We start from the raw sequence: 121896 nt of genomic DNA, 5'->3' as shown, positions 1-121896 counted from the left end.
TCTGTAGCATGCAGAACCTGTTAATCACTCTGGCTTCCTTCTGCCTTAGAATATTTCCAAATAAAGCTTTTCCTACTGTTCTAATGACACGTTACTAATTTCTTCATCCTCTGCTCCCACACCGCTTACATGTAGAGTCTTCTCAACACTGGTCTTCCCTCTCCAAATCCTCTTGATTTTACCTTCTTGCTTAACTATAAAATCAGGCTGCTTCTTTCTAATCCTGCTGCAACTGCCTTAATTCAGATCCTCCTTGTCTCTATTATGTGGTTTCTTTCTACAAGTTTCCTTGCTACTATCCCGCCCCTCTGCTCCTAATCTATTCTTCAGTGTCGCTGAATTGACTCTAAAACAAATTTGATCGTGGCAGTGCCCTCCTGACAATTTCAATGATTCATTTTACCTGTAATACTCAAACTCCCGAGTAAGGCCCCACACTATCTCACCTCCCGGCCTAGAGTCTAGGAAGCCGTAGTGCTTCAGACCATTCACTTGCCTCGCTCCACCACTTCTCTGCCTGGCTACCTCCTGCCCATCTTTCCAGCGCAGCACAAACCTCCCTGCTTTCTGCACCCCGACCCACCCCTGCATCGGGCGGGACACGACCCTCGGGTGGCTCCACGGTCCGGGACAGTAACCACTCGCGTTCAGCAGCACCCCTCCTCAAAGCGAGCCCTGCCAAGGCGGCAGCGGTCTCGAGACCAACTTCTCTGAGACCGCTAGCCAGGCACGGCACCGCACTCAGGTTCAGCAAACGGTGGCCAAATCAGTAAGAGAAAGGGGAAAACAAAGGAGTGTCTTCCTTTTCCTGGCCCTGTTCCCACCCAGCTGTGGGCCTGCCTCTCATATTTTCCGAAGGTTTAGGGAAAGAGGCGAAAGAACCAGCGGCGCCTTTGGGGAGCGGAGAGAACTAAGCTGCTAAAAGCCGGGTGCTGAGAATGCGGCCGGAGTGCGCAGCCGCACGGCCCTGGCCCCGCCCCCGAGGTGCGCTCTCTTTTCCCCCGGCGCGTGCCGCTTACGTCTCAGCGTCTTCTCCGCTTCCAAGCGCATCCACGCTACCCGGAAGCTGTACTTGTGACGCTTCTTTCCCTCTCCCACAATACCTCGCGCTCTTCCTTTCCAACCCGGGCCCGGCAGAGTGAGTATGGGCGCTGCATCCTGGCTTCAGGAATCTGGTTCCATCCTCGCTCGCGATTGTGCTGACCGGGACAGCGTGATTTCTCCTAGGCCGGCCCGGGACTCTGCGTCCCGGGGGGACGGGAATCCGCGCTGTTGAGGGGCTCCCGTAGCCTGGGAGACTGGCCAGGCTTAGGGGAGCCGAGCCTGCAGGAGTTTCCGGGGCGGGAGCACCTGAGGGGCACGGGTGCTTTGGCCGCCGGGTGACCGGCTTGACTTTGCCCATACCTGGGGCTTCAGGTTCCTGGCGGAACCCTCTGCACCCGGACGCGCCCGGAGGGTGGCAGCGTGAGGCCGGGCTCGGGAGGGAGGACTTGGCTTGTGCTGGTCCCACTCTGCTCTGAACTTCCTTGTCGCTGGGTTTAGATGGCTCCCGCGAAGAAGGGTGGCGAGAAGAAGAAGGGCCGTTCTGCCATCAACGAAGTAGTGACTAGAGAATACACCATCAACATTCACAAGCGCATCCATGGAGTGTGAGTATCCCTGCAGTCGGGCCCGGTGCCTTGCAGGTCGGGGGACCCGAGCTCATGCGTCTGGTTGTCACTCGGAGGTCTTTCTAGTTGTCGAAAAGCCAGATGGTGTTGAAATTGGTTATTTTTCCTTTGGAAACTCAAATCTGTATTCCATGGCCCCCGTTTAAGGTTTATAAGGTTTTAGTGTGTAATCCTCTGAGGGTAAAGGCTGGAAACACGAGATTGAATAATAGTTTCTGGGAGAGCCCGTTGAGGGGAACTTGGTGATGGTAAAAACATTTCACTTGGTGATTTGTAAACTGAGTAAACCTGTCTGGGCTAAAGGGTAAAAGATGTGTAAAGGAAGGAAAGCAAGCTTGTGAAAATGTCTCTAGACCCAGTAAAGCTAACATATTAACTAAAAAGCTGTGTCCAGCCCAGAATGTGAACAATTAAGATTATTCTATATTTTAGATCCTGACCCACACAAATATGTACTAATACTGGTTGAGAGGTAACACTAGAAAAACAGAATGTTGTTAGAGAATGTATCAGTGGAGTTATCGGGCAATGTTTGTGCAAAGGACACATGGCTGTTGTGGATTTGTGATGTATGAGAATATTGAGAATGATTTTGAGTGTTGTAGTTTTTGGTGTTTTTTGTCTAGGGTTTGGTTTTCAGTCCTTAAGTTTAGTGAGTTGTCCCGCTTCTGCGCATATGCTTACTGCTGAGAATGAAGACCAGATCTCTTGAGTACTGTTTATTTAGAGTATTTTTTAAAGGTAGAATACTAATTTTAAAACCTACATCCACAAGCAAGCCCATTTCCCCCCATAGCACATTTGTATTATTTCCTATTTGACTTCACTACATGCTTGTAAAGAAAGAGTAACCTTAAGCTGAGAAAAGAATTACTTTGGTTCAGAATCTATAGCCCCAGTTTGCAAAAACTTTCTCAAGTAGTTCTGCCAAGGTTCTAACCGGATAGGATTCTCCAGTCTCAACTTGGACTTTAAGTAATTTTTCCTTAATTCTAAAGTTCACAAAATGTTTCCATAGATAAAAGACACCAAAAGCAAATACAGAATTGAAATGAGAAGGTGACTCATCTAGATTCTCAGGCATTGAGGTAGTATTTTTACACTGATCTTTACATAAAAACAACATTGAAATAAGCTGGAAAGTTGTTTGGCTTTTAAGTCTCGTCTGCTTTCTGTGCTGTAGTTTGTTGGCAATCTTTCTCAAAGTTAAAATAAGACAACATACTAATGTGGAGCTGTTGGTGCCTGAACACGAATTTTGGTTAGCATGTTAGCTATAGCAGTCCAGCCAAACAGCTGGTCAGGTTAAAAATAGAGCTTCAGAATCAAGACTAAATTTTAATTGAACTGCCTATAGACTCACATTGGAGCCCCTTATTTTTGTCTCTTGCCAAAAGTCCTGCTCTTGAGGACGAAGTGTCTAAAGTCAGAATTTCGATATTAAGCTCCTCACAGTAATAGAGGAAAGCGTGAGTGAAATTCGTGGGCTAAATTACAGTCCACGCCTTTTGCAGAGAGGGGGAAAAATCTTGTTAACTGGTTAAGGTAAGACCCACACAAATTCTGTTCTCCTTAACAACCATTCTGTAAAATGGTAACGTATGACTGATAATCTAGAAACCAGAAACCTGGAGTGAGGTTGAGATTGGTTTAACTTGGCCCCCTGAAAGTCATGTACCAGGGCTGAGGGGTGGTTCTAAGTAGATTTGCGTGTTGGTGATGAGCCTTGGGGAAGGCCTAAGTGTGTGCAGAAACAAGACAGGAACATCCCTGCGTTCTGGCTAATATTGTCTTCAAACTGTCAGTGGATAGAAGCAAAGTCCCTAACTGGACATTTTTGTCCCCAAAACCTCTTCAGCTGGAGAATTTGGTACTAATTGGCCTGGAGGAAAGTAATGAGACCTGGCCAATTGGTAACCCTGCTTCCCATCTCCTAATTTTGTATGCATATATCTCTGTTCAGTGAGAAGTACAGTACTCCACGGTATACCTACAGAATTCGTCTTCACCATTCCTCTTCCAGTCACGTTCTTGCACACAGGAACATCAGCACCAGAATCAACAATAGAGAGGACGACCAGAGTCCCATAAGTCATTAGAAATAAGTTTCTTAGACAATTATCATATCTCCCTGATATGAGGAAGTTGAGAGGCAAAGTGGGGGATTTGAGGGGTAGGGAAGGAAAAAAATGAAACAAGATGGGATCGGGAGGGAGATAAACCATAAGAGACTCTTAATCTCACAAAAACTGAGGGTTGCAGGGGGGGGGGGGGGGGGGAGAGAGAGAGGGTGGTTGGGTTATGGACATTGGGGAAGATATATGCTATGGTGAGTGCTATAACACTGAACGTAAAATTTGCCAATAGTAAATACATATTCAGATAAGGGATACCATATCCCTTTTCTTTCACTGAATAGATCTTGAAATAGCAGTGGACTTGAAAGATGATGAGGTGATGGCGAGGGGCACTTGTTCAGTCTTCCTTTGAAACACTTGGAAGTCTGTCATGTTTTCTTCTGCAGGTCTTTCTCAGAAAATGCAGGTAGTTCAGAAGTAAATGACCAAAACCACAAATCACTCCTTGTAGAATACCAGCACTCTTATTGCAAGTTTTTGTAACAGCATCCAGTTCAAGAACCAAAGTGACTTCCCTTTCTGGTGTTCCCTTCAAGGCCAGTCAGCCTCTGAATCCTCTGACCAGGGAAATCCTGATACCTGATGTAATGCAATTCCTGGAGGCGTGCAAGTCAGTAGAGGCCCCGGGAAGGAATTTGAAGAGTCAGAGATTTTTGTTCCCTTTCCTTGTTAGCCTGGAATTCCAAGCCATGCCTTCCAAGGCTTTTAGCTAAGGGAGATGATTTTAGTTTAGTTGAGGCAAACCAATACCTTTGAATTTTCCTTTGTTATTTTCCTGAAGTAGGCTCTTTTCACTAGTGATTGATGGGGTCCCTTATGTTAATATTATGAATGCATGAGGGAGAATGTTTATTTAACAGATGGAATACAGTATATCTTAGTTTTTTCATTCACTCTAACTCTGGACTCCTGGGATAGTCACTGTTTGAGAATTAATAGCGGGAGCCACCGTAGAAAGATTGTGCATAAGGGGGGTTATTGGCATACCTGGATTTCTCGTGTGATCCACAGTGCCATTGCAGCAACTTCTTCAGTCTCTGGAAGGCAGTGTTTTGATGTGGTTATTGGTGTTTTTAATAGCAAATGTTACACCGCAAAACAGTCTGTTGAGGCACCCAAGGGTGGTACAAAATTTCTTGCCCTGTACTGGGCATTCTCTTATCTCAGGAAAACTAATTTTTTTTTTTTTGAAGATTTATTTATTTATTTGACACAGAGAGATCACAGGTAGGCAAAGAGGCAAGCAGAGAGAGAGAGAAGGAAGCAGGCTCCTGCCAAGCGGAGAGACTGATGCAGGACTCGATCCCAAGTCCCTGAGATCATGACCTGAGCTGAAGGCAGAGACTTAACCCACTGAGCTACCGAGGCACCCTGGGAAAGCTAATTTTATGAGGGATTTAAATGTGTGGTGGTACCCACATTGGGCCTGGTACCTGACTGCATTTCCATGTGTGAGCCAAGGAACATTGTGTGCGGTGTCTCGCCTGGGGGTCCCTGAGGATGGCTTCTGGGCCAAAAATCCCGTGCCTTTGTGCATTAATGCTGCTAGGGAGTAACCACGTTTTCTTTCCTGGTTTGGGGAGCATATCAAGCACTTAACTGACTATTAGGCACAGTCCTGGACTCTGCAGATTGATCAGGAAATTGAAGACCCTATCTTTCTAGTTTACTTAGTAGGAAATTTAGAAATGAAATGGTAAAAAGTGCCAGGCAGAAAGTCCACACAGATGATGGGACGATTGAAAAGTGTCGGTGTGAAACAAGTTTTTCGGGCACTTTGTGCTTTATTATAAAACCCCCAGATGAAGACCTGAATCCTTTGGCCATTTCTTAGTCCTCCTCGACAGGTAACAGTTGATAGTTTATTCTTCATTTTTCTGTGGAAATGTTTTATTCATTTTACTTCCAAAGAGTCTACAGTATTGTGCTTTTCTTATTGCTCCTCTAGCTGCTGACTTTGTGGTTCTTCCTCATGTCCTCTTTTTAAAGATATATTTACTTGAAAGAGAGCGAGCGGGGTTTGGGGTGGGGGGGTGGAGTGCAAAGGGAGAAAGAATGATAAGCAGACTCCATGCTGAGCATGGAGCCCAGTGCGGGGCTCGATCTCGATCTGAGCCAAAAGCAAGAATCGGATGCTTAACTGACTGCCACCCAGGTGCCCACCACCACATCCTCTTGATCCTCTTTCCAACGTTCTCTTAATGTTGATGAACCCCGGAACTCTTTTCCATCTATGCTTGGTAATAGCAAGTAGTCTTAAGGCCTCAAACATAAAACTACTGTTCATTTGGGTATTTAGGCATCGCACACCAATCTCCTAGCGTTCATCTTTATCCCTGACTTTCCCATCTCTTGAGGCTTTCCCTGTGTTAGTCATTGTCAAGTGAGCGTGTCCTCTTGGCTCTACCTTCCAGTTTTACCAATCGCACTGGTCCCACCACCATTCTGTCTCTTGAATTGTTAGAGTTAGCAGCTCCCTGCTCCTGGTTCCCTCCTTCACCCCCAAACACCTGGTCCATTCTCAAACCCTCCCGGCTTCCCATCTTAATCAGATTCTAGAAGCCCAACTTCTTGCTCTGATTCCACGAGCTGGCTACTTTATTAATCATACCAGGCATGTACCTGATTCAGGGTAGCTGGTTTTATTTTTACTCTTTCCTTCTGCCTGAATGCTTTTCTCACAGATGCCTAAATGGCTGCTCTCATAATCTACACATCTTGAATCCACTATCATCTTGGCCATTTATTTAAACCTGTATTCCCTTTCCCTGATGCTCCCTCTCTCTCTTCCCCTGGTTTATTTTTCTCTGTAGTACTTGCTACTATCTCATACACTCTATGTATCACCTACATGAGCTACCTGAATAATTGGATTTTGTCTGTTGGACCTACTGCTGTTATTTCAGGCGCCTTTTATTTCTGGATGGTCAAGTGTTTAAGTGAATGAACTGCGCTTGCTTGACAGGTTCTAGAAATAGCAAGGAGGTTGAGGGTAGAGCAAAGGGAATGGGAGACTAAGAAGAGGCGGAGTGGGGTGGGAAGGCAGTCATCTTTCCCAAGCATGTGAAATCACTGAAGGTTTTAGAGCAGATTTAACTCTAACATGCTGGTGTGTTACTTACATTGGATTTCATGAAATTCACTCCATCTAACAAAAGTGGAGTACCTAGTATGTGCCAGGCCCTGCATTGGGTTACAGAGATGAAAGGTTGACTTGGCCCCTTCTTTGACCTTCACAGTCTTAGGTGGTAGTACACCTTTTTAGACCGGGGTCTTTCCCCACATCCCGAGAAATAGCCTTCACTTGTCCAAATGGTTGAAGCCTGTAGTGAAGTTGTTGCTTTTTCACATTGTTTAACTAAAAACATGAAATTCAAATGACTTTATATACCCTCATGTAGAACAACAAGTACTTAAGAGTTGGAACTGACATGAATTAATGACGTGCTGACACATGCCAAGAGCTTCATTGAATTAACTCTTGTTGAGAGGAAATGTGTACAATTTTGGGCCCACCCCTATTCTTTAAGCCAAGACCAAGTTAATAATGAACCTTTGAATTAGTATTGAATGATGCTCAAAAACATGCCATGTCTTAAGATGTAACAGTCTGTATTTTGAAGTGAAGACACTTTCATAGTATGTATGTTTTATGTTCAAGCATATCCTATTATTAGCATTTCTTAGGATCAACTACAGAGCTTCTTTCCCACATCACTAAAAGTGGATTGTGCATTTTCTATGTCCCCAGTATTAATACTGGCTGCTGGGCATTAAACTGTGGTATAAAAGGGATTATTCCTATTTAAGGTTTGGCTTAGATTTTATGAAAATAGGACAGAGCATGTTACATATTTTATTTAATTCATTTTTTTACTTTGACTCTCAGGGGTTTCAAGAAGCGTGCCCCTCGGGCACTCAAAGAGATCCGGAAATTTGCCATGAAGGAGATGGGAACTCCAGATGTGCGCATTGACACAAGGCTCAACAAAGCTGTCTGGGCCAAAGGAATAAGGTGCTAAAGCTATTTGTTATAAATTCTTTTTTTATAAAACTTTTATAATTACACTAGCTTTTAACCAGTTCTACACAATCTGTGTAAGTTCAGTAATTAGCTAATGCATATGGAAGTATTTCTTTAAGATGTGATGATGGCTTCAAAGGGTGGGGTAGCATCTGCAGGGAAGCCCTTTTGATACGGTATTGGAACGGAGACCCAGATGATGGAGGAGCCAGCAGTGGAGGGTTGAGTAAGAGCACTGCACAGAGAACAAACTTGGTGTGAGCTGGGAACAGGTTGGTGAAAGTAGAGTAGAATAAGTTGGTGAAAGTAGAGAAAGTAGAGTAGAATAACAGGTTGGTGAAAGTAGAGTAGAATAAGATTTGAACAATGAGGATAGAGTTAGGAAGGAGATAGACCATGTGGCATCTTGTAGGTCATGGCAGAGAGGTTGGATTGATCTCTAGACAAAATGGGAAATCATTGGCACAGTGTTGTTTTTTTTTTTTTAACAGTAGGCAGTTTTGCCCACCCTCCCCCAGGGGGCGTTTTTGATGTCATTTCTGGGGATTGCCACAGGTCTGGGGCTTTGCTATATATCCCAGTTGTCAGTAGTGTTAAGGTTGAGAAGTCCTGCTTACAAGCAGGGGTGTGGTTTTTGCTGTGGAGGATGATGTAGAGTGCTAGAGTAGACCTGGGTGATTAGGAGGCTGGTGGAACTGTCTGCATCTGTGTAGTATTTCATCAGTGGGGTGAGAGGGGTCTGAGATTCAGCTTTACTGTGCTGGCATTGAGCATTCACACAGAGGAGTGTTTGATAAAGGAGTGGCCAAAGAGGTCCCTTAAGATGATGGGGGAGTTGGGGAGATGGGGAGGAGATAACCACAGTGGCATTATTGTGGCCTGAGTGAGAGGAGAGGCTTGTGTGTATAAGGTAGGGGAACTGAACAGTCTTTAGTCTTCTGTATTGAATGTAGCCTGCAGGGTGGTGTTTCTGCAAATCAGCACTGAACATAGACAAATCCCCTAACAAAGATGGGGGTACTGGTGGTAAAAGGAGAAAGACCTAGCATGTTTGGGCCCATGTTTCTTCATAGGTTGAGTATCAGCGGTTGCTGTCTGCTGAGACAGGTGTACATCCTGAGATGGTAGCATTTAACATCCATCCATCTGTGGCTCTGTATATTTTCCAGGGGACTGGACCCATAGTGCTTGAGCAGATTCAGATTCAGGACAGAGCATTAGAAGCATGTTACAGATGGGATGGGAGCTGTCAATACTGTTGGCAGCTGTTTTCTTGATAGGAGACATTGACTTTAGTGGCACATTCATATTTTTATTAGGAACGTTCCATACCGCATCCGTGTGCGGTTGTCCAGAAAACGTAACGAGGATGAAGATTCCCCGAACAAGCTCTACACACTGGTCACCTATGTACCTGTCACCACTTTCAAAAGTAAGTTTTACTCCATCCTGCAAAGCTGTTTGGATTAAAAAAAGCCATCCTTACCCCTTTGAAAACCCGAATTATGTGTCTTAAATACTTAATTGTGCTTCTGTATGCCCAGCATCCTTTTAATAAGGAAATGGGTAACAGGCATAATCAATAAACCTTTGTGTCATGGTGTGGAGAAGTGGAGGAGAATACAAAACAGGTCGATATCTCGGTTATAAAAAGTTCCCAAAATACTAGCCGAAACCCTTAAGAAAAGTTTTTTGCAATGTTCAGGCGTGAAGTGTGGTATGGAAGTTGACTGGCCATCTCTTCTTTTGCAGATCTACAGACAGTTAATGTGGATGAAAACTAATCGCTGATTGTCAAATAAAGGTATAAAACTGCTTTCTGTTCTGATTTTCCTTTTATAGTTGTAGTATACAGTTGACTTTTGAAGAGCATAGAGATTAGAGGCACAGATTCCCACATAGTCAGCTACCCAAACTTTACCAGTAAAGTAAGCTAGAGAAAATAATATTAAATCATGAGAAAATATATTTACAGTACTCTATCAAAAAAAAAAAAAATCCACATATAAGTGGACCCTCACATAGTACAAGAGTCAACTGTAAGATCTCTGCAGTTCCCAATTACATAGGATCATTTGGAGAGCTTTTCCTAAATGTGCCCCCTTCTCCCCAGCCCCTGGGGTTTCTGAGCATTTGGGTAGAGCCTAAGCAGGTTTTCGAAGGTGTTATGGAAGTGCCGCCTGGCCTGAGAAAACATTTTAGGTATCTGGGACATTGGAGGTATACTGTTAATTCCAAGGAACATTTTTCTAGAGACTGGCATCTAGAACTCAATTAGCATTGGCCACTGTTCACATTTGAACTTTAAGTGATGCAATTGATAGATTTAATGAAATAATATTTGGTAGTATATCCCTAAGCTGTTTGTATTAAGTATGCTTGTCTAAAGGTATAGAATAGTCTGATTTTTGATGGGTAACCAGATTATAGCTTAGGTGTACAATTCATACCATATGTACAGCTTACCTTTTTGTAATGGCCCCCTGAAGTGTTTTTAATCCCAGTTTACATGGACCTGAATCACAGAGGGGGGAAAATCAGCTAAATTCAGCCTGAAAGCAAGTGTCACAAGGATTAGATTTCTTTAGTGCTTATACCCCAACATACTGAATGTTGCTATAGAGAGGTCCCTCTTTGAAACCCCAGGGGTGAGGGTGGTACATAAGCACAGTGGGGGTTGAGGACCACCTACAGTGTATAGCACAGCTCACGGAGAACACATACAAGTGAGTGGCAAGAGATCCTTCTAGACACAAGTACAAATTATAAGCAAGAACCAAGTCAATACAAAAATTTCTTTATTAAAAAACTTGGAGGCCAACATTGAAAGCATGGTTTGTACATATTTTTGGAAGGACAAAGTGAATACAACCAAATATATTAAAATGGTTTCAATTACCAGCATTGAAACAAAATTAGTGCAAAAAAGCCAAATATAATTGCACAGAGAGTGGTTCTTGGATCTTCAAAGTGAACTTGATATGTGACCTCTCCCATTATCCAAGTGAAAAATGAGAGCTTTTGTCTGTGGTTTAGTATACATCTGACTCTTCTATTCCATCTGAGAATGAAATCATATTAGCATCGCAGCAGAAGTGCCCTGAAATCTCAGCAAATCTGATAAAAGTGAAATTTGCAAGTCACAGCATCAAGGGAACTAATGTATGGATACCCTATAGCTCTGGTAATATCCAACTAATAATTCTCAAAGAATAAATAGAGATGCTTGAAGGTTGCATCAATTCCCCTGGCCACAGCTGTGACTGTCCAGTTGTTTATCCAGATACCCAACTTGTGTAAAATACACTCAGAATGTTTTCGACTAAAATCTGGATTTTAGGGCTGACAACCCACAAAACTGTTCCGTGCTTTGGTATGGCAGACTCCCCTCCACAAACTGCTCTCTTGCTACAGGTTACCCAGCTTGAGTTCAGGCTGTGATTGGCGGCTCATTTCCAGAGTTTTGAGACTGTACTGATTGATCTTGGCATTTTCAAGTTTGGATTTAATGTCCAGTGGCTTTTCAAAAAAGTTGACTAGTGACTGTTCAGTCAGAAGTGAAGCTAAAATATGTTCAAGGGACACAGTCCAGTCCCCTTCTGCCTCTTCAGGAAATGTCTGGGAGTCCTGGGCAGTCCTCCCAGGGCTGGCATCTGCAAAAACCGAGTCCTGCTCTGGAAAAAGAGCTGAAGCCCGCAGCTCCTCCCCACATTCCTGGGAGCAGCTTCCAGAGCTGCTACTTCGCTGCCCCACTTCCCCGATTTGCAGCAGCAGAGTGGTTACCGTGGCAATGGCTTGATATAAATCATTTTCTTCTGGATCTTCATGGAACATACTGTACAGAGTCTTACAGAACTGGATAAATTCTCTCTGGAATTAAAAGTATATATGGCAGCATAACCAGGATGGAAGTAGAATGCATTTTTTTTAGACCTCATACTAAGTTCTTAGAGAAAACCCACATCATACCATTAGAAGCAATTATAAGGAAAGGTAGTTTAGCCCTTCTACTTGGAGAACATACTACGGTAAACAGTGACTCCAGGGACTTTCACCACACACTCAGAAGTGGGCTCTTTGTCTGTACAGCAACTATTCAGAAAGGTGTGCATCCTAGAGGACATGGGCACCCTTTAATCTTATAAATCAGCCTGTAGAGAGGGATCCAGAAGCTGTGGAGATTTGTTTATAATGATCTTTAATCTTGGATTTACAATAGAAAAAAGTTGGAAACAGCTTAAATACTGTGACTGACTAAATTAGAGCTTTTTCATCTGATAGGAATACGACGGGGTAACTAAAAGCTGTAAAGTGAAATAATGAAAACAGTGATGCCTGATGCATTTCCAAGTTGTATCCACACTGCTGCTCAATTGGAGAATCCGTATGTAATGCGATGGAAGACACTTCCAGTGGGATTTAGCTGTATATTTATGCTGGGAATAGGGTCATGGTTGAGAACTGAGTTTTAGGAGAGATCTCCATGATTTTGAAGTAAATGAAAGCAAGGTGTTAAGACAGCCTATTTTTTGTTTATAGCAAAAACTGTTATCACATATATCAGAATATTAGTACTGGCGGCTCTGGGGGATGAGATTAGATTTGACTTTTTTTTTTTAAATTGAGGCATAACTGACCAGCAGCTTTGAAATGTGACTATATCCAAGAGATAGGATGAAAATTTGAAACTCCCCAACACTTCTGACTATTCCAGGAGGGTGTTAAGGCCACATGATACTGTGGTCAAAAAAGACCCAAGAAACACTGCATTGCTAAATTCCACTCTTGAAGGCTCACAGTACACATTAGCACCAAACAGAATGAAATCCTTTAATAAAGGACCATTTCCAACTTGGACCCTACGTTCCACAAACTTTGGGGGTAATCTTTTTCAAATAAAAACCTAGCACCAGGGGCACCTGGGTGGCTCAGTGGGTTAAAGCCTCTGCCTTTGGCTCAAGTCATGATCTCAGGGTCCTGGGATATAGCCCCACATCATTGGGCTCTCTGTTCAGGGAATCTTCTTCCTTCTCTCCCTCTGCCTGCCTCTCTGCCTACTTGTGATCTCTGTCAAATAAATAAGTACAATCTTTAAAAAAAAAACAACAAAAACCTAGCACCATCAGGGCACTTAAATACAGTCTAGATACTGTTCAGAGGTTTCAAAGAGCTTTACCAGTACTGTATATTATAGTACCAATGATTTTTAAGAAACTGAAGAGAGAATAGTAATCCCTTCTAAGGAAGAAAGCTGTGTCCACAGTACCCTCCACCCCCAAATGCTATCACCTCTAGGCAGTAAATCTTCATCGCAACCTAGGTGAATAAAGGAGGAGTAGGATATAAATACTTGAAAGATAGGATATGGCACAGCTGCCCTTTGTGAAGTGTTTAGAATAGCTTGTGTATCTGAATCACAATTCAAATATTTCCCTTGTAATCACAACATTCAACTCCTGTAAGTTGTACAAGATCCTTTGATTATTGCTTCAGAGGTTGAGGGGCCCAGCTTAACTTTATCAAGCTTGGCTCTGAACAAATAACTTGACACAACAGTTACCTCTGCACCTAAGTCCATACCTGGCTCATTTTGGGCAATTCTTTCTCAGTTTTATCTTTTTCTTTGGCTAAATCCTTAATCATTTGCTTCAACTGTTTCTGGTAATCAGTTGCATCACCTGGAGACACAGGAAACACAATATATACTTTAGGCTAAAATTCAGTTAAAGCAAAAAAAAAAAGAACACCTTTAGAACTGGGTGGTGAGGGAGGAATCCCACCAGACAAATTTCATACACAAGCTGAAAATAGAGATTACATTGGTGACAATTTGTTTTACAACTGACCATGAATGGAGTGTGGTGGCTGGATGACTTATCACTGCAAGAGAATCCTTGAAACCCTAAGCAAGAGGAACAATGGTGGTAGGGTCAAGGGGCAGTCACCCAGTATACTGCAACTTGAAAGGTTTCTGGCCTCTGAAAGCAGTGGGCTGTTGACTAGGTTAAGTCTGCTTCTAAGAGCTGTGAAATTGTTAATGATTGCAATGTGTGCCTGCTGCAAGATAATGAAAAGAAGTACATACCATTTGACTTCCCAAAAACTAAGGGTCTTGATGTTGACAATAGAGGATTCTTTAATGGTGACTGGCTGTCTCGATCATTTTCAGTCAGTGCTTTAAAAAAAAAAAAAAGTTACATGGAAAAATTACATGGAACAAATTATTTCATCTTACTTAACCCAAACTCAGTAATTTAGTTTCTTATGTAAGAAAGGACTAAAGAAGGGCTAAGCCCCCAGCCTGTGGGTTGCAGAGACTGTGAACCCAGGCATACACCAAGCACAGTCTATACAAAGAGTAAAGAAAACATCTTACAGACCGGATAATGCCTTTTTCCGGCTTTATGTAGGTACTGTTTTAATTAATGAAATACAGAATCATAGGACACTGCCAATATGGACCTGGAAAAATGTAGTAAAATCCTTTCCTAAACCTTAAGATACATGTATGTATATACATATAAATTTTAGAAATAAATGTACAACTAAATTCCTGGATGATAGGGTAATTTTCAGTTTCATGGCATTTTTTTTCTACAGTGAGCACATACTGCTATATTTAATAAATTTTCAACAAAAATTGAAAAAGAATTACTGAATCCAAAGCATTTTATCATAAGTTTTCTTGAAATATACAAAAACACAGAACATTATATTGCTGATAATATAAAATGGCACAGCCATTTTGAAAAAAAAGTCTGGCAGTTTGTTAAAAAGTTAAGCATAGAGTTACCATTTGACCCAGAATTCCACTCTAACATACTACCAAAGGGAAATGAAAACATACTCAACTCAGAAACTTGTACACAAATATTTATAGGAGCATTGTTCACAAGGGCCAAGAAGTGGCAACAAACCCAAGTGTCCGACTGATAGATGAGGGCATACCTATCAAATGGACTATCAAATGCAGTTATAAAAGGAATAAGCACTGGGACATGCTACAACATGGATGAGCCCTGAAAACACGGGAGCATGACACAAAATGGCACACTGCATTATTCCATTTATAAGGAATATCCAAAAATAGGCAATTCTATAAAAAAGGAAAGCAGGGCAAAATGGGTGGATTGGGAGCAAAAGCCAAAGGGTATGGACCTTGTTAGGGTGATGAAAATGTCCAAAACTATGACGGTTATATAACTAAAGATAACAAAATCACTGAGTTGTGTATATTTTAAATGAATGTACTGTATGGTATGTGAATTATAGATCAAAAAGCTCTTACAAATAACAATTACAAAGTATTACGGACTCAGGATCTTCATATTTACTAATAAATCAGCTGTAATCCAACAAATATCCCCAAGATGGCACCAAAGCCTTGATAAGCTGATGTTCATATTTGGGAGATAGGTTTCCTGCGTTCGGTGGGTGGGAGCTGTTTGTGGAGTTTGGGGGTTTTTCTGTAACTGATACTAAGTCATTTTTACCAACCTTGTATAAAACTTACACACATTGGCACATGTTGAGCATCCACTCAAATTGTAAGCCCTGTATGGTCGTTGGGGAAGTCATGATGAAAACAGATTTTTTAGGTAATAACTGCTAGATGTCAAGAGGATACTGGGTCCCTATGCCTCAGAAATGTGAAACGTATACACAAGTCACTAACAAAATGCTCTAACAGAAGAACAAATACAACCAATGGTCTTGGGAGCATAGCAAGGAATGGTTAATTCAAGTGGAGAGCAAGTGTCCAGAAAGGCCAACCAACCACAGAGCAGCACACTTCAAGGAACCCTTGTGCATGGTTGGTGGGAAAGCAAATATCCAGCCACTGTGGAAAACAGTATGAAAGAATAAAAAATCTACCCTATGGTTCCAGTAACTGCACTAGGGGCATTTATCCCTAAAATACAAAAACATTAAAGGGTATATGCACCCCTATGTTTATTGCAGCATTTTTGGCTATTACAACAGCCAAACTATGGAAGCAGCCCAAATGTCCACCATCTGATGAATGGACAAAGAAGATATGATACACACATACACATACACAGAATTATCACTCAGCCATAAGAATGAGATCTTGCCATCTCATTGTGTAACAGCATAGATGGAGCTAGAGAGTATATAATGCTAAAGCAAAGTCAGGCAGAGAAAGACAAATAGCATATGATTTCACTCAGATGTGAAATTTAAGACACAAAACAAATGAACAGAGGGGTTGAAAAAGACAAACCAAGAAACAGACTCTTAACTATAGAAAACAAACTGGTGGTTACCAGAGGGGAGGTAGGGGAATGGGTGAAGTAGGTGATGGGGATTAGGGGTACCCTTCTCATGGTGAGCACTGAGTAATGTACAAAATTGTTGAATCACTCTGTTGTACACCTGAAACTAATAAAACACTTTAGGAAGATAAAAAGTTAGAATTCCATCTTTACCATCTTTGTGATTTTTCTATAAATCTAAAAGTTATCCCAAAATAAAACGCTTATTTAAAAATCGAGATGAAATAATTGAAATAAAATCAAATCCTGTTTAGCAATATTAGATACAGACAATGATTGTGAAGAATGACAATGATAGTAGAGGATAATTATGCATGTCTTCTATGTTAGTAGGAAAACACTTGTGAAAAATAAAGGCAAATTAAAAAACTAAACTCGGGGGCGCCTGGATGGCTCAGTGGGTTAAAGCCTCTGCCTTCAGCTCAGGTCATGATCCCAGGGTCCTGGGATCGAGCCCCACATCAGGCTCTCTGCTCAGCGTGGAGCATGCTTCCTCCTCTCTATCTCTGTCTGCCTCTCTGCCTACTTGTGATCTGTCTGTCAAATAAATAAAATCTTAAAAAAAATAAAAATAAAAAACTAAACTCACTAACACTGGCATAAAAGGCAAAGAACTTCACTGATGTCAAACCATTTGCAGTTGAGGAATAACAAGTATGTGGGAAGGCAGAGGAAGAAGGCTGCTACAGAATGCTCCCGGGGCACACTGCAGTTGTCCAGTTGGTAATGGCTCAGTTTCAGGAAGTGGACCAAGAAAGCCACAAATGATGTCATATGCATTTCCAACTTTTCCAGAAGTGTCGGTTGTAAAAACCACCAGGATCTCATGGCCCCCAAAACTTTCCTAGCCTCCCTCATTGGAAGTTCTGTCAGGGGCCCTATCCAACACCAGACCATGGCCCTGGGGTCCAGAGACCATGCTGGCATTACTAACCCACCTCTGTGACTTCAAAAGATCCAAGGAATAAGGTTAAGGCCAAGTATGACATCATAGGTTTCAAAACTGTTTTCTTTGTTCCCGGTTACCTGCTGAAACTTGAGGGAAGCGTGGACTTAAATGCCGGAAGAATGAAATGGTCCTTCAAAAGAGGAGGCTTAAGTAACCATCTATTAAGGCAACCAGGGTCTATTTCCCCACACACTCCACAAGCCAGCGGTTACCAAAGTGTGGTCCTCAGAACCAGGGAGCTGGAAACACTGGAGCGGCGCCCAGGAACCTGGGTTTTAACAAGCCCCCCAGATGATTCTGATGCATGCTCAAGTTTGCCAACTGCTGTCATAGGCCATACAGCCCAGTAATGAAAATTTGTTATCAGCAACCACAGATTAAAAACATCTGTTGACCCAAGTCTAAATGGAATTTTAAAAGAGAACTTCAGAGTCACATACAAGGCTTACTTGTGTCAAAGCAGAACAGAACTTAGATTTTCTCCATAGAATTTCTTACCTGGAGGGATATGAAGTCTATATAACAGTTTGATTTTCTCATTCATTTCTCCATTATACATAACATCTGCAAAAAAAAAAAAAAGATTGAGAGAAAATGAGGAGATGCAAATGGATAAAGTACATTTGTTGTGACACAACCTCACTGTGGGGAGAGAACTTAGTATGATCAGTACTTGTTCACTCAATACTTCGCTGCCCTTACTCCTAGACACAGGGTGTTTGAAATGAAAACAAGAAAAGGTCACTCTTGAGGTGCAGGATAACCTTGTGAATTTTGTCTGGCCTCATACCTTCTGAAAGATTCTAATTTCATGGGCAGGAGTCAGGAATACAGCCCCTAATGAGCCACACCACACCCTGGGCTCCCGAGGAGAAGAGGAGCAATGATCCTGTGGTTGAGAGCTTGGGCCCTTCTCACCCTCCTTAAGGAGGCATAAATGTCGCCATAAGAGGAGCCTGCAGAGTGGTTTCTAAATTCTCCAAATCACATCAGGCCAGTCCCAAATACATTTCACTGCGTGGGTCTGCCTGCTCCACAGTCCACCCTGTCTTGTGTTCACAGACTCCCGTCCCAGATTAACTCACTGCAGTGAAGACCCACAGGGTCCTACCGAGACAGCTCACAAACGCTTTGAATTCGATCAGGTGGTCCATGTTGTCATCCAGGAGCCTGAAAGTCCTCTCTGCGAGGATTTCCGTGTGGGCCCCACAGGTCCAGGGCGAGACAAGCTGGAACAAGTGTGCGAACTGCCGGGCGTCTATGCGGTACTGCTCTGCGTAGGGCCTGCTGGGGTCGTGGCGTGGGGCCATGGGCCTGGGCTGCTCCCAGTAACAGCTCATCATGTGCTCTCTCTTGAGACAAGAGGGAGAGAGGGATCTGTGAGAGATGGGAGCACCTGTGGGGGGATGCACGCTTAAAAGCCAGGGTTAACTTGGCCTTCGCTCAGGACTCACTTGGCCTCGTAAATTATGTATTGAATAAGAACACTATAACACAAACAAATGAAGAAAGTGCTTACAATCTCATTACTCTAACCAGACAAGTAAAAGATGTCCCTTGTTACCTTGTTACCTTACACTTCATGCCCATAAGATATGTAATTTTGACCTCTTTCTCTAAGGTCTTTTTTTTTTAATTGGAGCACATAATATCTAACAAAACCATTTTAACCATTTTTCAATGTTCAGCTGCCATAGTTTTAATTCTAGGAGACCTAATTTTTATTCTGTTTTCTCATCAAATCACATCTGAAAACAAAGTGCTAGACTGATCTACAGAATACAGAAGAAACCAGGTTGCCTGTGGGGAGGGGAAATAGGGGTGGAGACTCACATGTAGAACCAAGTCTCTTTTAAGATTTTACTATTTGAGAGAGAGCACCCACAAGCAGGGGGTAGTGGCAGAAGGAGAGGGAGCAGCAGAGTCCCCGCAGTCCCAGATGTAGGACTCGATTCCAGGACCCTGGGATCATGACCAGGGCTGAAGGTAGACACTTAACCAACTGAGCCACCCAGGTGCCCCAGAACCAAGTTTTTTCACTGCATACTTTCTTAAAAGTTTTTAATTTTGAGTGAGGTGAATATATTAACAATTCAAAAAACTGGAAGTTAAAAAAAAAAAAGTGATTCCAAGTCTTGGGAATACACTGACAACCAGAGCACTCAAAACTGGCCCTTCCCTGAGGGTCCCCTCTTTAGGATGCATCTCTTACACCCACGCTAAATCACCTCTTGGGACATCTCAACTCACTGAGATAATTCCTAATGACTGCAGGCTTCTGCACGATTTTAGCGTCCTCCACCCATCACGGTGGCACGGGAACAAGTATAGAAGCTGTAATACGTGAACGCAGATCCCTGGATGAAAACCAAAATGCCATTTATAGTTTTACTGTTGTATTTGTTGGCAGCCTAGTTCTTCGGGTAGCCTTCGCAGTATTGTGAAAAATACCACAAGAACTTTCAGTGTGAAACAGTCCAGTGAATTTCCATTCCTAAAAATTCAAGACACACTGCGAAAGTCCATTGTATATCTGTGTATCCTAGGATACTAAAGCCCCACAGAATCCTGCCAAGAAAAGTTATAATAAATAAGCCTAGGGCTTGTGCTACCAGTTTACACAGAACCCTACAGAAAAACAAACCGATAAAAAAAAAAAAAAAGACCATGGATGTAAGCAGGTGATACCAAGAAGTACACAATTAGCTGTAGTCAACCCCACGAATGGATAAACAAATTAAAATTAAAATAAAATGCAATTTTCTACAAGACTAGCAAAATTGCAAACGATTCTTAATAAAAGCTGGGTGGGTGTGGAATGTAGGACAGGAGCCCTCTTGGACAACATCAGTGTATTCCCATGGAAGTGAAATTTGAAAAATCAAACACACTTTAGCAATACAGGCTAAATACAGTCTGTGCATCCCTAGGACCCCATCCCACAGAAACCGCAGCACTGGTGTCCAGGGAAAGGCACAAAGATGCCCAGTCCAGCACAGTTTAACAAAGCAGCAAAAACCTGGAAACATACATGTGTCTCAACAGGTGAATGGTTAAGTAAATGATGGTTCAGCCCTACAATGAAACTATACAGCTATTTTTCCATGTAGCATAATCTGTCATAGGTGGGAGGGAAGGTGTGTCTGAGAGAGAAAGTATAAAAGGAAAAAAAAATCAGGAAACATATTCACCAATTTGTTAATAATTACCAGTACAAGGGTAAGACTGTAGGTATAGACTGGATGAGACCCTTTCATTTTTTGCTTAAAAGTTTCTTCTTTTTTTAAAATGGTAAGAGTCGGTATACTTTTATTCTTTATTTTGTGATTTTTAATTAAAATTTGAAAATATAAGTCTTTTTTTTCCCCAAAGATTTTATTTATTTATTTGACAGAGAGAGAGATCACAAGTAGGCAGAGAGGCAGGCGGAGGTGGGGGAAACAGGCTCCCTGCTGAGCCCAGAGCCCAATGCGGGGCTCGATCCCAGGTTCTGGGATCATGACCCAAGCTGAAGGCAGAGGCCTAACCCAGTAAGCCACCCAGGTGCCCCTGAAAATAAAAGTCTTAACCAGAACATGTAAGCAAGTAAAATATTATTAAAGAGACCCAATGCTCTCTAAGGCCTGGTAATTCACAAAGAGTGAAAGAATTTAACTGATCATTTAATAACAGCAGGTTTATGGAAGAAATAAGTAACTGTTTCAGGTCTTCGGTGTTTCCAGAAGTATTCTAGGACACTGAGTATGTATTACACTGTAAACATCTTACTTAGTTAAGATTAATGATGTTGTTTTCAATTTAAGAGAATAGAAGACAGACATCACAAATCCGAATTTATGTAATTTGAGACTGTTCAACACAGATGGACCATGAGGGCACTCCTGCTAAGTGAAAGAAGTCAGACACATACTCTATGATCTCACTTAAATGTAGAATCTAAAAACAAAACAAAACACCAAACTCAGAAAATGAGATCAGAATTGTGGTTCCCCAAGGCCAGGGTGAGGAGTGGGGGCACTGGAGGAGGTGGACAGAAGGTACAAATGTCTGGTTAGAGTAAGCACTAAGGATGTGATGTACAACAGGACAAGTACAGTTAATGGCTATATGGTGTATTTGAGTTGCTAAGAGAATGGATCCTAAAGTTATCACAAGGGGAAAAAATCCTTTTTTTTTAAATGTCTAGAGGAGATGGATTCTAATTAAACTTATTGTACTCATCACTCAACAATATATTTAAGTCATACTATATGCTTTAAACTCACACAGTGCTGTATGTCAGTTATACACGTGAAACTGGAAGGAAAAAGTTACACTTGAGCATTAAAAAATTGCTTTAAATTACCAATAAAAATAGATTTCATTAAGTACCAACCATATTGTTGATCTTGAATATGAAAGAATGCGTAATGATTTGGTCAGAGTTACTTGATCTTAACACAAAGTGATCACGCCTCTTCATTCCAGGCTTAGGGAAGGATGCAATGAGGTTAAGGAACAGAATCCTTATTAATAACCTATCATGTATTTATAAAACAATGGAAGGGTATGGCTATGTGACCCTTTCCCTGAAAAAATGAAATTCTAGTTGAAAAGACCAGAAGTAGTGGCACCTGCGTAGCTCAGTCAGTCAAATGTCCAAATCTTGGTTTTGGCTCAGGTCATGTTCTCAGGGTCATGAGATAGAGCCCCAGGTTAGGCTCCATGCTCAGCATGGAATTTGTTTGAGATTCTTTCCACCTCTCTTTCTCCTCCCCTTTTGCTGCTCCCCCCACTTGTCTTTGCTCTAGCTCTGTCTCTCAAATAAATAAAAATAAAACCATAAAAAAAAAAAATAAAGACAAGACCAGAGGTGTATTTAAAACCCAACTAGAGGGGCACCTGGGTGGCTCAGTGGGTTAAAGCCTCTGCCTTTGGCTCAGGTCATGATCCCAGGGTCATGGGATCAAGCCCCGCATCGGGTTCTCTGCTCTCTCTCTCTGCTTGCCTCTCTGCCTACTTGTGATCTCTGTCAAGGAAATAAATAAAATCTTTAAAAAAAAATACATGAAGTCAGACTATGAAAGCAAAGAAAATTCAGAGCTGACCAGGAGTATGGAGAGAGAGGATAGTCTGATGGGGCTCTTACATGGGACACATGCAGACTCTGGGCCTGGAAAGAAAGTACTGGAGTGAGTTACACAAATCTATTATACAATATATTGTATGTAACACAAATATACTGTATATAGCATAATACAATATATTGTATATAACACACATATTATATACCTTGGCATGTATAATGGAATCAGACACCATGATTATGAAGCTGTTTTACTGGAATTTCCTTTGGAAGTGTATCTTAAAAATTATATTGTATTTAGATAGTTTCTAAGTTTCTCTTTGTAGTTAGTCCTACATAAATGAAAGAGTTGTAAAGCTAACTACAAATAAAATTTCAATAAGTACTTAACATATCATTCATAGGAAAGACAGAAATAGGAAAACAGTAGGCTCTATCTTCCTTACTCTTTGTATTAAAGATGAACATGGTTAGTACTTAATGAATTTTACTTTTATTAATTTAAAGCAATCTTCTAAATTATATAAATTCGGATGTGTGAAAGCTCTTATTCTCTCAAACTGAGAGCAGTTAGCCTTAAATAGATGAAATACTTTTCATGCTGAATAACACATTTGTCTACCTGTCTTTATGTTCCTAGCATTCCCTGTTTTTCCTCCTTGAAAGTCAAGGAGAGAGAGGTGGGGACTTGGGACACTTTGACTTCTCATTTTCTCTTCATGAAACAGAGGAAACTATGAAACTGAAAGACAGGGGCTGTCTACAGAAGACACAGTCCTGAGCAGTCCTCAGCACACATCCTGCTTATCAGGAACAAGGGGTGCCTGGACTCTACTAAGCCAAGGCCATTTCAGTGACTGCGGGGAAATGGGCCATGACAGATGCATGCCCAGTTCAGACAACCTCGAGTGCTCCACTTAGAAGTCCCTGAAGTGCTGCTTCTTACTCTGTCCATCAGTTTACACTCTGGGTTCAGAAGTGACAGTAGCTCAGAGTCCCCACCTGGAAGAGCCCTGGAAGCCAGACCCAGAATTTGCTTTCTCCAACTCTTCTGTCTGCCCCTTCACTGCCAGGCTATCAGGAGTGGAGCAGTTGCCTGCCTTCCTTCCCTGTTTTTATCCACTATTTCAAGCAAGGAAACTTCCAGCAGGGCACCTGAAAATTTTCTTCATTGGGCAAGACCTGAGTGTTCACCTATATATCCAAATATTAAAAATATGGCTTATTTAGTATTACCAATATGATAGATTATAAGGTAATTTTAAAATGAGTAAGACTACATGGCAACATGGAAAAGTGTTAATAACAGTAATAAGGGAAAACAGAAGATAAAGTGGCACCCGTAGCAGCCAAATATAAAAATTTATCTACATGTATTATGGGGGGGTATGAGTCACTACAAAGTATAGGAGGTGGGAATGTCAGTAATGGTCACTGTTCATCCACCAAGGCCTGGGAACTCCGTGTAGAACAGCATGGAACGGGTTACCAGCATTGAAGGAGGCCCTCTGCAGGGCACAGCTCCCGTGTGGGCCATAGGCAGGCGAGACCAAGATGGAGCTGGCAGGTAGGGTAAGCTCCAGCCTCTGCTGCAGACCCCTCCAGCATCCGCGTACTCATCTACTCCCGCAGCCCTCCCCCCCGCCAATCCCTGACCAGCTGACAACCTGTCACTCCCTCATCTTCCCAGAGTTTCCTACCTTGAATAAGTCATAGAGTTCTTCCAGGTCTTCAGGAAGAATGGAGACTTCTGGGATAACAACGCGGAGCTTGAGGAAACAACCAACAACAGTGGAGTGAGTTCTCTGCCTGCACCCAGAACGATCAGAGGGAACAGGGGTCCCTTCTGCTCGTGGGGGACACCAGGTGTGTCCTATCTACCTGAGCAGTCTGTTCCTTTCCGATGTCAAGATGACATCATGGTAACTTTCTCAGGGTGTTTACCCTCAGCCTTTCCAATTCACACATCAGTGCCTCGGAACAAACGGGTAAGCTCTACACTGAGTTCTAAGGGAAGTCGAACTCTAACAAAGACGCAGCTTGGCCAGGAAGTTCCCCCTGAAGAACAAGCATTGTGGGCCTCTGTGCGAGGCATTTTTCTATTTCGTACCTCATTTAGTCCCAGATGCTGGGTATTAGTATCCTCTAGTATCCTCTTAGTATTGTTTGACAACTAGGGAAACTGAGGCTCATGGGGACTAAATTGCTCAGTCTGTCTGACTCTAAAACCCCTGTTTCTACACCAGGTCACCCTAATTCAGTGCATGGTTGGGGGAGTGGCATTCTTTTTTTTTTTTTTTTTTTTTTTAAGTTATTTTTGGTAATCTTTACACCCAACATGGGGTGTAAAGTTAGGTGTAAAAATCTTTACACCCTACATGGGGCTCGAATTTGGGACCCCAAGGATCGAGTCATATACCAGCCAGGTGCCCCAAAAGCTTGGGCATTCTTAGGACCAACCGCAACAGAGTCTGGGTTAGCGCCCACTGCCCTTTCGACAGCCCGTGACTCACCACATTCTGCTTTGTGGTGTCTTCGTGGCCCTGGAGAACCCTGATCCTATGCTTACATCGCAGGTGCTCAATCTGCTCCACAGACTGGTCTCCGAATTTCTGCAGAGAAACCAGGAGTTACACATTCACAGAACCCCTTTTTGCACAAACAGAGGAGAGCAGTATCCGCCAGGAAACCTCCCTCAAAATCCATCCCTGACCAGGTTTCCCAGAGGATGTGGGTGGGCTGGGCCCTGTCACCTCGTAGGAGTCCCGGATCAGGTCAGCAATGTCAGTCCCAGGGTAGGGCTCCTGGTCGTCCGCAAAAAAGGCATGGTGGCTGCCGATGGGGGGTCCAGGACTGTCCTCGTTCTTAACATGATCTAGAAACCTGAGCACACAACCCACCACTGAAGTACCGGTTTCCCCTCCCCTGTGCACCACACCACGCACCTTCCTGGGGACCTGGGGGACATCATGTCAGAGCACTTTGAGACTCAGCTCATTCATCTCCAAACCCTGGGAGGAGGGCAAGATAGCAACTGCTGTGCTCCCTTAGAGAAAAGGAGACATGCCTAAAGCCAGGCTTGTCGATCTGGGCCCATGGGTAGGTTTGCAGGGACCTGGAACTCTGCTGAAATCCATACAAAGTTCCATGCGTACGTGCCATTGTAAGCTTCCATGTTCTAAATGGGAACCTGTCCTCAGCTCCCAAGAGACCCAGGTTCCGGTCCTTGGTCTCAGCGACTGTAACACACCAGCCCCTACACATCCAGGGTCTGGAATCTCCAGCTGGCTGCCTAAGACCATCATCTCCCAATGCCTGCCTGCCCCAGTCAAGGCCACTGTGAATGCCTATCTCCTCAGAGACAAGTGAGAGTCCCGCTCTCCTCCTGTACCCTCTCTCACTTGCTGGACAGGAGCCAGGAAGATGGCGCTCTTCACCATATGCAGGGAACAGTGCCACCTGATTGGCTGACTCTGGTGGGGGCGGTGGGGACTACCGCGTGACAAGTGGCAGAGTGGAAGGAAATATTCCACAGTGACAGCCCTGCTGGGCACCCCCTGCTGCCTCCACCTGGTCTATTTTGCAGAGCCCGCAATGGCCCTCCTTATCTCACCCCCCTCCCCCGCCCAGTGAGCGCACCTGCTGAGGACCATGAGGGCCTGGCCATCATCCTTGCTGCTGCACAGGCCCTGGGCATTGGCTTCCAGCACCGCCAGCCCCAGCTGGAAAATGGCTTTGATCCCATCGTAGAAGAAGCAGTCCACAACGCTCACCGCGCTCTCCAGAGGCATAATGCTGAGGAATAGAGTCAGGAACCAGGAGAGAGAGATGGAGGCGAGGGCTGAGAGGTCGTTCATATGCTCCGCCAGCTCGGGGAGATGCTCCTTGATGAGCTCCTCGAAGACCGACTGGTCCACCTGGGCGCCTGGAAAAGGCAGGTCATGGAGACTTGGTTGGGGAAGGAGTCACACTTCCTAAAGTCAGCCTGAAACTGAAACTACTCTGAGATAAGCAGAATGAAACAGACTTTGAGCCCAGAAAAGGACTCGTACTGAACTGACTTTTGACACTAACTAGAGTAATTCAGTGGGGAGAGGATAGTATTTTCAAAAATAATGCGCAATCAAGTGCATACCTGTGTGGGGGCAAAGGCTGGGGGGACCTCAAATCCTACTTCACATCATACAAGAAAATATATTTGAAATGTGTCATAGACCTCAATATAAAAGCTAATAATATAAAGCTTAAGAAAAATACAGGGAAAAGGCAACATTTCTTAGAACACAAAAAGCACTAGCCACAGAAAAAAACTATAAATTGGACTTCACGAGAATCAAAGAGTGGTATTCTTCAAAAAAACATTAATAAAAATCATAATGCACACTTCACACTGAGAAAATATTTGTAATACATATACCCGACAAGGGCTTTGTATTCAAAATAACAACTCTTGCAACTTAGTGGTCAAAAACCCATTTTTCCTTTAAAAAGGCAAAAGATGGGACCAGATACTTCAAAAGAAACAATAAACAAATGGCCACTAAGCACAGAAAATTGTGTTCAGTATCATTCATCAAAGAAATGCAAAGTTAAACCTGCACAATAGATTCCTTCTTCCCTGCTAGAAGAGCAAACTTAAAAAGCCAATTCTGAAAGCTAACAGGGATGTGAGCAACCAGAACTCACACACTGCTGGTAGGGTTTCTGTGGTCACAGAATATCACTTTGAAAAACTGACAGTTTCTTAGAAAGCTAAAAATCCCTCTAACCTATGACCTAGCAATTCTACTCCTGGGTAAATACCAAGAAAACGGGCAATCCTGATTCACAGAGAGACTTACACTTGAATGTGTATTTCAACTTCACTTACAATAAAGCACTGGAAACAATGCAAACCTCTAACAGGTGACCAGATAAATGAATCACGGTCTGTATGTACGGTGAAGTGGGACTCAGCCAGAAGAAGGAGCAGAGTACCAATGCTCCAGCAACCTCGTATTGTGAGCAGGAAAACAGACCCAAAAGAGTGCGTTCTCCATGATTACATTTAGACCGAGTTCAAGAACGGGCCCAACTAGCCCGTGGTGACAGACATCAGGAGCGAGAGTAGCCTGTGGCAGGGAAGGGGCAGAAGGGGACTTGGTGGGTTATGGAAATGCTCCAGGCTGTACTGGGGCAGTGCTCACATAGGGATACCCATTACCACGGAGGCTCTGCTGGTCACTGAGGAGTAGGGTAGGCACTGCCCTCCAGCAGCACCATCAACCAATGGCGGCTTTGGCAGCCTGCCTCCCCGTGACCATGAGGTTCTGATGATTCTGTGCTATTGTGTACAAGGTTAAGCTGCCTCCCCCAGCATCAAGTGGAAAGGAAAGGAAGCCCATCACTCAGGCACCTGGAGGGAGCCAGGGAAGACAGTCTAAGGCATCCCAAAAGGCCACCAAAGGCACCAAGTAGCACGTCCTTCCTAGACAGCTCCCGCTTACTCCCAGGGGGTCCTCACATTCCCTCAGTTCTTGACACCAGTCTTCGGGAGCATCTTCCTCCTGACCTGCCCCCACCTCCAGTCTTTTACCAAATTCTGTCTCAAACTGGTTCTTCCGTTTCTGTTCCCACTGCTGCTGCCCAAATTTTAGGGCACCTCCAGAAAGGGTATCTTGAGAGTTATCAGCAAGCTGAAGCAACGTTTCTATCATTTTGTCCACTAGGAGGTGCTGGACCACAGGCGAAATGCAGATTCCAATGGGCCACAGAAAAGGAAGACACCAGGTGGGGTCGCAGGTCAGCCCAGAGCAGGGGGGCCAGCAACAAGGGGCCTTCTCACTTATTGTATACAAGTAGAGGGGCGGGGGGGTCCCAAGCTGCCCTTCAGGTCCAGCCTCAAGAGTCTCCACAAGGGAAAGGGGACATCTGTCTGCATGAGCTCCTTGGGTACGGTGGGCCAAACCACCCTCCCTTTCAGGTTGTTTCTCGAACCTCAACATTTTTCTTTTCAGGTAACTCACTCCACCCTTTCGGCAGAACGGCACAGAGATTACACCTGTCGGTTCTGCACATTCAAGAGCCAAACAGCATTTGTACTGGGGATTTCTGAACAAGGACTGACGACACGTCTTTGCCCCGGCTCTGGCCCTGCTCCCCAAGCACAGAAGAGGAAGAGGACGAGGAAGGAGACAGGTTACCAATGACCCGGTGGTTGAAGTAGTCAGGCAGCATCCGCTCACACACAGCAACGAGCAACCAGAAGGCCTCCTCCTCCTTGGCGTAGAGCAGCAAAACGGAGGTCAGGATGTTCATGGACTGCACAGTTTCACAGAGGAGGGGGTGGTTAGCATCACACCACGTTGTGCCACAAAAGACATGAAAAACCACACAAGCCCAAACGGTCCACAGAAGTCAAGGCTGCAGATGAGATACTGCATCTAGCTCAACCACACTGACATTTGTAAAGTGGAATGACTGAGTTTATCAACACGGTCCCCATAAGAGACCCTAGGCTGAGCGACCAGCCACCCTTCCGTCACTGTCCCCATCTCGGAATGCTGGGGCCAGCTGTGGTGCGGGCTTCAGGCTCAGGTCAAATCCAGCTATTCTGTGTGTGTGTTCACATACACACACACACACACACACACACACACACACACAATCCATGGGTTGATTTTGCTTTTCACAGGAAAACAAAGTTTAAACTCTTCTATTTTCAGCTATCAGAAACTTCTCTAACCCCATCTAGTGCTGGGGTGGGGGCAGGGGTGTTTTATTTTACTGGGTTCTATTTTGTGCTTGTTTACCACATCCCTGAATACACTTTCCAAGTAAACTCAACAACTACTTAGAGGGCGGCTTATTTCCACTTGTGCTTCCTGAAGGAAAGGGATTGGCCGCAAACATTTTTTGCTCCCCCAATAGCACGGAGATTTTAAAAATAATCCCTGTAACTTCTGCAGAGGTCTAGAAAGATAAAGCTCCACAGAAGCGTTATCACTGCCGTCCTACAGTGGAGGCCTGGAGAGGCGGTGAAGACAATCTGTCCTGTCCTGGACAGCAACTCATCACGTGCACTGCTCTTTTCAGGCACCACGTAAAGTTTCTAATCTTAAGTCATCAACCTGTTTGACTATAAGGAGATGATTCCTGAGGCCTTACTTGATACATTCTTTAAAGAAAGCGAAAGCACAGAGCCTTCACAGGATAGTCCTGGGTACCAGACAGCCAAGAACAACAGAACCTGAAGCCTGGGTAATCAACACAAGACATGGACTCAAAGATTTCTGCTCCTCCACTGCACACCCTACCTGGCAGTACCCAATTTTGGGGTTCCGGTGGGCATAGGCTGTCAAGACTCTCCTCAAAGCAGCAATTCCTGTTTCATTCTGGAAGGCGGGATGCTCTGGTAAGGAACGGTGCAGGTCCCGCTCTATCTCCTCAGTCACCAGGCAACATTTTCCCATGGACTCCTCCACCAGATTACCATAGTAACCCGGATGCGAGGCGAGATCGGTTACAGCATCTGATGATTTAAAAGGAATTTTTCAAGGGGGGCAGGTTACCAGGACAGAGTCAACCTGGGGAGGGGGTTTGTCCTGCTGGAAGACCTCAATGGGGTCTCACTACTTGAGACAGAAAATATCTTGAGACCACACACAAACCAAAAGGACTTTCATTCTGCCAAAAATGAGAAAAGAAAGAAAAAAATGAAACAACATGGCTTTTCTAAGAATAACCTTATAGGGAGGGAAACAGCTCATACCAGAAACAGCTATATTAATATGCTTTTCATAAGTTGTTTTCTCTAGTAATAGGAAGACTGGATAGATGTGTGTATCTATACATACAGACGTACACACAATTTTCATACATTAACTCAACACGAAATTACTGAGCACGTATGTGTGAAACACACAAGAAGGTGCGCTTCTGTTTAGTAATCAATTATCAAGGAGCCAACAAGCTGCAACAAGAAATTCAGGGGCTTTGCAACAACGTGGATGTAACTAGAGGGTATTATGCTAAGCAAAATAAGTCAATCAGAAACAATTACCATATGATCTCTCTGATATGAGGAATTTGAGAGGCAGGGTAGGGGGTCGTGGGGGGGTAGGAAGGGAAAAAATGAAACAAGATGGGACTGGGGAGGGAGACAACCATAAGTGACTCTTAATCTCAGGAAACAAATTGAGGGTTGCCGGGGGGTGGGGTGGGAGGGATAGGGTGGTTGGGTGACAGACACTGGGGAGAGTATGTGCTATGGTGAGTGTTGGGAATTGTGTAAGCCTGATGATTCACAGACCTATACCCCTGAAACAAATAACACATTATATGTTAATTAAAAAAAAAAGAAAAAGAAAAATTCAGAGGCTGGGCTCATGACAGGCAGGGCGACCTCGCCCAGTCCACCCACCACCAAGCTCCTCCCAGGCCTCTGACAGGGAGGGGACTTCAGGGGTGAGGCGTCCACAGTGCATGAAGATCCCATTCCGTCATCAGCCAGCACCCAAGCACCTGTGGTCCTGGCCAGTGGTCCCGCAGGGGCGCAGGTAGCAGGCAGGATTCCAGGACAGAGGCTGGCCCCATGCAGGGAGGTCCCAGGAGAACAGGGCAAGCAGAAGGGGCCCAGTTCCACCTTTAATCGCCAGTTTAGGTTTTTAAATTCCGATTGGGTTTAGTGTACTGCCCTCCCCGACTCAACCTTCTGCTGACCGTGATTCCCCATCACCCCCCACATTTACTCACTACAACATTCCCCTGTACTCAACACAACGCGAACAGCTGCCACTCGACCTGCGGCAGCCTAAACCCTGTAGCAGTCTTTCCGTCAACACTACCACTTGGAAGGAAAGACAGCTCTTGAGGAGCTAGGTTTGTTTTTTTATCGCAACATGTGTGTGTTCATTAAAGAGGCAGGCTCTATGCCCGTGGCATCAACAGGTATCACCTGTAGGTGGTTAAGCTGAATCGTGTGATTTTCTTTCATTCCTATTTTCCTTTCAACTCCGAAATTGTTTTCATTCAATATAAAAATAAAGAAGACATTTTTAATTTCTAAAAGGCCTGTCTTGATGAAGAAACCAGCCAAAAGGGACTCCGCAGGTGAAACAAGGTGAGCAGTGACAGACCCATCAATGAATCCCAAGTAAGCACATGCCAGCAATTGTGCTGGAAAGCAAAAAAAAAAAAAAGCACCCTGGGCCAGAGAGGGGATGGGCTTGGCTCTTCAGGGGAGAGACTGAGAAGAGGGAAGAGAGATGAGTGGGGTGAAGATCCGGTATGAAGCCACAGGAGGGAGGAACGTAAGAAGGTGCAGGGAGGGGGCACTTGGGTGGCTCAGTCGGTTAAGCATCTGACTCTTGATTTCAGCTCAGGTTATGATCTCAGGGTCTTGGGATCAAGCCCCACATTGGGCTCTGCACTCAATGTGGAGTCTGCTTGTCCCTCTCCTTCCCCCTGCTTGTTCTCTCTCTTTCTCTCTCAAATAGATAAATAAAAACTTTTTTTTTTAAATTTAAAAAAAAAAAAAAAAAAAGGTGCAGGGAGAAGACAGGTACCCAGGCCTGGCCTCCAGGAGGCTCGTGCTGATCTGAGCACAGCAGTGTCACCGAGGAAGAGCAGACCTCCTCCCCGGGCCTCCGGCTGCACCCTGACAATAGGGGCATTCCCTTCCTGCCACACCACTGGACAACAGGGGCCTTCCCTTCCTGCCTACAAGGCCCCACTGCTCCTACTGAGCCAGACAAAACGGCCACCCGCAATGCAGAGACATTGCTCAGCACGTCTCGAGAGAAGGTGGTCCCCATCTCTGCCCACTCGCTGGTGAGGGTCCTGAGGAGGGATTCCCAGACATCACCCAACAGCAGCAGAGGGAGAGTCTGAGGGCCTGAGGCCAGACAAGGTCATCATGGGATGGCCCAGGCAATTCCTAGGAGGAGGAAGTAGGGTCAAAATCTCCGCAATGGTGTCTCCTGGGGATGCCATGTGTCTTCCATGGAGGAGGGACTGACAAAGTATGCTGGGGGATGTATTTTAATGTCACTGCAAGTGAACAATGTACAGAGGGTTGGTTTGTTTAGTCTAATAATTATTTATTTGACAGAGAAATCACAAGTAAGTAGAGAGGCTGGCACAGATAGAGGGGGAAGCAGGCTCCCCGCTGAGCAGAGAACCCAATATGGGGCTTGATCCCAGGACTCTGAGGTTATGACCTGAGCTGAAGGCAGAGCCTTAACCCACGGAGCCACCCAGGCACCCTGTTTGTTTAGTCTAGTTCAGAACGTATGTCCTAGAAAGACACTTCACTTCTAGGAGGTCCTTTACAGTTCTCGAGACAATCTACGGACTCAAAAGTTGTTTTTTTTTTTTTTTTTTTAATGTATTTATTTGACAGAGAGAGAGAGAGATCAAGTAGGCAGGCAGGCAGAGAGAGGAAGCAGGCTCCCCGCTGAGCAGACAGCCCGATGCGGGGCTTGATCCCAGGACCCTGAGATCATGACCTGAACCGAAGTCAGAGGCCCAACCTACTGAGCCACCCAGGTTCCCCTCAAAAGTTATTTTTAAAGGAGAGGCGATCCCTTCAGCTAGACCTCACATTGGCCAAGGAAGACACCGCAGCCCAGAGGTCTCAGGCAGCTGGACCAAGGTCCCACAGCTAACACAGTAAGGGTGCCGAAGTTCTTGGCTGGGAAAGTCGTAGGAAAAATCCAGAGACAGAGGTCCTGTCTGCACATACGTGCTGTTCAGATCTGGGCCTCTGCTCCAGAAATATCAGTTAGCCTCAAAATACCAGAAACACTTACCTGAGAAAAGCAGCCAGAGTTTGCCACGTAACGATTCAGGGATCCCCATGGCTACAAGCTTCCGGATCTTCTCTGTGCGGAACATACACACGGTTCTACCGTATTCCACGAAGTGGTCGTTCCACAGGCTTATTTTTATCTGCTCCCTAGACTGGAGATGGAAATGCTGTTAATGTACAAAAAAGTCCCTCCATGCCTTCCAGCATAGACCATCCATAACCCACCACAGAGGGAGGCTGCCACTGTTACCAGAGGGACCAAGAGTGACAGGCAACTGGTTCAGCAAATGTTTTGAAACACTTGCAGGTACAGAGGACGTAAAGATGACTAACGCAGAGAACCAGGCATTCTGGAGCTCAGAGCCCAGCAGGAGCGTTTACACAAATAAAATGCCATTTCCTTGGCAAAGTGGATAGTAAGAGTAGGTATGTCCAAGTACTCAAGTCCAGAGCAGCTGGGAGGGCAGGGTGGGAGTGGGGGACATGAGGGGAAGCTTCTCAGGATGCTGACACCAACCCAGCTGTTGAAACATGGGTCAGCTCAGAGGGTGAACAAAAGCAAGGGGGCAGTGCGGGGTGGGGGGTCATAACTTGCCCTGATCTCCAGGGCAGCCAGAGGAAAAACTGAAACCTGAAAAAAAATCCCACTGTTCTCATTATCAGACACAAGACAGATACCATTTCTCTAGGCAACTAAAAATCCTTTAAAATTATCCCTAGATGACAGGAGTCATTAGTACCTTTTAAGCAACTTGTTTAATATGCTTTTCATTCTCTAGTAAGGAGAGAAGCTTCCATATATATTCAATATTCTTACAGCTTTAGTTGGGAGTTCATTGAGCTGCTCTGTGTAAAGCATATCAGAAGGTTCTGGTTTGAATGAATAAAGCTAACAACTATATAGTAGCCCACTGGGCAACAAGACACAGTTTGGGGCAGTAATGTCCACAGACACCCCCAGCACACGTGGTCCCAACGCAGCCTCCCTCCGGCCACGATGTCTTTTCACGGTACAATTTCTAGCCTCTTTACCCCACTGGGCATGACATTTCCCTCAGGTTCTCCCTACAAAGAGGACAAAGATAAGGAGATGTAACAGAAATACCTTTTGTCCAGTAAAACTACAGCATAACTACAGCATAGGAGACCTTTTGTTTCAGGAGAGAACCAAGCGATACTGTAAAAGGAGCCCATACAGACGCCCCTGGGTCAGAGGAGAAATGCCTGTTCTGCACCTGCAAGATCCCACAAAGGACAGCACTGAAGGCTCTCCGGGTCAAAAATGGCCAAGGGCTGTGTCAAAGAGCCACTTAAGGGGCAGGTAGGGAAAGCCATCGCCCTCGGTCCTCTGACCACATGCTCCATGCACCCGGATATGCCCAGGCAACTGGCACGGGCTGAGCCCTTCCACCTGTCCGGGAGGGAGAGGGAGGGGCGCCAGCTCCTGGGGCAGCCAGCAGCCGGCACCACACCTGCCCCCCCAAGGCCTGCAGGGCTGGGGTTGGCAGGTGCACCTGGGAACCCCCACTCGTGCCAGCTCCGCCGGGCCCTGCAAAGGCAGAGCCAGGTCACCCACCATTCTTGAGTCTGGGCTCTGGCTGCCCGCCTGCTGGAAGACAGAGATCAGGGCCTCGGGGTGGAGCCGTGGGCTCTTCTCTTTGTCACTTTCCTCGCTATTTTGAGAGGACACCATTTCAAGATCCCCAAACTTGTGGTCACTGCACATGCTTGTTGAATGAAATACAGGTGAAGTCTGCTGGAAAGGAGAAAAAAAAAAGGAGGGAGCTAGAAGAAAGTCATTACTGTACTTACGGAAGAGTCTTTGTTTTGCCTTTGGAGGCATGAAGGTAACATATTTTTTTAATTAATTAATTATTTGAGAGAGAGACAGTGCATGTGAGCCAGCAGGGGAGGGGAAAAGGGAGAGAGAGAATCTCAAGCAGACTCCCCGCTGAATGTGGAGCCGGACAAGGGGCTCAATCCCCGGACCCTGAGATTGTGACCTGAACTGAGATCAAGAGTCTAGCACTTAACTGACTGAGCCACCCAGGCGCCCCAAAGGTAATATACTTAAACATGCCTATGTAGGTCTCAAGGGAAAGAGACTAACATTAGCCCAACAGAGTTGATCCTCAGGAAAGAATATGGTCCACACTGTGCTTTCCTGGGACGGCTGCTCACAGCATACAGAGCATGCGGCCAAGAGGGGGCAGACAAGCACCATTTCTTGTATGCTTCCAGAACGGAGAATGACCACCTTCAGAAAGCAGCTCTTGGGTACTGAGGGAATATCTCCTTTCCTCCCTGTCATTGTGTGGGTAAAAAGAGGTGAAGAAAGAGAGGGACGGGTGTGAAACAGCAGGAGAGGAGGTCCCAGTGGATCCACATCTGTTTTCCAGCTGTCTGGCCTTAAGGACAATGTAACTTCTCTTTTAACAAGTTCCACCTGCCCCCAAATAACATCCCTTCAGCCTCAGGGGTGGGGGGCACTGACCCCTCCAACCTGTGAGGAGGGTGTCCACTAACCTGCAGGTCGACAGCCCATCAAACCCTCCAACCTGGGAGGGGTGCCCTGTAAATCCCTCTAACGTGTGTGGATACCCGATGAACTGCTCTAATATAGGGAGGGGTGCCCATCAACTCCCCTAACCTCAAAAGGGGTGCCCTGTGGATCCCTCTAACCTGTGAGCAGGGTGCCCTGTTGGTCCCTCGAACCACTTGCTGTGTGGGGCACCCTCTAACCTGTGCAGCACCCACTCAGGACCCTGCACATACCAAAAGTGATACGCTGTCTGATACACAGGCCCAATCAGCCCAAACACAACGTTCTCGTTCTCAAGTAGATCGTGGCCATGTGTACTCCCTTCCGAGACCACTGACCTAGAAGTGGTCAGAAAGACCTTCCCTGGGGGCGCCTGGGTGGCTCAGTGGGTTAAGCCACTGCCTTCGGCTCGGGTCGTGATCTCAGGGTCCTGGGATCGAGTCCCGCATCGCTCTCTGCTCAGCAGGGAGCCTGCTTCCCTCTCTCTCTCTCTCTCTGCCTGCCTCTCTGCCTACTTGTGATCTCTCTCTGTCAAATAAATAAATAAAATCTTTAAAAAAAAAAAAAAAAAAAAGAAAGACCTTCCCTGGATAGGATCCCGCTGTTTCTAAGCCTCATACCATGTCTTCATCTTGGGAGGTGTCATAATGCACGGGGCGGTTGGCGTGCACCTGCTTCAGCCTCACCAGCAGGCCCTCCACCAAGCTCTCTCTGTCCTTCAGCTCGATGAACTGGAAGGCCATCTTGCTCCGGATGCTGATGATAATGGGATTAGGGAGCAGACTGGTATCCTCCATCTTCTCAATGCTCACCACCTATCGCAAAAAGTTACCCAGGAAAGGTATGGCAACAGACAAAGGAGGGCAGGCATTTCGACTACCTATTTAGGTGTCACCAGACAGAAGGCCAAACCAAACAACGGCCCTAAGGAATGGATGCAGAAGGTAAAAATTATCTAAGGCAGCACAGTCATGACAGCCGAAAGGGGAGAGCGACTCCAGTACCCATTAATAGGCGAACGGAGAAACAAAAAAGTGATCTATTGACACAACTGAATATTATACAGCCTTAAAAAGGAGAGAAATTCTGGCACGTGCTACAGCATGGGCGAACCCAGAGGACATTATGCTCAGTGAAATAAGCCAGCCACACATGGGCTAATGTTATAGGATCCCACTTAGATGTGGGACCTCGAGTAGTACCAGTCAGAGACAGAAAGTAGAGCAGTGGTTGCCCAGGGCTGGAGAGGAAGGATGGGGAGTGAGCGCCTAATGAGGACAGAGTTTCTGATGGTTAAGATGAAGTTCTGGTGATGGTGGGACGATACCGTGAATGTACTTAATGCCACTGAACCCTAACACCTAAAAGTGGGTCAAGTGGTAAATGTGATGTTATGTATATGCTACAACAAGAAGACAAATAAATGTATAAGACAACTCTTGGTCTTCTTGCTTCACTCCTAAGTAAGAATATTTGTAAAATGAAAACATTTACAAAATGACATGGAAGGAGATCACATGGATAAAAAATTCTGAGTTTTCCCAAACAACTGTGCTCAGAATTTGGAGGTCCTGATGGAAACAGAGTGGTGGGTACAGTCACCACAGACGTGTCCTGAAACCAAAGGACTGAGCTCTTCAGATTTGGAAGTAGCCTCAGGCTGTCCTGAATTTCCAGGGACAGACTGCAGACTTTTAAAGTACAAAGGGACCTGATCCATACTAAAGGAAACATTTTTAAGTGTTTCACTCAAGTCCCAGGAGGGCACAAGAGCCAAGCAATCAGACGTTTTCAAGGTGATGTTTTTTGTCAGTTGCCTCTTCTCTTTCCCCTTTCTGTGAGTACAAGGGGTGGAATCCTTCCTAAGAGCTGACAGAAAAGCTTTAACTGTGAGGCAGGGCCTTTCTCTGAACAGCATCAACACTAATGCAGAGGTGAGGGCACGTGCTTCTCGCCAATCACTGCCTGGCAAATTTCAGGGTGTTGGAGGAATGACAGAAAAAGCAACAACCACATGGGGACTGGTCAAATGCAGGCCGTGCTTCCCTCCAGAGGCCCATCTGCAGTGGGCAAAACCCTGCTGGGTGAGCAGCCCTGCCCGGCCAGTCTCATGGCCACCACGGGCTCAAGGACAGAAGGCGGGCTCGGGAAGCGCCGGCCAGGGCTGCCCCTACCTCTCTGAGTGGGAGGATGACATTGCAGCAGCCGTCCTCCTTGCTGGCGAAGCAGATGTAACGGTCGGAGGCGAACATCCGTCCCACGGTGTGACAGCGGCTGAACGGTGTCCACAGCGAGCAGTCCGCAACAGCGTGCAGCCTCTCCTGCCTCGGCAGCCTGAAGAACGCCCGGAAGAACTCGTTCTGTGCTCTGGCTTCCAGGTCCCTGGCAGAGGAGGGAGAGAGGAGAAAAAGAGGCAGGCATGGTGAACGAACACACGGGTTTACAAAGGAAAACCCTGCGAAGCCAACTGGGGCTCCGGACATGGAAGTGGATGAGACCCCCCCCAGGTCCCGCATGGGTCACAGCTCATGCCCCACTTTACAGCCAACTTTGGAAACGGGTCCTCAAGGCAGGAGGGCTTGCCTCTGCACAAAAGTAAAACACCAAACTCACAGTTCAAAACAGATACTCCCTTCCTGATTTGAGCAACACTGTGAGTCACCACAGTGATACTTAAACAAATGTTTAAGAATCCAGTATCAAAAAGTCAGTAACACCAAGTGCTGGCAAGGACGTGGAGAAATAGAACCCTTCGTACCCCATGGGCAGGAATGTAAAATGGTGCAGCCGGTCTGGAAAAGTTTATGGCTGTTTCTCCAAAAGATTCAACATGGACTTACCATACGACCCTGAAATTCCCCTCCTAGGCATAGACCCCAGCAAATCGAAAATGTACATCTGCTCCAAATCCTGGACACACCTGCTCAGAGAGGCAGAGCTGGCAACAAGCCTAACGTCCATCAGCTAACAAACGGATCAACAAAATGTGACAGAGCCGTATAACAGAAGGTCACTCGGCCACACAGAGCAACGAAATACTGACACAAGTACAACGTGGACGGACATAGAAAACATTACACACACAAAAGACTACATACTGCCTGAGTCCCTTTAGATGAAATTTCCAGAATAGGCAAAACTCATCAAGAGAGAAAAAAGCAGGGCACCTGGGTGGTTCAGTGGGTTAAGCCTCTGCCTTCAGCTCAGGTCATGATCTCAGGGTCCTGGGATCGAGCCCCACATCGGGCTCTCTGCTCAGCGGGGAGCCTGCTTTCCCACCCCTCTCTCTCTCTGCCTCTCTGCCTACTTGTGATCTCTATCAATCAATAAATAAAATCTTTAAAAAAAGAGAGAGAAAAGAGCTTAGTGATTCCAAAGAGGAAGGGATAAAGGGAGAAGTGGGGTGTGGCTGCTCATGAGTATGGGGTTCCTTCTTGGGGTGAAGGAAATGTTCTACACTGAGTGTGGGGATGGCTGCACAACTCTGACTGGACTGAGAAACCAGTGACTGGGAAACTTTAACACGGTGAATTGTACAGTATCTGCTCCAAAAAGCAGTTCAACTGAGATCTGTGCTTGACATACAGTAAGTGCCAAATAAACATTAGCTATTATTACCTTTAGAAAACAAATCCAAGCAGTGGCTGGCTGGCTCAGCCCACTGAGCATCTGACTCTTGATTTCAGCTCAGGTCATGATCTCAGGGTAATGAGATCAAGCCCCAAGTTAGGCTCTGCACAGGGCATGGAGCCTGCTTAAGATTCTCTCTCTCCCTCTCCCTCTGCCCCTCCCCCAGTTCTCTCACTCTCAAAAATAAACAAAAAAATTAATTAATAAAATAGATCCAAGTCGAAGTATCACTGGGGAGAACTCCATCAGTGTCACATCAGTATGGACAGTGGACAATGGGGAAAAAATCCTACCCCAGGGGACCCCCCCATACCCTGAGTCTTGGCTCTAATATCCAGTAAAGCAAGAAGGCAGCCAACTCACAATGTTTGCAAATACTGATGAATTTATGTCCCACCCCAAAATTCCAGTAGAGGGGAAATTCCACTGTACAGAGATAAAAATTTTTCTTTGCCACATCAAATAAGAGTTCTTTAAATTCATCTGAGAGAATTTGAACTCTTAGCTTTCTTATCAGTTGGGTGACCTTAAATAACAATTCTCTGTATCACATCTTGACATCTATAAAATGGGAACAAAATATGGCCACATATATTGTGGATGGCCACAATATTAAAAAAGCAGATTAGGGGACGCCTGGGTGGCTCAGTTGGTTAAGCAGCTGCCTTCGGCTCAGGTCATGATCCCAGTGTCCTGGGATCGAGTCCCACATCGGGCTCCTTGCTCGTCAGGGAGCCTGCTTCTCCCTCTGCCTCTGCCCCATTCTGTCTGCCTGTGCTCGCTCTCTCTCCCTCTCTCTCTCTCAAAAAAAAAAAAAAAATCTTAAAAAAAAAAAAAAAAAAAGCAGATTAGAAATAGCATCTACAGTATGATTCCACTTATATAAATAATATAAAATTTGCAGATGATGTATAAAGACTTTGTATAAATGTTAATTGTTATTGACTCTGTGTAGTAGGATTTCCACTTTCCATTTTTATTCTGCTTAAATTTCCTACCTGACCATGTATTGTTAACTTTTTTTTAAAAATGAAGCTATTTTCTTTTAGGAAAAGATTAACTTTTAAAATGTTCCCTAATGCAAGGTATTAAATGCCACAGCCTGAGTGATCTTTCAGACACATTCCCCCCAGCCCAGCAGGGCCAGGGCCAGAACTCACACACAGAGGCCCCTCCTGTGCTAGGTCTCATTCCCATCCCAGTCCTCATTTTCACACCATCACACAACTGTCTTCCCAGGAGACCCCACATGGAGATGGGAGAGTGCTTGGAATTTACTGTTTACTAATTTACTATCAAACCCTCACAAAGAGAGATACATGCATGCCCAGAAGGTCTTCTGGGCACAGCAAGAAATTATACAAATTCTACAGATCAAGATGGTCCAGTTCCTGGGGGAAAGCTGCCGTCCCTTAACACGCAGCACCTGATACTCCATGGATGGCAATTCCAAAGGAGCCTGCGTTTTGCCCCAGAGGAACTGGGAAAACGTGGGAAAGCACCGCAAATGGCTCTAGAAATTCACGTACTATGGGGTGGAAGGCAAGACCCCTCAATATCACCCCAGTTCTCTGAAAGCCGACCTACATTCAGCACATTTACGTTGGAAGATTTATATCCTTGTCCTCAAAGTATGCTAGCCGTGCTGGCTTTGGTGAAAGTAAAGCCAATGCAAACTTCCTGTACGCATCTCACAGGTACGGGTCCAGACACCACTAAATTCACCTGTTGTCTGCTCCTTCCTAGAAGCATGGTGGTGGGGGCTTGGGGGGGGTACTTTTGGTATTTTACCTTGCAGCCAGTTCTTCAATTTAAGACTAAGGTGCTCGGTTTTCTGATTTTTCTATTCAGTGCACCTGCTGTACCAGCCAACCGCTCAGTTCAATCCCCTTCCCCATGGCTTCTGAGCAGCCTGGGTGTACGACACGTCACCTCCACTCTGCTTTCTGGGCTGTTCTCTGTCACCATTGGAGTCTGTCTCTCACACATTCAGCGGCCACAGACCAGTGACCTCGCATTATAAGAGAGAAAGGAGGGGGGCACCTGGGTGGCTCAGTCATTTAAGGTGTTGACTCTCAGTTTCAGCTCAGGCCATGATCTCAGGGTCCTGGGATCGAGCTCCTTGTCGGGGTCCACACTCAGCAGGGAGACTGCTTCAGGATTCTGTCTTCCCTCTGCCCCTCCCTCTGCATGCCTGCACTCTCTCAAATAAACATCTTTAAAAAAAAAAAAAATTAAGAAAGAAAGCAGCAGGAAGGACTTCCCTAAATCCTCTTCCTTCCTTAGAAAGTCCTCTTCCAATTTCACCTCTAAATACGGATTCTATTTATACATGTGGCATTGAACTTTCTGACAGATGGAGATGAAGATCCAGTAGCTAGCTCAAGCCCTTTATGAAGCTCAGAGTAAGACCACTTCATCCTTTTGGTCTGTTTCGAAGCAGGTGGTAGTTTTGATGCTTAAAAATATCCACTCCTCTTGCAGAAGAACACCAGAAACAAAGCCCACTGGCCAAAATTTGCCTTTGAGACCTTCTAGTACCGACTAAATGCTCCCCCTCTTCCTCCGTAGAGATGCCCAACACACGAGTCATAACTGACCATTCAGAAAGCAGTAGCCAAGCACAGGCCTGTAAGCCAGGGCAGAAGCACCCCTAAAAAGATGGAAACTAGCCCAGCAGCCCCCACAGTATTTACCCCCAGTGTCCACCTTGCTGGTATGCACTGACCAAAGCAATCGCTCCAAGAGAAAGCGGTCGCTGAGACTAGAAGGGGCGGTGCCACAGACCCTCCTGTCTGAACACATGCTCTTGTATGAGCCTATAGCCACATGGGAAATAAATGTGGGTTTATCAGAATATGGAGCAAGAACACCAAGTTTGCTCGTGGAGCTACAATGACATGACCATTCCTGCACGACAACAACACGGCAATTCTGAACTACATGCCCACACTCAAAACTCCACACTCCATTCACTAGAACTTAGACCCAAGAAATGAAGGGGTGGGTCCTTCTTTTGTTTCTCTGTGAACCTAGAATTCAATTTTTCTCTTCTTTAGTTTTGGTACAAATGTACCAAAAACAGGGTTCCCCTGTCTCTTTTCCCCATCAACCTGTTAGAACGCTTTAGGGAAGACCCATGTCAGGCCTCATGTGCCATGGTTAACTCTCCTTCCCTCGTGTCATTCATCTCACAGACACAAACCTACTGTGTGTCAGGAGCTCGAGGGAGCTCAAGACAAAATGCTCCCCCAAACTCAGGCTCTGTGGCAGCTGGGGCAGGGGGCTCCCGCATTAGCTCCCAGTGTGAGGATGTCCCCGCTGTGCCCTTGACAGGAGACCTCAAGTACTATCCCTGCCCTTCTGGAATAACGTGGTCCTCTGCCAGCAGTTTGCCCCATAAAACACGTACAAAGATTTCTAGAGGCTCTTTGTGACACACCCACCCACAGACCCACACCCAACTCATTTGAAACTCCGGGCAAGAGCCAGCAATGAGGAAGCATAGCAGCACCACCACATACACATACTTCTCCTCAAAGCCCAAGTCTGCACAGAAAACATGGCATCCCTCGAATGTGTGTTGACTTGAAACACCTCTCCCCTACTCTTTCCCAAGAGCACCAAGGAAAGAGAAGGACAACCTTGCCGTGATGTACCTTACACAGCGCACACAGCCGCCTGGGTCTCCTGGGCCCGGAGGGGGGCATGAGGGAAACCCAGGCCTCAGAAGACAGGGAACAGGGTGCACATCGACTCAGCTGGGGCCTGCAGTGCCCCCATTTCTTTGAAAGTACATCCTCGGAGCCCCAGCAGACCAAGACGTCAACAACACTGGCATCTAGGAGGCTTTTTCACGCTCAGCGCTCCTGCCTTTGCCCTCTGCCCTCCACCGTGCCCCAGAACAGCCTGGAGAAGTACAGAGCAGCTAGGGCTCTGCAGGGTGGGGACCCGTAGGCCTTCCCCAGTGAGGCAGGAGCTGTCCGGGGCTGTACAAGGACCCCCTAAGAGATGTCGACACCAAACAGAATGACAAGGACAGAAAGCCCAATAAATTACATGGCTAGGATGGGCATTCTTAGAAGCGTACAAGAACAGCAGGAAAGGGAGTAAACGTGGGCAGACAAGGCCAAAGAAGTTCTGAAAAGTCAGACCAGGGAGCCAGGCAATCAGCCAGGCAACAGGGGATGAGGGCTTATTACTGAAGATGTCAGCCCCCTCCCGACCCCTACACCCTCCCCCTCACCCCAGGCATCCCCCGCTGACCTTTAGATACCAGAAAGATCTTCCACTGGGGGAAACAGCCTCCATTCACTGCACTGCATTAACTATGTTTTCCTCCAGCTCTTTCCAATCAGTCAATATAGATTTTAATGGCGATATTAAATTTGATTTGGTGAAACCCATCACCTTCCCAATCTCCCACCCCCCAAAAGCTGGCTACACCACTCTCAACCCATCACTCACAGCTTCACAAATGTTACTGTGTTGGTAAATTTCAGGACCAATCCATTTCTTTGCTCCCCACCCCAGGCCCCAAAGTCCCTTCCCCAGTCTCCGTTTTCCCGCCCTCCTGGATTCTGTTGCTATGCCCCAGAATCCCTGGTCCAGGCCCTCCTCTGCAAAGTGTGAGGGCTGGGCCAGAGGACTCCTGGGTCCAGCTGGCTCGAACTTGTCTGACGGGGTCCTGTTGTGCGATGCACCAGCCCATCCTCCCAGCTCCTGCTGGAGTCCCAGCTCCTCTGGGCACTTTCCCGAAGTCCCATGGGAGTGAGAGTGAGCAGCAATCGTGACTAATCCGCAATCAGATGGCTCACCACACTAGTGACCTCAAAGGCACCTTTCTAAAGCTGTTATCTGGGAAGGGAAGTGAAAATACATCAACAAAAGGGAGCCTGAGGAGCATTCCAGCACTTCTGATTGTGCCCTTTGCATCAAGAGACTGTTTTCCTCAACTTGAAAACCTGGGCTCTCTTGGCAGGATGTCAAGTAGACTGAGTCATTACCTGTTTATGTCCACAGGCCTATGTCTCCATGACAGAAAGCTACACATGAGACCCAGTGAGGAACTGGTAGGCAAGGACATGCCTTTCACTTTTGGAAGAAGTCACTCAAAGTGCAGTGACCAGCAAAATATACTAGGGACCAGAATCCTACCATCCATCTCAGGCCAACCCGAGGCACCTGCAGGGCCTTGTTTTGTCCTTTTCTCTCTCTTCCCCTCCCTGATCATTATTGGGATAGAAAGTGGAGGAGGGGGAGCCCCGTGTAATTCACCTAAATTCTGGAATGTGCATGAAGACTGCTTGTACTGATGAATTTTCTTCCAAAATGAATGATTTTGGGTGCCTGAGTGGCTCAGTTGGTTAAGTGACTGCCTTTGGCTCAGGTCATGATCCCGGAATCTTGGGATCAAGTCTCGCATCTGGCTCCCAGCTCCACGGGGAGTCTGCTTCTCCCTCTGACCTTCTCCCCTCTCATGCTCTCTCTCATTCTCTAATAAATAAAATAAAATCTTTTAAAAAATTAATGATTTTACCACAGGGTCTTAAATGTGACAAACTAGCCATCTGCCTCTTCTTACCCAGTTTCTACCCAAAACCACAATGCTACATCTAGAAGTGGAGCCATGAAGGACCATCAGGAGATCTATGAGAAATCACCCGAAACCCTAGTGCCCACAGAGCTGACCAGAGCACACAGGCCATCCCAGTGCTAAGACCCGGTGGAGGGTGGGGGGCAGCGGGGAGGCAGTTCACACACGTACACATCAATGCAAAACCCATAGAACAGATAGACACTTCACTGGGTGATTTATAGAAGCCCTTTAACAACTCCTCCAACCGAGACTTGTTTCTTCATTTTTAACCAATCTTTGTAAGCTGGACTAAAAGGACTCAGACACCAAATGGCTATAGAGATATTTGGAGATACATGAGAGAGAGCTGGGCTGTCTTCTCTGGACGTTAAGACAGAGCCAGAGACGGTAATGGGAAACCCGGGGTCCAGAAGCCCAGGGAGCAGCTCAGGATAGGGAGTCAGAAGACCCAAGGGTAGCACCCCAAGGATCTCCTTTCATAAGGAAGTGACAAGCAGCAGCACTCTTCTCACAAAGGAAATGTCAGATGCTGAGGACACAAAACCAAGTGCAATCCATTGGAGTTTCACCAAAAAAATTCACTTTTTGATTTCTGCCTTAATTGTGACGATACATGACCAATTTCTAACACATGCACACAGCAGGGGCTCTAAATTCGTCCTGAATACAGGCCGACTACAAACACACTGCCATTTAGAGACCACGGGTTAGACACACGTTCTCCCAGATGCTCCAAGAAAATACCAAACATGTATAAGGAATAACAGGAATGTTATAAGAGATTTAAAAATTCTTTTTAATGATGAGACACAGAATGACACAGAACTACCACGTGATCTCGCAATCCCACTTCTGGTTATATGCCCAGAACATGTAAAAGCAGGGAATCGAAAAGATATATGCACACATATGCTCACAGCAGCATCAACGTACAACAGCCAAGGGTAGAAATGGCTTTGTGTCCATCGATGCACGAACAGAGAAAGAAAATGTGGCATATCCACACAATGGACTACTACCTAGCCTTAAAGAGGAAGGAAGTTCTGACACCTGCTGCGACACGGATGAACTGTAAGGACATGACACTAAGTGAAATAAGCCAGCCACAAAAGACAAATACTGTATGATTCCACCTACATGAGGGACCTCGAGTAGTCAAACTCAGACAGAAAGTAGAGTGGCAGTTGCCAGAGGTTGGGGGAGGAGGGGAACAAGAGTTATTGCTTAAGGCGGACAGAGTTTCAGTTTTGCAAGATGAAGTGTCCCAGGACTGGATGGAGGGGAGGGTTGCATAATGTGAATTTATCCATTTTCAACTGCATGGTTCAGAGGTATTAAGGTAGCAAATTTTATATTGTGTGTATTTTCTCACATTAAAACGTTTTTTTCACGTCTAGTAGTACTAAATAGTAGTGGGATTCTCTAACGATATCAAATCTATCTAGCCACAACAGCACTTGTTAGATGACTTGCTTCTCTAAGGGTTATCTTTGTATAAACTCTGCAGTTACCTGGTCTAAACCACCAAGTCAGGAATCACAGTCAAGCTCAGCCGAACGCCACCATTTAAATTTTAGATAATGAAGCCGAACTTCTTTAAAATGACTAATAATTCAAGCAACTGCTCCAGATATCTCCACACCTGGCATCAGTAGGGGCAAACCAATCATAAAGAATGTGAACTTAAGAGTATTACTGAGGCACATTTCTAATGACTAACTAGTACCAAAAATAAATCCATTGTCCTGAAAACTTTTTCTACAAAGCACTTTCAGGGATACCTGAGTGGCTCAGTCAGTTAAGTGCCTGCCTTTGACTCAGGTCATGATCCCAGGGTCCTGAGATCGAGTCCCGCATCAGGCTTCCTGCTCTCTCTGCTTGTACTCTCTCTGACAAATAAATTTAAAAAAAAAAAAGCACTTTCATATGGAAATATAAAATCTCTTAATGTTCACTAATAAAGCACAGTGCTGAATGGAATTCTATCATGAAGCTATCCATATTATATTTACTTAGAAGTATTTTTTATAAAAATCAGTTTCCAAATATCTGGAAAAAAAGCAGAATTGGATCCAGAAATCAAAGTCAACTGCATTAAAAAAAAAAAGAAAGAAGGAAACAACAACCAGGGTGCCTGGATGGCTCAGTTAGTTGAGCACATGACTCTTGGTTTCGGCTCTGGTCATGTCAGGGTCATGGGATCGAGTCCAAGGCTGCGCTCACGCTCAGTGCAGAGTCTGCTAGAGATTCTCTTCCTCTCCGCCTCCCCCTACTCCCCCAGCTTGCTCACTCTCTCTAAAATAAATAAAATCTTAAAAGAAAAAAAAACCTTCCCTATTAAAAAAATAATCAACCATTGCTGCTACTTACTATGTCACAATCATGATCGGCACCACAGGAAAATCTGCATCGAGCCACAAGGGACAATTAAATGGGTACAACTAAGACTAACAAAGCACATGTAAATGAATGTGGTGGCGCACTGCCACAGTTCCGTGGGTGAGGAACCGAAAACGGAAGCGCCTTACCGCTTGGTGATCTGGCTCGGCTCCTGCAGGTCTGGGTCCAGGTCAAAGACCTCGTTATCCAGCAGCCTCCGGAGTGTCACATCGGCCAGCTGCTCCATGATCTTGAACACCTCATCGAGGTTCAGGAACATGGAGAAGTCACGCTCCTTATTCTGCGTCGTGATTCGGATGGTGTCCGTCAGAAAGACGTTGGACGTTCTTTCCAACTTCTGGATATCGACCCAAGGGACTACAAGTTTAACTAGAAGAGGGAAAAAAAGGCAAATACGTAGGTTACCCTAACATGTGAGCCAAACTTGAGTATAACAGCAAACAAGAGTCCAAGGATTTCCTTAAGCTGAAACGCAAAACCAGAGCAGGAAAGGGGAAGCACAAAACTGCTTGACAGCTGTGTGTTAGAACCCAACTCATGTTTCGTGATTTTTCTTAAAAGATTTAAGTAAAATTTTCCAAGTTTTTGGCTACTGCACACAAACGGGACAGCGTTCTGAAATATCAAGTTAACAACAGGAAAAGAAAACTTCAAAAATATTTAAACCTAAATATTTGCAAAATATCCAAAAACTTCTCCATCTACATAATTTCTCATTTCAAAAGCAGCATTCATGGTGTAAGCTATGAAAAAAAAAAGTGCAAAAGAGGATTATTCATGATCTCCTTTAGAGAAACAGGCTTAACATTTAGACTGTGTCAAATGACAGTCTTAGAAGACACACAATTTCTATGGAATTCTTTAAAGTAATACAGTACAAACAGTACATTTTATAAACAAGTGTTCTGTTCTGGGAAATGTTTCCAATACAGTGATGGCGAGGCTAGCTAGAGCTTACTAATGCAAATAGAAAAAAGAGACACTGTAACAACTTTAAGTGATTTTAAATGTTATCAAATACTAGAAATCTTTTTTTTTTTTTTTTCAAAACTTAGCATCCTAGCAAAATTTGATTTAGTCACCATGAATGACAGGTGTCAGAAACTAATTCATTTTCTTTTTCAGATCAAGGAGAACTTCAAGTGTTTCTCTTTCTACTGTTTCTTTCCACTTGTTGCAATAATGTTTTCAGGGTTTCAGTGACTTAGAAAGCCACACATCGACTTCAGGCTTGAGATGAAGCTTCTTCAGCTACTTCTAAGTGCTTTCACCTAAGTCTTTCATACAAATACATATACAATCGATAACATCAACTTTCATTTCATGAAGCATATACTTTGTGAAAAGCCCTGCACTTAAGGAGTTCGTTCAAACAGGGAAAACAGACATGTAAAATAAGCAACCACTAACTTGACAGAATCTAAAGCAGAAACACAAACATGGTGCAAATTGTAAGGGGACCAGGGAAAGTTCCTGGGGGTGATAAAATTCTGAACTGAATTTGAAGGGTGAACTGGAGTTTCCAAAGAGGCACAAGAATGGGGAAGGGAAAGACCGGCATGAATTTTGAGAAGTACTGCACAAAGTACAAGAATAAGGATGGTCAAGATCAGGTCAGAGCACAGACCAAGGGTGGGGAAAGGTCATGCACACGTGGCGTTATGTACTGGAGGATCAGACCTGAAGCTGGCAGCGTGAGAAAGAGAAGCGATGACCCTGGGCAGGAAGCTGTGTCAGCACAATTTCAGAGAAGCCCCTCCCACTGGTTCAACTTGAAATATAAACTTAAATGCAGGAAGGGGAAAAAATGACATATATAAACACATACATACGCATATACTTGTTTTATATACACACACAGCTGCCATCCTGCCTGGGTGCTTCAAACAGTATGTAGTTCCAAAAGAAGTTTCCGTGGGAATGACTTTTTAAAAATTCAATATACAACCAACACTCACGACTTTTCTTTCTTATCTTGGAATTCTATCACCTCGCATGGTAATGGTCAGTGCATCAAAGTGTGAAAAGTTCATCACTGCCTGAATCTCAAGTGGACCCAGGTGAAGAATTCCCTCCCATTCTAAGGAACAGCTGTACATCCTGCTTCTTTTCCAGGAGCAGTCGTGACCTTCGGGGCTGGGAACTTTTTAAATGCCCTCCTCCCCCAATCAAGCACATTTAAGAAGCAACAACATGTTCCATTCCTTTAGAAGCACTGGGCTGTCAGTTTTGACAATGCGTTTTCAGAGCAACATCAAGTAAAAAACCTTCAGTAGCTCTACAAAGAGAGCTTCACTGAAATGTTTAAGGCAGTGAAAAAAATGAACTCTCACAAAACCAAAGCCCGTTAGTGGTGGTTGCATATGGAAATAAAATTGTCTGCACACACCATTTGAAGTTAATCAAGTATTGCTCATTACCATCTCAACTACTCATCTAAAAATCCTTCATGCTCTAGCTCTTCCTCTCATCTCAGACCAGCACTGAGTTTCCCGAGGGTCTGCTTCCCCTGCGAACGGCAGCACAAGCCTCACTTACGTTCCTTGCCCAGGAAGAAGGAGTAGAAACAGAGGTGGTTGATGCTGAGGTAGAGCCAGCCTTGGCGGGGGACCCTGCCCTTCCAGCAGCAGCAGGAGTAATAGGTGACCAGCTTCTCTGCCTCTGGGAAGTTGAACCTGGCCTCGAACTTCACCAAGGCCTCTCGGAACTTCTCAGGCTCCTCTTCCTGCTCGGCAAGCCTGCTGCTCGTCTCCTCCGCAATCAGAGCCTGACACACAGAAAGGTAAGGGACCCCTTGTCAGGGAAAGGGACAAAGAGAGAGGCAGGCAGAGGCGGGAAGGGACAGCCAAGCACAGGCCCCTGAGGAGTCTACACTGCCACCAACACACACACACACCCACCAGGGGTGGAGGAGAGTGGCGCGCCACTCCGTCTACCACCCAGAAGCAGGGCCACGGTTGGCGGACTGATGAGCTGGGGGTGGGGGGGCAGAGAACCCAAGATAAGTCTCTCACTTGGCCACTAACCAGGCATGAGGCTTTGGGCAAATCACCAACTTCTAGGCCTGAGTTTCCTAACAAGTTACTATTGTGTGATACCTCCCGGCACTCCCTACAGGGACAGGATAATCGAATTACTGGCTCAAAAGTGAATCTGATGCATCAGCCCTGAAGAACTATCCAAATTTGAGTTACAAGTTAGTCTGTTTTTTTTTTTAAGACCCGGGGCCCCTGGGTGGCTCGGTGGGTTAAAGCCTCTGCTTTCGGCTCAGGTCATGATCCCAGTGTCCTGGGATCGAGCCCCACATCGGGCTCTCTGCTCAGCAAGGAGCCTGCTTTCCTTCCTCTCTCTCTGCCTGCCTCTCTGCCTACCTGTGATCTCTGTCAAATAAATTAAAAAAAAAAAAAAAAAAGATCCTATTTATTGGGCACCTGGGTGGCTCAGTGGGTCAAGCCTCTGCCTTCGGCTCAGGTCATGATCTCAGGGTCCTGAGATCAAGTCCCACATCGGGCTCTCTGCTTGGCAGGGAGCCTGCTTCCTCCTCTCTCTCTCTCTGCCTACTTGTGATGTCTCTCTGTCACATAAATACATAAAATCTTTAAAAAAAAAAGAGAGAGAGAGAGAGAGGAAAAGAGAGAGAGAGAGAGAAAAAGAGCACAAGATGGGAGCGAGGCTTAAGGAGCGGGGCAGAGAGAGAAGAAGATTCCCTGCTAAGCAGGGAGCCTGACAATGTGGGGCTCGATCCCAGGACCCCAGGATCGTGACCTGAGCCAAAGGCAGGTGCCTAACCAAGGGAGCCACCTAGGCACTCCAAAATAAGATTTATGAAATGAATCTCAAGTCTGGTAAAATTTCAAGTGCTTCTCATTTCTTTCATTATATTTTTCTTCTTTTCCAAGTTTTATTTAACCAGACATCATTAAATAGAAAAATTATAAGAAAACAAATAACTTTAAAAGCATGTCTAACATATAAAGCTCCAGACCACGAGGCGTGGAGGGGATTTTAGGAAGTAGAACGGGAGGCATGGGCTCCAGATGCAGCCACGACGATGGTGACCACACAGACCCTCGACTTCCGCGGACTGCAGGGTCTGGTGACAAGCACAACTCTAAGCACAGGGGTTTCTTTAGAGCTTGACAGAGCAGCCAGCTGCTCAAGGTACGAGCAGGAAAGCCCCAATTCTTGATTCCTTTGGATCTTCCCAGAGAAAAGGAAGAACCAACACCACACAGTGGCCCCACAGATATAACCCCATCTCAGACCACAAGAACCCCTCCACTCCCAGCCCCTGCTCCAGGCCAGCAGCCTCCCTGCAACTGTTGTTTTTCTTTCTTTCTTTCTTTCTTTTTAAGGCATTTCAGTTTTGATGTGCAGGGGATTGGAATATGACATCCCAAACTGTGCCACTATGGCATAAGGATTATTCTGAGCTGAAGGCAACTGAGAAACGGCAGACACCAAAAAGGCTCTCCGCCTTCCCCCACTACTTGCCTAAAACAAGGACACCAAGACCCATTTGTGCAGGTGCCTCTCTCTTCTGTGCTGGGAAGAGGAAGGTAACTCCAGACTCTGACCAGCACTGAGAGGAATGTGCACAGACAACCTCACAAAAACAGCCCTTCTTCTCTTCACTTCATTTCTCCCCACATTTACCTTCCCACAGCTGGCTACCCCTGAAAGCCTGAACGCCTCTCTCTTTGTCTTGTCCCTTCCCTATAAACATGCTGTTCTTTGTTGAGATGCTGCATAAGCCCCACATTCTAACCACCCCTCTGAGTTACTCATCACTGAGTTTTCCTCATGTGTATGCACATCGCACACAGTGATCAACTGTTTTTCTCATCAGTTTGACTTTTGCCAGTTCAATCTCCAGGCCGTAGGAGGAAAACCTAGGAGGCTAGAGGAAAAGCTGCTTCCTCCTCTGCAGAAGCTTTCCCAAAGACACTGCAGCAGAAATGAATTTCCTTCCTCCATATTAAAAGGAGAAACTCTAAATCAAAAAACCACCACAGCATACATTAGACAAAGGAGAAGGGAGGCAAGTGCGAAAAATAGCCATCGAAGAGGAATTTCTGTAGCTAAGCCCCAGTGGGTCCTGACCCAGGGAACCAAGCTAGTCAGTCGGACCAAGCACAGATGGTAACTGACAGGCTGGATGAGTCCCCACCACAGCCTGGTCCACCTGCCAACCCCTGAGGCTAGAGGTGACACCAAGAGGCCACCAGCCAACAAGCCACACTGCCTGACTCAGGAGACCTTTGGTTCCTACCTGGGGACATCAGAGTCCCGGATACCCAAAGGAAAAGAATACTTCCGCTTCCCTTTAAAACCGAGAATTCATTTTGGCACCCTTTACTAAAAGCTGAAGCACTTTTGAGGCAAACTTTTGAAAAAAATAAACAAAATCAATGGTCTGGGGGATTTTACTGACAGGGAGAAAAACTGTATTATAGGCTAATGTGTTAAAGTGAGCGGGTTAAAATCGGAATGAGAAACAGTCTCATTCTGCCTGATGGGGCATTTAAAGCACCGGGTACCAATTATGTTGTTGCAATGACAGAGAAGATGGAACTCACATGAGATATTCACAGATACTCTCCAAAAGAGTCCTGTCTTGCCCTCTCAAAACCTAATTGGTTTTAATTTCATTTAATTAACATAGTTGAAGAATAAACAGCCACTTTTGGGAAAAGGAAAGTGTCAGGTCCAACAAAATAGAATGAAAAGATGTCACAACTGCAAAAAGGTGGGAATAACGAGTTTAAGGAGTCAAGTAACATTTCTACTCTGCAAAAACATAAATGTTGGCATTTTTTTCCTCCCTGAGACAAGAGAGGACCCTCCCTTCTGTAAAGGAGAACAAAAACTTGGGCCTGAGAGCGTGGATTTTCCGGTTTCATGTGTATTTTGCCAGACTGACCATGAAGTTTGACAAGTGACCAGTCCAGCTCCTCTGACTGTGTATAAATCCAAGATGTTCAGTCATGGTGGAGAAAACTGTTCGAATCTGGTAAAAAATGCTACAGTGCTCAAAATGTCATACGGAAGTTCTAAGATGGGGAATTGGGAAGAAGCATTTCAGTCAAAGGACCTACCTTTACCTTCCCCTTGACAAAGCTGGCAATGTCATCCTTATTATCAAAGACAGACAAAGTGTGCAGGAGATTCTGCTCCAGCCAGTCCCAATGCTGGTTTATTTCCTCTAATGTCGCACCTGGGTTAGAACATAAAAAGATACCGAAATTAAAAGTAACTCCTAGACCATGAACTCCTCTTCCAAATATTCCAAAACCTCTGTGGTTAAAACATCCTGGTTTCTCACACCCTGGGCCACAGCAGACAAGGAAGACACCCTCCTTTGAAGCCACCGTGTCCTTCGCCACAGCACTGGGATTTGCAAACACCCACCCACTGCTACATGGGTAGGCCAGGAACTGCATGTGGACGTCCTGTTGCCCTTGCTGATGCCTGGACTTCCCACCACATCAACTCAAGTGACGGAAACATTCATAATTACACAGCTGTTCCAAGGGAAACAAGCCCCCCAAAGTGGGCCAATTCCAAACAGTCTCACATAGTTTACCCTGTGAGGACAGGGATCCCTCAAGAGGGACCTCAGTCCAGGGTCACAGAGGAGAGAGCCTTCTGAGAAAGCTCTACTGCTTGCCCAAGGGTGTGGCCACTCGCAACAGGCATCATTAAATACAACAGCAACAACCTAGGGAACTTCCAGGTTTACCAAGCTGTACTTCGTATCATTTACAACAATATCCCTTAAGAACATACATAAGAAATTATATACTAAATGTTTGAAACATACAACATTAAACCATATCTAGTAAGTTAATTTCTTTCCAAGGCAATTAAAAAGAAATCACCCCATTACTGAAGCATTAAGCAACACTGTTACCAAAAAGCTTAGTTATTTTAGTATTTCCCCTCGAGGAGACTCCTGCTACTGTCCATTAGACAATGGGCACCTTGGCACAGGGACTGTGCCAGCTCCTAGTGAAGGACCCAGCATACAACAAGTGCTCAATAAAGTCCCCTGCCTTGAAGCAAGCCCAGGATGGACAAGAAAAGGGACGTGTGCATCAGGTGTGCGTAGTATAGGAACAGATAAATGCCCAGCTAGGAGGACAAGACTTCCAAAATGGAAAGCAGGAGATATTCTAACCTCTAAGAGGTCAAGGGCTACCCAACACCAATGCAGAATAAGCTCACCAATGTGAGAGGCATAGTGGTCAACAGAACCACATAACATACACACAAAAGTCAGACATGTATTTTTTTAAACACCAAACTTTTCGTATACTATTTGCAGATTTCCTCCCTGCAGAGCATAGATGCATGGTGGGATATTCTAAAAAGCCTAGGGATAAAAATGCCAGAGAAGAACTTACTGCAGACTTGTGCTTTTAGGATCAGTGAGTATAAAGAACATCTGTGTGGGGACCGATTTTCTGAATGGACAGTTTAGGAAGGAGTCATCAGAGCAATCCAAGAGAATTCTTCATAAGGAAAAGCGAGAGAGAGATCTGGTCTCTCTTCTTCTTCTTATAAGGAAACCCATCATGGGGCCCCACCCTCATGACTTTCTGTAAACCTAATTACATCCCCAGGCCCCACCTCTAAATACTACCACACTAGGGGCTAAGGCTTCAAGATATGAACATGGGGGAGAAAGATACCATTCAGTCCACACCAATCTACGCAGCTGTCCATCAATGCCACCCCTCCCCCCAACTCTTGCTCTTTAAGGATCAACAGACTGGACATGCAGCCACGTGCAGTTTAGGAGAGCAAGCTGTGGGAGGGGGGGGTCGTGGTCAGGGTCATCTCACTCTCCTCCCCCTCCCACCCAGGAGGCCCTTGTGGTTGCTGGAAACCCCTGGCCCTTCAGGCTCCCCATTCCTCTTACAAGGGGGAAGATCCTTTCAAAACACAAGTCAAACCAAGTTCTGTCAGGCTTCATAGCAGGATTCTCATGAAGTTTCTAAGCGTCATCTACCTGAACTCGAGCCCCTCACAGTCTGCTTGGTGCCTCACACTCAGTGCTCAGGTCTGCCCACCTCTGGCTTAAGTCTCTGCTGTTCAGTGTCTTCCAATGGCAACCATGTAGGTGTCAGTCACAAAAACACTTCCTATAACTGGGGGGTGGGGGGTCAGCAATGGGGTCTTCCTAGTGGGGGGACAGCATATTGCACCATCTCAAGAGAGTCCTTGGGTCTTCACTAAAGCCAATAAACTTGCAAGGAGCCTTAGAGATGCCTGGACCTCTGCCCTTTTCTTCAAGGTTTACTCTTTCTAGATCTTTGTAATTTATTATCTTTTGTAATAAAGCCAACCGATCAGACTATTTAAGGCAAAGAATAAATGGGAAAAATTTTTTGAGTATTTTTTTGAGTATGGGGTCATCAATCTTTGAGTATTTTTTTTTTTAAGATAGATTTATTTGAGGAGAGAAAGCATGTCAGCAGGGGATGGGGAGCAGCAGAGAGAGGGAGAGGGACAACCGGAAGCAAACTTCCCACTGAGTGTAGAGCCTCCAGAGGGCTGAATCCCAAGACCCCACAACCAAGACCATGACCTGAGCCAAAATCAAGAGTCGGATGCTCAAGTGACTGAGTCACCCAAGCATCCCTTGAGTATGTTTTCATGACCTCCTAATTTATTTAAAAAACAAAACAAAACAAAACAAAACAAAAAAACAACCTTGGCAGAATGAGGAAGAACAAGAGAAGGGAGAACACTCACCTTTGTGACTTTTCTATTCCAAGGGCTAGCTCACTGCTGTGTAAGGAAAACTTCTGAATGAGGAAATGGAGGCTCAAACACTTCTCCAAGGTCATATGTTTTGAAGGAAAGGCAAAAGCAGGGTATGAACTCATTCTCTACAACCCTGAAGTACCCTGGTGTCCTTCCATAATAAGTGGCATTTCAATTTCAAAATAACATTTACATGATTACATAATTTACATAATCCTTACGTCCATTACTCCTATGGTTTGACCCTAAAAAAAAAAAAAAGTTATTTTGTGTTTGTACTTAGAGCAATTCCAGTTTCCTGAGTGCATCTTTCTGGATGACACGAAACAGGTTTTCATCTATCCTATTAAGCTCATAGGGACAGCACAGTTCATTGTTAACAGCTAACCAAGCAGGTCATCCTCAGCTGATAACCACAGACACCATGATAAACACTATAAACAAGCCCCAACACAGTCTATAACATGGAATGAAGACTTGAAATAAAGCCATCAAAATTTTAGGCTTCTATCCTTTAAAAGATTCTTCTACTTATGGGGAGGAGTTTATGTCAGGGAAAGGTAAATTCTAAAACAAAACCCCACCTACACCTTGAGAGAGAAAACAGGCACACAAATAAAAATCTATCACTGGGCCACAGTTAGATTTCATCACAATCTACGCTGTTCCTGCATACAAGACATAGCTGTATGTCTCTCCCAGCCAAGACAATCAAGATGATGAAACTTTTCCAGCCTACTATCTTCCATTTCCTACAAAAGTTGCCAAATGGCAGGGAAATTTTCCAAATGATAATTTCCTCTGCAGGGAAGTCTTATGATAGGCTTCCAAAATACCGTAAATCAGTGCAAACCAACTGCATGTCCTCGGCCCCAAAGGACTAAAAAGGAAAGTCACTCAACAGATCTCACACACCAAAGTTTGAAACCTAAGCTGTAACCAAGTTTCCCAAATTACATGAAGTATCCCATCAGGAAACAGCTTTTTAACAAAGTAGAAAAGAGAATACATGGCACTTTATAAGGCCAATCACTGACATAAAATATTTGTTAGAGTTAAGCAAACACACATAAATATTTTCTGTCTGTGGGTCATGCTCAAAAAACATCAGAAAGCCACCATATTACAGATGTACAAGTGGTGAGAAATGTAAAGAGAAAATAAGAAAGTGAGAACATGTCACCCATTGAAGTGGTGGAATGATAAAAAGGCTACAAATTCACAGCATAGCAATATTCTCAGCGTTTCTGCTGTGGCCTTCCAAAACGAAGACAGAGGGCAGCTACCGCATATGCTGAAGCTCTAACCCCCAATATGACCATATTTGGAGATAGGGCCTTGAATAAGTAATTAAGGTTAAGCGAGGTCATAAAGGTGGCATCTGGATCTGAGAGGACTAATGCCCTCTTAAGAAGAGGAAATGGGCACCTGGGTGGCATAGTTGGTTAACATCTGACTCTTGGTATCCTTGGCTTCAGCTCAGGTCATGGTCTCCGGGTGGTGAGATCAAGTCCCGAGCTGGGGACTGTGCTCAGCATGGAGTCTGCTTAGAGTTTCTTTCCCTCTCCCTCTCCCTCTGCTCCTACCCCCCGTGCATGCTCTAAAAAATAAACTGAAGAAGAGAAGAGGAGGAGGAGGAAGAGACACCAGGAAGGCCCCATGTGAGGATACAGGGAGAAGACGATCGTCTGCGAGACAAGGAGAGGGGCTTCCGGAGAAACCACCCTTGCCAGCACCTGGATTGCATACTTCCAGCCTCCAGAACAGGATGCAAATCAGTGTTGATTTAAGCCACCCTGTCTGTGGTATTTTTGTTATGGCAGCTCTAAAAGGCCAATAGAGCCATTTAAAACCAAAATTTATAGGAACACTGTGGATTTTAACAGAAATCCAACTGGCAAAATTATACCCTGTTTTATTAAGGCAAAACAAGATTTCTATTGCTTCAGAAAAAGGCTTCTATTTCCTAAGAAAATCAAAGTTCAGAGGATCTTAAATATTACCCATACAAAAAGTCAAATCAGACTTGCAAATGCTTATGCAAAACTAAAACACAGTCCTAGAAACTCCAATTAACCACACAACTACCAGGAATGGTAATTTCTAAATTACTAACTCTAAGGCAGAACAGGCAGAGGTAGTAGACACAGGCCGTTTTTTGAATTCTTGGCATGTGTCCAGGCATTTTGTTAGATACGTCATACACTTGATATTGTTTATCTTAATAAAAATAGCACAAAGTAGGTGGTATTATTTTCTGGGTATGAAAACTTAGGGCAGAGAAGAGCCAAGCCCCAGGCCAGTTCTCCTGGCTGCTAAGGCCTTGCTCTATCCTCACAGTGGAGATGGGAGCCTGGGGAGCTGGGCAGGCAGCTCCCAAGAGCTGAGTCACTTTCAAGCTCACATACACAGCACGTATTCGCCAAGGTTTCCCCCAGAGGTATTTTCAGGAAATAAAACAAGCAGTTCGTTGTCTATACCTACAGCTTCTGCACGAACACAGCCATAAATAACTTGAGCCAAGCTTCAGTTTTTAAAAGCAACTGTTTCTCTCTGCTTGATAACTATTCAACTAAATTAAGGGCCTTCTCTAGCTAACCTAAATCCTAATTTACAATGAATGGACATTCCATGTGTGTAGTTAGGATCTGATTCTTTGACACAGCACATTTCTCCTCCATCCAAACACTTGATGTCAACCACCAAATGCCTGGCCTGAAAGCCATACAGACCACAAAGGGACTCATTAAAAGCAACACTGCCAAGGCAGTGTCATTTCTAAATTTCACACAACACTCATCCTAGACAGAAAAACTCAGAAGCAAAGAATCTGAACAAAAAGTCACAGATGAGCAGGCGAGAGGGTTGAACCAGAGCCTTTCATTTTCAGACACCATACACTCTTCACGTGGATACGCTAACATCAGACCCGTGCCTAGAGCAGTATCCCCACATGAACCAATTTCACATCATCACAACTGACCATATTTTTACCCATGGACATCTCACTATATTGTTTAAGAAATTAAATGTTATACCTTTTTTCCCTAATTTCCTTGGCCTTTTCTGAATTCAAATTAAGATACTGAGTCCCTAAAAGTACTTGCCGTAAGTGAAAAAATCAACCTTCCTGACACTGAAAGTAAAATGGATTTTCAATTTATAATTATAACAGTCATTAAAATGTCCTTGTCTTAGTGCCATTAGAAACACTGCTCAGAATTAGAAACAAAGGTGTAGGAAAATCTGTTAACCAAAAGGGAAAAAAAAAAATCAATAGAAACAGAACCAGAAAGGACACGGATAAAATAATCAGCAGACAAGGACATAAAACAGCTATAATAAACATACTCCAAAGTTTTCAAAAAGTAGTGGAAAGCATGAGGATAGTGAGAGAACCAAACTGAAGATACAGAAAAAGATCCAAACCAAACTTGTAGGGATGGAGAAACAGTGTCTGAACTCAGAAATAGACTGGATGGGATTAAAACTAGGGAATTTGGACACAGTGATTAAAAACTAAAATGAAAAGCAGAAGAAAAAGGATTAACAACAAGATAAATAACAGAACATCAGTAAGCCCTGGAACAGCAGCAAGCAGACTACTAATTGGAGTCCTGGGATAAAGGGGAGGGGTGCCAGGCAAGAAACAGAACAGAAAAAATATGTATATATTTGAAGAAATAGCTAAATTTTTTTCATGTTTGATGAACACTATAAATGCACAGGTCCAAGAATCTCAACAAACTCCAAGCAGAAAAAGCATCAAGAGAAATCACATAAATGCACATCTAATCAAGCTGCTGAAAGCCAGTGATAAAGGAAAAAGACGATAATTATAGAGCAACAAAGAATGAGAGATTTGTCAGAAGCAATGCAAGGCAGAAGACAAAGAACAGTTTTAAAAGTATTAATAGAAAAAAGCTAATTTACGGGTACTTGAAGAAAAGGAGTGAATTCCTGTATAACTTGGGAATAATAAAACCTTCCTAAGCATGCCTCAAAATCATCAAGTATAAAAGAAAGGCATTCTGAATCCCACTACATTAAAAAGCCTTTGCAAGGTAAGCACACCAAAAGCAAAGCCACCAAAGGGCATGACAAACTGGAAAAAGATTTTTTTTTATTTTCAGACAAAGGCCTAATATTCCTAATGCTTAGACAGTGTCTAAAAACTGAGGGGAAGGAAAGAACCACCCAGTAAAAAAAAGAAGCAAAGGGTAAGAACAAGGAGTTTCTGAAAACAGCCCTAAACATGAAAGATGCTCGACTTCCTCATAATACAAGGACAGCAAACAAGAACCATTGCAGAAACACCTATGACATTGGTGGAATTTGCCCAAGTTTGACAACAGATCCAATGACGAATCTGGGGAAGCAGGTACTTTCATCCATTGCTGACATCAATTTTGTCCAACAGTACAAACCCAATGGAGGAAGGGACATTTAGTGATATCTAACAAAGGTTCATATTCATTTACTAGAGATGGGATTGCAGGATGGAAAGGGTAACCTACCCCAATGATTCTGCAGCATACACGCAAAATTATTTAACCACCAGGTTATTCACTGAGGCATGGCCAGGGATGAAGACACCACAAACGTCCATCAGTAGAGAACAGGTTGAATAAATTATGGTACTCAGTTCTATGTAATGAAAGACAAAACAAAACAAAGAAGATAATCTCAACTCTGATATGGAATGATTTCTAGGCTGTGGTCTACGTGAACTAAGGCAAGGCACAGAAGAGAATATATGTGACCTTTATAAAAGGAGGGTGTGAGAATGTAGAGGATATTTGTAAAACAAAACAGCAGAAAGCTCAGCTAACAAAAAAGAGAGGTTTCCCTGTGGCAAAGGGAAGGGGACAGGGAGAGGATAGCAATCAAAGGCTTCTCTACACAGACCTTGTCTATAGATTTTATAGGTCTGATTCAGGCATTACAAAAGAGTTTTCCTTTTTTTAAAAAAAGTTAAATCAATAAGGGGAAAAAAGCAATACTTGAGTAAATGGATAGACTTTTCAGGTTACAAAATGATTACACATAGAAAACAGCTATTTTAAACAATGTTGACTATACATCATAGTTAAATATATTCTAAGGCTAAACAAAGCTGCCAAAACTTAAATTTCACTCAGTACTCTTATTACTAATATTGACATCATTTAGATATAATATGTATGTGGATATGTGAGATAGTTAATTACGTGAATATTGTTAGAAACCAAGATTTTCAGTGTTCAAGAGAAAAACATAAAATCAAAGCTATTATAACTATATAGTTTTACAGTTGAATTAGAAAGTTCATGTGTGAATCACTAAATTCTACCCCTGAAATGAATATGACACTATGTTTACTAGCTAGAATTTACATTAAAATCTTGAAGCATAACAAAAAAGTTAATATGAACTCATGACTTACTTTTCTTTTTTGTAACACACACTCCTTAGCTCATACTTCCTGAGAAGCCTTACAAGCAGTGAAAACCCAGTAACAATGACTGTGCCCTTAACGCCATTCTCCACTAAAAGGAACCAGTGCTACTGGAGAAATAGTGGATGCAGACAGAAGGTAGGAAATGCATAAGGTGAACGTTCCACATCTCACTGGCCAGAGAGCAGGGAAGCACTCAAAGGTGACTGGCAGCAGGACCAAGTGCCAGAAGCCAGAGGAAAGTGCTGAGGGGCAGAGGACGGCACAAGCCCAGTAACATAAAGGACCACAATTAACAGACACACACTAGATCTATAACAACTGGCTCACCCTACAATACTTCCAACTTCCCATACTTTGAAAAACTTCATGATAAAATACTGGGAGAAGTACTTGAAATTTTAAGACAATGCTAAAAAGGGACAGGGAGGGAAGAAAGAAAAAAAAAAAAAACAAAAACAATTCACTTGTCACCACTGCCTATCACCAGGGCACCAACTCCTCACACTAATAAGAGGCAATGAAAGGACCAACGTCAGCATTCCCCTCCTCCCTTTTCTAAAGGTTCCATGTCTCAAGGTCACCAAGTAGTCCTAGTTAAGTTCACATTCTCCTATACAGTCAAGCCCAAGCTCACAGCTATACAACAACACATCAAATTGGGGTGGGAGGGTGGTGAGAAATCACAACCTTGTGATATGTAGAGGAAAAAATTAATAGGGCATCAATAGGGCAGGGTTTAAAAGGGGGCAAACCACTAGAGGAAAGGTTGATGGGGAAGAAGGCAATTAAAAGCGGCCTCCTGAACTCATTAACTAACCCAAGCATGACTAGGACACTCAGGGGAACTGGGCCTGCTGAGAGGACATGGTATAAAAGACATGGACCCCTGGGCACCTGGGTGGCTCAGTGGTTAAGCCTCTGCCTTCGGCTCAGGTCATGATCTCAGGGTCCTGGGATCGAGTCCCACATCGGGCTCTCTGCTCGGCAGGGAGCCTGCTTCCCCCTCTCCCTCTGCCTGCCTCTCTACCTACTGGTGATCTCTGTCTGTCAAATAAATAAATAAAATCTTTAAAAAAAAAAAAAAAAGACATGGACCCCCCATCAAGTATTTTTTTTTAAGAAAACGTTAAACCTGAATTTAACTGACCATTTGTAAGTATCTTCCAGTTTGGGAGACAAACAAAGAACTAAGAAAGGAGCTGAGCCACACTTTGAGGAAAGAAACAGAAACATAATGCACAGGATATTCTATGTTAAAAAAAAAAAAAAAAAAAAAACTGGCCGAATTTCTTCACCAAGTCGATCACTTGGGGGGAAAAAAAAGTTAGGCGGGAGAGGGGGAATGGAGGATTTCCTGACTAAAGGAGACAAAAGAGACACAGCCGCCAAATGAGGTGTGTGGCCCTTGTTGAATGTGGATTAGAACCACCCAGATCGGGCCCCTGGGTGGCTCAGTCCCTTAGCGTCTGCTTTTGGCTCGGGTCATGATCTCAGGGTCCTGGGATGGCATCCCACATCGAGCTCCTTACTCAGCAGGTAGCCTGCTTCTCCCTCTGCCTGCCACTCTCCTTGCTTCTCCTCTCTGGCTCTGAAAGAGAAATACATAAAATCCTTAAACAAATAAATAAATCAGTGGGTGAGAAGAAGGCACAGAGAATAAGAGATAACGCAAAGTAGGCAAAACCATGATCCCAAGGCATCTGCTTCCTGATCCCAACACGTGGGCCTGGAAGACGCAATTACACTGTCCTCACTACTTTGGGGTAGGTCTGAAAATCTTTCTAACAAAAAACACTTTAAGAGCCCTTATTAACAAAAAAGTCATCAACTTGGATAAACTGACCTCCACACCTAGGAAGAATACTCTGTAAAAGACTTCGGAAAAATTTACAAAAGCAGAACAAGAAACGAGGATGAAGGATTTCATGTTTCCTGCATTTTCCTTATTATTTTTTCGATCAGGAGGACTCCCAGTCCCAGGCAACTCAGACGCGTCAGGTTCTAGCAGAAGTCCCAGAAGCCAGGGCAGCAGCAAGCCCTGAAGTGAGCCCACTGGGCCGCAGACAGCTTCAGTAGCCTGAAAGCCACATGAAGGGAGCAGGACGACAGACACAGGCTGGCAAGGCCTGCAGGAGAAGGGCTCCCAGCACCAAAGTGAGTCCAGAGCCTGCTGCTCTCACAGTCTGCCTTCACTTTTGTTCAGTAAGGAACCATGAATTAAAAGTCATTTGCCAAAGTCATCTTAGTTGGAAACCCATGCCTCAGTCAGTCTCCCCACATCTACTAAAACGGAAAGGATAAAACCAGACGCCTGCCAATATCCCCTCCGGCTGGTTTTTCATTCCAACAGGTCGTGCTCTGTGCAGATGTTAGGCAACGTGAAGGAAGCCAGAGAAACGTCAGATTCCCAGCTTCAAGCCTTTAGATTTTATCCAGGTCACACTTATTCCGAAGTAGGTCAAATAACAAATCAGGATTTAGGTAAGGAAAGACTTCATGTGGAAGAACTGTCTCAAGAGGGAGACAGGCGGCCTGTTGCAACAGAGGGAGGGGGCTTTGGCTACCTGGAGAATACAGACCCTGGGGCCTGCAAGTATCTACCCTGGTTCAAAAGTGTCTTTTAAACAGCACTTTGACCTTCAAATTTAAAAGTTACATGTAGGCGTTGCCTGCTTTTTAAAATAATTAGAAGCAACATCCCTAATGGATGAACATCTTCGGGGAGTTTAATTCTTTGAGCATAAGCAAAATTGTCTAAAACAGTAGGAGCCTGGTGACACACACTCGCCGACTGAAAAGAAGCATTAGCCACGGCATGCCTCAGCCATTTCCAAGTGAAAAATCCCACACGGAAAATGCCAGCTAGTGCTATTCAAGGAAATCCCAAGCAACTAAAGGCAAACCCACCAACTCACATTGAGTGGCCTCAGAGTGTGCACCCAGAAACAATTCTAACTTTCCTCCCGCAGGGCTGCCTCCCAGTCTTTCCTTGAAGTGCACAGTGAGTTCTGTTCTGGAAAAAAGATCTGGCTGGCACTGACACAAAGTTCACCAAGACACTAATCTGATCCACCCTGGAACATTTCCTCCCATAATAAAATTCTCTCTCCAAAGACAAAGCGAATAGTGGTGCAGAACAGGAGAAACTAAAAATGCCAGCCGTGGTCAAGGGCAGAGATAAGAAAGGAATCAAAGAACACTCTGAGAACATTCTAGAAGGACCTGTGCCTGAGCCACTGGTGAGGCACTCCTGACGCAAGATGTGGTCCTGGCAAGTTACAAAGCAACTTATGCCTTGCTTCCTCCCTCTCTGAAGTCAGTAACTGTGCCTACCTATACATTGTTGGGAACAAACGAGGAAAGTTTGGGCAAAAGGAAAATAATTTTTAAGCTGGAAAGCCTAACTCCTGTGAGTCTCAATTTTTAAAAAAAATATACGCCACACATTTTCCTTAGCAGAACAACTACAGTTTCCTATAATGACCTTGGAAATTTCAAAACCGTGTATTTTTTTCATATTCCAAGTTGAAAATACTAACTTTTTTTTCGAACTACATATTTACCCCCTCCCAAGATACAGGTATGCCTCTGCCCATCCAGGCAGGTATCTCCCTCAGATCTGCTTGAAATTCTCTGCACTCTACTGGTGTAAGGCAGTATCATGGCGTCGTCCTGCTCACCTACTTACTTTCTCCTGGTTTTCCTGCTCTCCCTCATTTCACTCAAAACCATGGGACAAGACCTTGCTAAGAAGGTGAAAACTTTGCACTTATCTTGTCACAAACAGTCACAAAAGTAGTAGGGCACTCTGGAGTTCAAATTCAGATCTGTGAAGACATGAGCATTATTAAAAGATGGTCTGTACAAAGATTTGAAGAGTTTCTCAGAAAGTTCCTGCTTTCCTGGCCGTGTTCCATCCTACCTCTTAGCAAGGCAATCAAGTCCTCTTTCAGTAACCAGAAAAGACAATCCGCCCCATAGCTCAATTAATCAATGTTAAAAGGAGTCTAATTCTTACATCATCAGTTTAACTCCTGGAACGAGTGACGCAGACAATCCTGGGTTTCCTGGGTTTCCTCTACTTCCCAGAAACAAGGCAAAGACAGTAACTAACTCAGTGTTCAGGGTCACGGTAAAGAATACCATATGTCAGCAACACAGCAACAGCACAGAGAGTCACCTACCAAGAGGAACATGCAACGACAGATCAGTAACTCACAGCCTGGGCTTTTCAACTGCGGAACAAAGCACAGGCTGAGACATCAGAAGAGAAACCCCAGCAAAGTCTCCTTGCTCCTCCAGGGCCTCCAAGAGGCCCTCATGTCTAGGTGTCAATGCCATCAGAAGCTGACCTACACCAGGCTGGAGCCCGGGACTACTCCTCTCCTCACTCCGCTCTTCCCTCCTCTCCCGACCCAGACCAGGAACTGGCTCCTGGGATATGACTCTCCTGATCCCAAACACCATGGCCTTGATTTCTCCTCTGTGCTGATCATTATATCCGATTTCAAAGGGAAAGTCCCCATGCAATAGGTTAACGCAGCCTTAAAAAGTCAAATCCATAGAGACAGGAAGCAGAATGGAGGCTGCCAGGGGCCGGCAAGGAAGGAACAGGGACACTGGGCACAACTTCAGTTTGTGCAAGTGAAAAACCCCTGGAGCGGGTTGTGGTGATGCTTGCACAACAGTGTGAATGTACTTAATGCCACTGAACTATACACTTAAAAATGGAGAAGATGGCGAATGTTAGGTTATATATATTTTACCTCAATGAGAAATGGTTTAGGGTTTTTTTTTATTTGTTTTTTAAAGAGAGCAAGACCCCTGTTTTGCAAGTTTTTCTACTGCTCAATGGTCCCGGCCCCTCGTTACAGAGCTCCTGACCCAGGGCCTCGCCCAGCATGGAATATCCCGGCCCTGGCTTCTCAGAAAGGGCCCAGAGGTCTTACTGGCGATTGCATGCCCCACCTCCCATGCCTTATGGACAGGAGACTTAAGTGCTGAGCCCGTTACCTTCTTTGACTAACAGACTACTTACTCACCCCCAAAGCAGGAGTCCATACTTGACTGCTCTGGCTTATTTGCAGGCCTACTATTTGCGGAATACCACACTCTATCCTGGGCCCTGGAGGGTTAGTGGTGGGCAGGACCCTGAGAGAACTTTTTATCTTTATTAGAGGGCAGACCCAAAAGAAAAAAAAAAATGTGAAGTGACAGCAGTGTAACTGCTGGAAGGCTCCACCAGCAGAGTGGGGGAAGCAGTTGGAGGGGTGTGTAGGCAGGGGTGGGGTCTCTTGGAGGGGGCATCTGAGCGCCAACTGAAAAGTAGGGCACAGCCCTCCACACCCTTCTCTTACACAAGTCCTCACCACACTCACCATGCATCTTTTAGCGACTGAGGACAGTGAGGTTTATAAAGCTTTTAGATTCCTCGGTCCATGTAAGTCAAAAAATTATAGCGACTTATCCTTATCCCCTTCTGACCACAATCATCCACAGATCCGCTGCCAAGTAGTAGTCTCACCCAGGGGATTATTGACCTAGCTCTTCCACCTCTGCTTAAAAACAAGCAGGGAAAAAAAAAAGGGAAGAAGAAAAAGAAAATTCTTCTCAAAAGCTCTCCTACAGTCTCCGTGCACTGCCGTGCAAAAATCAAATGAAGATATAAATCATTCTTGCGTGCCACTCTTCCTGTTCCTGCCCACGTCCTGGTGCCGCCCAGGCCCTTCCTACAGTTCTTGTTTTTGCTTTATCAGAGACTTAAAACCCTGGGCAGGGATCCTTTCTCAATGCTCAAGACACAATAAAATATTAAATATGGTGAGTCAATATCACAGTGCAGGATGCCTAAGTAACTCCCAGGAGAGGCCTAAGTATCTCCATCAGTACCACAAGCCCAGGATACAAATACCCTCCCTGTCCTCTCTTCCCCAACCCAAGAGAAGCAGCACTGGAAAGAACCACCGCTCACACAGGGGACTTTCCGTGGCTAATACAGCAGAACATGAAGCATCCTAGACCTGCCACGGATCGGGGCCAAGGCAAACCCTCAGCCAAGTAGAAACTAAAGGAAGCAGATCCTGGCTCAAGAGAAAGAACATTCGAGGAATTCAACCTGCTCAGGACTGCCAGGGTGGGGCGGGGCAGGGGGCGAAGTGGGTAGGGAGAGTGTAAGCTGCTGCAACCTTTATGGCACGCAGTTTGGCGATACATGGACAGATGGCCTTAGAAAGTACATCCCCGGCTGCTGCAGAACTTCCTTACTACATGCTGGTCAAGGGTCTTGCCGCCTCCTACTTTCCTAATCCTCATTCCAGCTCTACCTGCCACTTGCGGGTTGCTCTCTGGATTCCCCAGGGCCCTGTGAAGCCGGGTGGAGGGAGACCATCCTTCACACGCTCACTCACGAACCCCCGACACCAAGCATGAGTCTGGTACATGGCAGGCACCTAACATTTCACATGAACGGACTTTGGGAATTGAGAAGTATCCTGAAATATTTAAGTGTATGATTGTTCATTTAGGTTTTTAAAATACTGAAAAATCAGAACTAATTAAGCATCTAATAAGGGACTGGAAGAGTAAATTAGGCTACAGCCATAAGGTTGAGGGCTGTGCAGCCATAAATTCGCTGTGGTCTGAGATGCTCCATGAACCCCGAGTGCTACTCTAGATCCTCCCCCTGCCCCAGCCACACAGATTCAAGAACTGAGCAGGGTCCCCACTCTGAAGACTCCCCAGAAACCAATCTAGTGAGGAGACAAAACTCTTGATGTTCACATCAAAAGCCCCAAAGCCAGAGCAAGACCCACTGTCTGGCCTGGGGCAAAGTGATAGGAGAGAAACCAGAGAGAAACTGGAGAAAGGAACAGGGGCTTGCTGTCTCACACCCCATATCCAACCCAGCAGCACACCTGTCCTCTCTACTCTGTCCCCAAAATACTAGTCCAACAGTCCTCCTATGCTGGTGCAAATGCCACAGGGTCAGTCTTAGAGGACCATGTCCAAGCATGAGTGGGGTGCAGAGGAAGAGCACAGCAACCAAACCAACACCTGGCAGCAAAAGGGGAGAAACAAAGGAGCACAAGGTGTTCCGAAGACAGGGACTGTGTCCTAGAAGGAAAATGGAAGCCTCAAGGAGGAAAGGGAAATTCTCATAAATGCTTCATGCGGTAAGACAGCAAGAACGTGAACTCAGGAAAGTGAGAGTGCCAAGATGAGAAAATAAAAAAACAGAGAAAAGGGAGAGGAGACACCCAAGAAAATGATAGAAACACAGCCAAATGAGGGACGCATGGGTGGCTCAGTCAGTTGAGGATCCGACTCTTGATTTCAGCTCAGGTCATGACCTTGGGGTCCTGAGATCGAACCCCACATTGGGCTCCGTGCTCAGCATGGAATCTGCTTGAGATGCTCTCTCTCCTTCTGCCCCTGCTCACGTGCTCTCTCCCTCTCTAAATAAATTAATTAAGTTAAAACACAGCTGAATGAGTAAGTTAAAGCAATGAAGTGTGGGATACATGGCTAAAAACAGAATTATTCACTCAGAAAGGATTATGAACAGCATGCAAGATGCTAGTTGAAGAGACAGATAAAAACAAGAATGAAGGGGCACCTGGGTGGCTCAGTGGGTTAAAGCCTCTGCCTTCAGTTCAGGTCATGATCCCAGGGTCCTGGGATCGAGCCCCATATCAGGCTCTCTGCTCAGCAGGGAGGCTGCTTCCTCCTCTCTCTGCCTGCCTCTCTGCCTACTTGTGATCTGTCAAATAAAAAAATAAGATCTTTAAAAAAAAAAAACAAAAACCAAGAATGAAAAGTAGACAAGTTATCCAACAGAAAGAATCTGAGGTAGGGATTCCAATAAATGGAACATTAAACACATTTTTTAAAAAATACACATAGAAAACAAGAAAATTTCCTGAAGTGATTAAAGAAATCAATCTTTATACTGAAAGAGCACACTGAATTCCAGAAAAATTTAACACAATGTGCTCAAAGCACTAACAGATCACAACCAAGTTACTAAACTACTTAACCTCAGAGATACAGATAGTTATAGGCACGAAGAGCACATCACCCATAAGGGGCTAAAAAGGAGGAGGAAAAAAAAAAAAAACCAGCCTGAGATTTCTCCCATTGTCTTGTTAAATACAGGAAGACCCTAGAGTAATGGCCACTATGCTCTAGAAGGCCAGAGACTATCACACCCAGCCAAGGTGTTACTCAAGCCCAAAAGCAAGGGACACATCCTTGTAAATGTGAGACATTACTGGGAGAAGAAAACAGGAATCTAGGCAATCAAGACATTAGCCAAAATTGGGTGCCTGTGTGGCTCAGTCAGTTGGGCATCGACCCATCCGACTCTTGATCTCAGCTCAGGTCTTGATCTCAGGGTTGTAAGTTCAAGCCCCATGTTGGGCTTCACATTGGGCATGGAGTCTACTTAGAGAGAGAGAGAGAGAAAGAGAGAGAAGCCAAAATTAAAGATTCTGTATTAGGAAAACCATACCTGAGTAAAAGCATTAGATCCATTTAAATAGAGGACAGAGCCAAAAAAATGATGGACAGCATGGTGACAGACAGAATGAAAAGTACAACATGAAGTTAATAACACATTTTTAAATGAGAAACTGGAGAGGAAGGGGGAAGAAAAAGAATGCTGGCATCCTTGTCCTCTCAACTGGGGAGTGAAAGCAAATGGTCAGAATTGCAACACTGCTTTAAAAAGCCACAATCCTAACCCTGTGATGCTTTCACAAATCTCTTCCCTTAACCTTCCATGAACCTTTTAGAAAATAAGCTCTCGTGTTAAGGAAACTTTTATTTTTGAACTTTAACATTTCTCTGGTTTTACTTCAGCTTCTGGTATACTGAGATCAAGTAAAAATGTAATACTTTTGTTACAAAATAGCATGGTCAATTATTAGCACTGTAATTATTTTATTACAAAATAGCAGGCTGCATTTTTACAAAGGTACTTCTGTCTTCAAAACAATCATCATCCCTGCCCTAAAAGCAGTATAAAGTGTGCGATGAGGTGAACCCAGGGTGACCAGAGGTTAACTTTGGGTGGCTAGGATGTGGGGTGAGACACATTCTCTTCTTTCTATTTGTCAAGTGTTGATGGATCATATCAAATGTGCGCCGTTTTTATGATTTTATACAAATATAGAAGGATTCATCTTAACTAGAACAAAACACAACAGACTGGGGGAAAAAATACCAAGATATTAGCAGTGCTTAGAATTGGATGGTGGATATGCTAAAAATTTTCTTCTCTGTCTTTACATTTTTCCAGGAAAAAAAAAATTTGATGTTAAAGAATGTGCAGTAATGGAAATATATGGTACCTAGTAAAGTGTTAAGAGAAAAAACAAAATTAGAAGTCCCTATGTATATTAGCCCATGTACACAGAAGAATGATCAGCACTGGTAGAGGGGTATGGAAGATTTCCTTGTCCTTCTCTCTTACCAGCTTAGCTTCTGGAAGGTGAACATTTATGACTTGAGTAGTTAAAAAGACTCATCTTATTTTTGTTTTTGAATAGAAAGGGCTCCTCAGATGCAACAATTCCCAGCCCCCAAGACGCTGGTGTAGCAGGTAGACCATTAGATCGTGTAGGAGGACTGAAACCCCAGATGAAGAGGGTGAGGGGATTTTGAAATTCCCATGGGGCACAGCAGTCCAGTGATGCAGCATAAATGTGGGATAAGGAGGGTAAAGACTGCCCTGAGTCAGACACAGCCCTCAGATGCTTCCCCTGTCCCATTACCACAGGTGTACACACTCAGGAAGATGTTCGTTAGGTCAGAAACAAAATTAAGGAAAAAAGGGCTCCATTCATACTTAATGAGATCGAGCATCCAGGAATAACACACCACGCAGAAGCCTGGCATGCCCAAGCTAAGGTGCCCAAGCATGTAGTCTTTATGTGCTTTTGATGGCTGGAAAAAAAAAAAAAAAAGAAAAAGAAAAAAAAGAGCTCATAAAAGCAGATGAGTTACTAAAAGGAGTTACCTTCAAGCTTCACCAACATGCAGATACTCAGCATGCTTAGACCATAAGGTTTGGAATATTCCAACCGGAACAAAACTCACCAGTGGCTATGGCCCAGTAAACGTCTGATCCACTCAGTAACTCACCACATGCTATGGGAGAATAAACCTGGGACCCAGGCACCTGAAGCAGAATTCGAAATGGAGCAACCCGTGCATTGGAGTCCAGCACTGCATCCAGAGCGCCTACCAGGCGACCTTCAAAAGAAAAAAGAAAGGGCACCTCTGAGCACGGGGACCGACTAGCTGCCTACTTCCTGCAAACAGTTCAGTTGGCATCTAGACTCAACACCGGAAGGCAGCAGGCTTGGGTCAAGTTCTTCAACTCAGCTCTGAGGAGCCCAAGCTCCATGAGGCCCAGGGCTCGGGCTGCCTAGTACCAGTCACCCAACATCTGAAGCAGGGCCTGACATTAACAGGCCCTCAGTACAGATTTGCATAATCCAATGACCAGAGGGAACAAGGGGCCCTAGACAAGTCATCTAACCTGCCTGCTTTCCTCAGCGTCTCCATTACAGAGGCAACATGTCTCCGTATGGAAGAGCTGGGATCTGTAGTCAGAATGCCTGACTCAAGTCCCAGCTCTCCAGTTTTCAAGTTGTGTGACCTTGGGCAAGTTACCTAACCTCTCCGTGCCTTGGTCTCCTTTGTAAAAGGGAATAAGCACAGTATACCTACCTCTAGGGTAATTGTGAGAATTAATACAGGCAACATTCAAAAGGTCTTAGACTATTTATTGCCTGGGTGTAAGAAGTACCGTTATTATTATATCATCATCTCAAAGGTAGATGATAATCCTTGCCTACTCCAGAAGGGGACTGTGAGGAGCAAATAATAAACTGAGTCCTTCACAGACCATAAAGCATACAAAGTAAAGGTTTATCATTCTGTTGTAATGAATATCACCATGAATCCACAGCAAACACAGAAACACACACCCCCACACACCAGGTGGCAGACAATTTTATATTGTTCCACTGTTCGTAAAGAGTGTTTGCCAAGCTTCTGCACTGTAAAGTTACTCCTTTTTCCCTTTGTAATTAACAAGTATTCTGTGAAGTACTCTGAAACTATGTTCCTCATTAAATTTATTTCTAAATAAATTTCTAAATAAAAAAACTCATTTATTTCTATCAATATGGTTTCGTGTTTTCCTACTTTATCCAGTCTAGTATTACGATTATTTTGATGTTCACATGGTCTCTGACTTGGCCAGTGGAAGCCTCTTCAAGCTGGTTTCTGTGTCCTTTGGACATGTCCCCATTACTCCTTCTACTCTCTGGCATGGTCAAATAATCCCAGTTCACCCTGTTTTTTTTTTCCTGCTCTAGCCCTGGAATCAGCCATTTCTCCAAGAAGCCCTGCTTCATTCAGTGAAGAATAGTATTTAAAAGCCAAGATCTGGGAGCCACGTACATTTACTGCTCTGGGGGTGCTTGCTCACAGAACCCTCAGTGGACAGAGATGCATGGATATGCATATATGTATGGGTATATGTGTGTTTACATATGTATACACAAGTACACATTAACAATTTTATCTTTATGCTGATTTTATACTTAAAAACGGAGTTCAGGGGCGCCTGGGTGGCTCAGTTGGTTAAATGACTGCCTTCAGCTCAGGTCATGATCCTGGAGTCCTAGGATCGAGTCCCACATCGGGCTCCCAGCTCCACGGGGAGTCTGCTTCTCCCTCTGACCTTCTCCTCGCTCATGCTCTCTCTCTCTCTCTCAAATAAATAAATAAAAATATTAAAAAAAAAACGAAAACAAAAACGGAGTTCACACCAGTACCTCCAATGGCGATCGCATACCACGTTGTTCCAGTTTCCTTCCACATTTGCAACTCTCTTCTCCAACACTGGGGAACCCGGCTTCCATTATCCTTAATGTATTTACTTATCTGATCCATCCTCCTGTTGCTCCAACGTCCCCTTTCTGACAGATGCCCTCTTCACCCTGTTCAGGCTCCGGCTGTCCACCCACCCCACCCATACAATCACCTTGACCTGTCCTAATTAATGGCTTGAGAGAAAGAAGGAAAGGTACATGAGTTTTTTATAGCAATTATTCCTTACGCTGCTCAGAATTTTTGCCCCCTTACTGGTTTGCACTTGACTTACAGATAATTGAGAGGGGCTGAAAGCTGTCAGGTGGATTAAGGGGCTGTTACTTTAACAAAGAACCAGCACAGCTGCTTAGGGAAGCTATAGTGATTAAAAGCAGGGGGTGGGGGGGCGGAGGTATACAGTTAAAGATGCATTTGTACAAGACTGATAGAACATGTCTTTCAAAGCCTGGAGGGGGGCGTGAGTGATAGGGAAGTGGAGGGACACTAGAAAGGTGCTAAAAAAAACCCACCCATCCCACATGCAGACTTAGCACTTCCCAGTTTAAGAGATCAGTTGTAAAATCCGCATCTAGTTTGCTAATAAGACAAACCTGAGCAACAGAAGAAGGAAGTGAGAAGGGTGGGAAATAACAGCATGAACACAGCACCAAAGCAATCTTCTTGATCTGAAAGAGTGATTATTTTTCTCTTCAAGACCCAGGAGTTTTTGCAGTGATCAGGATGTCTTATACCAACACAACCAACTTGGTACCATACCGAACTTCAGGGGTGGGAAGGTGGGGAGGACAGCAATGAAGGGAAAAAGGGACATCTAGCTTCAGCTCTACCCTGTAAAGAATTTGAAGTCCTCATGCCCGTCATAACAAGAAGTGAGCAAACTAACAATCAGAGGCGTTTCTTGGGACCCATCAGAGAACTAAGGTCACAGGTCAAAATCATAATCCAGAAATCTGGAGAGAATGGACAGTCCAAAGTCACAGCCAAGATCTGCTCACCTGAAGGAAAAGCCACTGGGGCCATAATGTGGTAGGAACACTTCAGGGGTGGTTTTGACAAACTGCTGGGGGCTGAGTATGGACTAGCAGGACAGTCAGAAACTCCTGATGGCCACAGTCGTAGGGGGCCCCAAACCCACAGAGTTTTTACCACTAGGTCCTCATTACGAAGAGCCGGGAAAAACCCCCACACATGCACCCAGGGAACCAAGAGTCCTCACAGTTCAGTGAGCTCAGAGCATTCTCCATAACACAGGCCTGCTCTCCACAGGAAAGACTTTTCCAGAACCTCACCCCAGCTGGGCAAAGGGTGTTTCTCTGACTCCAACCTGCTCCTGTCTCCCAGTCTCATCTAAGTGGGGGGGTGGGGGAGGGAGGCATCCAAGAAACACTATTCAGGACACATCCCAGGAACACAGACCCACCGAAAGACCGAGATTCTCTAAGATTTACAGGGCACTTCTCTTCCCTGTACTTTACCACCTTATCAATAGAGTCCGGCCTGACAGCTGGAAAGAGCTGAAAGACTCAGAGTCCATGTGAGGAGTTTGAGTTTTTCAGGTTTGTTTTTTTAAGTAAGTTCTATGCCCAATGTGAGGCTTGAACTCATGACTCCGAGATCAAGAGTCCTATGCTCTGGGGCCCCTCGGTGGCTCAGCCAGTTAAGTGTAGACTCCTAGTTTCCGTTCAGGTCATGATCTTGGGGTCAAGCTCCGTGCTCAGTGTGGAGTCTGCTGAAGAGGTTCTCCCTCTCCCTGCTGGAACACACGCGTGCACTCTCTCCGGCTCCCCGCCAATAAATTAATTAAATCTTTTTTAAAAAGTCACATGCTCTACCGACAGAGCTAGCCAGGCACCCTGCAGTTCATTCTTAAAGAAGCCCAAAGACAGAGAGACCAAAGCAAGGACACCTGAGGAATCGGAGAACCTCAGGCACCTGTTGCTGCCCCCCCCCCAAACACAGCCCAAGTCCTGATCAGAAGCCCAAAAAACTCACACTAAGGCACCATTTCTTCAGTTCTTAGCAATCCACACATCCTGTCCAGAAACAACTACAAAGCATGCTGAGCCAGTCTGAAGAGACGAAGCCAACACCAGCGAACAAGCCTCGAGCATGACACGGAAGAGATGCCTGGCCGGTACTCCCAGAACCAGCCAAGTCATTAAAAACATGCCTGACAAATGGTCACAGCCAAGATGACAGCTATAAGGGAAGTGGTATCCTCAGAGGGACCCTGGAGCAGAAGAAGGCTGGTGAACCTGAATAAAACACGGACTTCAGTGAGCCATCACTGTGCTGGTTTTCTACTGCTGCTCCGACAATAACACAAGAGCTTGAAACAAAACAAATTTATTACTTCACTGTTCTGTAGGTCGGAGGTGCGATACAGAGCTCACTGAGCTAGAATCATGGTGTCAACAGGTACATTCCTTTCGGAGTCTCAAGGTAAGAATCGCTTTGCTTCCCTTTTCCAGTTCCAAGCGGCCCCTTCCTCCATCTTCAAAGCCGGCAACACCAGGATGAGTTCCTCCTCCAGTTTTAAAAACACTTGTGATCATATTGAGCCGACCACCCCTATATTAAGATCTGCTGATTAGTAACCCAACTAATTCCACCTGCACCCTTAATTCCCCTTTGCCATGGAGCCTAACACAGGCTTGAATCCGTTCTGCCTACCACGATAACCCATCAATATCAGTTCATTCATTGTATCAAATATACCTCACTAATACGTCAATAACAGGAGAAACTCCCTATACTACCTTCACAATGTTTCTGTAAAGCTTAAAACTGTTCTAAAAAACAGAGTTTAGTGGGGCACCTGGATGGCTCAGTCGGTTAAGCATCTGCCTTCGGCTCAGGTCATGATCTCAGGGTCCTGGGATGGAGCCCCGCTTTAGGCTCCCTGCTCAGAGGATAGTCTCCTCCTCCTCCCTCTGTGCACGCGCTCTCTCTTTCTCTCTCTCTCTCTCTCTCTCAAATAAATAAACCATTTTTAAAATAGTTTAGATTTTTTAAAAAAAGCAACAGGGAGAGTCAGGCCAGTCAGCATCCCCCTGCAGACAAAGGCTCTCCACATCTGCGCAAAGGCAGACTGCCCCTTCAGGAACTGCAGGAATAGATGGGCTCTGAATCTGAGATCACCCAGAGCACCCAGGGAGGGAGGAGCCAACCACAGCACAAGCACAAGAGAAGTAGCAGACAGGGGCCAAGATGGCAGAGAAGACACACGAGCAGGAGGCAGGTCAGTGAGAGTTCTCAGCAGGAAAACCAAAATGAGAAATGAAAAAGCAGGAAGAAAAAAGTACCCTTAAATTTCTGCTGAATGGTGAAGAAGAAAGGTTAGCGTGGCAAAGAAATCATTCAAAGTCAGGAGAAAATAGGGTAAGATGTCCATACATTTCAAATGGGGCAGAAAGAAAAAAAAAATATATATATATATATACACACACACATATATACATATATATATACACACGTCCATAAAGCAAATACATGGCAAAATGTTTACACATAGCTCCTAACAACGGTGTACACAGCCCTACTTACTTGTCTTTTTATCAGGAAGCTGAAGCTAACTCATACGGATGCCTTTGAGGAAATACAGATTTGCCAAGCTCAGGCTCATTAAAAAGAACAACTACTGAAGTTGTACATAATGTCCACTTTCTCTTAATCCTTTAGCCACCTTTGGAGTGAGGGATGGAGCCGCTAAGGCTCTGAGCCATAGGAACCCCTGGCCCTGGCCAGCTCCAGCCCCAAAGCAGACCTCCTCTCCCCATCTAGGGCTGTGTAAGACAGAGTAACGATGATTTTCAGAAATGTTCCATCCTCTACAAACCCACACTTCGAACTCCATTCAGACTGACTTGGCTCTCCCAAGCCCCGACTGGTGAAGTCTTCACTCTGTCTTCGTGAATGAATCCCCCCCAAATGCAGGGCAGCCCCCATGGAGCACTCTGGTCTGTCTTCTGCGGCAGCTCCATATGGTTTGTCTGGCTCTACAGAAAACCCTCCTGGCGGCTCGCAAGTGCAACTCTCCTATTTTTATGCTATTAGAATAACAACTCTGGCTGAGATAGATGTAGAGTGACAAGTTTTATAATTAGGGCCCAAAAGGGGCCTATGAATAATTTGCTTCTAAGTGATAATGCTGCGGTCATTCCTTCTGGCTGCATCACGTGCACATGGGTGGTACCAAGTTTAAGACGAAAGGGCAGCTACTGACATGGGACACACAGCGACACTTGGAGAAGCCTGCCCCCTGCCTGCTGGTCTGTACAACCTCTGTGCTGGGCCTGGGCCTTAACCGCAGGCGGCAGGGACAAAGTACCCTGCTCCTACCAGCAAGAACACCCTCGCGTAGTAAAACTCATTTAAAACACAGCAACACCCAAGCCTCCATGGAAAGCATCTTAAGGAAAGTCAAAAAACAGAAAACGGTCTATTTTTGCCCCCTGCAGTGAAAAAGAGCAAGTTCCTCCTAATGGTGTTGGGCTTAGAAGAGACCTCAGCAGCCCCATGACAAAAGAATTCTTTTACGCCAGGAAAGAGCTTCTCATCATTACACAGAAGCCATCAATGTGACAGCACCGCCACCACCTGTGGCTTCAGCACCATAATCCAGGTGGGAAACTAATCTGGTCTAGAGCTCTGGCTTCATGTTCAGTTTGGCTGCTATCGCTGTTTTGGAGACTTAGGGAAGAAAGCAAAGAAAGACTCAGAATAAAGGAAAAAACTTTTATTTGTGAAAAGTAATAAATAACCTAAAAGATCCCATGAAATTCTCTCTACTATCTTCAAAAAAAAAAAAAGATAAATGTTGGGATATTTGCATTCTCAACAAGAGAGCTCTACCTATTCTAAGTAAAATTCATAATCCAAATTACTAGACTCCCAAGTGTTTGTTTTTTTTACAAAGCGTTTTATATAATTCAATATACCTCTTACTGTGTGTTCTGTATGATTCCCGCTATTTTCAGAGTTTGGTCCACTGGTGGGCCAAGCCACAGGGTGAGTCATGTGGGAAGCTCTAGCACCGGACCCCGGATGAGCTCGTCTTTGTAACTAAGTGGCTAACGCAGCAGCCATGTGCCCATCCCAGCAACCGGGTGAGCCGGCCAAATCCACATGAGTCTGGGAAAGGTCAGGTCCAGAGAGGAGAGCGTCAAGGGCACCACGAGGGAGGGATTCTGGCCCTGGCTCTAGAGAACAGGACTGACAGCCCCCAAGCCCCACCTGTATGTTGCATCCCAGATACACAATGACCCTTTGCCTTCTCAGGAAAACAAGAGAGGATGGCGGTACGGTGGCAACCTCTCATCAGCCAGAAGGAATTACAATGCAGACTGTCCTGTTCACGCTGGACTCAAGGGAGAGAGAATTCTTTCTGCCTTCATGCAAGGACTGTGAAACTTCTTCACTGGGAACAGAGTTTCAGTTTTTCAAGATGAAAAGAGCTCTGGAGACAGACAGTGGCCATGGTTACATAACAATGTGAGCTGTACACTCACTGGACTGTCACTTAAAAACAGTTGAGGGGCACCTGGGTGGCTCAATCAGTTAAGCATCTGACTCTGGATTTCAGCTCAGGTCATGATCTCAGGGTGTGAGATCGAGCTCCGCACAGAGTCTACTTAAGATTCTGTTTCCCTCTGCCCCTCCCCCCATTTTCTCTCTCTCGCTCTCTCAAATAAATAAAAATCTTAAAAAAAAAAAAAAGACAGTTGAGATGACTGGTGTTATGTGTATCTTACCACAATTTTTTTTTTTTAAAGCATGATAATTCCAATGGTCAAATGTCCACAGCTGGGCTCCTAAAATAAATACAAAAACAACTTATCCTAACTCCGTTCCCCAAGTGATGAATCATAAATGCATTTGAACATAAATGTGCTATGGGTCGACACTCCTGAACCCTGACACATTCTTCTAGTGGCTCCATAAATAATCCTTGGATGGGGACCAAGCTGCCTGCTTTGGCTCAGACCAAACATAAGGATCCTGTCATAGTGAACCTCCAAGAGGGGTGATGTAATGCTCAAAGTGCATGACAACAGGAATCCTGCACAAAACACCATCATGACAGCCAGTTCCAAACACAGGGACTGCCCTGCCTTAACGGACACATGTTGCTATGGATATAATGAACACTATTTCGAAAATTCCCCAGCATTTCCATCCACTTGACCTACATTTATGTGGTCTTCCGGCATGATGGTTATGTAAAGCAATTAGGATCAAATTCTTATGGTGCAGGAATGATTCAAGGCTATAAAGTGAAAGGTAAGAGGCAAAAAAATAATAATCAACAAAGAGGTGGACATTAAGACCTGATACCATCTCCAAATGAAATGCTCGCCGCCAGGAGCATCTGGGAAGAAAATGAAAGGTCAGAGGCAAAAAAAAAAACCAAACAAACAAACAAGAATCAACAAAGAGGTTGACCTTAAGACCTGATACCATCTCCAAAGGAAATGTTGGCCACCAGAGGCATCTGGGAAGAATGAATGCCTGCTCCACCTCTATACTTCCAAGCCCACCACAATTCAGGGTTGTCCAGATCTCTTCCCTCGACACTGACATGTCATTTTCGGCCCTTCCCAAAGGCTATAGAACCATCCTGAAGGTTCTAGCCCAATGCTAACCTGCCCTTCCCATTCTGTTCAGCTCTTTTCAGATAACTGTCACCCTTTCTTTTTGACATACAAAAAGGTAAACATAATTAATATATGAGTTTGAAGATAAGTACACACCCATGAAACCATCACCACAGTCTATGCCATAAACATGTCCATCACCTCCAAAAGCTTCCTCCCACCGTCTTATTAATATATAACATTGTGATAAGAACATTTAACATAAGATCTACCCTCTTAGCAAACATTTAAGTACAAAAGATTGTTAACTACAGGCATTATGCTATAAAGTGGATCCCTAAGACAGGTTTATCTTGTATAACTGAAACTTGGTACCACCTGACTCATTCCTCCCCATTCTCTGCACCCCCTAGGCCCTGGCAACCACCATTCCATTCTCTGCTTCCACAGGTCTCACTACTTGAAATTCGTCATGTCATATAAGTGGTATTATGTAGCATTTATCCTGTGACTGGCTTATTTTGCTTAACGTAAATCTTCGAGGTTTACCCACGTTGTTGAAAATGCCAGGATTTCCTTCCCTTTTAAGGTACTGACACTCATTTTAATCCTGTACCTTCCTCACTTAGATTCCAGGAACCTCCAACATGAAGACTAGAACCATCCCCTAATCCATGAAGCCTAGAAAAACAAGTCAAAAAATCATGTTATACTGACCCTGGGCCAATCAAACGTAACAGCAGCAGCTACACTCCCTTGCCAGTTTCTGCTACTTCAAAACAATCAAAATCCTTCAGCAAAACATCTCTGAACTCTCAGTTTTGTTGAGAAACTGTCTGCTTGGGTCAAGTCTTTAAACAGCCTGGCGTACTCTGGTACCTATAGACTTCTACAGCAGACTTCCTGTTTGAGAAGTAATAATTTATCACCTTTGACAACGCATGTTTAATAAGCCCAGCAGGCATTATTACCTGTACTCCCAAAATCACATTAAGAGAACCAGTTGTAAAGAATATCTTTTCCAGGGGCACCTAGGTGACTCAGTTAAGCATCTGCCTTTAGCTCAAGTCATGTTACCAGAGTACATCAGGTTGTTTAAAGACTTGACCCAAGCAGACAGTTTCTCAACAAAACTGAGAGTTCAGAGATGTTTTGCTGAAGGATTTTGATTGTTTTGAAGTAGCAGAAACTGGCAAGGGAGTGTAGCTGCTGCTGTTACGTTTGACTGGCCCAGGGTCAGTATAACATGATTTTTTGACTTGTTTTTCTAGGCTTCATGGATTAGGGGATGGTTCCAGTCTTCATGTTGGAAGTTCCTGGAATGTCAGTACCTTAAAAGGGAAGGAAATCCTGGCATTTTCAACAACGTGGGTAAATCTCGAGGACTTACGTTAAGCAAAATAAGCCAGTCACAGAAGGATAAATGCTACATAATACCACTTATGTCATGACAAATCTCAAATAGTGAGACCTGTGGAAGCAGAGAATGGAATGGTGGTTGCTTCTGCTTCTCCCCTCGCTCATTCTCTCTCTCCCTCTAATAAATAAATAAAATCTTAAAAAATAAAAGTATCTTTTCCAAAAAATCTTCCCTAAAATAATGAAGTTTAGTCTCAATGTCCCCTTCTAAAGCAATCTGGGGTTTTTTTCCTTTATTACCAAATAAACACACATTTTGAACTATATAAAACCATTTTGAACTATATAAAACCACAAAAAAGAACATTTGTCTCACATCTTGCCACCTAACAATAACTCTTGACATATGCCCTTTTGGCCTCATTTCTAATTAGTCACAGATAAAGACTATTCAGTTCCCACACTGGGTATATTGAAGATATTGAAAACAAGGCTGAGCATGAAGTCCAAAGAATTGTCCCCTTCGTGCTCAGAAACAGTTAGAGGAAGGTTGTCAAACTTGTTCGACAAGACTCGTAAGTGGTGCACAGACCAGTTTCCCAGCCAAATTTCATTAAACGCGGCCTGCTGCCTGATAGCACCTTCTGCTGTTATAGTCACAATTCCGCCCCCACCTCCCCAACCACACTGGTGTTTAATGGCCCTGTACATACTTAAAGGCAGGAAATGGACCTTAGAGGCGTTCAAGGATTGCAGAAAAATAAATAAGGGAAGGCAACAGTACCTCCTTTGCAAAATGGAAATCAATATGAGAGTCAAAAGGGTCACTGAAGCAAGACATTTCCATAGACTCAAGTTCAAAATGAAAGATAGTACTTTGCAGGATTCCAGATCCTGGAATGGAAAGAGCTCCCTGGGGAGCCTTAAAACTGCAAACAACTCTTAAAAGGGATGAGTCTGCCTGTTTCATCAGGTTTACCAAGCTACATGCATTTCACTACAGCAACTCAGAGGCAATTAAGACACTTTTAGTGAACACCTACTACGTGCCAGGCACACTGTAGTTTGATTAACCCTTCCCCAAAAGTAAAATCTTGTCATTGTTTCTAAACTGTAGCCAGTGAGGCCACCATGGGTTCCATTCATCTTGAGAGTATACAGGTGTACCAAAAGAGGTCAAGTGTAGCACACCACTATTTGACACAATTGTTTACAATACCCTTTACTACCTTGCCATAAAGCCCATACTTCTGACTTTGGTTTCAACATTTCTGTCCTTGATAACAAGTCTTTTTAGGCATCAAGCTACACCTAAATTGCTATTACTCAATGTTAGATGTTTATAACCTACACAAGTTTTTTTTTTTTTAAGGATTTTATTTATTTATTTGCAAGAGATCACAAGTAGGCAGAGAGGAAGGCAGAGAGAAAGGGGGAAGCAGGCTCCCCACCGAGCGGAGAGCCCGATGCGGCGCTCGATCCCAGGACTCTGGGATCATGACATGAGCTGAAGGCAGAGGCTCAACCCACTGAGCCACCCAGGTGCCCCCCTACACAAGTTTCTTTTTTTTTTTTTTTTAAGACTTTATTTATTTATTTGACAGAGAGAGAGAGAGAGATCACAAGTAAGCAGAGAGGCAGGCAAAGAGAGGGAAGCAGGCTCCCCGCTGAGCAGACAGCCCGATGTGGGACTCGATCCCAGGACCCTGAGATCATGACCTGAGCAGAAGGCAGAAGCTTAACCCACTGAGCCACCCAGGCACCCCACAAGTTTCTTACTTTAAATGCACGTACCAGGGGGTAAAGGCAAGGGATCTTTTATCAGTCCCGACACCGGCCATCCCTGGCTCCTGGTGTGACTTTAATAAGTATTTGCTTAATCCTCTGAGTAAAATAAAATCAAAGAACACGGCTCTTTAAGTTCACTTGAAGAAATTATTTTTTCATATGCTGCAAGTAACTGGAGTTTTGTTTGCTGTGGATTCTGATCCTGAAATTCGATTACTCAGAGTCTGCCATCTGTCACCCTTTCAGAGACTTGCAACAAATCGACAATTGCATGGTTCTGTTACAGAACTCCACTAATCTTGTCTTAGACCAGGCAGGAGGTAAATGTTTCAGTAACTAAATTTATCTCAGGGATGAAACAGATTTTCTTATTTTTTTGTTTTGTTTTGCTGTTAGAGGAAAGCACACAGCATGGGAGTCTCAGCCTGTCCTAAATACTACTCTGAAATGCTGAGTCCCCTCCACCTTTCTAGAGGATCAGACACATGGTAATTTAACCATTAATTCAGGAAAGGCAGAAAAAGGACAACAAGGCAAGCTGGAGAAGAAGAACATCCTATCTTCCCCAAGAACAGGTGTTCTAATCCCATGGAAATAAGGAAGTGGACTTACTCCTATGGCCGATGGTCTGTCTTCCCCACCAGGTGACACTACTGGAGACCCGGTCTGTAACAAGCCACCAGTCCGTACATCTCACAGAATCTGTTGCCATCTTCAGGTCCTAAGAAAGCCTTGGTATAGGGCTTAGGCATGTGCGGGTCATGATAGGGTCCAAGGCAGAATTGGGGAAGAAAGGGACAGAGGATAAAATGACAGCTTGCCCCTGTCTATATAGCCATCACACACCGGGAACAGTGGCCACCTAGCCCTTTAGAAAACACTTCTTTCTGAATCCAAGACGCCCAACTAAGAGATGCCATCCAAGATGCCCAATGCCTGTGGGCTGAAAGCTGGTGGGGAAAAGCAAACATGGAGCCAGTCGGTAGGGAAAAAAATCAAATAAAATTAAAATTTAATTAAGATCGAAAGGGGAAGCCTTAGCAGCTGTAACTTACTTTCTCAGAATCATGGACGGCTCTTTATTACAGGCGTTTTCTATGGGGAATTCTGATCTTGAAATCTGACTGTTCAACGCCTTCCTCACTTAGGAAAAGCTGCTGCAGCCTTCAAGACTCTGGATCCCTGCAACACACCAGCGCAGGGTTGGCCAAACGCTCTGACGTTTATTCTGCAGACATCCACCCCATGGTAATGGTGGAACTGGGACATCTCTGGCCCCAGTGCTTCTGTTCAGAGCACTTTTGCGCTGGAGAGGCTGGCCACCAGCAGAAACCAGGTTAAGTCCTTATTATATAAGGCTGAGGGCATAGGAGGATCCCAAGAGACCAGCAACTTTCAGCAGGATGTTGGTTAGCCAAGACCTCAAAGGCTTCTCTTTACATCATTTAAGAGGATTTTAAGTTGTTAGAGCAGTGAGAGTAGGAGTAAAAATAAATACAAGAAAAATCCCCATTCAATCCCACCGGATCAACAAATCAAACTAACTTCATGTTTCTGTGCTTCTTCCTGGCAAATGGGTGATATTTATTTCACTGAGAAAGGTGAAGTGGGTCACAAAGTAGTATCTTAGTACTCAGCTGGTCTCCCAGAGCTGAGTAATGTCTCCAACACCCTGAGAAGACCCAGAAGACTCATGGACTCCACTCCAAAGGAAGCGCCAAAGAACCCTCAGTTGATCTAAACTAGGGAAGTCATATATCTAGGAGTCACAAAGTCCTGGGTTCAAATCTCGCCTCTGTCCCTTATTAGCTGTGTGGCTTAGATAAATGTCCTCACCTCCACTACTCTCTGTTTCCTCCTATGTCTGGTGAGGTCTGCATGGATCTTGAAACATGTGCAGAGTCCCTGGGCCACACACCTGGTACAGACTGAGTTGTAACCTACCCCCCCAAAAATGCCAAAATCCTAATCCCCAGGTCCTCACGATGTGACCTGACTTGGAAATCAGGTCTCTGCAGATGTCATTAGTTAAAATGAGGTCATACTGGGATAATCTAACTAGTGTCCACATGAGAAGACAGCCATGTGAAGACTCAGGGAGAATTCCATGTGCCACTGAAGGCAGAGATTGGAGCTATACAGCTGCAAGGACTCTCAAAGACTTCCAGCTATCACCAGAAGCAAGGAAGCAGCAAGAAAGGATTCTACTACAGGCGCCAGAGAGCATGGCTTGCTAACTTCCTGATTTGGAACTTACAGACCCCAGAACTATTGTTCCCTTGTTTTACGCAATAACTTTGTGGTTCTTTGTTACAACAGCCCTAGAAAACTAATGCATGGCCCCACTCAGGGAGACCTAATGGTCCACGTACATGCACACAAAGAGGGAGAGAGCTTCCAACATACAAGATACAACCGTCTTTCTGGACCCAAAGCGGATTGCATAACCAAACCCTATTTATTAATTGTTAACATTATTTTACCTATTGCCCTGGCTTGTCAATAATCTAAGTATAGGAGAAGACAAATTCAGGGAAGAGGCACCCATTCACTCGAAGTCAATGGCAGTTGCTTAGAGGAAAAAACATTTCTTAAGCCTTTAGAAGAGTGAACACCTTGGAGTTTGCCTGTATGGTGAGGTAGGGGAGAGAGCCCCCTCACAGAATTGGAGAGTGTGCTCCTAATAACTTCCTCGTGATCAACATGAACAAAATGCTTATTTAAAGAAGTTCCTGAAATAGCCAAAGTTACAGTTAATGTGGTTCCCATTGGTCACAGAGTCATGCTTAGGTGAGGAATGGGCCCGCTTCAGTGTGGCGGGGCAAAGGGGTCTCATATCTCTTGGCAGATGGCCAGGCCCCCTGGCCCCGTCCAGAGACTCCAGTCCTATGGGCCTGGTTGGGGCCTGGCCTTGACATTTCTAAGTGTCCTTAGGAGGTCTCATATGCAGAGGGGTGGAGGGATGCTGGCCATGAATCTTCCAGCAGGTAGTCCAAACATGTCTACTCCATAGAAACCTGCGGGACCCTCTCACATGAAGACCCCTCCAGCCAATTGGCCTGAAGGGACAGGGAGGCAAGGAAGGTGGGTACAAACCACGCTACTCATACATTCCTTCACACCAGTCCCTAGTCCCTACCTCCCTACAGACTGAGGAGCCCACATGTCCTCTCCACCCATGTGTCCCATCTCCATCTGCCATGTTGCTCCCTTCCAGCTGACCTCAGAAGAGACACAAGCCCCTCCATTCATATTCCTGATTCCTTCCCTATTGGACCCAGTTGCATTAATGACCCCTTTGAATCTCTGAAACAGGCATTCCCAGGGAACAGGCATTCCCAGGGAACCTGGGTGGCTCAGTCAGTTAAGCAACCAACTCTTGCTTTCAACTCAGGTCATGATATCAGCATCATGAGCTCAGGCTCCGTGTCAGGCTCCACATTCAGCAGGGAGTTGGCTTGAGATACTCTCCCCCCTTCTGCCCCTCCCTCACTTGCTCTCTTAAATAATATATAAAAATCAATCAATCAGTCATGTGTTCCCTCCAATCTTTGGCTTCTGTTCACAGTAGCCTGGGGAGCTTCCAAAATACCGAAGCCTGGGCTAGGCCCCGGAGTCTGATGTAATTGGTCTGGGGTACTGCCGAGGCACCAGCACTCTCATAGGCTCCTCTGTGATTCAGCTGTGCAGGCTGACTGAGAACCACCACCCCAGGATCTTTCTCCAGATTCCCTAAGGCTCTTGACCCTGCTATTTTGCCCTTGAGCTGGTGGTTCTGTTCACTACTCTCACCTTGAAAGTTGCAGAAAAGTGAAACACACTTGCCAACCCCTTTATTCTTTATCTATTCCATTTAGCCTCCACCCAGACAATTCTTCTGCAGGGTCCCTGAAAGGACAAGGACCATGTTTTGACACACCACTCATTCCATTCAAGCCTTGTTTTCTTATCTATAAAGTGAGGATAATAATCCCCCTCACTGGTCATGGTGTTAGGACCAGATAAAACAAGACAACGAATTTGAAGATGTCTCTTTCCACAAAGCAGGCAAAGTAACCCAAGTAAGCAAAGGACTGGTGTGGAATCCTGGTCTCCTGTCCTCCTGGCTGCTCCTGGCCTCCCTTGTGCCTTTGTTCGGGAGCTCGTCCCCACAGCTCGGGGAGAGTCCCTGATGCCTGCTATAGCCAGCACAAAGGGGAGGGAGGGGCACGAGGCATCGAAAAGCCAGCTCCTCAGACCAGACAGGGCTGACATGAAAACCCAGGGTGGCTGAGGGCCACCCTGACCCTCTCAGCCACTGTTCTTAATGCAAACCATCTCTCATACACCCTCAGGAACAGGCCTTGCTGGGCTCTGATCGCATCTGCCCACTCGTCCTGCACATCTCAACATCAGCTGTGGGTAACTCCACGGGTTCTCAATCCTGACTGAGCAATGGAACCACCTGGACAGAGTTCAAATCCTAACCCAGAGATGCAAGAGGTATGTGGTGTGGCCTGAGGTGGGGGTACCTGAAAACTCTCCAGGATCCTGAATCACTGGTTCTGGCCTATTATTTGCACAATAAGCAGGGCCCTTCATTATCTGATGAAGCTGCTAAAGAGACTAGAAAATGAAGGTAAGAATAAACCAATCCACAATAGCCAAGACATGGAAAAAACCCAAGTGACCATCAACAGATGAATGGATAAAAGACACGGAATAATACACACACAAACACACACACACACACACACACACACACACACACACACAGGAATATTATTCAGCCAAGAGAAAGAAGGAAATCCTACCATTTGCAACATGGATGAAACCTGAGGACATTTTGCTAACAGAGAGAAGGCACAGAAAGACAAACACTGTATGATATCACTTACATATAGAATCTTAAGGAATGAATCCGTAAAAACGGAGTAAATTGGTAGTTATCACAGGCTGGAGGGTGGGGAAACTATGGAGCTGTTTAAGGATACACACGTGCAACTAACAAATAATTTCTGGAGAGCTAATGCACAGCATAGTGATTAGAGTCGACAATGCTGTATTATAAACTCCAAAGTTGCTAAGAGACTAGATCTTAAGAGTTCCCACCACAAAAAAGAAGTAATAATTATGTGACAGGATAGAGGAGTTAGCTAACACTTAGTGGTAATGGTAATCATGTTGCAATCTACAAACGTATCAAATTCAGCACATTGAACACCTTCTACAGTGTTATATATCAATTATATCTCAATTTTTAAAAAAACATAAACCAATCCACCTATAGGGTGAAACCACCTGTCACTCTCCTTAGTAAAATAACTAAATGCAAAAGCACAGAAGGCCCATGCAAGAAATGCCAATCTCAGCAGAAACACTGGATAAGAAACAAAGTCGCAGGAAAGCTCTAGACAGACTCAAGGACACAGTGGACAGCTGGTGTATGTGTGACCCTAACACAGCCTGCCCTCTACCAGGGTATAGGCTAAGGGCATAAGGCCTTTGGAAAGAAGGCATTCAGAGGGGATGTGCACATACACCCATAATCGTATACATGGAAGAACTTCTGAATGAGGTAGTTATGCCTTACAGCTCAGAAGCTGATACCTATTATATTTTAAATATTTTATCTATTTATTTTAGAGAGAGAGGGCGCAAACTTATTTGAGCGGGGGGGAGGGACAGAGGAGAGGGAGAGAAAATCTCAAGCAGACTCCACACTGAGAGCGGAGCCCCACACAGGGCTCGATCTTCATGACCCTGAGCCGAAATCAAGAGTCAGATGCTCAACTGACTCTGCCATCTAGGCAGCCCCCGATCCCTATTACTACAGAGAAATGCTAGCAATCCATTAAAGGGCTTTTAGTTTTTTTTAACTTCGTAGCCTTTCTGAAATTTAGCGGCCCAGAAATACTGAACTTAGAAGTCTCATGACAATACTGACCAGCCTCAGCTAACAGAGTCTATGACAGAGCAAACCTCCATCTCCCCCGACGGAAACCAGCAAAGCAACTCAAATCACCAAGGGGCTCTTTGGAGAGGAAAGACAAAGTCAGAGAAAAACACTTCCAAAGAGTGTTACTGAAAAAGTACAAAGCAATACCACGGTCTATCCTTCATAACATTGTTATCAGCCATGCCTATGTGTACACAAGCCATTTCAGCCCCCCCACCCTCCTTCCCCACCCCCACGCTGTGGATCTTGTTCCTACCATCATCAGCTAACACCTATGACACAGACAGCACGTGCCAGGGACTGCAACAAGCTCTTCCCACGCCTCACGTCTGTTTAAGACTCTCTATGCTGGGGCGCCTGGGTGGCTCGGTGAAGCATGGGCTTTTGATTTTGGCTCAGGTCACGATCTCAGGGTGGTGAGATCAAGCCCCACGTGGAGCCAGCTTAAGACTCTCCCTGTCTCTCTGCCCTTCCCCTTCCCAATACATGTGTGCACACGCTCTCTAAAAATATAAACAGGGGCATCTGGGTGGCTCAGTGGGGTAAGCCTCTGCCTTTGGCTCAGGTCATAATCTCAGAGTCCTGGATTCCAGCCCTGCATTGAGCTCTCTGCTCAGCAGGGAGTCTGCTTCCTCCTCTCTCTCTGCCTGCCCACTTGTGATCTCTCTCTGTGTGTCAAATAAATAAATAAATAAATCTTTAAAAAAATTTAAAATATAAAAATATAAATAAATGAAACATTAAGAAAAAAACGACTCTCTATGCTAAAGGTGGGCATGGTCTTACCCCTTGAGGCTCAGAGAGATTATGTAGCTGGTACAAGGTCACACAGCAAAATGAGTGGGGGAGGAGTCAGGACTCGCATACATGGAAGTTGTCCCCAAACTAGCATCTCTTACCTCCAACACTTAGACTAATAGCCTGTGTTTTTTTTTTTTTTAAGATTTTATTTATTCATTTGAAAGGGAGAGCATGCACTCTTAAGTGGGGGAGGGGCAGGAGAAGCAGACAACCTGCTGAGTGGGGAGCCCAATAACGGGGCTCAATTCCTGGATCCCAAGATCATGACCAGAGCCGAAGTCAGATGCTTAACCGACTGAGCCACCCAGGCATCACTAACAGCCTGTGCTTCTGAGCAGACCAACTCAGCAGGGAGAACAGAATGGCAACACGGGCCCATGGCACTAGCAGGCTACTTGCTAAATGAGGAATCCTTGGAAGTCGGGCAGGCATAGCCCTGGGGCAGTTACTTCACTGGTGGGAAAAGGTGGTTTCCTCGGGAAACATCTACATACCTATACCCCATGCCATCACAGAGACCCCTGAACTTAGGAAGAGCCCCTAGGGAGCCAACACCTACACTCCCGGGTCCTTAGGGAGAGAAGGGTCTGAAAGGAGTCCATACCTGGCACCTACCGCCAACATGTCCCCTACACTGTGGGGCCAAGAGAAGCCAGGCTGAATTTCTGCAATTACCGGACTCTTTAATTCAACCAAGCAAAAGGTAGGCTGTCTGTTCAGGAGTGAAATCCATATCCCACAAGAAGCTAGGGAGAAAATATGGAGTAAGTAAGTATGAATACTGTCCTGGCATGGCATAATGTCTCTGGCAGGACTACTCACAGAATCCAGTCACTGGTAGCAATGTGAGCTCTCCATGGGATCCAGGACTGTCACCACCAAGGACATGAAGAACGGGAATGGGATGAGAAAAACAATCCTAGTGACAGGTAGGATGTGTGCTGAGGACCACCCAACTAGAACAGGGGCCCAATTCATCAATACCTACTTTTAAAGCACCCACCCTTGGGAAGAATCCACGCAGGCCTCCTAACCATCCCCTGTGAGAGGGCCATGAGGTGGAAGAACAGTGTGTTATTTATTCACTAATCAAGCAACCGTGAGCAAGTCATTGTTTTCACAGCTTGGCACAGTGTAGTATTGAGTGTAAGTAAAAGTTAAGACACGAGCAGTGACACAGGCCACCTCTCCAGTCTTCAGTTCCTCATCCAAAACACGAGGGTCCCATTAACAGACAGCCCTGAACATAAGGAACCAAGAATGAGCACATGCCTCAAAATGATGAGGCTGGTGCGAACCCACGGCAGAGACGTCCCACAGACAGCCTGGAGGGGATGGCGTGTCAGGGGCAAGCGCAGGAAGTAGGTGTCAGTGCACAACTCTGGAATGAGGCTGACTAAATCATACAAATACAGAAAATATGTTGTGACACATTTTCTAGTGCTATTATTCTGTGAAGTAAAAAACAAGATACAGGGCACCTGGGTGGCTCAGTCAGTTAAGCATCTGCCTTCGGCTCAGGACATGGTCCCAGGGTCCTGGGATCGAGACCCCGCATCAGGCTTCCTGCTCAGCCGGGAGCCTGAGTCTCCCTTCCCCAACCCCACCGCTTGTGTTCTCTCTCTCTCTCTCTCCAAAAATAAATAAAGTCTTTAAAAAAAAAAAAAAAAAGATACAAGACTGCATATCCCTATGAGCGTAATTATATAAACAAAATTCATGGATAAAGCTAGAAAATCAATTCAAAAAAATTAACTGTGGGATTTTGGTTTTTCTTTTTTTTCCCTATTTATTTTCCAATTTTCTACAATTAGCATTTATTTATAAGATCGTGGGAGAAAGCATCACTACAAAATATTTTTAATGTTTTCTTTTCTAATTTAAAGAATGAAATTAAGACCAGAAATCTTTCTTATACTATATTGACTAAGTTTTGTTAAGTCTACACGCACACGCTCTCTCTCTAAAAATATAAGTAAATAAAACATTAAGAAAAATGACTCCCTGTGCTAAAGGTGGGCATGGTCTTACTCCTGAGGCTCAGAGAGATTAGAGGATAGCCAGCTCTTGTGATTGCACATTACATAAAACTGTACATGGAGCCAAGATGCACTTCCAGACTAGTCAGGAGCCCAACTGTTAAAGGCTTTATTTATTTGTTTAAAGATTTTATTCATTTGCCAGAGAGAGTGAAAGAGCACAAGCAGGGGAAGCAACAGGCAGAAGTAGAGAGAGAAGCAGACTCCACACTGAGTGGGGAGCCCAATTCAGGGCTCGATCCCAGGACCTTGGGATCATGACCTGAGCTGAAGGCTGAAACTGAACTGACTGAGCCACCCAGGCATCCCTGTTAAAGATCTTAAAATAACTTTTTTAGGGGCACCTGGATGGCTCAGTCAGTCAAGCCTCTGCCTTCAGTTCAGGTCATGATCCCCGGGTCCTAGGATGGAGCCCTGCATCGGGCTCCCTGCTCAGCAGAGAGTCTGCATCTCCCTGTCCCTGCTCTCTCTCTTTAATAAATAAATAAATCTTTAAAAAATAAAATAACTTTTTAACACAAAACAGTATCCCCAAATTTGGAAGCTCGGCCCAGCAGTGTTCTCACCAGCGCACAGCTCACATCACCACACTGCAAGCCCTTCACGGTGGTGCCAAATGTTGGTCGGAGTGTAAAATGTGTTTTGCCACAGCCAGGAATATAGACTTGCACTGTGGTGTGTGTTGGACAAAATATCAGGCCCAGCAGCAGTGTAATGTGGGTATGTGAGCTACAGCAAACGAAAAGTGAGAGGTGCAGCAGAATGTCAAGGCAGCACCTATGTTCACCAGAACACTGAAGGTCAAGGCCTTGCAAACACATGAAACAGAGCAGGAGACCCAGAGATTGACAGATGCACAAAGAGCACACCAGCCAAAGGAGTGACAGCCAAGAGACGGTGTGACACCGCAGCGCTCATCGGCTGGAACTGTTGCTAAGAAGCTGAGCTACAATGCAGCAGGATTCAAAGTAGGCGTGATTCTTTTTGTTGTTGTTGTTGCTGTTTTTAAATTAAGATTTATTCATATATATCAGAAATTTATTTTTCACAGTGTCATCAAGTTTGTGATTCTGAGCCACACTGGGACCCACTGCTCTAGATGCAGAAAGCATCTCAAGCATGCTCCAAAACCAGTGCACGAGACCAGGGGGAAGGTGCATACCTTGTTCTCAAACTTGTCCCTTCACAAGCTGTGAAAGCTTTGTGTTTGTGAGCTTTTTGTTTTCCCCCCACGCTGTCATTCTAACCATTTCTCCTAAAAGAGACCATTCTGCCCTTCCTGTCTGGTGTTACAGTGTCACTGCTACAAGTCTACCTTATAAATGAGAGGAGGACTCATTACTTTAATAGACAATTAGTTGTTTAGATTTGGTGAAGTGTTCATGGACTCCTCCACAGGCCAGAGAACACATTTCTCCCACAGCCGCTGGCCACATCTCCACACAGCACCTTACGAACATATAGTCAGAGGCTGCCAGAAACAGCAAGAGAGAAGAGGCAGAGGATTCCCTCTAAAGTAATCTCCAACAACAGAATAACTCAAATCTTTTTTCCTTTCTTTACATACATTTAAGAAAGCACTTTCATCATTACATAATATTAAGTGCAGTTGGGTCCAAGAAAAGTTTTTTTGATATTCCAAGGCTCTATGAGAAATGCTTCAAAATTCCCTAAAAAATAATTGCTATAGAGTCCCAAAAGGGTTGTCTGCAGGCTAACCAAGATTTAAAAACTACCACATTCCCATCCCCCAAATCCAGAAGTCTCATGCTAACACACAACTCTTCTAATTTAAGGGAAAACGTCATGATAATTTAATATACATTCAGCTGGCTGAAGGGGAAAGAACAGATTTGGCAAGGGTTTTAAGTAAACTCTCAGCTGACAGAAGGTGAGCAAGGGTTAGTCCCCAAGAGAATTCACTAAAAGCAAGACTGAATTTGAGGATGTGGTCTTTTTTTTTTTTTTTTTTTTTTTTTTTGGTCCACAGCCCAGGTCTACCAGCTGCCAGCAGTAGTTGCAGATTATTACTTAGGAAGCTGGGGTGGAAAAAAAAGGAAAAGAAAAATCCTACAATCAGAGAGTCACGAAAGGCAAAAGGCCAAGCAGGCAAAATTCTTCTTCAAAGCGCTTAGAGACATGGCAGGACTTCCCCCACAGCAGAATAGGACAAGTACTCCCCTAAATGGGCTTGGGAGCAGAGATTCAGAGCCCACACGTCGTCAACTGAGCCAAGATCTTAGTACACAAACCATCTCACAGATACACAATACAGATCACCAAGGAATGCATTCATGACATTTGTGCGTGAATTAATTTCCTCTGAGCAAATTATATTTTTATGCCTGTTTAAAAAACAAGTGGTCTCCCATGACAGATGCATTCACCATCCAAACAATCGAGCGGCCTTCCGGTCACTTCTCCGTCCAACAGCCAATAAGCGTAGTCGGCAACCCAGCACCTCCGGAGCCCACGGGGCGCCCGGGGCCAGGGTTCAGATTCTGAAAACAGACTCCCACATTCCTGAACCTGCTATTCACAGCCACTCCCTCTCAAGAGGAGACAAAATGAGCAGTTAAAAAAAATTGTAGGAAAATCCCATTTTCCACGTCTTACGTATCCAGATCTGAGTAACAGCATTTTTACGTATTTATGAATCTCCTGCTAAGTCGGAAACCTGAGAAAATAGAGATAAAAAAAAAAAAAGCTTCTTCGCAGAAGTTTTATTTTCACATAGCAAGGTAGATTCTAATCTATTAGAATTTCATTTATTTTTAAAATCTTTATTTGTTTCAAAAACGTCCTGCCTTTACTTCCAGTAATCCTCTGAAAAAAAGCAACCAAAACCACAAGCCCCCAAGATCAGAAATAAATCATGTCAGGCAATGTTTCCTGTCTTTTTACACCTAATAATTGTGTGAACTAGCTTGCAGATACGAGGTACAGCAGCTTTTATGGTATAACACTGATATGGAGCTCAGAGGTTTAGGGATATCTAAAGGCATTGTTTAAAAACTGTCACCTAAAATTTTTTTTTTCCTTAGGGCAACTGGGTAGCTCAAGCAGTTCAGCATCTGCCTTTGGCTCAGGCCATGATCCCAGAGTCCCAGAATCGAGTCCTGCATCTGGCTCCCTTCTCAGCAGGGAGAATGCTTTTCCCTCTCCCTACCACTCCCCTACTTGTGCTCTTGCTCGCTCGCTCTCTCTGTCAAATAGATATATAAATCTTTAAAATTTTTCTTTTAATAAAATAAAAACTGTCACCTTTCCCTAATACCAAAGTCAGGCAGAGTAATCAAAATACATATGTTAAATTCAGAGATATCCCAAAACCTCATTTGAGTTTGCAACTCTTCCTTCATCCATCAGATATTTAATTGTTGGCATTAATTAATTACAGTAGTTCATTAATTAGAGGTGAAAAATTTGAACCCTTTAGACTCTATTAGGTTATAATGTCTTGAAGGTAAGAATTGTCTTCCACAAGCATCTCTGCTGTACACATACAGACTTTCCATGACTACTTGTTGAGTGTTACTGACTTATCAGCTTTATAGAAAGAAAAAGCGCCAGGGCTCTGTTATCAATAGTCTGACAAATCAGATGGCTATACCAACCTCAGTTTGCCAAATGAGACAACAAGTGGCCTAGATAAATCTTTACATACAGATTAAATGAGATAAAGTAGATGAAAACACTATAAAAAGTACAATACAATATGCAAAAATGTTGCATTATTATTGCAGAGTAATAAGCAGTAATTTTTTAAAAAAATAGGAAGTCTGGAAGAAAAAGGCATTACAACTTGCCTGTTCTTTCTTGGAGAAAATGAAGACTGACAACTGTAAGTAACAAAGACAAAGTCAGTTGTAGACAATGATCAAGTCTCAAGGCAGGCAGGGCAAGAGAGATTTCCTATTTAATTCTCTGGAGACAGCTTCACTATTTCTTGAGCAGCTTCACTATTTCTCCTCCTCCCCTTTGTTTCCTCTCCCCTCTAAGATTAGAAGGACTCTCCCTATTCACTTATTAGATGTGACTAACCCCAGAGACACAGGAACTTGAGGGTTTATTCCTCAGAGGCACTTGGAATTCTGGGCAAGAGCCAGAGACTTGGCACCCAAGTTGAGAATAGTAAGTCTTAGACCCAACCTGCCCCTAAAGAAGCAGATCTTGAAATGCCAGAAATTCTCAGCTCACTTCACACACCACAGAAGGGATATGTCCACCAGCTATGGACGAGGCTTAACTATGTAGAAAAGAAAGAACTCTGCAGTCAGAAGAAGACTCAGCAGGAGATGGGGAGTGGGGGTGGCAAATGGGTGAAGGGGGCCAAAATGCACAACCCTCCAGTTATAAAATAAGTAAGTCCTAGGGATGTACTGTACAGCATGATACCTATGGTGTATAATACTATATTGTAGGGGCATTTAGGTGGCTCAGTCAGTTAAGTGTCTGACTCTTGATTTCAGCTTAGGTCATGACCTCAGGATCATGAGATCAAGCCCTGTGTCAGGGTACGCACTGAGGGTGGAGTCCACTTAAGATTCTCTCTCTCCCTCTGTCCTTTCCTGCTCACACACTCTATCAAAAAAAAAAAAAGAAAAGAAAAGAAAAATTAGTACAAATAATAATACTGTACTGTACTATACATTTGAAAGTTGAAAAGAGTAAATCGTAAAAGTTCTGTCACAAGAAAAATGAATTTGTAACTATGTACAGTGATGGACGTTAACTAGACTTATTGTGGTGATCATTTCACAATATATACATATATTAAGCCATTAGGTTATATACCTGAAACTAGTATCATGTTATATGTCAATTCTATCTCAATTTTAAAAAGATGATGACAACGACTAAACACAAACAGAATGCCTTGAAGTCACTGACCTTTTAGAGCCACAAGGAACTACAGAGATAAGAGGGACCAACCTGCTCATTGGACAAGTGAGGAATCTGAGCCTCAAGGAGTTTGGGTAGATGTCTCAGGGGTCACACACCATTGGGAATTAACTGCATATGAGAAACTATAGTCCAGCTCCTGAATCTTACTCCAGGCTCTTCCCACTGATGCTGTTTCAGCCTTCAAAAGTAAAGACAACCACACACCCTCATCTACAACTCCCAATTATTCCAGGATAACAAGGGAGGATAGACTAATATCAGCTAAGCACTGTGACTACCAAGCACCATCCTAGTACTGTAGGGTCCTTTTTTGTTGTTTGTTTTTGCTAATTACTATCATAATTACAAAAATTATATTAGTAGTATTAGCTCCATTTTACAGAAGAGCAAACTAAGGTCCACAGTCATACAAGTAAGAAAAAGATCTCTCTCCTTTTCTACCTCCTAATAGTCCTATCCTTCCCCAACAACACTTAAAGAAAATTTGATAAAAATGTAATTGATAAGGGGCGCCTGGGTGGCTCAGTGGGTTAAAGCCTCTGCCTTCGGCTCAGGTCATGATCTCAGGGTCCTGGGATCGAGCCCCACATCATGCTCTCTGCTTGGCAGGGAGCCTGCTTCCTCCTCTCTCTCTGCCTGCCTCTGCCTACTTGTGATCTCTCTCTGTCAAATAAATAAAATCTTTAAAAAAAAAAGGTAATTGATAACATGGTAGAAAAATCTACCAAAACTAAATTCACCTTAAGCATTCCACTCCATATTTTAACTCTGAAAAACAAACATATGAAATCCAAAATTCAGGTTTACAACAGTAAACCTGAAAATGCCCAATTCAAATTCTAGTTCTTGTTTTGCTTTTTTTTTTTTTTTAATGAATTGCAATGCACCTCTAAACAAACTTCAGTTCTCTTCAATTCTCCACGCAACCCTAATGGGAAGAGAAAAAGGTCTCAACCCTAATGGAAAGAGTTAGGCTGAGAGTATTCAGGAAGCTGGGGACCCAGGACCAGGGCCACAGCCCCAGCAAACTGAGTACAGTCCTAGCCATTCAGTCAAGTCCACAGAGGCCAGAAGAAACTGAGAATCAGATGCAAAAATCAAGTCTCCTCGAAAATTAAATATAGAATTCCTGCACGATCCCACAATGCCACTTCTAGGTATAGATCCAAAAGAACTGAAGGCGGAGACTTGAATAGATATTTGCACATCTATGTTCATAGCTGCATTATTCACAATAGCGAAAAGGCAGAAGCAATTCAGCGTCTATGAATCAATGACTAGTCAAGCCAAATGCAGTATATACGTGCAATGGGATTTTATTCAGCCTTCAAAGAGTAGGAAGCTCTCTGCCTACTTGTGATCTGTCTGTCAAATAAATAAATAAATAATCTTTAAAAAAAAAAAAGACAAATACTGTATGATTCCACTTCTATGCAGGACCTAGAGTAGTCAGACTCATGGAGACAGAAAGTAGAATGGGGGTTGCCAGGAGGAGGGGACAGTGGGGAGGTTGTGAGACAGAGTTCCAGTTTGGGAAGATGAGAAAGTTCTGGAGATGGATGGTGGTGATGGTTATATAATGATGTGGATGTACTTACTGCCACTTAACTACACACTTAAAAATGGTTTAAATGGGGGCACCTGGGTGGCTGAGTCCGTTAAGCAACCAACTCTTGATTTCCTTCAGTTCAGGTCATGATCTCAGGATCCTAAGACGGAGCCCTGCGTTGGACTCCATGCTCAACAGAGAGGCGACTTATCCTCTCCCTCTGCCCCTCCCACGGCACTTACACGCATGTGCTCACTTGATCTCTCTTAAATAAATAAATGAATAAAATCTTTTTTTAAAAAGAGTTAAAATGGGGGGCATCTGGGTGGCTCAGTTGGTTGGGCTTCCAACTCTGGATTTCTGCTGAGGTCATGAGATCAAACCCAATGTTAGCCTCTGCCCTCAGCAGGGAGTCTGCTTGAGAGTCTCTCTCTCTCCCTCTCCCGCTCTCCCAACTCTCCCACACATGTGTGCATGCGTGTACGGGTGTGCTCGCGCGCTCTCTCTAAAAAATAATGGGTAAATCTCTTTTTTAAATACTTAAAATCGTAAATTTTCTGTTCTGCATTTTTAGAAATTTGTTACTTAACATCTTTTAAAAACAAAACAAAACAGGGGTCTCAACAGACACCAGCCCAACACAAGATGAGGGGTAGCAGGTCTGGAGGAACTAAACTCGGCTGCAGGATGAAGCCATGGGAATGCCTGTTTCAGGAGTCCCTTCACCTTTTTGTAAAGGGCTAAACTCAATCAAGTGAAAACAGAGCAAGAGCATCACTGCCTCAGATCAATCAGGCCCATCTGTAAAAAACGGAATATGGCTGGTGGCCTCCAGAACCCCAGCTCCAACATTCACCCTGCTGTCACCCTCAGAGGCATGACAACTGGAAGTCCCGACAGTGGCACAGAGGTCATCCCCGTGACTGGGAGACTTGAACCCACAGCTGCTGAGGTTATTTTTAAATAGGAAAATGAGCCCACTTCATTCCAGTCACCTACGGAGGGCTGCTGAGTGGCTTCACAAAAAGGGAAAGGGAGCAGGGGTGCCCAGAAGCACCACAGGAGCTGACTATGCCAACACTTCCAGAGCACAGGCGGGCTGAGCCCGTGGACAATGTCCATACCCCAAGACAGAGCCTGGAAAGGCCCTGAGCCAGGCTGCACTGCCTTAGCCCCTGATGAGGAAAAGGGGTCAGAGAGACTTCAGGGGGCCAGAAGCTACTTCAATTCATCTGGCGCTACCACAGGGCTCAAAGACAATGTCCCTAAGGCCAGCAAGAACTCAAAATACAGGGGTCAGGAGCCCTAACTTACTTGATTCAACAGTTCAGTTTTTAAGGACAGGGACTACAAAAACCAACCTCTTCTAGTGTGGTAAAGGCAACACAAAATATTTTAATGAAGGCAGTTTAAAATGAGACTGACATATTTAAGGGGACTTCAGGGCACACTTGAGAATTTGAGTCTGAGGTTAATTACAAGAGAAGTAATTACTAGAATAGAGAGACTAGAGTCACTCTAGATTAATTATTGTAGTGGAGTTAAGTTCCCTGAGGGCCGGACTTTGTTTTGTTCACTGCCTGGAAAAGAGGTGGGCACACGGAAGCACACAGTAAATACTTGCTGAATCCATTTGTTTTCCTAGCTTTTCCTGCTTTTAAAATTCAACTGTTTGTTGACCACAATAAAGGTCTAACCGAACACTGTAATATATAACACATGATATATGAAAGTCACTTACAATTTGGGGCAGGTGGTGAATATCTATAGACACCACCTGCCCTGTTGCACGTGGCACCTGGGACCACAAGAAACCTCAACTCTTTAAAAAGCAGGTTACATGGGGCATCTGGGTAGCTCAGTTGGTTAGGCGTCTCGACTCTTGATTTTGGCTCAGGTCATGATCTTGGCATCATGGGATCAAACCCTACCTTCGGTTCCTCACTAAGCTTGGGGCCTGCTTAAAGTTCTCTCCCTCCTTCTTTCTGTCCCTCTCCCCTGACCCTGCCACACCTCCACTCTGTACTATTTGTATGGGGCGGGGCAGGTTACAACACTGTTTGTTTCAGTAAGAAAAGCAGAGGGTGCGTAGTTCAGATTCACAATAAATCTATTTTTTCCAGCAGAAATTTCCCAAAGGGTTATTTTTTGTAAGTTACAATTATATCTTATATTTTGGTATTATAGGCTAAAAATACCTCTATCAAAGTGGACAAGTGCTTCAAGTTCACATTTAAAGTTATTTATCTTTTTATTTGGAAATAATTTCAAGTTCGTAGAATAGCTTCAGGAATTAAAACAGGACAAAGAACACTCAAATACCTTTTGCTATGAAACAGATCTGTCTACTGTTAACAGCATACCCCATTTGCTGTATTTGTTCTCTTTCTCTTGATACATGATATAATATGATATAATTAAGCACAGACATATTTTTTGAATTGTTTGAAGGGAGACCTATTCCTATGAATAAGGAGAGGTATCCTCTTATACAACAATAGCATCATTATCAACCTCACTAAGTATAACACACATGGTACTTTTATCTCCAATTTGTATTCCAGTTTCGTCATTGACCCAACAACAGCATGTTGATAGCATGTTTTCTCCTTCCAGTTCAGGACCCATTCTAGGATTGGGCATTACAGTCAGCCATGTCTCTAATTTCCTTTAATCCTCAGCCTTTACTGCCTTTTACCACTGACATTCTGAAGACAAAGGTCCCCATGCCCCTTTGTTTTTGACAGTTTTGATCAACCAAATCATTCTTAGTTTGTAATTTTAAAAAAGCTTACATCTGAAATATTCATATTTATAGATTTTTCAATTTATAGATTTCTCCACACATTTTTAATCATTTGCTCTGTACTTAAAATGTACATCTCTCTGAAACTGTGATGGGAAAACTGTCCAATGTATAAAATTCTGATTCTAAATACAACTTTTCAGGAATGTGTATGTCAATATTATTCATATAGCAGATTAAAGCATGTGTTTTCAAAGCTTCTGCGATTATGATCTCTTTTGGTGTGAGTATATCTGCCATTCAAGTCTCTCTCTTAGATTCTCCCTGCCTCTCCCCCTTCTCTCTTTTTTCCCCTCGTTTCCCCACACTCCCTCCCTCACACACACACAGACCTTCTAATGATCCTTCCGGTATAAATGGATGCTCACCTGTGGAGACTCTGGTCTTGAACCTTACCAAGATTTCAAGTACTGTCAACACATTTCTGGTTTTGCCTATAGTTAGGGTTTCTGCAAATCTTAATTCAAAGAAAGTAAGTGTACTATGATATGCTTCTAAATTAACTTTTCGCTATGAAATATAAAATACTCAAATCCGGCTCTCCAGGTCATATAGGAAGTTAAAAATCACACAAGAAAAGCAGCTTTTGCAGTGGGAGACAAATCCTATTGAAGAGAACTTTCCAATTCCTAAAGTGGCTCTCCAAACCCCTCTCCTCAAACCTGAATTTTTTATTTGGATAAATGAGGACAAGCAAAAGACTGCAAGACGGAACAACATCCACTTAGCACAGACCTTTTCACTGTGTGTATCAGAGCAACAGACATCAGACCTGTAGATCCAGTAAATGCTACCATCAACCTCACCTAATAGCAATTCCCAAATTATTGCGCCCAAGTGTAGTGTCATCACTCTTTTTTTTTTTTTTTTTAAAGATTTTATTCATTTCATTTGACAGACAGAGATCACAAGTAGGCAGAGGCAGGCAGAGAGAGGAGGAAGCAGGCTCCCTGCCGAGCAGAGAGCCCGATGCGGGGCTCGATCCCAGGACCCTGGGATCATGACCTGAGCCGAAAGCAGAGGCTTTAACCCACTGAGCCACCCAGGCGCCCCTAGTGTCATCACTCTTAGCTTCAGCTGGCCATGAAGCTGGCTCAGGGACTTCACTTCAACCAGCAAGCAGCCACAAGCAGACACACATTTCATGTTAACTCATCTACTTCAACACCATGCACCGGCCAGAGGCCAAACAACTGCTATATGGACCGCCCCTCAATCCAGGAGCAGGGACCCTGGTGTGAGCTCCCTGGGGGCTAGAGGCTCCGGCTCCACACAGGCCCCCACTTCCCAGGAACTCCTAGTCACATGAACACAAGAAAGGGGCCCTGCTGATTTTAAGGGTTATTTTTCAAGCAATTTTTGTCCTTCATCTTGATTTTGGAACCTAATCCCCACATTAAGAGGCAGCTCCATTATACTGAGATTAAACACTGTCCACTTTGAAACCTGAATGAGTGTCCACATTCTCCTTTATCTCAAAAACATACGGGAAACTAAAGGTTAAAACAAAAACACACGCAAATGCGCATGCATGCACACAGTTTTGAGACTGGTTTTACTAAAACCTAATCTCTCCAGCCAAATCCTTGCCGTGATTGAATCCTTGATAGATGGAAGATTGTGACCTATACATTCCTAAAGAAATGTTAATGCCTTGCTTACATTTTACATGTCATTGCAATAGCAATATAACAGAAACTCAAAATCTAACTTTAGCTCACTATGCTCCCAGCGTAGGTGTTAATAACCAAATCTCTACCTGAGGTTGAACTTCTGTTTCTTTCTTTTAAAATTGTGTCTGTCATGCAAATACTGCTTCGCAAGGTTCCTTCCAAACCTTCATCACTAGGCCAATCCCATTTTTTTAAAGAGAGAGAGAGAGAGCACAAGCCCAGGGGTGGGGGTGGTGGGGGTGCGTTGGGACACAGAGAAGTAGACTCTGAACCTGACCCAGAGCTCGATCCCAGGACCCTGACATCATGACCTGAACCAAAAGGCAAATGCTTAACCACTGAATCACCCAGGTGCCCATAGAACAATCCCATTTTAAGAATGCTAACACATTAAAAAAAAAAAAAAAAAAAGAATGCTAACACGTTTTCTTATTAAAACATCCCTATATCCCAAACATTGGGCCATGTATTTACTTAAAACACTGTTGAATGGACTCAATAATTCAGGATAGTCAAACTTCCTGGTCAATCTTTGTAATTTACTGAAATGATATTTAATCTGTACTTTCCTTCTAGAAATAAATTCTATCATTTGAATGCTAATAACATTATTGATAACAAAAGACTATTTACATAGTCAAAACCCCAGACAAGATGGTTCAAGGGGCATCTCACACACAGGCACCTCAACATGGCACCAAATGCCAAGCAAGTAACAACCAATTTTTAAGTTGCCATGGTTTCCTCAAAGAATTTCTTTTGGCTAGTGATACAACCACTGTCCAGTCTGAGCCAACATCCCTGGGATCCATTTAAATTAGTTCATCCTTTTGGTGGTCAGTTACAGATTCTTTGAGGTAATTTTTTCCCCCAGTACTGAGTACTTAACCTTATTTCCAAACCAAACTTCCTTGGGAATTGTCTCTTGAGATCCTGCTCACCTGGATGCCTTACCTACTTTGCTGACCTATTCGAATCTTAGTCATTGCCCACTTCAAGGCCCAGCAGCCCCTCCCCAAGTTCACACCTACAGATGCAGCTTTCAACAGACGCTCTACCATTTGCTTACAAAAAATAAGTTTGGGGGCGCCTGGGTGGCTCAGTGGGTTAAAGCCTCTGCCTTTGGCTCAGGTCATGATCCCAGGGTCCTGGGATCAAGCCCTGCGTTGGGCTCTCTGCTCGGCGGGGAGCCTGCTTCCCCCTCTCTCTCTCTCTCTGCCTGCCTCTCTGCCTACTTGTGATCTCTGTCAAGGAAATAAATAAAATATTAAGAAAAAAAAATAAGTTTGAAATAACAACCAAAAACCCACCAAATCCCACCTTGATAAAGCTGCCTCCACATGCATGCCCACTTCCTCCCCAGCCTTTTACGCCCACATCCCGCCTACCTGCACTCGAACTGCTCCCACTGAGGGTGCCAATGTCCCATGAGCCTTTTCCATACCATACTGCAGAGTCATCTGGCTTCCCTCCCTCCTTCTTGAATAAACTTTTCTCTTGACCGCTGGTAAATACACTCTGCTCATTTCCTCCCATTCTCCTGACCATTCCCCCATCCCCTCTGTTTTCCTCCCCTACAAGCCTTTCTAGATGGCTCATAAGCACATCAAACTGAACTTGCCCAGAGAGCTTCTCAGAGGCCACAGAGCTCTTACATAGGCTGTTTCCTCTGCCTCTTTCCTCCAGGTTTTACCCACCTAACACCATCCTACATACCCTGCGGGTCTTAGCTAAGATCACAGGTCCTCAGAGAAATGCTCCCTGACACGCCACTCTGTATTAGCTCCCCTGTTATTCCCTCTCATTGCCACTGCACCCCCAGCAATTACCATCATTTATAATTCTGTATTTCGTGGTTTAATAATCACTTTACCACCACCACTAGCTTTCCCCATTCCCTTAGGTCATAAGCTTCATGAGAACACAAGGTCTGGCATTATTGAATGAAAATGTTCTGTTGGCTTTTTCCTTCTTCTCTAAATACAAATAATTAAACGGATTTTGCAAACATATCTAGAAACTATGACAGTTTGAAGTATGAAATCTTCCATTGCTATTATTATAAAACTCTCATAACAATAATAATGATACTAGTAATTGTTTTGCAGGCAAAGAAACTGAGACCCCAGAAGAAATGGGTTAGTCACAGAACCACATCTCTGAGGCTAGGTCAGAGATGAAAACATAACTCTAAACTGATTTCCTCTCTAGAGAGAAAAAAAATCCAGAATAGCTATCTTTTAATTTCAAATAAAGGTACCTGACTAGATTAGATGCATTTCTGAAATTAGATCCTAAGCCTCTGTGAAACTGACACACCCCACACATGCTAGACATTTTGAAGGCTAAATATAGTTTACTGAGAGGACAGATATCTGAGGCCTGGGCAATCCAAGAGTAATCATGGTCCATAAGGCAAGAATGCAACAATGTTTCAAGGCCTCTCTTTATCCCCATTACTCATACAGAACTGGTAACCAGAAAAAATGCCAAGCTCTCCCAAATTTTAGATTCAGTCCACATTTTACCCAATTTACATGTGCCTATAAAGAAACCTATAATTCTACAAGGTTTGGTGAGAAACACAACAGCCCCCTCACCTCTCCCTACTCCCACTTCCCACCTCCCTGAAAGCAACCACCTCCAATTCTTTTTTTTATTTTATTTTATTTATTTATTTGACAGAGAGAGATCACAAGTAGACGGAGAGGCAGGCAGAGAGAGAGAGAGGAGGAAGCAGGCTTCTTGCTGAGCAGAGAGCCCGATGTGGGACTCGATCCCAGGACCCTGAGATCATGACCTGAGCTGAAGGCAGCGGCTTAACCCACTGAGCCACCCAGGCGCCCCAGCAACCACCTCCAATTCTTAACTGATTCTTTTTGCATTTACCCTTGCAACTCTGAAGAACACGTTTATATTACCATTTCTTGAATTTTTAGTTGAGCCATTCACTGGTAGCTTTCAGAAGTAGAGGGTTTAGTTCCTTTTCACTGACCACCACCACCTAGCACTCACACCTCACTTAGGCTTGGTTAGATCACTAGTCAGTATTTACATTATAACTATGTGAACATTATTGAGAGCTGAGCTTTGTGGTAAAACTATGAAACCAGTCCTAACTATACAACTTTTCATTTTCCCTGGAGTTCACAATTGCCCCAGAATTTTTGGTTGACTTAGCTTTTTATGTATCAATAATTTACCCACGGGATGCCTGGGTGGCTCAGTCGGTTAAGCGTCCCACTCTTGATTTCAGCTAAGGTCATGATCTCAGAGTTGTGAGCCTGAGCCCGGAATCTGGCTCCACACTGAGTGTGGAACCCACTTAGCCTCACCCTCGGCCCCTCCCCCCACCTCATGCAAACACACTCTAAGAGAAATAAATAACAATTTACCCATAATTTCTCTCTAGCGCACAGACCTCCCTTCAGCACATGCAAGAACATTAGGTGCTTATCGATTTCCCTTCTCCTCGGAGCTGTCCTATAGCCTTCTGCCCCACTCTAAGCTGGACCTAGAGGAGGTCTTTCAGCCATCATCTCAGGATTGCCCTTCATCATCATCCTAAAAATTCACTTTTAAGGACTTCTTTTTAAACAAGTAACAGAAAGTATAAACTCTTGCACAAAAAGATTGTACACTTGGCTGCATGGAAATTAAGAATGTTGGTTCTTCAAAAGACCCAAAACAAAAACAAGAAGTCATCATAGGGGCACCTGGGTGGCTCAGTCATAAAGCATCTGCCTTCCACTCAGGTCATGAGCCCAGGGTCCTGGGATGGAGCGCCACATCAGGCTCCCTGCTCAGTGGGGAGTCTGCTTCTCCCTCTCCCATTTCCCCTGCTTGTGGTCCCTCTCTCGGTCTGTTTCTGTCAAATAAATACATAAAATCTTAAAAAAAAAAAGTCCACTCATAGAGAAATATTTTTAATATTTCAAAAAGAATACAGAACAGACACATGTGCATGTACACACACAAACACACACATAGCTCCTAAATTAAGAAAAAGGCACTTCCCCATGCCCTTGAGGTTAAAGAGCCATGTGACTTGCTTTGGCCAATATAAAGTGAATACGGGTGCCTGGCTGGCTCAGTTGGTAGAGCATGCGATGCTTGAGCTCAGGGTGATGAGTTCAAGCCCAACACTGGGCATAGAGCTTACAAAAAAAAATGAAAATAAATAAATAAAATAAACAAACAAAATTAATAGAAGGGATGGGTGTCACTGCCAGATGCAAGCTCTAAAAACCAGCATGAGATTCACCAAACTGTCACCCCCCACACCCCACCCCTCCCTTACTATGCAACCATGGAAACATTAGGAATGGAGCCTCCAGTCAGGCCATCTTGGAGTGCCTACATGAGAAAAGAACCCTGGGGACCCCACTGGATATATACCATGAGGGAGAAATAAACTAATGTGGGTGCACAGAGATGTTTGGGGTATTTGTTATCATAGCATAACCTAGCCCATTTTGGCTGATACACCTGACAGGGTCACTAACAGGTATAGTCTCTGTAGAAACTTCCACTCATATGAACACTACACAAGAATGTTCATAGCAGGGGCACCTCGGTGGCTCAGTTGGGTAAGCGTCTGTCTTCTGCTCAGGTCATGATCCCATAGTCCTGGAATTGAGCTCTTTATCAGGCTCCTTGCTCAGCGGGGAGCCTGCTTCTCTCTCTGCCTGCCACTCCCCCTGCTTGTGCATGCTCTCTCTCTCTTTAAAATCTTAAAAAAAAAAAAAAAAAAAGAATGTCCATAGCAGCATTATTTATAATTTAAAAAAACAACTAGAAACCCAAATATCAACTGACAAGAGAATGAATAATGGATTATTATTGGATTACTGGATTAATGGATTACTACCTAGCAGCAAAAATGAATGAACATGGCTATACACATCAACATCGTTCAACAGTAGAGAAACACAGCTATATGTATATATAAAACTATAAATATAACTAGGATGTGGAAAAATAAGCTTCAGGAAAAATAAGTAAGATATTATTCCTTTTGTATAAAGTTATAAAAGCACACAAAACTCAACAATGTATTAAGGAGGGGAATGTAATCAGAAAAACTCAGGAGAACTCTTAAACATTGCAAATATTCTATTTTTTAGTGACAGGTGATAGGTATTGTATAACTTATACTTTATATTTACATTACATCCTCTTATGCACATAGATTTCCCATCTTAAAGCTTCAGGCAAACTACAATCTTATTTATTATTTTTGAATATTTTGAATATCCATTCTCTATCAGTAACTACTTGTTCAGAAGAAAATCAGTCACAGCATATAGTACCCTTTCCTCAGGAGAGTTTCTTTAGGGCTGTTTATTTTGTTGTTGATTTTTCCTTCCTTTTTTAAAGTGAAAAGCAGGAAGCAGAAAAATAAAATCTGGTGGAACAACAGACCCACCAAATGTTCAGGAATATTAATGACTCAACTCCGCAGAGCTGTGTCAGTTGGCTGGTGATGTACTAGGGAAATCATTCTGGGTCTGTATAGGGTCATTTACATAAAGGTTACCAACGGGCAGTTCCAACAGCTGGGCTGGCACAGCTGACAAACCACCACTAGTCCTTACAGGCACGCAGGGCAGGCCTGAGAAAATGCAATGACAACGCTATTATTTATTCCTGTTTTTTGCATAATTCCCATTTTTAGGATGATACGAAACATTTCTCAGCCTCAAAGGCTCACACCTATCAATTCTACCTCAATAGCCATGGATTTGCTAAGTATTTATTGAGTGCTCTAGTGACACTGTTCACTGCTGGAGGCATAATGGTGAGGGACACAGAGCTGAGAGCTCTGTCCTGAAGCTCACGATCGGGTTCCCCAGAAAGTGATAAAGCCACAAAAGGCCACATCACAGCACAGTGTAAGCACTATAAAGGAAAAAGCAGAGGCGGGAGAAGAGGATCAGAGGAGCGAGGGGCCCAGGGCACCATCACCAGGCAGTGGACTCAGACTGAGATCTGAAGGGTGGGAGAGGGAGAAAGGAATTAGCCAGGCAGAGGGGGAGGTAAGGGCACCTCCCGCAGAAGGGTTGGCAAGGCAAGGTCCTGGAAAGTACCTAACAAGCTGGAGTGTCTGTGCTTATGAGGAGAAAGGGAAGGAGAAAGACGTGGTACAGGATAGCTCATGCAACACCCAAGCAGCTGTTAAAATTTCCTCGGGGCTGGTTTCAGTACAAATGATTAAAGTTTTTAAAATTAGGGGGAAAATCTGTCCTGGAAATATGATCAGATTTACTACTTTCATTTAAAATAAATTCCTCCTCTAACCAATGCTGCCAGAATATAGAGTCAGGATCATAAAATCCTATCCCTTCACGGCTAATAAATGAATTCTTTAAAAGCTACAAGCCTCTCAATCATTTTCAGCTCTTCCTAAAGAGTTCCAATTAGGCTGAGATGGCTGGCTCTAGCCTCTTCTACTGCTCCACCCACACATTTGTACCTCACATTATTCCTCGAGGGACACAGTCCCTGCCTTGTTTGATTACCTAATTACAGTGCCCTTCTTATGCTTTCATTAAATGCAACTGTTGGAAACCCCCAAGCTTTTACTAATAATAGCTTATCAGCCCTTAAAAATAAATCAGTTATTTTACCTGTATATCTGTATTGGAAGATATCTTCCAATTTATGCTCCTAAAATCAAAATACTTCTTTTATTTGTGTTTCTTCCTTATTGTGCTTTTGGAAAACAAGTCCAAAGCACATAAGACTCTAGAGCCATTATCTGGAACTCTACACAATGCAAAGACTGTCCCGTTAAACCGAAGATTAAAACCACCAGCAAATTCAGGGGCACCTGGCTGGCTCAGTCGGTGAAGCATGTGACTCTTCATTTCAGGGTGGTGAGTTCAAGCCCCACATTGGGTGTGGAGCCTACTTTAAATGAATGAATGAATGAATGCAGGCAAAAAACCACCACCAAGTTCAGCTACCTGAGCAAGACTACTATCAATGTCGAATGGACTCGCCAAGAAAGGCAACACCTGGGCTTCACCAGTTTCCAACCTTTCAACAGAGTCATTCTAAGCAAGACTAATGACCCCACATGAAACCCTGGTGTCAGGTTCATATCCCCCAGACTTTGGGACACTGTTCAGTGACAGCAGACAATTCACTCTGGGCGCGGTCACTCACTCACACTCAATGCCTGGAACTCCAAGGTGAAGTTCCCTTTATTTACTAAGATTTAACAAAAGATTTCAAAGAAGCTCTGTAAGCAAATCCTGTTAGTACAAACTGCTGTTTAAATATTTAACTTTCCAATTACACTTATTAAATACTGCAGTAATAGGGGTGCCTGAGTGGCTCAATCAGTTAAATGTCAGGCTTTAGCTCAAGTCACAATCCCAGGGTCCTGGGACTGAGTCCCTGCGTGGGCTCCCTGCTCTGCAGGGCGTCTGCTTCTTCCTCTCCCTCTGCCTCTCCTCCCACTCACCGCTCTCACATGCTCATTCTCTAATAAAAATCTTTAAATACATAACACATACATACATACATACATTGGTAATAAGTGTTTTCTATATCCACTAGAATGCAAACTTCTTTATAACATGTTTATTCTAAGAAGCCCTTTCGTTAGTCAATTCTTTAAGTATGACTTTTTTTTTTTTCCCAAACCTGCAAGGTGGCAAGTGCAACTAGCTGAGCCCCTCATATAGTTTTAATTCTAAGCCTTGTTTGAATTAGAATTCTTGTGCATTGCTCGTAGGAATGTAAAATGCTGTAGCTACAGTGGAAAATAGTTTGTAACCCTCTAAAGTAAGTTTCATTATTGTTCCTGTCGAAGCTGTTAAACTAAAGCTCAAAGAAACGAAATAAACTAGCACAAGGCCTCTCTGCCCTGGATTTGTAATCAATAGGCTTATCTTAACTCAAAGCCCCTATTTTCCACTACACTCTGCTTCCTCCTGTGACCCTAGCTATTGAGGAAACTGTTAGCCCCTATTATAAATGCAGTGACAGGAACATGGGCTGAAGGTAAACATTCTGGAAAGTAGAAAACATCAAAATTTTCTTCAAATTACAATTTTTTAACTGCCAGCTTCTTTGGGGAAAGAAGTGCAAGATTATACAGGAACACACATAATAGAACACTGAAAAATAAAATCGTTCAGAGCAGCCATCTGGGTGACTGACATTCAGTCTTTAAAGCTATGTTTGGGGCGCCTGGGTGGCTCAATCTGTTAAGCATTAGCCTTCGGCTCAGGTGGTGATCTCAGAGTCCTGGGACTGAGCCCCACATTGGGCTTTCTGCTCAGCAGGGAGCCTGCTTCCCCCTCTCTCTCTGCCTGCTTCTCTGTCTACTTATAATCTCTCTGCCAAATAAGTAAATAAAATATTTAAAATAAATAAGTAAATAAAGTTATGTTTGTGCTGCTCATTTTAAGTGCTTCAGGGAACGCTGGGGGAGAGGACAGCAAGGGTGTGTTCTGTCAGCCCCTCCCAAACGCTAACTTCTCCCACTCAGTTCTCCCAGAGCTGACTAAACTTAAGAAATATTCCCATACACCTGAAACTAATGTAACATTGTGTGTCAACTACGTTTAAAGAGTTAAAAATAATTTAAAAATATTCCCAAGGGCTAGAGACTGTATCCAACCGAATACTTGCATACCTTAACTTCCTCCCTTCCAGAGCAGCAAAATCACTTCTGTCCCAGGCTTTGGAAACATTTTATGATGCTATATTCAGCCACACCATGTTCTAACTGGAGGAAACGGTCTCTGCCTCCCATTACTGTCTCAAGCCCAGGATGTCCTTCCCCAGATAGATCCTAGGGGATGGTAACAGGCCACCTGAAAAGCTGAGGCCCTGATCCTTCCCCCTAAAAGTCGGGTACTACAAAAAAAGACAGAACTTTGTTTCCCACCCACTACCTCCAGCTTTCCACAGTGATCATACTGCCAGGTAAACAGGAAGCCCAGAAAAGAGAGGGGATGTTCCTATCTCATGTGATCAGCTCAGCCTCAGTCAGAAAAACTGGACCCTCCCCCTCCACCCAGCCTTTAAGAAAAAAATAGATTCCATCATTCATGTATATATTCATTCACATATTCATCCTACAAACATTTAATGAGCATATACTATGTGCTAGGCACTGTCATATGTAAAATACCTGCCTTCCTAAACAGACAATTCAGCATGGGGAAACATGAACAAAATGAAAAAGTATATTGTATGTTAGAAAGTGAGAGAGAGTTATAGAGAAAATAAAACTGGAGATGGATACAGGGAATGTATATAGGTGTGAGTGTATGTATATTAATAGGAAGATTAATTATAATCCTCAATGAAACAAAACCTTTTATTTCTGAGGGTGGGCAATTTTTAAACATGTCAGATTAAATGCCAATGGAGATCTCATATGTTTAAGCTCCTACTAATAACAAATTCAGCATCACAATAAAAACAAAAGACACTTCATTACCACTCCCTTACATTTTATTTTCAAATCCTCTCAACCCATTTCTACTTGCTTCTCTCCAAAAAAATATGCAGGATATGCATGTTAGCCCTCATTATTTTCATTAACTCTGTCTGAAGTCTTAAACCTTTACAATAAATTGCTAAATTAGAATGTTACATATTCTGAAAATCACCACCAACATGAAGCTGCCCTCTGTGTCACATAATCTTGACTTTACAACATATATAAGTGGTTGGGTTAGGACCAGCTCATCGGTGGATGTGGTAACTCTGGGTTGCTCAATCAGCATGGCTCTGGTTAGTTGCTTCCCAGCTAAAAGCCTGAACGTAAAGTATCTAGCAGCCAAAGAGATGTCACACTTCTAACATCAAGAAGAGGTTCTGAGTCCCCAAGAAATAAAGCAAAGTGTCATCTGCCTTTTTATGGTTTTGTTTGTTTGTTTTCTCAATCGTATTGTCTTTAACAAGAAAATGGTGCATACTCACCATAAACCCAAACCCAAAGTATATGCCAAGTAAGGCCAAAGCCACGGGTATGATGACATGAGACCTGCTTGATTTTGGAATGCGACAAGGAGGGGGGGGCTGCATCATTTTGCATTCATCACAGTAGATTCTAGACAATAAAGCCAGGCTCTCTGGAAGGGAGGTTGACCTCAGTCTCTATCAGGCATCATATCTGAGGCTTTGGCCCGCTTGCCTGGACCTGTCTCCCTTGCTAGAAGCCGAATACCCTGAAGTCTTTCTCAAGGCAGCCACAAGAACCCCCCACAATATCAGCGAGCAGTGGATTAATGATAAAAACACTTGCTGGGCAGATGTTCCACACGTTCAAACCCTGTCCTTACCCTCCACTAAAGGAGACCATTTACAGGCCAGGTACTGTGTTTAACACATCAAAAATTAAGACACACTGCCCTGGAAGGACTGGGGGGACAAACCACATCTCTGGCCTCTTTGCCTCTGAGGGGCCTCACAGGGCACCACCAACCTCCATTTCCCAAGAGCTCTGGCATGAAGCGCCACTGTGCTGCTCAGGGACTCACCAAGGCCTCTATGGCCTCCCACTTCCTCCACTAACTCCCTCCCTCAGAGCTTAAAGCAGCTCCCAGAGCAGGCCTACCTGCTGCCCAATCTGTCCCCACTACTCACCACAAGTCACCCCACTACTACGTCCTTCATCCAGACTCCTCAACCACCCCACCACCCTTCCATTCAGAATGCCACCTAATCATACCCACCCCTTGACACTCAGTGAAATCCACCCTCTCATGGCATCCAACTGCCAGCTTTCTCACCTTCCGAGTCTAAAGTACAGGAAGGGTAATTCCCACTGCAGTTAGTTCTATTTCAGGGACTATTGATCACATCTCCCCATTCGACTTTACTCCAGGAGAACCTTCCCCCAGAATAAGCAAACACTGGAGTCACCAGCAGTGAGCCTAGAGACCCAAACTCAGTCTCTTGGCCTCTCTCTCCAGCCTTGGTCTCATACTCATTTTCAGTATAAGCAGGGATGTAATGGGGGGAAAGAGCTAAGGTCTCTTTTATTTCAGATTCCAAAATTTAGAAATTCCATATAGATTCCCTAGACACAAGTGAAAAAGGCTAATAAACTGTTCCTCCATTGACCCATTTAAACAGGTGGCCCAGCTATGCCAGCTGGCCTCAATTTTTCCAAACGCTTGATCTTCACAGAGCTCTGGAGAGTAACTTTTAGAAAAAAATGCTTTGTTTTCTACAAATTTTACAAGCCTGAGTTTTTTCCTCCTATCATTGCTTGTTAGAAACAAATGGGGGCGGCGGGGGGGTGGAAATGACCTGCTCAATTTTGCTACTAAGATCAAAAGCTTGGGATTCGCACTGCCTCAGTTTCTCCTCCCGGTGCGCATATGGTCTCCGGCCCGCCCTGCCCACAGACCAGACAATCCCCGCTTGCCAGGGTCTCCGGAGCAGCGCCGGGCCGTGGGCCGGCCGTGCGTCCCCAGCCAAGACACCACCTGGAGACTCGGGAGCTTCCAGATGGCCGAGTCGGAGCCGGCTGGGGCGCGCCCCGCTGTCACCTGGCCCCGCACCGCGGCCTGCGCTCCTCCCCAGCCGGCCCTTGCCCCCTAGGCTCGCGCTCCAGTCGGCGTTTCTCCTTCGATTCCTGAGCCAAGTCTGGCCTCCATGCGGTCACTTGGCCAGGCAGCGAAGGCACCTGCCTCGCCCGCAAGTCCCTTTTGCTTCAACCTCGACGGGGGCTTGCAAGAGAAATGCAGAAGAAAGGAAAACAAGCCCGAGGCAGGGCCGTCCCGGCCCGGCGTCTCCCACGAAATCGCCCCCTGCGCAGCACCCCGGGCTGGGGGCCGCGGGCCCGGCGGGGAGCGAGGTCCGGGGCCCGGCCCGCTGCGCCCGCCAGCCCCGGCGCGCCCCTTACCCGTGAGGCGGCCGCCCCCCTCGCCGTGCCCGCGGCGCCGCTGCAGGATGAAGTAGCAGCTGCTCTTCTGAGTCACCCAGAGCTTCAGGGCGTTCTTCAGCAGCACCTCCTCGGGCTTGAGCCACATCGCAGCGGTCCGACCGCGCCCGCGGGCCCCGGCTCACATCGCCCCGGCCGCCTGCTGCGCCGGGCCGAGCCGGCTCGGGAGGAAGCGGCGGCCGCAGAGACCGCAGCCGGCCGGCGATCTGCGCTCCCAGAGTCCCGGGAGCGCGGCCGGCGCAGGTCGCCGCTCACAGCCCGCGCAGTCGCGCAGGCCCCGCCCCCACCCCGGCTCCGCCCATAGACCCGCCCCGAGTCCGCCCACCGATCACCCCCACTCCTCCAGCTCTAGTGGCGCCGCCTGGGTTTCCGAGTCCCAGCCGCTCCAGCGCACAGTTCCGGAGTGGAGGGAGGAAGTCCCATCTCTGCTGCCAGGTACCCCCTCCTCTCTCCGCTGCGCTTGCGGGGAGCGCCTCGACTCTTGTCTTTCCTCTGCCGGCACTGGGAGACAGCTCCGGACGGCAGGACTTGTCTCCCCGCCCCTCACTCTGAGAGGAGGAGGGGCGAGGGAGAAGGACATCTTGTTCTCACAGCTGCAGGTTGCCCAGCTGAGGGCATTTGTTTTGAGGGGCAACAGGATGCACTACGGAAAACCCAGGTGTGTTTGGCATACCGTAGCATTTAACATAACTGGAACATTTTTACAGACAATCAAAAAATAGTATTAAAATTTTTAAATAATTGTTTTCCAATTTTTAAAAACGCTTGGCCCACGTTTTCCATGCTCTCATGAGGAATCCGGCAGAGCTGCTGAAGAGGTAGTGATGTTGTAGGACCCTGAAGCAAGGCGTCAGACCAAACTCAAACTGGATGCCCTCGTGTGTATATTAGGGCCCCCCTGCGAGTCCCCTACCCCGCAATGAAACCAGTCGCATTTGGTCTAAGAGAACTGAAAGGCTGGGAAATACGGGGTAGGTGATATTAAAGAAAAGCTACAGGGAAGGTGGAGGTAGGATTTTAAGAATGAGTATTTCCTCAAAGCTCTTGTAGAAATAGACAAATGGTAGCTGACCTTGAACGGCCTAGTTGTCCTCCTCCTAGCTGTGTCCTTGGAAAGGCACAGAATCCCAACACCGCGAGCAAAAGAGAAGTAAAGAAAAACACCCACCAAAACGGCGCTCAGGTTTTGACAAAGAGGTCTCTGACAAAATGTGACTTAATTAGGACAGAACCGAAAAGTTGAAGTAAATCCCCCACCCAAACACGTGAGAACTGAGTGACACTTCTCTCCGGCAGCCAGGGAGTCTGTTTGCAGAGGATCAGGAGGGGTCAGCTCAAAGCCTAGACCTGACCAGGTGGCTGGAAGTCCCATGAAGAACCCTGTGCAAGGGGCAAACAGAAATGCCCACCCAGGGGGCAGGGACATCTATGGTCAAGCACTGAAGACCACTGACAAATACCCTCTGAGTAAAACTGAGGAAAGAAGTCAGCTGTGATCAGGGGGACTTGGGTGCACTGGAGCGTATGGCCAGGGATGGCAAGAAAATATTCCTTCCAGAAACATTCATGGGAAACTCCATCTCTCAGACATGCTGCCAGGTCTTGGAATTGCAGAGACTGGGAAATGGGCTCTGCCCTGATGGACTCATAGGTAAGCAAATGAGCACAAAGCATAGTGGAAGTTATGGTGGGAACAGTGGGGATGCAGAGAATGAAGTGTCCGTTCCTCAGGGAGGGGACTGAGAAAGCCCCCACAGAACAGCTCTTGCCTGACTGGGGCTTGGGAAATGAATATGTATTTGCCACCAGGTCCAGTAGAAAGGACATGTCTAGTAAATGGATCAGTATATATGATGTTGTGGTTTAGGGCACAGGGCATGCAACCTACAGAAGTCAGCCTCCTGGGCGCAGAGCAAGGTGAAGAAGGTTGGAAAGGGGCCAATGGAGAATATCTGGCATGGCGGTAACAACATCCTCCTCTTGCTCATGTCTGGGTGTTCATCACCTCTTTTTGGTGTTATGGTTTGAATTGTGTCTCCCAGATTTCTTAGGTTGAAGTCCTAATTTCTAGTACCTCAGAATGTGACTTTATTTGGAAATAGAGTCACTGCAGAAGTGATTAGTTAAGTTACAGTAAGGTCACTAGGGTGGGCCTCAATGCAAAATGACTGGTGTCCTTACAAAAGGGAAATTGAGACGCAGACATGCACACAGAACACCTTGAGAATTTGGGAGTTGTGTTACCACAAGCCAAAGTACTACCGGAAGCCAGTAGAAAGGCCTGGAACCGATCTTTTCCTAGTGCTCTCAGAAGGAACCAACCCTACCGACACCCAGATCTCAGACTTCTAGCCTCTGGAACAGTGAGACAATTTCTGTTGTTTGAAACCACAGGGTTGGTGGTGCTTTGTTATGGCAATTCCAACAAACAAATACAGCTGGCTCCCTAAGCCTGTCCACACCTGTTCAGTAGCAAGTCTCTTGAACCATTCTGAGTTGGATTCTGTTTCCTGCCAGGACCCTGACTGCTGCCTGGAGTGGCCCCAGGGTAAGTTCCTCAATATAGAATTCTGGCTGGGTTACTCACCTATCTGTGCGTACAGAGGGAGCAAAAGGGATGTAGTCATCTGTAGCCCACAGATGTAGCAAGATACTCCAATTAGCACTGCGGTAGTGTGAGGGGCAGATGGGGGACAAGGGTTTGGGGGTTCTTGCTGTTGCACTTGATTGCAATAATGATAACCACAAAGGCTGGAGAGCAAGATGGCTGTTTCTAATTGCTCTAGAGAGTTTGCTTACTTGTTTGTTTATTTGTTTACAGAGAAGTGGAAGTATTATGTTCCCATCTCAAGGTACAGATGTGGTGAAATCAAAAGAATCCTTTATCCGGTAGAGCCATAGGACAGACAGGGGTCATCTTAGGATCTCAAATACTGTAGTTCAGGTTACAGAATTATTGGGAAGGATAAATGCTCCATCTCAGCAAGTTCTCTTGCTACAATTAGGACGCTAATAGGGAAGTAGAACCATAGACTTGTGATGGGAATATTTGGTTGGATGCAGACAGTGATAATTACGTGGTACAATGGAGGTGTTAGCTAAAGCTACAGTGACAATCATATTGCAGTATAAATGTATCAAATCAATACGGTAGTCTTCTCTTACCCTCGGTTTCAGTTACGTGCTGTCAGCCGCTGTCTGGGAAAAGACGATCTTCCTCTGATCTATCGACAGAAGGTCAACGGTAGCCTGACGCTAAATACAATGCCAATGTCATTCACCTCACTCCATCTCATCACATGAGCATTTTTTAAAAGATTTTATTTATTTATTTATGTATATGAGAGTGAGGGAGCATGATCAGGAGGAGGAGCAGAGGGAGAGGGAGACTACACACTGGGGCGCCTGGGTGGCTAGTATACATTGCTCAGAGGGTTGGGCCTCTGCCTTCGGCTCAGGTCATGATCTCAGGGTCCTGGGATCAAGTCCCAAGTCGGGCTCTCTGCTCAGTGGGGAGCCTGCTTCCTCCTCCACCTCTCTCTGCCTGCTGCTCTGCCTACTTGTGATCTCTCTCTGTCCATGAATAAATAAAAATCTTTAAAAAAAAAAAAAAGTAGACTACACAAAGTTGGAACATTAGCGATCCAGAGGATTAATCAAAAAAGATAGCCAGATAGTTCTCCCAAGAAGATATGCAAAGGCCAATAAGCACATGAAAAAATACTCAACATCATTAGCCATCAGGGAAATGCAAATCAAAACTATAATGAGAAGTGCCTGGGTGGCTCAGTCAGTTGAGCTTCTGCCTTTGGCTCAGATCATGATCCCAGGGTCCTGGGATCAAGCCCTGCATTGAGTTCCCTACCTGGAGAGCCTGCTTCTCCCTCTCCCTCTGCCCCCCTCCCCTGCTTGTGCTCTCAATCTTTCTCTCTCAAAATAAATAGATAAAATCTTAAAAAAAAAACTATAATGAGATAACACATTGCACTCACTAGGATGGCTGCAGGTAGAAGACAAAAAACAGACAATAACAAGCATTGGTGAAATCAGAACTGTCAGACATCACTGGTGAGAATTTGTGTGTGTGTGTGTGTGTGTGTGTGTGTTTAAGATTTTATTTATTTGTCAGGGGGAGAGAGAGAACACAAGCAGGGGGACCGGGAGGCAGAGGGAGAAGCAGGCTCTCCGCCAAGCAAGGAGCCCAATGTGGGACTTGATCCCAGGACCCTGGGATCATGACCTGAGCCAAAGGCAAACACTTAACCTACTGAGCCACCCAGCTGTCCCTTCTGGTGAGAATTTAAATGGTGTAGTTTCTTTGGAAAACAGTTCTCAAAAAGTTAAAGTTACTATAGGACCCAGCAATTCTATTCCTAGGTATGCACCCAAGAAAAAGGAGAATCCACATTCACATAAAAAATTTTACATGAATGTTCAGAGCAGCATTATTCATAATAGTTAAAAAGTGGAAACAACACAAATGTCCATCATCTGATGAATGGGTAAATAAAATGTGTTGTAGCCGTACAATGGAAGATTATTTCAGCCATAAAAAGGAATTAAGTACTGGTGCAAGCCACAGTACAACATAGTTGAATCTTGAAAGCCACTATGCTAAATGAAAGAAACTAGACACAAAGAGCCATGTATTCTATGATTCCATTTATATGCAATGTCCAGAATAAGCAAATCTATAGACATGGATAATAGGCTAGTGATTGTCATGGGCTGGGGAGAGTGGGGAGGGGGAAAAATGAAGAGTAACTGCTTAATGGATTTGGGGTTTTCTTTGAAGTGATAAAAAATGTTTTGGAAAATATGATGGTGCTTGCACAACATTGTGAGTATACTGAAAACCACAGAATTGTACACTTTGAAAAGCAACTTGTAGAAAATGGATAGTAATGGAAATAATTCTTGTCCAAAGCAATGCAAGTAAACTTTGGTCCATAGGGATGCCCCCACCATAAGATTTTTTTTAAATATTTTATTTATTTATTTGACAGAGAGAGAGATCACAAGTAGGTAGAGACGCAGGTAGAGAGAGAGGAGGAAGCAGGATCCCTGCTGAGCAGAGAGCCCGATGTGGGGCTTAATCCCAGGACCCTGAGATCATGACCTGAACCGAAGGCAGAGGCTTTAACCCACTGAGCCACCCAGGCGCCCCAAGATTTTAATCCATTTTGTATCTATTAGCAAATTCACTTCAACATTCCTGGCTAATATCTATATCTGTACCTATTTATCGGTTCTTCACATTCTCCTTTGAGCTAGTCTTAATGAGGGAATCTTACTGTTTCTCTTATTAATTACAGAGTTGAATGAAACTGTTACTCCATGTTCATTTGATGCCTACAATGAGAGTTATGCTTTTAGTGTTTTGAAGATTATACTTTGGCAGTAAGAAAAAGAGAAACATGACCGGCAGGATGCTGAAATTACTTCACTGTAGTAGAAAGATGGGGAATGGAAAGAGAAGTTAACCTTTGCTCCCCTACAGAGAATACAAACACCCCCACTAAATATACCCTCTAGCCCCTTGCAAAAAGATGCTACTTTTCCAAAACCCTTGGCAAAGCATGTCTGGAGAAATAGGCTGGTCTGCAGGACTTGTCTTTCTGAGAGCACCCAAATCTCAGTGGCCACCTCCTCCTCACTCTGAATAGTGGTTTGAGAAAGAACATAGGGACACAGGCACAGATGCGTCCCCTGCCTTGGGATGGTAATCATTCAGTTATGAAAGTACGCCTTCATTCACCTACTCAAAACTTCATTGACACTATCTGCCTGTGAGTTGGGATTAGGTTAGAATGACAGTTAGGGTTCAGGTTAGGTTGGGGTTATGGTCAAGGTTAGGTAAGGGTTAGGTCAGGGTGAGGATTAAGGTTAGGTTAGGGTATAAGTTAGGTTTATGGTTAGGTTTAAGGACTTACATATCAGGTGATTGGCCAACGTGGCCATGGGTTTAATAAGAAACACCAGAAGTCTTTTCTTTAGAAGTGGGAAACGGCTCATGTGAGTCTATCCTTGTCTACAGTGCTCCACCTTTGGGTGGCAGTGATCCAGGACCCTGGGTCTCGACTCACCCAATTTCATGTCTGTTCTACACCAGCACCTCTTGTCAGTATCAGTCCCTTCCTGACATTATTTCTTGCCTCTTGAGCTTTTTTTTTTTTTCCCAAACATACAAAGGAGGAATAATGAAAAGGAGAGCAAAATGGGAAAGAAAAACTGAGTATTCTCAGACTTATACCTGAAATCAGAAAGAATTTCTAACAGAACCCATTTGGTTTCCATTCACAATTAATCCTCTTTAATCCTAATAGAATTGTTATTTGTGTTTTCCATAAGTGTCCATTGGTTGCCAGTTAGTTTCTAAATGTAATAATTTTTCATTTTGCATCAACTTAATTTCTTTAATCCTCGAAGCAATAGTGTTTTTGAAATTATTGATTTCTTTTTGAGCCCTACTTACAAGTTCTGCTAGTTGGCTTGACTTTTGGCTTGCATTTCCAGCCCTGTAACTTCTTCCTGTCATGCCTTTGTGCTTCCTTTTATAACATGACCACTGTGAGGGCTAACCTGTGACCGAGGGCATAGATTCTTCGTCTGTTGATGACAGTCCATTTTAAAGTAATGTGCAGGGAAGTGTCCTCTTTGTATTCACACATCCTCTCATAGTGCCTTCTTTCCAGGGCTCAAAACCTGCCTCAAAACCAGTCCAAAAAAGAGTTGTAAGAGATTCAGTAAGTCAGAGAACATCCATGGAGTCAGTGCAACTGGCCAGCACTATGTGAAATTCCTGGGATGCAACAGGAATAAATCCTAGATCTGACTTCAGATCTTACCAAGGGTACATTCCCCCAATGAAGGAGGAACACAGCAAAAGGACTCTTAAGCACTAAGCACTGTGCTTGCTGTATTTCCAAAAGGCATCTCACTTATTTCTCACAATAAACTTTAAAAGGAAGATAAAATTAGTCCCATTTTACAGATGAGAAAATTCAGGCCCACAAAAAAACTTTTGTAACTTGCCAATATCACACATCTGATCGATGGCACAACCCGGATTTGTTTCGACACTTTTCTGAATCCCAAGCCAATTTCCATTAATGCACACCTGATTTGATCAGTGTTGTTCACCAAAGCACTTTTTTTCTCCTTAACATTACTTTCAGTGACGATTAGAGCCATCACCCCAATTACTGGGCTTCAAGGAGGCAGACCTGGAAGAGAGAAATTCTGCTTTCCCTACTTCCAGTCATGAGGCCATGGGCACATATCCTAACCTCTTAGA

At 44.5% G+C, this 121896-nt stretch overlaps 2 protein-coding genes across 7 annotated transcripts; one reads left to right on the top strand and one right to left on the bottom strand.

Annotated features, from left to right (window-relative positions):
• Nucleotides 1–1024: 1024 nt before the first annotated feature.
• On the top strand, nt 1025–12689 carry LOC111155919 (ribosomal protein L31). 3 transcript variants are annotated; one of them, XM_022516396.1, is made up of 6 exons: nt 1062–1138; nt 1543–1649; nt 7698–7823; nt 9152–9264; nt 9585–9636; nt 12114–12689. In XM_022516396.1, exons 2-5 carry the CDS (start codon nt 1543–1545, stop codon nt 9614–9616), a joined length of 378 nt encoding a protein of 125 aa, XP_022372104.1. In that variant the 5' UTR covers nt 1062–1138; the 3' UTR covers nt 9617–9636; nt 12114–12689. The 3 variants fall into 3 exon arrangements, with proteins under 3 accessions (XP_022372103.1, XP_022372104.1, XP_022372105.1); XM_022516397.1 differs by lacking the exon at nt 12114–12689 and adding an exon at nt 11247–11307; XM_022516395.1 differs by lacking the exon at nt 12114–12689 and having other exon boundaries at nt 1025–1138; nt 9585–9648.
• On the bottom strand, nt 10637–114709 carry LOC111155918 (TBC1 domain family member 8). 4 transcript variants are annotated; one of them, XM_022516393.1, is made up of 20 exons: nt 114561–114709; nt 71459–71569; nt 53202–53320; nt 49642–49870; nt 47232–47472; nt 37649–37856; nt 36095–36289; nt 34509–34685; nt 32934–33084; nt 29439–29653; nt 28326–28443; nt 25783–26068; nt 24897–25026; nt 24657–24755; nt 23844–23912; nt 18190–18430; nt 17577–17642; nt 13918–14007; nt 13413–13510; nt 10637–11702 (listed from the first exon to the last, which is right to left on the bottom strand). In XM_022516393.1, the coding sequence occupies exons 1-20, from the start codon at nt 114685–114687 to the stop codon at nt 11241–11243; spliced, it is 3432 nt and encodes a 1143-aa protein (XP_022372101.1). In that variant the 5' UTR covers nt 114688–114709; the 3' UTR covers nt 10637–11240. The 4 variants fall into 4 exon arrangements, with proteins under 4 accessions (XP_022372101.1, XP_022372099.1, XP_022372100.1 ...); XM_022516391.1 differs by having other exon boundaries at nt 71414–71569; nt 114561–114687; XM_022516392.1 differs by having other exon boundaries at nt 34509–34688; nt 114561–114687.
• Nucleotides 114710–121896: the final 7187 nt, after the last annotated feature.

Source organism: Enhydra lutris, unplaced genomic scaffold (genome assembly GCF_002288905.1).
Source record: "Enhydra lutris kenyoni isolate GAN:26980312 unplaced genomic scaffold, ASM228890v2 scaffoldscaffold44, whole genome shotgun sequence".
Lineage (NCBI taxonomy): Eukaryota > Metazoa > Chordata > Mammalia > Carnivora > Mustelidae > Enhydra > Enhydra lutris.
This window is presented reverse-complemented; position numbering and strand designations above follow the sequence as displayed.

What these genes read in the sequence shown, in the direction of transcription:
- LOC111155919 (XM_022516396.1), top strand. Translation starts at nt 1,543, where the DNA reads ATGGCTCCCGCGAAGAAGGGTGGCGAGAAGAAGAAGGGCCGTTCTGCC. An exon ending in GTCTGGGCCAAAGGAATAAG is followed by an intron (nt 7,824 to 9,151) that starts GTGCTAAAGCTA and finishes TATTTTTATTAG; the next exon opens with GAACGTTCCATACCGCATCC. An exon ending in ACCTGTCACCACTTTCAAAA is followed by an intron (nt 9,265 to 9,584) that starts GTAAGTTTTACT and finishes CTTCTTTTGCAG; the next exon opens with ATCTACAGACAGTTAATGTG.
- LOC111155918 (XM_022516391.1), bottom strand. Translation starts at nt 114,687, where the DNA reads ATGTGGCTCAAGCCCGAGGAGGTGCTGCTGAAGAACGCCCTGAAGCTC. An exon ending in ACTCTGGCTGCTTTTCTCAG is followed by an intron (nt 29,654 to 32,933) that starts GTAAGTGTTTCT and finishes TTAAATCATCAG; the next exon opens with ATGCTGTAACCGATCTCGCC. An exon ending in AATTGCCCAAAATGAGCCAG is followed by an intron (nt 11,703 to 13,412) that starts GTATGGACTTAG and finishes TTTTAATTCCAG; the next exon opens with AGAGAATTTATCCAGTTCTG.